A 144,179-nucleotide genomic window follows, 5' to 3' on the forward strand; every position below is an offset into this window, starting at 1 on the left:
TATTTCTTGAATGAGTTTATTCATTCATTCATTCGTTCGTTCATTCATCTGTTTATTCATTCACCCATGATGGAAAACTGAGTTGTGGCTAGTTTTTGGTCATTATGAATAAAGTTGCTGTGAATGTCAACAGACACATCTTTATGTGGACATAGATTTTTATTTCTCTTGGAACATATTTAGGAATAGAATTGCTGGATTGTATGTGAAGTTGATATGCTTAACTTTAGAATTAACTGCCAAACCATTTTCCTCAATGACTGTTCCATTTTATATTCATACTGGCAACATATGAGAGTTCCAGGTGCAGACATCGTCACAGAGGTGTGTTGCATCTTTTTGAATATTAGGCATTATAATGGGTGCATACTGATAATATACTGTGGTCTTAATTAGCATTACATTAATGGCTAATGACGTTGAGCATCTTTTCATGTAATTATTTAGCTTTTGCATATATTTTTAGTGAATTATATATTCAAAACTTTTGCTCAAGTTTTAAACTTGTCATTTTTAAACTTTTAACCCAATTTAATTTTCCTATTACTGGGTTTTAAGAATTCTTGATGTATTCTAGAAATAGATCCCTCATAAGATAAATGTTTTCCATGTACTTTTTCCTAGTCGGGCCTACTGCTGCGTATTCTTAATGTCCTTTAAAGTAATACACTTTTAATTTTGCTTTTAAATTGTGTTCTTTGTGTTCGATGTTAAAATTTTATACCTAAGTCAAGGTCCTAAGGATTTTTTCCCTATGTTTTCTTGTGAAAGTATTCTAGTTTAGCTGTTACATGTAGGCAAATGATCCACTCAGAATTAACTTTTGTATATGGTATGAGGTATGGGTTGAGATTTATTTATTTGTTTATTTCGCATATGGCTATTCAATTATTACAGCACCATTTGTTGAAGAGAATATCCTTTCCCCATGGAATTACCTTGGTACATTTGTCAAAAATCAATGGGCCATCTAAATACAGTTCTGTTTTTTTTGTCTTTCTATTCTGCCTTATAGACCTGTATATCTAACCTTCCACCGGTAACAGGTTATCTTGACTAGTGTAGCTTTATAATAAGTATGAAAATCAGGTAGTATAAGCTCTCTCTTTTTTTTATTCTTTTCAAAAATTGTTTTAGCTCTTCTAGATCCTTTGAATTTAAATATTCGTTTTAGAATTAGTTTGTTAATTTTACAAAATAGCCTGCTGGGATTTTGACTGGGGGTTTATCGAATGTAAAAATCAAAGTGGGGACAGCCGACATCTTAACAATGTTGAATCATCCTAACCATGGACACAATATGTCGCTCCATGGATTTAGAGCTTTAATTTCTCTAGGCAATGTTTGATAGTTTCCAGAATACAGGTCTTGCACATATTTTGTAAAATTTATTCCTAAATATTATATGTATATGGGTGTTACTGTAAATAGATTTTTAAAATAATTTTATAATTGTATGCTGCTAGTATGTAGAAATGCAATTGATTTTGGGGTACTACCTTTATACAACTAATTTTGCTAAACTCATTAATTAGTTCTAGTAGTTTTTCTTTAAAGATCCCTTAGGCATTATAGATGTATAGATGATTATATCTGTATAGATGATCATGTCATCCGCAAATAAAAACAATTTACTTATCCATTCCCTTGATTTGTTGTGCTGTCTAGAACCTCTGTATAATGTTGAAAAGAAGTGGTGAGAACTTATATCCTTGTACCCTTTCTTAGGGGAAACGTTTTTGGTCTTTTACCTCTAAGTATGATGTAGAAATTTTGAAGATACACTTTTTTGGAGTCAGGAAGATCTCTTCTACTTTCAGTTTGCTGAGGATTTTTTTGTTTTTTGAATTTCAAGATCAGGAATTGGCATTGAATTCATCAAATTATTTTTATGAATCAATTGAGATTATTATGTATTTGATATATTTTAATCTGTTAGAATTGTGAGTTACATTGATTAATTTTTGAATATTAAATTAACCTTGCAATTCCTGGTATAAACTCTCTTGGTCATGATGTATTATGATATGTGTGTGAATGTGTGTGTTTGTGTGTGTGTGTGTGTGTGTGCATTCATCTGCTAAAACTTTGATAAAGATGTTTCTGTTCATGTTGAAGAGGAATATTAGCTGGCAGTTTTTTAAAAATAATATGACTTTTCTTGCTTTGGTGTTAGAGTAATGCTGGTATCAGTATAATATGTTGATTTGTACTGGATTTTTTTTTTCTTCTCTAATATAAGATGTTAGTGTAATTAATTTTATTCTAGCACAGCTTTGGCTGGGCCCCACAAATTTTGATATTTGGTGTTTCCACATTCATTTTGTTCAAAACATTTTCTGACTTCCCAGTTGATTTCTTCTGTGATTCATGAATTATTTATATGTTATTTAATTTCCCAATATTTGGTTATTTCCCAATTATCATTTTGTTGACTATACATACTTTAATTCTTTTAAAGTCAGAGAACATTCTTTAAGATGTAAATTATTTTAACTTTATTTAAACTTATTGCCCAACATGATCTAGTTTGATAAATGTGTACACCTGAAAAAAATGTACTCTGCTTTTGTTCAGTGGAATGTTCTGTAAATATCACATCAATTTGATTGATAGTTTTGTTTATGTGTTCCATAGTTTTACTTCTTCTTAAAATCTATTTGTTCTATCAATTACTGAAAGAAGACTTGAAATATTCAATCATAATCATATATTTGTCTATTTATAATTTCATTTCTATCATTTTCTTTATGTGTTTTAAGACTGTGTTATAGGTGCATACATTTAGAAGTGTTATGTCTTTTTCAGTTGACCTCTTTATCTTCAGGAAAGGTTTCTTTTGGTTCCTGTTAATTTCCTTGCTCTGACATCTATCTTGTCCAATATTAATATGGCTACTCTGACTTGCTTTAACTAGTGTTTGTTTAGTGTATATTTCTGACTTTTGTAGTTTTAATCTATTTGTATCTTTTTGTTTAGTAAGAATTTCTTGTGGACATAATGTAGGTTGTTCTCACTTTATCCAATTAGAAAATCTATGATTTTTAATTAGAATGTTTAGACCACTCATATTTAGTAAATTCATAGATATAATGGAATTTTCTTCTTTTAATCCAATCTGTTCTTTTTTCTTTTCCTGATTTTTTATTAGAGTAATTGAATATTTCTTATGATTCCATTTTATATACACTATTGGCTTATTAGCTACATCTCTTTGTTTTAGTTTTAAGTGGCTGCCCTAAACTTTACAACATATACATTTACCTTATTATCACTGCCTATCTCAAAATGATATTATGATATTTTACATATAGTTTCAGAAACTTACAATCTATTCCCACCCTTCCTTGGTATTAATGTTATTATGTATTTTGCCTGAAAAATGTGCTTTAACCTTTCTGGCATTACAGACTGGCTGGTGATAAATTCTCCTGGATCCTTTATGATTATTTTACCCTTATTATTGAAAAATATTTTCACTTGGAATAGAATTGTAAGTTGACATTTCTTTTCCTTCCATTTTAAATATTTCATTCCAATGACTTCTGGCTTGCATAGTTTTGAAAGTAAAGTTGGCTAGTCATTCTTGTCTTTGTTTCGCTGTACTTAATGTGTCTATTTTCCCCACTGGCTGCTGGGTTTTTTTTTTTTTTTTTTTTCCTTTTCTTTTTTTCTTTGAGATGGAGTCTCACTCTGTCACCCAGGTTGGAGTGCAGTGGCATGATCTTGGCTCACTGCAGCCTCTGCCTCCCAGGTTCAAGTGATTCTCCTGCCTCAGCCTCCCGAATAGCTGGGATTAGAGGTGCCCACCATCACATCTGGCTAATTTTTGTACTTTTAGGAGAGACAGGGTTTCACCATGTTGGTCACGCTAATCTCAAACTCCTGACCTCAGGTAATCTTCCCACCTTGGCCTCCCAAAAGGCTGGGATTACAGGCATGAGCCATTGTGCCCAGCCCCTACTGACTGCTTTTAAGATTTTCTCTTTATCATAGTTTTGTAGTAATTTGATTTTGATGTATCATGATATTGTTTTCTTTGTTTTTTACTCCTTAGGGTCTTTTGAGTTTCTTGGATTTGAGAGTTTATAATATGAATTTTTTCAGCTATCATTTGTTCATTTTTTTTTCAGTCCCACCATCCTCTTCTCTACTTCTGGGAGTCCAATTATATGCATACATGTTAGACTGCTTGGTCTTATCCCAGAAATCACTGATGATGTGTTCATTTTTATCTCTTTTACCTGTTTTTTCTCCCTTTTCTTCATTTGGATTGTTTCTATCATTATGTCATCAAGTTGGTCAATTTTTCAGAGTCTAATCTGATGTAAATGCTACACAGTGTATTATTATTTCAGATATTGTATTTTCTATCTCTAGAGATTACATTTGGGTCTCATTTATAACTTTTACTTCTGTCTTCACTCACTATGTTTGTATCTTTCCCCACCTTCTTGAACATATGGAGCATATACATATAATGGCTGTATTAATTTTTGTTGTTTGCTAATGCTAGCATTTGTCATGTTTTTGTCTGTTTCTATTGATTGATTGATTTTTCTTCTATTTATGGATTATATTTTCCTGCTTCTTTTGCTGCGTAGTAATTTTTGACTAGATGCCAGTCACTGTAATTTTTATCTTATTGGGCACAAGATTTTAGTATTTTTTTTACAGTGTGTTGGATTTTTTTCCAGCATAAAATCAAGTTACTGGACTCAATTCGATCAATTTCAGGCTGCCTTTTATGCTGTGTTAGAGGTGTCACTTAGCATCCTGGTCTAGCACAAATTTAGACTCACAATTCACACAATGTCCTAATGTCCTGTGTGTAAACACAATGTCTAAGATCCTGTGTATTACTTGTATATTACATGGTCTTTTCAATGTGGCTGGAGGGTATACAAACTATTCTCAACCTTATTTATGCTCCCCCCAAATTATGACCTACTGCTTTTCTGCACTTCTTGCTTCATCCATGGGTAGCATCCTCTTACCATATGATCCATACTAACCCAAAGACCAGAAGGAACTCCTTTGTGCATCTATGGAGTTTTCTTTCTGTTAAGTTTCCTTTTTTCAGACATTCTATCCCACAGATTCTTATAAACTTGACATCCCCCAATTCTGATTTTTGTCTCTTCAGCTCAATGAGATGACCAAGTTCTGTGGTGTTTTTGTTTGTTTGTTTGTTTGACAGAGTCTCACTCTGTCACCCAGGCTGGAGTGTAGTGGCATGATTTGGGCTAACTGCAACCTCAGCCTCCTGGGCTCAAGCGATTCTCCTGGCTCAGCCTCAGCAGTAGCTGGGATTAAAGGCATGCACCACCATGCCCAGCTAATTTTTGTGTTTTTAGTAGAGATGGGGTTTTGTCATGTTGCCCAGGCTAGTGTCAAACTCTTGGACTCAAGTGATTCACCTGCCTTGTCTTCCCAAAGTGCTGGGATTACAGCCACCATGCCCAGCTTTTTCTTTTTTCTTTTCTTTTCTTTCTTTCTTCTTTCTTGCTTGCTTTCTTCTTTCTTTTTCTTTCTTTCTTTCTTTCTTTTCTTTCTTTCTCTTTCTTTCTTTTTCTTTCTTTCTTTCCTTTCCTTTTCTTTTTTTCTCTTTCTTTCTTTCTCTTTCTTTCTCTTTTCTTTCTTTCTCTCTTTCTTTCTTTCTTTCCTTTCCTTTTCTTTCTTTCTTTTTTTGTCTCCTTTTTCTTTCTTTCTTTTTTTGTCTCCTTTTTCTTTCTTTCCTTCCTTTTTCTCTCTTTTTCTTTTTTCTCTTTCATTTTTTTTTCTCTCTCTTTCTTTCCTTTTTATTTTTAACTGTACTGCTTCTTGGAACCTGTCACTTGGCAGTAAGCTGAAGCATTCGTAGGGTTTACATCATTTCTTTCCCTCCTTTTGGGGATCAATGCACTGTATTGCTTGTTATTCAATATCTGAAAACCATTGTTCTGTACATTTTATCTGACTTTTTTTCTAGTTGTTTAATATGTGAGAGTAAATCTGGTCCCTGTTATTCTATAATGGCCAAGTGAATATTACGCTTCTCATGCAGAAAATAGAACACTGTCTCTACTTTTTACAAAGGGAATCTTGTTTCCTCAGCATTCATAACAATGAAGCTCAGCTTCTAAACAACTAGTAATATTAACTTATTTATAATCTTATATTTAGCGAGAAGGCTGGGGCATGAGAGAAATAATCAATTTATATTTGTACAATCTCATGCTCTTCTGTAATTAGTGGTTGAAACTTACGCCAATGGTTGTTTGCTTTTTAATGTCCGGATTTGTATTCACACATCTAGGGTAGTTTCTGATGTTGGTGACTGTGTGTTTAACTTAGTTTTTTGACTCAAGAATGACATCCAAGTATTTCACTATGCTTCCTTATGAGCTTATTTTTAATAGGAATTGGCTGAACTATATTTCCAAGTATAGATATAAGAGAATCAAAGTGACTAATTCTAGAAAATAATGAAATTTCAAAAACAATTTTTATCTGCTTCCATTTCCCCTACATTGTCTAAAAGGACTTTACTGAAAATGCATCATAGCTAAGTTTCCCAATTTGATTCTTTAGTAGGTAGTTGCTTGCAGAAATAGGAATTTTTGACTTTCTTTCTTCCCTCCTGCCCCTTCATTTAAAAAAGAAAATTCCATTTTGTTCTCTTTCCCTTTTTCCTCTAAAAATGATATATGTGGTCCTCTAAACTCCTTCTCATTACCACATTTACCATCATTGTTCATGTCTCTATATTTTGATTCCATGCTATTTCCTTTGCCTAGAATATCTTTACCATATTTCTTTCTTGGATGACTCTCATGGATACTTTAAGGCTCAGATTAGACACCATCAAATAGACTAATTTGTATCAAGTTATGTGTCCAACATGTATAAATATTTGTAATCAGTAAACGAAAACATAAAGTGAATTATCTGCTTTGGTATCTTCCCCGCTACAGCTCAAGGATAAGAAGTATATAACTGATAATAATGCGGAGTCTAGAATCCAACCTTTTTACTCTTTGGGTTCAAATCCTGGTTCTACCCACTAAATAGCTATGCAAAATTGACTTTACTACATTTTTCCGCTTGTGACTCAATATCTTTATCTCTATAATTGTGCTTACAGTACTAGTCTTGCACAGAGTGATTGTGAAGATTTGATAATATATAAAGCACCTAAAATAGCACCTAAAGACTCCAAAAGCAGCTATTCTAATCAACAGGAGCTAATTTTTTTTTAATATCAGGTTCACTGATTTGTCAATTTTGCAATTCAGTTGTCTCCTCGCGTCTCCCTTCAAATTATAAATGTTTCATGTTATCACAAGAAAGATTACCCAAATATGACAGAATGAGAAAATTATGCTTTTTATTATAGTCACATAAAATAAAGTCAGTTACACCAAGTTGTCCAAATGCATTGGTGAATTAATGCCTCCAACTCTTACAAATTTTTATACATATATCTATGCATTTATAAATACATACATATGTAAAAGATATATATTTTCTACTAAAATAAAGTACCCAAATCTTGGTATATAGGGGCATAATGGGGGAGAAAAGAATCACAAAGTTTTACCAGTTGTAGACTGTACTTTCAGAATACAAGAATCTGTTTTAGACACATTTATTCAGCTGTAATGAACTTTAATCACCCATTGTTTTCTGAATTTTCCTAAGTGAGTTAATGTATCCAAAATATCAAAACAAATTATGTGGCAGACTTAATGAATCAGAGGCTAATTTTTCTTACTGTACCTGACTCAAAGCCTAGACTTCCCAATGGAGGCATGGTTAAGCTCCATTCTTAATTTTCTTGTTTTTTGGACTATGGTTTTGCTGCTAAGGTGATAAACAAATAAGATGTCTCTAATTCTACATCTTCTACTAGCATTCGATAAAGTCAGGGTTTGGTGAAAAGATTTCCAATGTTTTTACATCACCCTGACTTGATGAAAAAAGGCCCAGCAGGGTCTGAATTTCCTGCTGCCTTTGTTACAGCAAAAATACTGTTTGAGCCACGGAAGGAGAATTAGGGTGTAATGATCAATAGATCGTTGAGAGAACCAACTCAAATTGAAACGAATTCTCTGTTATAGTGAAAAACATTAGTGAGAAGATGCTTGAACTTAAGAACAAAATAAAATGTTAAAGAAAACCTAGATGATATTGGATAATTCAGAAAATCTTCACTTCAGACAGAAACTAGAGTTCTTTCTATTTCCTGTTCCAATAGCTCAGCTTCTTCTCCTGTGTTTTTACTGTATTTTCTGCTATCTTAGACTTTTAAGACAATTATTTGTAGTATCTGACAAGAAATTGAATTTTTAAATGCCTTTGAAAAAACTTCAGCCTACTTAAGCAAGGTGAAGATGCCTAAAATAGCTTAATATAAACCAGTCATTTCGGAATCTCTGCTGATTACATGTTCAAATGCCATTAGAGTGTATCTTTATTCAAGCAGGAAAGGAAGAAGTTGTTAGCACTGTAATTGCATAAAACACGCTAAAACTTCCCAACCTACGGGAGGCTGGGAACTATGGGAAGCCCAGACATTTCCCAGAATCAAAACAAAGAATGCAATATTTCGTTTTATTTTTGAAAGGGGAACAGAAGGGGAAGAGTGTTTCCAATTATGTGGTCCACCTCAGCTGGGCTGCCTAACTACTGATTTTGGTGAGCATCTTGTTAATGGCTTGCTTGACGTGCGTGGTGGAGCTGCGTCGCCTCGTCTTGCCCTGCACCATCCTCCGGCGACGCACCTCTCGACACAGCTCATAGAATATCTCTGTGATATTCCCTTCTCCAGTGCAGGCAGAACACTCGTAAAAAGCACAAGCCAACTCTGTGGCCAGCTTCTCTCCTTCTTCTGTGCTAACCTGCCTGGAGTGGTCCAAGTCAGCTTTGTTTCCAACCAAGATGAGAGTCACATTCTTGGGCTTTTTGATCTCATCTAGGATGTTCTTAAGTGGCAGCACTTCCTCAAAACTTCCTCGGTCAGTAATGTCATAGACCAGCACAAAGCCTTCCCCCCATCGCATGTGTCCTTCCCTCTGAATGGTATCTTCCTGTTGGCAAAGAAAAATGGCCGTCAAGAGACCTGGAAATAATCAAAATAGATGGATGCTGGTAATACTGACAGTAATCCCTTAATTACTATTCTTTATATCCAAAGTCATTAAAATGTCGTGGTACTCTAATGGTACAAACTTTCTAAATAAGTTTTAAATACAGTCATTACTTATTCATCTCAACATATTTCAGGGAACTGAATATTTTCTAATTCAATAGATTTTACCTTTCTGCTTTTATTTTTTTCTTGCCATATCATTAAATCTATAATCATAAGAACCAAAAAGAAATTATAACCTTAGTTAAGCACATCACTTTTGAGACTTTTCATCACGATTAAGGAATTAGCAATTTTTTAACAGACAAGTAGCCCCTATCCCACCTTTTAAGTATCATAATTAGAGTCAAAGTTTAACAAGATGCCATTTTGGTTTGTTTATTACTTTTTTGGTTTGTTGTTTGTTTTAATTTTCTCTTTCTTCAGATTATAGACAATTAACTTCCAGTAAAACTGTGACAAACTATTTAGAGAATCCAACTCTATGCTAAAGGATTTGACTTTTTTCCTTTTCCTATCTCAGAGCCCCCAAAATGTCATGTAGTACCAATGACAGAAACTCTATTATAGAACTGATTCTCAAAGTGGGTTATCATTCCTTCATAGGAAAGTGGCATGTATGATTTGAAAAAGCATTGCCTTCCCAGGTTCAAATGACTTCTGGAGGCATGCACTTCCCTGCTGCCTCTCTTCAGAATCAGTGCTCTGTGAAGGTCAGAGAATAAGTAGGTGGTAATGAGATGGAAAAGTGGGTAATTCATTTCGAGAACATTTATTGGTTTAAACACTTTGATTCAAGTCTTTTTGGGCATCACAGGTCATTGATAAAGTACCATGGAAAACTTCAGCTTTCTGTCATTCCAGTGGCCATTTCTTTTTTCTTTTTTTTTTTTTTTTGAGACGGAGTCCCGCTCAGTTGCCCAGGCTGGAGTGCAGTGGTGCGATCTGGGTTCACTGCAAGCTTTGCCTCCCGGGTTCACGCCATTCTCCTGCCTCAGCCTCCCGAGTAGCTGGGACTACAGGTGCCCACCACCACGCCTGGCTAATTTTTTGTATTTTTAGTAGAGATGGGATTTCACTGTGTTAGCCAGGATGGTCTCGATCTCCTGACCTCATGATCCTCCTGCCTCAGCCTCCCAAAGTGCTGGGATTACAGGTGGGAGCCACTGCGTCCCGCCGGTGACCATTTCTATACCTGAAAACTAAACCTACCTATGAACCCTTTTGTAATCTCAGAAGTGACTGACCTAATACCAAATACTATAAGAAAGACACCTAAAATAAAGTATTCTGAAACAAACAAACTTATATGACATCATGTAAGTTTAGAATACAATATATACTAAATCCCTTTCTTAAAGACTCACACATACGCATGTTAGAGGTTTTGAGAATTCTTTCAGTAAACACACCTGTTTAACTTCAGTTGAGCATTTCAAAACACATTTGACCATGAAAACTTATTAATATCTTGGTATGCCACAAAATATAGGTGAGTGAGTCTAACCTAGATGATATGTGAATATTATAGTATGTTCAAAACCCTCTTGAAACACTGGGCAGTTTACATAAGGATGCGTATACAGATATTTACAAATACATTAATATATAAAACGACTAGTTAATTAGAGAAAAAGGTTTTAGGCATGCAAAATTTAGTTGAAGAAAAGTGCCTTATTTTTATTCATAGCATAGATTTCTCAGTTTTATTTGATCCAGAAAAAATATTTTAGCTGAACTCTTTATTCACCTGACCAGCAGTGTCTAGTATCTCCATGGAAACAACTTCATCATCGATGGTTGCTTGGTGTCGGTAGGTTGATTCTAAGGGAATGAGCAAATAAAAAAGGCAAAAAGGTAAATACATGCAAGATTTAATTTGATCGTTAAAACTGAAAATGGGCATGGGAAAAGTATTCCTGATTTTACAGCATAAGGAACTGTGTAGTCTAGGAAGGAAAGGATGGATGTGCAAAAATGTAGAATCTTCATACTTAGCTCCCGGGCATACCAAGTTCTAACATGGGTGCCGCCAACTTTCAGAATATAGAATAGGGGGAATCTCTTTGCATCTTTGCTACCCTATCCTTTCCTCTTTTTTTTTTTTTTTTTTGACAGGGTTCTGTTGCAAAAAAAAAAAAGCTCTGTTGCAAAAAAAAAAAAAAGCTCTGTTGCACAGGCTGGAGTGCAGTAGTGCGATATCAGCTCACTGAAACCTGGGTTTCAAGCAACTCTCTTGTCTCAGCCTCCCAAGTACCTGGGATTACAGGTGCCTGCCGCAACACCCAGTTAATTTTTGTATCTTTAGTAGAGACGAGGTTTCACCATGTTGGCCAGGCTGGTCTTGAACTCCTGTCCTCAAGTGATCCTCCCGCCTTGGCCTCCCAAAGTGCTGGGATTAAGGCCTCAGCCACCGTGCCTGGCCCTATCCTTTCCTCTGAAGATTCCATTTTATTTTTCTGAAAAGACAGGTCCCTGGTGCTCTTTTCCTTCTATAATGAGACCTCCACAATGTAAATTGAGAAGGTGATCTTCACAAAATGCCTTGGTACTTCTAAAAATCTAGTTTCTGGAAACTGCTGTTTCTAACAAGATAACATACCAAGAGAAGCTACCAATTTCCTTTCAAACCTCAACTCTGGAAATGTAACAGATATTACCAGGAGGTGAATGGTTCTTGCCAAATGATGTAAAACTATAAGAAACTCAAGGGGTAGTAAAAGGTGGTCAGACCCCAGATTGGTGAGGAACGGTAATCCAAAGTAGAGGAGGGTTGGGCAGCATGGAGGGGAGGTGGAACTATATGGAGTCCTCTTGCTCATGCTGCCTCTTCAAAGCAGAAAAATGGCAGATGCTCAGTACCAGCTGGAGGCTGGTGGATCAACAGCAGAGTGGTCACCAAGCTATGTGAGGGGAAGGAGAAGTTAGCAGGTGCAAGAAGACTGGGTGGCCCTGTGTATGCCCCTCATCACATAAAATGGAAACCACAGGTCAAAAATAAGTGCCAACTGGTGCTTCTCTGTATGAAAACTAGAATAATAGAAAGAAAGAACCAAATGAATGACCTGATGAGATTCAGGTTGAGGAACTCTCTCAGAAGTGTCAGTAAGTATAAGTAAGTAAAACAAAGGAACATGTAAAAGTAAAATTTAATAAGAGGTATGGATAATAGAACAAGAAATCTTAGTATCCTTTATAAAATGAGCCTCAAAGGAGAGAATAAAATACATACAGGAGTGGAAATTATTGAGGTTGTAATGGCTGAGAATTTCCCTACGTGAGAGAACAATGAAAGTTTTAAGATTAAAGGAACTAGCAGGACACATGAGGAAAAAGTTCCATATTTAAACCTATTACAACAAAATTTAAGGATATCAATGACAAAAAATGTCTAAAGGGATTTAGGGAATAAAACACATCACCTACAAAAAGATACGACTCAGATCGATGTAGAACTTTTTGCCAGTGAAACTGAATTCAAGATGTCCATGAAAACAATAAAACTACATCAAAATCAATCTGGCATTAGAATTCTAGATGATTCTATCAGTATATCAGGGTGAAGATGGGGGAAAAGGCCAGAAACAAGTATGTGTGAACTAATGTACTTGTCTGATTCCAGAAGATGATATAACTCTTAAAAATCTAGAAAAAGTCAACTCAATAAATTAGAAGAGAAGAAACAGAATACATTCAAGACAACATAAGAAAAGAAAATAAAAAACATCCTGAAAAAGAAATCAAAACCAAAGCATGGTATTTGAAAAGATATAAAAAGAGGACAGAGCTGTAAAGATCTGACGATATTGCCATTAAATTAGGAAAGACAATGCAATTAAAATTTAGCATAAAAAGAGGAAAGTGTACGTTCTGCTGAAATAAAAACAAAATAATACGAAGTTTATAAGCAATAATTTCAAGCTCATGAATTCTGGGAGAAAAATACAGTATCACTAGCATTATTCTGTATCAGCAAAAGCCATGTAGGAGAGGTGAGAGAAAACAGGAAGCTACTCCCAATAGTAGTAAAATAAATAATATTTAGGAAGTAATAAAAATATACAAAACCCTTCAAAACCCTCCAAAAACAAAAACAAAAATTTTCTAGAATAGAAAATTTTAGAACTTTATAACAGTAAATAAAGACTTGAATAAATAAGAAAATCCTCGGAAAATGGAGAAACAACATTTTTAAAACATGTCAGTTTTCCCAAAAATTAATCTAGAATTTAACGCAATTCAAATGAAATGTCCAGGTAGACTTTTTGAGAAGCTCAAGAAATTTATTTAAGATTATATAATACTATATAACATTACTTGAAACAGTGTGGTACTAATATCAGAATGCACAAATTTACCAAGGCCTTAACAATAGACTCATATTTATATAGGAACTTAGTATATGACTGAGGTGGCACCACAAGTCCCTTAGGGAAATAATAAATGGTTCAAACAGTAGCATTCGGATTAGAACCAATAAGAAAGAACTGGCCACTAAATGCACAAAATAAAGCTGGGCTTCTAGGGCGTATATTAAAAGTAAATCTGGATGAATTAGAGATCTAAACTCACCTAGATTTGAAGAGCGAAACCTAAAGTTAAAAAAATTAAAAGTAAGAAAATATAAAAGCTCATGCACAGACCAAAAAAAAAAAAAAAAAAAGAGAGACAAAAAATAAATGGGTTGACTACATTAAAATTAAGAATTTTGTGCAATATTAAATAGGCTAAAGACTGGAGAATATATTTGTAATATCATAAGCAAAAAGTTGATTAATATCTAAGGTATGAAAGAAATTTTAGAAATTAAAAAGATAAGTGAACAGGAAGGAAATACGGCCAAAGTATACAAAGAGGAAATTCACAGAGGAGGATGCCCAATTAGTGAAAACATATATCAAATGATGTTTTACCTGCTTACTTCTCAGAGAGAAGCTTATAAAATGATTTTATGACAAAAAGATTGGCAAAAATTATAAAACTAGGTAATATAATACCTGACTAGGTTACAGGCAGCTTCTCTACACCGGCAATGGTACATCGTTTTGAAGAGCAATTCACTAGAGCTTGATGTGGGCATACCTTATGATTCAGCAATCTCCCTCTCAGGTACATGCACTAGAAAAAACCTGGTCCAGGTTCTTACAGCACTGGGCCTCCAAGTGTAGTGCCTGAACCAGTAACATCCAGCTCACCTAGGAACTTGTTAGAAATGCAAATTCTCAGGCTCCACCCCAGACCTATGGGCAATCTGTGTTCTAACAAGTCCCCGAGGTGATTACGGTGCATGCTAAAGTTTGAGAACCACCGATTTAAAGGTATGTTTTCCCTAGTGACATTAGCAGTAGCTCATATTGGAGGCAACTTAGGTGTTTATCACTGGGGAGATTAGTTAAATGTGGCATAGCAAAGAATACCATGTAGAAAACTAGAAGTAAATAGAGAAAAATGCATGGATCTTAAAAATATCAGATTTGGTTCTAATGATTAGAAGTGTATGTATATATAAATATATAAAATTTATATAAATTTAAAATATATATATACAGAACACTATTTTCCCTAAGTAAACATACAGTAATAGCTAGCACATACTGCTTCTATTTGAACAACTGTTCTAAACACTTTACTTATGTTAACTCATTAATCCTCACAAATATCCAATGAAGTATATACTGCTATCAGCTCCATTTTACAAGAAGAAGCTAAGCCATAACAAGATTAAATAACTTGCCCAAAGTCACACTGACAATAAATGGTAGAGGTGAGATCTGAGTCAGGGAAGATCAGCTTTGGAGCTCCGGCTTTTAAATATCATGCTTAGTTTCAAACACACTAGACTCTGCACTTAAGGCAAAGAGGAGGGCAGTGGGTGTCAAAATAAGGGATGAAGGGGAAGAGAAAGTGGAATAATATAAGGCCTCCCATACACTAATAATAGTATAACACCATGAAAAAGAGTAGTATGATTAACATAATTATTAACTCAATTCTTTGTACCCAAACTACCCAAATCATTAACCAACCAACCAACCCAATAAACTCGGAAGTTTCTGCTCCCATGGGGGTAGCCTGTAAGCCAATGGTTTTATAATTATTTTTTCTATCTACCTCATGTTTCTGACTTTCATTTCATCAACTATTTTGTAGTCCTTTTTTGATCACTGTTTTCTCTTACTTTACTGTAAATATAATCTGTCCAAAACACAAACTGTAGAATGCAGCTTCGCCAGCCATATCCTTGCCTTCTACTTCCATCAGCACTGTGTAGTGATCATTGGCCACAGGCATGGCACATTGCTCAAGTATTTTCCAGAAAGTAAAATTTTAAAATTAGATTATGTTCAATATTTTAATAAGTGTATTTTACATTATTGTCATTCTCCTAGAATATGTAATCCATACATGGCATATCATAGTGATTCGCAATTTCAGAATATTCCGTCCCCCCTACTCTTTTACGTTAAATGGGAGATTATAGTTTTGTATGATTTAATGCTCTAAAATACTATTTACAGCAGCCACTTGTCTCCAAGTGTTCTCTCAATAATTTTCTTTTTGTATCTTCAGTGCCCCAGCGTGAGGAAGAGCAGCCCAGACGGCATCACACATGCTGGGGGGCCATGCCCTTTGGCTTCTCCCTCTGCTGTTCTTTAGTGTCCTTTGTACTGACTTCCCTTTTAGAAAGACTGGCATCAGCCCCAGAGACTGGAAAACAGAGTTCTGGGCTCTATTCCATCTCTTTGCACTAAAAGTTGTCTGAGAGACAGGGACATTTTTCTCTGCTGCTTCCATGATAAATAGGATACGTATTTCAATCACAGAATGCCACAGTAGGGGGGAAATGGAATACAATAAAAATTGTATGAAGTTGTGTGATTCTTTGGTTATTCGTTAACTGAAACAAAAAGGATAAAATGCAGGATATGAGAGAATGTCTGCCCCAGACGTAGCAGCGGGTGGTAGCAGTGATTTTGTCTACGCTGAATACTGGTTTCATACCATTTTAAGAAATTTTTCTTTCAGCTTCTCTCTCTCATTAGAAGCCCACTTTCTCTATGTGTAAAACAATGGAAGTATTGCCCCAAAAGGCAAAGTGTCTATGTGCTAACTCTTCCAGAGTTAACTCTAAAAAAATGTACTAAGTAGTTTTTGAAATTAGACTCCGCTACGCATCTTAACACATAAAAGAAAATGTGTATGTATTTGTTTGGTGGATATTCTTTTGATTTTGTTCATACTAAACAAAAATAATAAATTGAGCCTTTTTTGTGAAGGGTGGGGGGATGATTATTTAGGAGACAGATCCAAATGAACCAAAATATTGTATACTGTAAGACAAATATGAGTTTCAAAATGGAATGAGGCATTAAAAGTTACACTTGAATTTCACTGTATATGAGAGATGTATAATTTAAAATCTGCACTCACTAGTAGTCTAATAACTAGAAGTATATTTTATGTACTCTAAGAGGAGTTGATGCTCAAAGGGATGTTGCATGTGGTTAATCTTTTTACTGATTTAGCTTTTGTTTTTGCAAATTTCAACACATTAGTATGGACACTTAGCCAGCACAGTAACAACAGCATTTAGTCACGCTGATTTATGCCAGAATGGAAATTGTACTGAGTTGAGTTCTATTCCTAGTCTAACCACAACTGGACACGTAATTTTGATTAAATTTACTTCTTTGTACCTGTTTCCTTATTTGTCAAATGACAATCTCCAAGTTCCTTGCAGTGCCAATATTAAATAACTAAACAATTCTATGAGTTGGCTAAGCACTTCTGCTTTAGAATCTGGTTAAGATCATTTGTTCTGGGTGTATCTATTTTCGTATGAACCATCCAAGCAGCAGGAGTTGTAAGGCAGGCAAGAAGAACCAATCACAGAACCAAGGAACGAGTGGGTCTGATGTCTCCTGATGCCCATCCTCACTTCTATCTGAGCCTTTTCTAAGCTGATTCAAACAGTGCCTCCAATGTACCAGTCACAGTAGTGATAAGGCTGAAATACAGTCTCTCTCTCCCTCTCCAAATGCCTCCATCACACACACACACACACACACACACACACACACACACACACACAGTCACAGGCACACACATTCTAAGCCTCTATCTGTATTCTCTGCGGTGACCAGCATTCTTAGAGGGTAATATGTCTCTTGGAGGTAGGGATTCAGTTCTTGGTTGGGATCCATTCAGAACATGGATCCTGTTGTTCTACAATCAGATCATTGCTGCCACCACCATCAGGGGTTTTTCATGGTTAGATGGTCCAACTCCCACATCTTATGAGCTTCAGTGGTGGTTTTCAAATGTGGTTCATAGACATCCGTGTGCTGGTGTGCTGGCCACCTCCAAAGATTTCACTGATCCACAGTATAATAAGGAAAATTAAATAAAGCTAAAATTGTTCCATGTAAAGAACTGATTTTTTTTACATTGTATCCTTCAAAACACTCGGATGTTAAAGCAATTTCTTTCTTTTCTGAAGTGCAAGTACAAGTAGAGCGTAGGTTTAGTTCCCCCTGTCTTTCTTTCCCTTGCCTGCACTCCTAATTGAATTATATAGGCTTTCTCCATAAAAATCAAATAAAAAAACACTGGGTCTGAAACCGAAAAGTTTAGGAGTCACTTGCTACTATAGTAGCAGGCATTTTCTTCATTGAATTATTTCAAAGCAGTAAATATTCTAATTGTGTTAATATGTAGAACGATGTTCACAGTCTTCAGCTTCTCGAGGAGTAACAATTCTGTTCCAGGTTGAAAAAAACTGCCCCATGTTTCGCAGCAAAGCACTGACTTCAGAATTCAAGACTGCTTCTTGTATATAAGCCACTTGGCTTTTTAATGTAGTTATCTCTTCTGGTGGTGGTTTTGAAACTTTTAAAGTAGCTGATATGGTTTGGATCTGTGTCTCCATCCAAATCTCATGTTCATTTGTTATCCCCAATGTTGGAGGTGGGGCCTGGTGGGAGGAGATTGGATCATGAGGTGGTTTCTCATGGTTTAACACCATCCCTCGTGGTGCTGTCATCACAATAGTGAGTTCTAGTGAGATCTGGTGCTTTTAAAGTGTGTGGCATGCCCCCCCCACCCTCAGTCATGGTCCTGCCATGTAAGATGCCTGCTCCCACTTTCCCTTCTGCCACGAGTAAAAGCTCCCTGAGGCCTCCCCAGAAGTAAATGCTGCCACGCTTCCTGCACAGCCTGCAGAGCCATGAGCCAATTAAACCTCTTTTCTTTGTAAACTACTCAGTCTCAGGTATTTCTTTATAGCATTATGAGAACGGACTAATGCAGTAGCCATGTATTCAACAAAGAATCCTATCTTCCCCAAGGTAGTATGAAGTTAAACTCAGGAAATGCTAATTTCCCTTGAATCAAATGCATTGAGAACCCCTTTCTGCTGGAACAAAAGTGACCTCTTGCACACATGCATATAGACACACAAATCCAGCCTCCGGTGTGAGAGAATTAATGAAGCCCTCACCAGGGAGTGAGTCATATATCCATGACTCCTGAAGACTGATGAGGCAGTGCTTGTTGCTTAGCAGCTGCCATCCTCTTTGAGAAGTACCATACAAGGTCACTCAATAAAGTTTCTTTATTCTTACTGAAGGAAGCCTGCACTATACATAACTGATGCAGGCAGATTACTATTAATAGCAGTTGTTTTTCAGAATGAATAAAACAGAAGGGAAAATGGTTCGACTAAGACTAATTAAGAATAATAAGATTAGGTACTGGAACACATTCAGGGAGAGTTCATTTTATGAGATCGTTTTTTCTAAGCTTCATCTTTCATTGAGATATATGGATACAGCAATAAAAAAAATCTGTATTTTTAAAACTAAACTCCCATAAATCATTAAGATTCTCAGATAATCTCCATAAATCCTATGTAAGTAATAAAAATATAAGAGCAGAATAAGTATTCACTTGGTGGGTGAAATAATAAAGAATAATTTTTTTTTGAATCGGGTGCATTTTTAGATCCAAATATATCATCTTAAAATTAGTGTGGCTACATTTAAAAATATGTTGAAAAATTTGGATGTGAAAACTCTGACCTATTTAAAAGCAAAAACAGAATAATAAATAATAAATGTAGAGACATGCTAGTCTCCTAGATTAAAAGGTGGAATAACATAAATATATGAATCTTCTCAAAGTAATTTATAGTTCTAGTACAATTCCAATCAAAATCATGTCATACTATTACAGAGTTTCTAAACTTGATCTGGAAAAATCAACTGAACAGAGTAGCCAAAATAATTTTGTAAAAAGTAATAAGGAAAGACGTTCTCTACAAAGTATCAAAATGTTCTGTACAGCATACAAATAATGAAAAAGTGTGCCTCTTCTGTTTGGTGTGAAAAGCAAATCTAGAATGGTGTCCTGGTATAAACAATTCAACATATGAAAAGATTGCATTGGAAGTAGTGGAGAAAGGTAGAGAGTATTTAATAAATAATAGGAGGAAAACTGGTTAAAGATTTGGACAAAAACGTTGGGTTTTCACCTTGTACTTCTTACTAAAATAAATTTCAGAAGTATTAGTCAAATACTAACTAAACTATAAGATCATTCTATATTCCCTTCCTTATTGTTTTCCTTCACAGCCCTTATCGCTATCTCACATATATTTGTTTGTTTATTGACTCTTCTGTCTTTCCTAGACTGTGCACTCAAAAAAGCCAAGGCCTTCTCTTGCTGTATACTGATTTATCCTTAGCACCCAGAACACTTTGACACACGGGAGGCGCTTGATAAATATTTGTAGAATGAATGAATAAAAACAATGAAAGAAGCCTTGCTCCCTTTTCAACTGAAAATCTTGGAGTGACAAAAATAAAACAAAACAAAGAAATAAAAAAAAAAACAAAACAGGAAGAGTGTTTGCCTACATTTTATACATCAACATTATTGCTACTTTTAAGATCCACAGACATCATATTTTGCTGCTGCTTCTCTCCGTAACAGACTTTAGTCAGATGTACTGGAGAGAAAAAAAGAGAGAAACGTTATTTTATTTTTCCCTAAAATCCATATTCAATAGTTTTATTTTTCTGTTACTCTTCTCAGGATGCCATTCTATTACGCACCAAATTTCCCATGTCCATTTTATCCTCTTTCTCCCATTAGAATGATACTGCATTTTTCTGATGTGACGGCAGCGTGTTGTACCCACTTCCTTTCTTTGTGGCTGAGGCTTGACCTAACTTCTTCATCTATGCGTTAAAATCCTGCAGGGTTCCAAGCACAGACAGCATGAAACACACATCTAGCCTCATAGAGGGTTTCTTTGCATGATTTGAAAAGCACTTCCAAATCAGCTAAAAGGAGTTTAAAAATGTTGCAACAGAAAATATTATTCTTTCTCTGGGGCCATAAATTTTTATTGAAGAGGAGAAGGAAACAAAATTTGACCTACCGAGGGTGGGATCATATTCCCAGATGAACCGTTTGGTCAGAAATCTCACTACAAGAGCTGTGGAAGAAAAGAGCAACATTTCAAAAATGTTTGTTAATTTGCTTAGCGCACCTATCTTTTTAAAGAAAGTGAAATGCTCCACACAACCCTATAAATGCTTTATATTTCCTTGGTATGTCAACCGAATAAATTTTTTATGTTTATTCAAGTAATTTTCCAATTTCATATTATGGCCTAAAAACCACTGTAATGTTTGAATGGGTTTATTGTGCATTAGTCAACAATTAGATTTGTTGCTTTAGTCACAAGGTTAAAAACAAAACAAACAAACATATAACGTGAAAATGCTCATATATAAAATTTTTAGCAAAATGATGAATTCAGATATAAAAGGTCACAATACAGGTATCCGAAGTTTGCATATTGATAAGGATTGGCAAAGGCAAGTTTTAAATGTGATAATTTTTAGTGTAATGAAAGATCACTAGCAGGTCATTTGCATTTTTAAAAAGTAGATATTCAAAATTAAGACTCTTTATTAGAGATCTGTGAAAGCTCATCCAAAGCAGCACTGACAGAATACAGTCAGAATCAGGTTCTGGAACTACACTATGCAGTTTGCTTTCATGATCTCCTCAATCCTCACTTCATCTTTATGAGGCAGGTACTATGATAATTCCCATTTTTCAGATCAGGAAACTGAGGCACTGAGGGGTTAACTCATTTAATTAAGCTTATCTAGTTAGTTAGTGGCCTGGTAAGGATTTGAATCCAGGAAGTCTGTAACTTATCCATTGTACCAAACCGAATTTAAGTCCTACGCCATCTGGATAATATTTAACTGGAAGATGGGCTGGAGAAAAGCACTGAAATATATGGACTCTATTGTCCTTATAAATTGATGAGACATATGCCAAACATTTTCTTACACTTGTAGTATACTTGAAAACAGTGGTTTTAAATTATAACAAAAAAAATTGGAGCGGGATGTCACAGGCACTTAAAAAATGGAATGAAAGCATTGGATCCTTTTCCTGAAAAAATATGCATACACACATTTGGCATATAATTTAGCAGGCTCATGAGCCCTCCATAGACCCCTGATGGTCTCCCTGGGATCCCACTGACCTTAATGAAAGATTCATTGTCTATCATATTTTACAGTTTTAAAATACCCATTATAATGTGTATTTTTATTTTTATTGAAATGCCCTTAATGTAGCAGCCAAAAGATACTCCTTGAAGAAATAAAACTAGTTAGCGGAAGGTCACTGTCATTCTTTGCCTATTCTCACTTTTAGCAACAACAGAGGTATAACCTTCCTCCTGTAAAGTTTTATATGACAGATGGCAGTGTAAACTGCACGAGGACTTCACAAAACAGAGGACAACGTGGCTTCATGACGGGAGGCTGGAGACGGAAAGTACCAATGATCTTTGTAATTACAGAGTGTGAGGCTGAATTTGAGCCAAAATATTTGCAGTGCCTAAAGTAGCAAGGCCACTGACCCCGTAATCCTTCCCACAGTGACTGTACTTGTGGTTTTATCTGCAGTCTTCAGAGTCTGTCACTGTTCACTCTCTTGAGACTGAAACTTTTATTTTTACATACAGGATGCAGTAAGCAGTAAACATATTTTTTCTTTTTTACAATTAGCAACGTTAATAAACACTCAACAGCTCGCACGATTTAAAGAGTTCCATCTTTTGTTACACTAGGTAGTTGTTTTTTTTGTTTTGTTTTGTTTTGTTTTTGGAGACGGTATCTCCCTCTGTTGGCCAGGCTGGAGTGCAGTGGCGCCATCTCAGCTCACTGCAATCTCCACCTTCCGGGTTCAAGCGATTCTCCTGCCTCAGCCTCCCAAGTAGCTGGGATTACAGGCACGTGCCACCACACCCAGCTAATTTTCATATTTTTAGTAGAGACAGGGTTTCACCATGTTGGCCAGGGTGGTCTCACCATGTTGGCCAGGGTGGTCTCAATCTCCTGACCTTGTGATCTGCCCGCCTCGGCCTTCCAAAGTGCTGGGATTACAGGCGTGAGCCACTGCGCCCGGCCAGACTATGTAGTTTTAACACTAAAGGCTGCAACCTAGAAAACTTAATTATCTGCCATCATGAAAAAATGAGCTTTATTTTTTAGGTAAGTGCGGTTTACAGTTCTTCAATTCCAAAACCATTTAAATTTGAATCGTTTCTCAAAATCTTTAAAAAATGTATTAGATACTCCATCGGCTTTCAAAACCAAGTATACTGAACATAATTGAATCATTTGTAAATGCCTGGATCTCAGTTAAGAACCTTGGTTAGTGCCTGTGCAGTTATGCAGCAATACTTTCTGAAGCTGTAGGGTGGATGGGGCAAAACAGCTCTAGAGTGCTAGAGGTTTTGAGCATATATATGTATACGAATGTTCAAAAACTCAAAAAAGTTATATATATTGAGTATTCTATATCAATATATTCACAACAGTTGTATAACTTATTACATTTAAATAATAAATATATTCAAAATAGTTATATAATTTATTAAATTTAAATAATAAAATTTAATCCCAGTTAATTTATTGTTTATACAATAGATATTAAAATGTATTAAATTTTAATAAATTTCTAAATTATTAATAAATTAATAATCTAATTTAACTATAATTAATGAAAACAGGTACTATAAAGATTGATCTAATTTCCTTTTGACTCCCTACCCTCTCCATCCCGACTATCTTGAGCAAAGTTTGTCTTTGGAAGTAAAATGGTGGTACTGATTTTTACTGCTACCGGAATTCTGATTTAAGGCCTTGTTGCTCCAGAAGTTTTAAGGTTTGACATATTTGATTACTAGTTACTCTTGAGTCTCTGCCTTCTGAAATATTTTATTTTCTTCCCATTGCCTTGACAACCCATACCTTTCCATTAAACAAGCCAAACATGTCCAATGGCTAATGTAGGGAAGACTGTTTTCCTCATTTTGCCTAATTTACAACCTACTTGGCTAATTCTTCATCATCTGTGGTTCCATTTTAGTATTACTGGTACTATGAATTTTATGATTATTAATGAAAGTTGGTTTCTAACAAAATGGAAAATTTGGTAACAAAAGTTTAATCCAATCAAATATTTTTAAAAGCCACTTAATGTAATAATTCAGTGGCATGCTATTCCATATATAAGTAAGAGCTAAAGGTAAATCCATTACATTAAAATAGTCATGTTATTTCTAAAAATTAACCAATCTATGCTGTTTACTTGAAATAATTCCTGACAACATTATCGAGAAGAAGCAGGCATCAGAAGTGCCAGATTTAGTGTCAGAATATTTTAAAATGAAAATTAATTAGGTATGATCTGTACAGTAAATCGGCTTCAGCAAGAAATCAACTCTTCAAGGTAAATGTAAACTAACACACATGCTATTCCTTATTTAAGAGTCATATTCAAGAGGGATTCAGGTAAGACTTTCAAATGTTACCTTTCAGTATCATACTTGAAAAATATGTCATTACTTTTCTTTATAGAATTCAGGAAGTAACTTGATTGACAATGTATATAATGCAATTTTTTAAAAGATACTTAAGCATATGTAACCTCCTATGCAATTGTGATTGTTCTTTTCTATAGGTCTCCAGGCATAGAGCTATTGCCATATAACAAATCCACCCCCAAAACTCTGTAGCATACCACAATAAGTATTTATTATGGAAAAATATTGGAAAACTTTTCCAGCTGGAAAAAGCATTATGTATTTATGGGACTGTGGTGAGTTGATTGCATTGGAAAAATATAACTAAAAGAGTTTAAAATGGCCAGGACAGATTTTTTTTAGGTTAGGAAAAGAATTTCTGCTCCAATTAAAAGTGCTTCAAGGAATACTACTCATCACCTTCACATCATGAATACCTTTTGAATTTTGTCTATGATCCTGGTAACACACCCCATGAAGACTCTTTTTTTTTTTTTTTTTGAGACGGAGTCTCGCTCTGTCGCCCAGGCTGGAGTGCAGTGGCCGGATCTCAGCTCACTGCAAGCTCCGCCTCCCGGGTTCACGCCATTCTCCTGCCTCAGCCTCCCGAGTAGCTGGGACTACAGGCGCCCGCCACCTTGCCCGGCTAGTTTTTTGTATTTTTTAGTAGAGACGGAGTTTCACCGGGTTAGCCAGGATGGTCTCGATCTCCTGACCTCATGATCCGCCCGTCTCGGCCTCCCAAAGTGCTGGGATTACAGGCTTGAGCCACCGCGCCCGGCCAAGACTCTTGATTTAATATACACTCTACAACAGTACAACATTCATATAATAATGAAAACTTACTAGGGATGTATATTAAGTGATTTATATCATTTTCATTTGTAACCTGTAGTGCCTTCACAAAAAATACATACTTTTAAGTTGTAGAATCAAGTAACTTTAAAATACTTTTTAAGGGATTTCTACAGGAGTTTGCCAACTTTGGGACAATTCCGTCACAAAGAGTTTCAAATATTTTTGAAAAACAAAAATTTGTGTTATATAAAGAGAAGGCAAATGCGGATAATACTAGCACAACGTTAGTCCATTATAGGTTGTGATATGTATATTTATCACTTGTTATCTGAACTATTTTTCCCACGTTGATTTATAATCAAAAAGTTAGAAATGTTAAAGCTTAAAAACTACATGAATAAATTATAATAAACTTACATAGTATCCTAAGTATGAAACTTTTCAAAGTTGGGATGCCTCCAGGAGATAGAGTAGCTCTCTTCATTTCTCCTCCATTTTCATTTCATTATAGTACTTACAGCATAACTACTTGACCTTATCTTGACCAGCAAAAACCAGGAGGCAATGATATACATTACCAAGTCCACAAGGGTTGTAAAATCAACACTAAATTGTTTTCAGTTTGATTTTTATGATCTACAGTTAAAATGTCATAATAAATAAAGCAAGTGTTTAAAAAATAATGGAAGAGAGAAGAATGAGAGGATTCGATGCAATGTGGGAACTGTTTTCTCATTTCATTAAGCATGACCTCAATTTAAATAATATTATAAAAATTATAATGGAAAAAGTTTGAAGTATATGCAGTAGTGTTGTTATTATTCATCTTCAGTTAGCGTGTGCTCTATTAGGTTAGGCATTATGGTAAATATTTACACATGTATCTTTACTCTTCACTTCCTTATAGTATAGAATATATGGACATGGACATGAATATGATGTATGTATATTGATGAAGAAACTGAAGCTCAAATTGTTTACATTTCTTCCTACAATGTGGGCTTACTCTTTCCTGGCCTCAGGATCTACACTCTTTTTACAGATGAGGACTTTGCTACCAGGGAGCTTAAGAGTCTTACTGAGGTATTCCTCTATTGTCTAAACCCTTAATCTGAAAAATTCCATGGAGAATGTTGTATATGCCTTATACATATATATAGATTTTTACACATACAAACATTCTTCCATTTGAAAAAAATGCATAATCTAGTCTCAATCTTCTTTTGTTACAAAAGAAAAGACTAAAAACCCTGGTGAAAATGAAACCTGAAATGTCTATTAAAATCTGATATTTTAGACATAAACTTCTGAACATTTATTATCCTCTTTTATTGCCTCGGTTTGGAGCACCAACACTAGTCCCTTAATTCTAACAAACATGGTGTGCTAACACACACACAACATAATTATCCTCATGATACCATTTTGCTTCACCATCTTAATTTACTTGACTGTACATTTCTTACAGGGTTTATTGCTATTATTTTAAATATAGTGCAGGGATCATTACATATTTGGAATGTTCCATAAATACTTACAAGTCGATGTTAGTTTAGCTTAGCGCCCTTAAAAGCCCAAATGAACTAACAGCTTGTCAGTATTTTAAGCAGGTAACCCAGACTGGAATTAAGTCAAAGAAAGGGGAACAGAAACACATATTTAAAATGTACTAACTCATATCCAGATAGCATTTCTACCTGTGGTATCTAATGAAGCATCCCATCCCCTCCTCTTTAAAGTCTTCCCTGGCCTTCCCAAGCCATTAATCACTCATATGTGGCATGAAATACCTTGTAAACATTTATTTATATTCTTGTATGTCTTAGAAATGGTGAATGATCTGAAGTCACAGATTAAGCCCTGTTCATCTTTATGTCCCATGGCTGGCACGGCACTTGATACATATGTGCCCAATAGGTATTTGAGAACTGAATGAGAGAAAACAAGGAACATTTCTTTAAGCTATGTGGCTCACTATTGCTATTGTGCTTGGCTCTGTACTCTATTATGTTTTTGTTACTTGAAAGACATGTTCTTTAAAGTGGGACTTTCATTTTTTTTTTTTTTTTTTTTTTTTTTTTTTTTTTTTTTTTTTTTTTTTATGAGACGGAGTCTCGCGCTGTCACCCAGGCTGGAGTGCAGTGGCCGGATCTCAGCTCACTGCAAGCTCCGCCTCCCGGGTTCACGCCATTCTCCTGCCTCCGCCTCCGGAGTAGCTGGGACTACAGGCGTCCGCCACCTCGGCCGGCTAGTTTTTTGTATTTTTTAGTAGAGACGGGGTTTCACCGTGTTAACCAGGATGGTCTCGATCTCCTGACCTCGTGATCCGCCCGTCTCGGCCTCCCAAAGTGCTGGGATTACAGGCTTGAGCCACGGCGCCCGGCCGGGACTTTCATTTTTTGAAAATATATTGACCACGTCTCTGGTCAGATGTCCATCTGGTCAACCTACTTTGCACACCTGATTGAGAAAGGCAAGACCCAGCACTCTTACTCTCCTAGGCCAGAGTGGAACTGCTACCCCTGACCTCACACCACTATCAGCCCTAAATTTAACACAAACCCTTAAGTGGTCGAAAGGCTTCAGAGAAGTAAAAATGAGTGTGACTCACAAAAACAGGAAGACTCTACCCTAGATTTGCGGAGATAGTTTCTTATTGAATGAATTAATTTTGTAGAACTAAGTATCCATTTATTAATCATGTAGTTGTTGGATTAAAGTGTATATGCTTTTAGAAAATGCCATTAGGTAAGTTTTAGCTAATAATAAAAAAAAATACACTAAAAAAAATAAAAACACTACTGGGATCTCTCGAAGGTTAAATATCAAAAGGGGGCTTAAGTATATATTAAATACTGACTATATGCTGATTTTAATTCATAAAAACTCTTAAAAGTAGAAATTAATGTTCCCACTTTATGTATAAGAAATCTAACCAGAAAAGTGAATAAATTGTCTAATTTACAAAGCGTTTAAGTGATAAAACTGATATGAACCCAACTTTGTTTACCTTAAAACCCATACTTTTTCCAATATACAGTACTTCCCACTATATTTTAATATTTCTATGTATATGATATAATTCTACATGCTTTTTTTTAATGTAAGCATACATCTTATGGAGAAGCATGCTTTGAAAAGGGAATATTTTGTTCGTGATTAGATTTATTCTTCCTTAGTAGAGAAAATATCCATGACCAGAAACCATGGCAACACAGAAAGAGAATGTGAATTTCGAGAAGCAAGAAGAAAACTTTTAGATAAATAAGATTTTTGTTTTTCTCTTGAAAACATCTTTAAGAATGCTGCAGATGAGGAAAACAAGTATCTGAAGATGTAGGCGATGAAGCAGTATGCGAAAAGCAAATTTTTTTTATGAGTTTCCTCAGTCATTAACAATAAAAATTAGCATACCAGGAACCATTTTAGGCAGTGAGGAAGTCAGCAAAGAAAATAAGATACAGTTTCTATTCATAAAGCGTTGAAAGTTTGCACCTTTGCATGTCCCAGGAAAAATATAAAGATATGTGGCTAATTTTGAATATTATCCAATTGAAGTCCTGTTATGACACCTATTCTTATTGCAAGGACTGAGTAAAAGGGAGGCCAGACTGAGGTGAGCTGGATTCACTTGAGTGCCTCACAGGGAGCAAACTTGTGTTTTCCAGAAAAACTTTAGTAGATGAAATAGGAGTAATGTGTATGGTGTGTCAGCCTTATAATGGCTTGTCTTCCAGCTTAATGACAACAACGCAGTGGGTCTCCCTAAATAAGAGGCAATTCAGCTCCTTCTTCTTCCCTCCCTCACCTGCACCTCAAGCAACCTCCTGTCAAATCAAGCCTCCAAATCGAATTTTCCAATTCCTTGTCCCCTGGGTCCAACACTTTTGGTTCTTCATACCTTGTTCCTGGGTCTTTCTTCTATCACCAACCCTCAAGTGTATGTTCTTTTTTACAGCAGCCCTTCCTCTCTTTTCTGTGACTGTTCTGGTCTCCTCCAAGAAACATGGGTCATTGTGCCTCAGATGGAGGTGTGAAGCATGAGATCCCAGCACTGAGTGAGTCCCGGCCTAGAAGGCCACCTGGGGACCATGGCAGCTAATTGAAGCTTCACTTTCACAGCTGTTGGTGATGGCTGAGACCAAGATTATGCCAGTTTGGAATATTGGACCCCTTAGTCAAAGGAGATGAAAAACTATTTCTGAAGTGAGGAGCTGTTCTGGAAGGCAATGGAAATGAGTTGGATTGGAAATAAGATGCCAAAAAAAAAAAAAACCTCAGAAAATTGTGTGATTTGAAATGTTAGATCTTTTAAAAAAAGGGGCTCAGAGCAAAGATGTGTACACAAAAACTAGATTTCAGATACATTTGCTGATAATTGAATGCAATAATTTTTCAAATGCTTATCCATTTTGATCTCCTATGAAATCTATCTTTCTCCACATATGTGACTTTCACACACATTCATTTAGTCAATAAATATTTATTGACCACTTTGCAAAGCACCAAAGAAAGCAAGACTGAGAGGATGCCTAGGCACAATATTAGAAATGACTTTATATTAAAGCTAAGCCATAAGCTGAGTCTTAGAAGACTGAAGCTCACTATTTTAGGAAGAGCATTTCAAGCAGAGAGAAAGTCCCAAGACACAAGAGAACTATTTCAGTTAGGAATCACACATGGTTCAGGGTGGAAAGAGTGGCATGTAGGGGGAGCTATGTTGGTGGGGGGTTCAGGTTGTGACATTCTTTAGAGCCCAGACTATGAAGGAGCTCCTAGGTCACATGTAGGAGCTTGGATTTTACTCTGAAGTTTTTGAGCATACAGGGGTTCTGAGTAGGAGAATGGCTCGATTTGATCTGGTCATCTTGGGGACTGTTCATTGATTAGAGGTGGACAGTGAGGGAGAGGGATAAGTGCAAAGACTCCATATGAAATGAAAGTCTGGGGGTAGCATTATTCTTTGAGAATATAATGGGGAATATAATGGGGAAACAAATTAAAAATGATGTTGGACTTGAACATGTTGAATATAAGACATTAATGAAAACATCATGTAGAGAATTACCATCCATCCATTCGTCCATCCTTTATCCTGCCATTCATCTGCCTATTTATCATACATACACAATTACTGAATGTTTATCAGGCCCCAGGTACTGTGCTAGGCACTGTCCCATAAGCAGTGGACATCAAAGCCTGAAGCTGGAGGGAGTGATCCTTGCCAGAGTGCCACCTTCTGGTGGGTGGTGGCATGCAGTGGGCGTGGTTAACATGGTCCAGGTAGACAGTTTAAGTAGAAGACGACTTAACTTAGAATTCTATTTTCAGATTCATCTCATGGTGGCATCTCTTGCTTTTTATGTTCTCCTCCACCTAAACTCCTCAGATGTTTTAGCCAAACTAAAAAAGTTAACAGATCAAGCCAGGGGACAAATATCTCTTCATATAGTGATTGTTTCTGAAGGAACCTTCTCCCTTACCCCTTATTTCACCTGTCCCCTTTTTCTATTCCCTGTGAAGGTCAAAATAAATTGACATTGAAAAAAACAACCATTTGGCTTTATAAAAAATAAAATTGAGCAATTTAATGGAAATTTAAAATGAATGCTATATAAAATGCATGCTTTATAATGCCAGAAGTTAAAATGAGAAGTAAATTAGTTCCAGATGGGGGTCTAGGGATTGCTTTTAAAGTACTGTGTTTGCTTAAGCCTGAAAATTTTGACTACTCTTGCATTCTCACAAAAATATCACTGAGAACACATCAGTTCTCTGTATAAATCATTTCTTAAGGCTAAGTGGTGTAATCTCCAAGAATTATTAGGGAAACACTTTTGTTTTTGAAAATCTAGCCTGGGAGTCTAGCTTCAGTGCACCTCAAGTTCTGAAAATTGGCTTTTATTTTTTAAACTCGGAAATGGTAAGGTAAAGGTTAATCTGGTCCTGGTAATTTGGTTTTGGGCTGACACACGATGAGAGGAAAAATGGCAGAATCATTGCTTTTAATTCCTAACAAGTTTGAAAAGCAGTGGCGATATTGGAATGCTTAAAAATAATGCAAAATCAAGAAGAATGTTAGTTTTCTATAGAAAATTAACCTGTATGATTAAATGATAATATTTTCTTGAATAATTTAAATTGAAAGTAAAAACAAGAGAAAATAAATTTGGAATACGGTAATCAACTGATTTGGTTTTATCTTTTTGTTTGTGTCTTGACGGTTAATAAATCAAAAGGGTTTTGTGTCCAAGATTTCAAAGCAATTTTATATAAGTTGAAAATTTTTATTTATGTTAATTTAAAAAGCGATGGTTAATAAATAAATTACTAAATTTACCAAGGCAGTGTTTTCAATTTAATAACTTATATTTCATTCCAAACCATCATGTTTAAACAGAATTATTTGTAAGGTATTAAGCATTTTGTTAAGTTGTCAAGGGATCTGGATATAAAATTGAGATTTTTAATTTTTACTTTTTCTTGGAAAAAGAAATACATATGATGTTAGTGCCTAAATTTTTTTCCTACACTTATGTTACTAGGGCACATAAGAAATTGACAACTGAAAACATTTGGACTTTAATGTGGACATAAAAGTGACTCAGAGTGACTAAGTATCCCAGAGAAGCAGAGGAGTATCTGGCATAATCCTCACTGGATGACCTCCTTATACGGATCCAAGGATTTTACAAGTTACTCTCTTCCTCATGTCCTTTTCTTTAGACTAATCTGGGTTCCTGTTCAGATGGACACATACAGTTCATTTGCAGTTCCTAAATAGGCTGTGCCTATGGATTCTAGTCCAGGGGGAAAACCTCTAACAGTAGGGTGTCTCCATTTGCAGCCCAAACACCACTCCCATGACTACCTTTATACCCCATAAGAAGACAGGAAGCCTTAAACATATGGAGAACCAGGGCCTGGTGAAATAAGGGTGTGAGTGGAAGGAATTATGGGTGTTTGAGCTGGAAAAGCACCCCAATTCTGAAAAGCTTATAAGCCAGCCTAAGAAATTTCCAATTATGTTTAGGATGCTGGGAAGCCATTAACGTATTATAAACCAAAATATGACATGAACATATTTTTGTTTTATAAAGGTCACAGCTGTTTCAATGCCAAGATGAACTAGGAGGATGAAGGTAATCATGGACACAAAAGGCCTAGTTAGGAGTCATTTCCAGTACTACAAAGGGAAAGAAAGTAGCACTGAAAGGTTTCCCTTTCACTCCCACCATTAGTAAATGTGTCTAATAATAATTGGAAATATACAGTATGTGACCTATTCAGACTGGCTTCTTTTACTTTGCAATGCACATTTAAGGTTCATCCACGCCATTGCCTGGATTGATCACTTATTTCCTTTCATTGCTGAATATTCTATTGTATGGATATACCACAGTTTGCTTACCCAGTAACTAAATGAAGAACATCTTGGTTGCTCCCAGTTTTTGGCAATTATGTTTTGGCAATAAAGATGTGCATGCAGGTAACTGTGTAGACATAAGTCATCAAGTCAGTTGGGCAAATATTTAGATGCATGATGGCTGGATTATGGTAAGACTTTGTTTAGCTTTGTAAGAAACTGCGAAACTCTTTTAAAACTGCCTGTACCACTTTGCATTCCCACCAGTAACGAATGAGAGCCCCTGTTGTTCTACATCCGTCTCAGCATTAGAATATCGCTTTGTCAGGTTTTTGGCTTTGGATTTTAGCCATTCTAATAGGTGTATTGGTATCTTGTTGTTTTAACTTGTAAGTCTCTAATTACACATGATACTGGGAGTATTTTCATGTGATATTTTTGCTATCCATATATCTTGTTTGATGGGGTGTCTGTTAGATCTTTAGCCCATATTTTATAAATGAGACTTGATTTTTTAGAGCAATTTTATGTTCACAGCAAAATTGAGCAGAAAGCACACAGAGTTTCCATATACTCCCTGCCCTACCCACCCCTCTCCCCGCCACACACAGCCTCCCCCATTATTCATATCCCATACTAGTGTGGTAACTTTTTTTTTTTTAAACAGTTGATGAATCTACATTGATACATTATTACTACTAAAAGTCTATAGCTTTTGCTATGGTTCACTCTTGGGGTTGTATATTCTGTGGGTTTTGATATGTGTGTGTGTGTGTGTATGTGTGTGTGTGTATATATATATAATATATATATATAATGACATGCAACTACTATTATAGTATCATACAGAATAGTTTCACTGTCTAAAAGTCCTCTGTGTTCTGCCTATTCATCCCTCTCTTTCCCCTAAATCTTAACAACCTCTGATCTTTTTACTGTCTCCATAGTGCTGCCTTTTCCAGAATGTCATATAGTTGGATCATGTAGTGTGAAGCCTTTTCAGATTGCCTTCTTTCACTTAGAAATATGCATTTAAGTTTCCTCCATGTTTTTTCATGGCTTGATAGCTCCTTTCTGTTTAGTGCTGAATAACATTCCATTGTTTGATGTACCACAGTTTATTTATCTATTCATTTACTGAAGAATATCTTAGTTGCTTCCAAGATTGGCAATTATGAATAAAAGTTCTACAAATATCCATGGGCAGGTTTTTGCAGGGATATACATTTTCAGACTATTTGGGTAAACATCAAGGAATTTGATTCCTGAATCATATAGCAAGAGTACCTTTAGCTTTTAGTAAGAAACTGTCAAATGTCTTCCAAAGTAGCTACACTCGTTTTGATCTCCACCATCAATGACTGAGAGGTTTTTTTGCTCCACATCCTCACCAGCATTTGGTGTTAGTGTTTTCGATTTTGCACAATCTAATAGGTGCGTAGTTGTATCTCACTGTTGTTTTCATTTGCAGTTCCTAAATGATACACGATGTTGATAATCTTTCCATATGTTTATTTGATATCTGTATATCTTTTACGATGAGATGTCTTTTCAGATGTTTTACCCATTATTTTAGTTGAGTTGTTTTCATCGTTGAGTTTTAGAAGTTCTTTGCATATTTTAGATCACAGTCCTTTATCAATTATGTCTTCGGCCAATATTTTCTCCCAGTCTGTGGCTTGTCTTATGATTCTCTAGACAGTGTTTTCTCACAGAGAAGTTCTTAATTTTAATGATCTGTTTAGAAATTATTTCTTTCATGCATCATGCCTTTGTGTTGTATAAATAAGTCATCACCATACCCAAGGTCACACAGATTTTCTCCTATGTTGTCTTCCAGGAGTTTCATAGTTTTACAATTTACATGAAAGTCTGTGTCTCATTTTGAGTTAATTTCTGTGATTGGTGTAATATCTATATCCAGGTTCATTTCTTTCTTCCTTTTTTTTTTTTTGCATGTGGATGTCCAGTTTTTCCAACATCATTTGGTTAAAAGACTGTATTTTCTCCATTCTGTTGTCTTTGCTTCTTTAGCAAAGTTGACATTATTTGTGTGGGTCTATTTCTGATGTCTCTATTCTGTTCCATTGATCTATTTATCTATTTTTTCACCAGTAGGATACAGTCTTCTGATTACTGTAGCTTTATAAAACTTGAAGTCAGTCCTCGAATGTCCTTCTCATTTAATATGGTGTTACCTATTCTGAATCTTTGGCTTTTCCATATAAACTTCAAAAAAATTTTTTATTTTAATATATATTTTTTGAGATGGAGTCTCGCTCTGCTGCCCAGGCTGGAGTGCAGTGGTGTGATCTCGGCTCAATGCATCCTCCACTTCCCAGGTTCAAGTGATCCTCCTGCCTCAGCCTCCCAAGTAGCTGGGATTACAAGCATGTGCCACCATGCCCTAATTTTTGTATTTTTGGTAGAGATGGAGGTTCACTATGTTGATCAGGCTGGTCTCAAACTCCTGACCTCAAGTGATCTGACCGCCTCAGTTTCCCAAAGTGCTGGGATTATAGGCATGAGTCACGGTGCCCAGCCTCCATATAAACTCTAGAATCAATTTGTTGATATCCACAATACAATTTGCTGAAATTTTGATTTCAATTGCATTGAATCTGTAGACCAAATTGGGAGGAACTGACATCTTGACAATACTGATTTGTTCTATACATGAACATGAAATATTTCACGACTTACTTAGTTTTTCTCTAATTTCTCTTATCAGAATTTTGCAGTTTTCCCCATAGAGGTCTTGCACATATTTTTGTTAGATTTGTGGCTAAATACTTCATCTTGTGATAACATAAATGGTAGAATGTTTTAAATTTCAACATTTTTTCCACTTGTTCATTGCTGGTATATGGGAAAGTGATTGACCTGTATCCTGTAATCTTTCCGTAATTGCTTATCTGATCTGGGAGTTTTTTGTCTATTCTTTTTAAATTTTCTACATAGATGATCACATAATTTGTGAACAAAGACAATTATATTTTTTCTTCCCAATTTGTATTTTCCTTTTTTTGTCTTATTCCACCAGCTAGGACAGCATTATGATGTCAAAAAGGACTGGTCAAAGGAGTTATTCTTGCTTTGTTACTGATCTTAGAGAGAAAGCACTTGGTTTCTCACCATTAAATGTAATGTTAGCTATGAGTTTTTTGAAAAACGTACCTTATCAAGTTGAGAAAGTTCTCCTCTATTCCTAGTTTGCTGAAAGTTTTTATCATTAATGGGTGTTAGATTTTGTCAAATGCTTTTTCTGTATCAGTTGGTATGATCATGTGAGTTTTCATTCTTTAGCCTTGATTTGATACATTTCATTAATTAATTTTTGAATGTCAACCAGTCATTCCCATTTATTTGGAATAAATTCCACTTGGTCATGGCATATACACCTTTTTATTCATTGCTGGATTCAACTTGTGAATATTTTGTTCAAGATTTTTGCATTTATGTTCATGTGCGATATTGGTCTATAGTTTCCTTTTCCCTTAATACCTTTGCCTGCTTTGGGGATTAGGATAATACTGGCCTCAAAGAATGAGTTAGGACATATTCCCTTTGCTTCTATTTTCTGGAAGAAATTATAGAGAATTGCTATGTTTTTTGCTTAAATGTCTGATAGAACTCACCAGTGAACCCATCTGGGCATGGAACTTTCTGTTTTGGGAGGTTATTGATTATTGATTTAACTTCTTTAATAGGTATGTGCCTGTTCCGGTTGTCTATTTCTTCTTGTGTGAGTTTTGTAGATTGTGTCTTTCAAGGAATTTGTTTATTTCATCTAGGTTATAAAATTTGTGGGCTGAAATATTTGCCCATATAGTATTCCTTTATTATCCTTTTAATGTCCATGAACTCTGTCATGGTATCTATCATCTCTCTCATTTCTGCCATTAGTAATTTGTATCTTCTTTTTCTTGGCCTGGCTAGAGGCTTGTCAATTTTATTGCTCTTTTCAAAGAATTAATTTTTAGTTTTGTTAATTTTTCTATAGACTTTCTATTTTTAATTACATTGATTTCTGCTCTAGTTGTTATTATTTCTTATCTTCTGTTTATTTTGTGTTTAATTCACTCTTGTATTTCTAGTTTCCTAAGGTGGAAGCTTATGTTATGATTTTAGATCTTTATTCCTTTTTAATACATGAATTCAATGCTACAAATTTTTCTTTAGTCACTGCTTTTGCTGTATGACACAAATTTTGATAAGTTGTATTTTTACTTTCATTTAGTTCAAATTATTTTAAATTTCTCAAGATTTCTTCTTTCACCCATATGTTATTTAGAAGTGTGTTGTTGAGTCTTCAAGTATGTCGGGATCTTTCCAACAATCTTTCTGTTGTTGATTTCTAGCTTAATTCCATTGTGGTCTGAGAACATTCTTTGTATGATTTATATTCTATTAAATTTTTTTGAGGTGTTTTTTATGACCTAGAATGTGGTCTATCTTATGAATGTTCTCTGTTAGCTGAAGAAGAAAAAAATGTGTATTTTGCTGTCATTGGATGAAGTAGTCTATAGATGTCAATTATATGCAGTTTATTTATGGTGCTATTGAGTTGAACTGTGTCCTTACTGATTTTCTACCTGCTGGATCTGTCCATTTCTGATAACAAGGTGTTGAAATCCCCAGCCATAATGGTGGATTCATCTATTTCTCCCTAAAGTCCCATCAAGTTTTACCTCACACATTTTGATGCTCTGTTCTTAGGCCCATATATATATTAAATATTATTATGACTTCTTGGAAAATTAACTCTTTTATCATCATGTAATGTTCCTTTTAATCCATTATAATTTTCCTTTCTCTGAAGTTTGTTCTGTCTGATATTAATATAGCTATTCCAGTTTTCTTTTTATTGGCATTATCATATTTCTTTCTCTATCCCTTTACTTTTAATCTATATATGTCTTTATATTAAAATATATTTTATATTGGATGCACTCTGACAATCTCTTTTAATTGATGTATTTAGATCAATGATGTTTAAAATGATTACTGATATATGAAATTAATATCTATCATATTTGTTATGTTTTCTATTCATTGCCTTTCTTTGTTTCTATTTTTTGTCTTTTACTTTTTTTCTATCTTTTCTGGTTTTAACTAAGTGCTTTATTTGAGTCTATATTCTCTCCTTTTCTATTATATCAATTTTACTTCTTTTTTACTTCATTTAGTACTTGCCTTGGAGTTTGCAAAAGATATAAATTTACAATTAATCCAAGTCCACTTTCAAATAACACTACACTACTTTATGGGTAGAGTAATACCTTATAACAATAAAATAATCCTAATTCCTCCCTCCTGTTCATCATATCTTCGTTGTCATTCATTCAATTTATACATGAGCTATTACAAATACATTGTTTCCTTTACTACATTGACAAACTGTTATTTGTTAGCTAAATTAAGAGTAAGAAAAACTAAAATTTTAATTTTACCTTTAAAATTACCTTTTTCTGTAATGCTCTTCCTTTCTTTAGGTACAATCCAGTTTCTGAGCTATATCATTTCCCTTCTCTGAAGAATGTATCATATCATTTTTTTTTCAAGGCAGGTTTATTGGCAGCAAATTCAATTTTTGTTGTCTAAGAAAGTCTTAATTTATCCTTCACTTCTGAAGAATAATTTTTCAGGGTATAGAATTCTAGGTCGGTAGATTTTATTTTTTGTCAAAATGCTTCAGATATTTCATTTCACTCTCTTCTTCCTTGCATAATTTCTGAGAAGTTTTAATATTATAAACCTGGCTGTCATTCTTTGGCATTTATCCTGTTTGTGTTCTCTGTGCTTCCTGGATGTGTGGTCTGGTGTCTGACATTAATTTGGGGGAAATTCTCAGTCATCATTTTTTCAAATACTTCTCTTATTTTCTATTTCCCCTCCTTCTGGTATTGCCTCTCCATGCATGTTGCATGGAAAATAATGTACATTTGTACCACAGTTGTACCACAGTCCTTGGATATTCTGTTCTATATTTTTCAGTGTCTTTTCTCTTTGCTTTTCAGTTTTACCAGTTTCTATGACATATCTTTGAGCTCAGAGATTTTCTTCCTTTGGCCATGCCCAGACTCATTAGCAAAGAGACTGAGGAAAAAGGCATTTACAGGTATTCTTTATTTCTGTTACAGACATTTTAATATCTAGCATTTCTTTAGAGGTCTTTCTTAGACTTTCTATTCACATTAATCATGAGTTTTTGCATATTGTCTACTTTTTCCAATAGAGACTTTGGCATACTCTACCCATGTTTAAATTAGGTTACTTTTTTCTTATTGTTGTTTTAATACTTCTTTGTATATTTAGGACGTAAGTCCTTTTGCACATACATGTTATTTGCTTTGCGAATAACTTTCTAACTCTGTGGCTCATCTTTTCGTTCTATTAACAGTGTCTTTAACATATCAGAAGTTTTAAATTTTAATGAAGTCCAATTATCAATCTTTTTTTATTTTCATGGATCTTTTTTTTTTGATGTCACTTCTAAAAGGTCTTCATGAAACTGAAGTTTACCTAGATTTTCTCCTATATTATCATCTAGAAACTTTACAGTTTTGCATTTCACATTTAGATATATGATCTATTTTGATTAATTTTTGTGAAAAGTGTTCATCTGTGTCTAGACTTTTTTTTTTGTTTTTTTTTTGCACTTGCTTTTTACAGCACCAATTTGTTTTTAAAAAGCTATTCTGTCTACATTTACTTGCCTTTGCTCCTTGGTAAAATATCAGTTGACTTTATTTGTGTAGGTCTATCTCTGAGCTCTTTATTCTGTTTCATTGAACTAATGTCTATTCTTTCATGAATACCATGCTGTCCTACAGCCTTATAAATAAGCCTTGAAGTCTGGTAGTGTTAATGATGGAACTCATTCTTCCTCTTTAATATTGTGTTGGCTAGTCTAGGTTTTTTTACCTTTCCATATAAATTTTAGAAACAGATTGTTGATATCTACAAAATCAGTTGTTGGGATTTTACTTGAGTTGGATTGAATCTATAGGTTAAGTGTGGAAGAACTGGCATCTTAACAATATTGAGTCTTCCAATCTGTGAACGTGGAATACCTCTCTATTTATTTAGATCTTCTGTATTAGATCAGAGTTTTATAATGTTTCTCACATAGATCTGGTATGTATTTTGTTAGATTTATACATAAGCATTTAATTTTCCGTGTGCTGTTTTAAATGATAATGTGTTTTTAATTTCAAATTCCATCTGTTCATTGCTAGTATATAGAAAAGCAATTAACTTTTATATATTAACCTTGTATACTGTTATTTGATATAATTACTTATTAATTCCAGGGGTTTTGTGCTAATTTGGGGGAATTTTCTACATAGAAAATCATATCATTTGTGAACAAAGACACTTGCATTTCTTCCTTCCCAATCCGCATATCTTTATTTCCTTTTCCTGTCTTATTACACTAGTTAGGTCTTCTGGTGAAATGTTGTATAGAGGTGTTAAGAGGGGCTATCGTTGCCTTGTTTATGACCTTAATAGGGGAAAAACCCAATTTCTTACCCCTCAAGTATACTATCTTCATCTGGTTCTGCTGCTAGGCTAATGCTGGCCTTATAGAAAATGTTCACTGCTTCTATTTCTGTAGAAAATTGTCTCACATCTTTCTTAAATGTTTGGTAGAATTCGCTAATGGAATTTCTGTCTGCTTGCTTTTTTAAAAAGTGTTGTGAACTGAATGTTTGTGTCCCTCCAAAACTAATATATGAAAATCCTAACCACCAGGAGGTGAAGTCTTTGGTAGACAATAGATCATGGGAATGAAACTCTCATGATTGGGATTAATGCCTTTATAAAAGACATTCCTGGGAGTTCTCTTACTCTTTTTCTCCCATTTGGGGGTTAGTGAAAAGACAGCTACCTGGAAACCAGGAAGAGAGCCCTCACCAGATACCAAATCAGCCAGCACCTTGATCTTGACTCCCCAGCCTCAAGAAGTATGAGAAATCAATGTTTATTTTTTAAGCTACACAGTTTATTACACTCTTTTATAGCAATTCAAACTAACTGAAACCGAATGTTATTAATTATTGATTCAGTTTCTATTTCTTCAATAGATGGTTATCTATTTCTCACTATGTGGGTTTTGAAAATTTGTGTCTTTCAAAGAATTGGTCCAATTCACTTCATTTTTAAATTCGTGACCATAAAGTTATTCATAGTATTCCTCTATTAAACTTCAAATGTCAATTACCAGCGGTAATTACTCCGTTTTCATTTCTGGTATTAAGTTGTATCTTCTCTCTTCTTGGTCAGCCTAACTAGAGATTTATCAACTCTATTGATCTCTGCAAAGAACCAGCTTCTGTTTTTGTTGACTTTACTGATTTCCTCTTTTCAATTTCACATGATTTCTGCCCTATGTTTTAATTTTTGTTTTCCTTTTGCTTGCTTTAGATTTAACTGTTCTTTCTCTAGTTTCCTAAATTGAAAGCCTAAATCATTAATTTTACATTGTTATTCTTTTTTAAACAAATGCTTTCAATGCTATAAATGTCTCTCTAAACACTGCTGTCACGGTCTATCATAATTTTGATAAATTCTATTTTTACTTTCATTGGCTTCAAAATATTTTATAAATTTCTCTTGAATCTTATTTACCTTGTGTGTTATTTAGAAGTGTTTTGTTTAATCTCTAAGTATTGGGGGATTTTCCAACTATCTAGTTTGATTTCTAGTTTCATTCCATTATTGTCTGATAACATAGTTTGTATAATTTATATTCTTTTAAATGTGTTGAGGTGTGTTTTATGGCCTAGAATGTGATCTATCTTGTTGAATATTTCATGTGAATTTGAAAATAGTATGTATTTTGATGTGGTTGGATGAAATATCCTATAAATGTCAATCAAGTCGAGTTGACTGATAGTGATTTTCAGGTCAACTATATCCTTCCTGATTTTTTCCTGCCTCCTTGGTCTTTCAGTTACTGAAAGCAAGGTGATGTATTCTCCAATCATAATAGTGGGTTTGTGTATTTCTCCTTGCAGTTTGCCTCAGATATTTTGATGCTCTGCTGTTAAGTGCATGTTAAGAATGTTATGCCTTCTTGGAGAATGAACTCTTTTATCATTATGTAATGACCCTCTGTTTTAATCTATTCAAGCTGCCACAGCAAAATACTATAAACTGGGTGGTTTGTGAACAACAAACATTTATTTCCAACAGCTCTGAAGGCTGAGAAGTCTAAGATCAAGGCAACAGCAGTTCAGTTCTCTGGTGAAGGCCTATTTTTGGTTTCGCAGCCTTCTCGCTGTGCCCTCACATGGTGGGAGGGATTAGCTAGCTTCTGAGGTCTCTTTTATAAGGGCGCTAATCCCAATCATGAGGGAAAAGCCTGATCACCTCCAAAAGGCCTTATCTTCTAATACTATCATCTTGGGAGTTAGAATTTAAACATATAAATTTAGTCAGGGGGACACAAACTATGAGACTATAATATCCTCTTTATCCCTGATAATTTTCCTGTTCCAAATTCTGCTTGTCTGAAATCAATTCAACTAGTACACCTTTCTTTTGATTCATGTTAGCATGGTATATCTTTCTCAATCCCTTTAGTTTTAACCTGTGTCTTTAGATTTAAAGTGTGGTGTGTGTTTGTTGTAGACAACATTTTTTTAATTCACCCTGACAATCTCTTTTAATTAGTGTGTGGAGACCATTTACCTTGGAAGTAATTATTGTCATAGCTGAATTAATATCTACCATGTTTCTGTTTTCTATTTGTTCCATTACTCATTGTTTCTTCTTTTTCTTCTTCTCCTTATTCTGACTTCTATAGTTTTAATTAAGCATTGCATATAAATCCATTTTTGGACATCTCTTAGCATATCGATTATACTTTTAAAAAATTTAGTTTGTCCTAGAGTTTGTAATATACATTTACAACTATCTAAGTCTACTTTCAGGTATTCTTAGTATATACCACTAAGTATATACTTAGTATATACTTAAGTAGTACAAGTTACTTTATAACAGAATGTTCCCAACTCTTCTCTCTCATCTCTTACATTACTGCCTTTCATCTTCCTTACCATATGCTATAATCACCCAATACATCATTCCTATTATCATGTGAATAACAGTTATTATTAAATCATTTTAAAAATAAGAAACACAAAAGATTTTCTTTTACCTTATTTATTCTTTCTCTATTGTTTTTTTCCTTTTTAATGTAAATCTGAGTTTCTGACCTATGTAATGTTTTTTCTCCCTGAAGAATTTTTTTTTAACATTTCTTGTAGGGCAGCTCTGCTACCGATGAATTGTCAGTTTTTGTTTGCCTGAGAAAAATCTTTATTTCTCCTTTACTTTTAAAGGATAATTTCACTGAATACATAATTCTAGGTATTTTTTTTTTCTTTCAGAACTTAACATATTTCACTCCACTGTCTTCTTGCTTGGGTTCTGATGAGTCCACTATATAATTCTTATACTTGCTTCTCTATAGGAAAGATCTTCCCCCAACACCAACTTCTTTCAACACGTTTTTAGTCTTTGATTTTTTTTTTTTTTGGAGTTTTATATGATTTTCCTATGTGTATGTGTAGCTGTTTTGGTATTTACTCTACTTGTTGTTATCTGAGTTTTGGATGTGTGATTTGGTAGTTGTCATTAGTTTTGGAATATTCTAAGTTATTATTTCAAATATTTATTTTGCTCCTTTCTCTTTCTTCTTTTTATGGTATTCTAACTATGTGTACATCTTTTGACACTATCCTACAGTTCTTAGATACTCATTGTGGGGAGTGTTCATTTTTATATTTTTCATTCTTTTTTCCCTTCGCATTTTATTTTGGGAAGTTCCTATTACGTATTTTATTTTATTTTTTTCTATTTTGAGATGGATTATCGCTCTGTTGCCCAGGCTGCAATGCAGTGGAGCAATCTCGGCTCACTGCAACCTCCACCTCCCAAGTTCAAGCTATTCTCCTGCCTCAGCCTCCTGAGTAGCTGGGACTACAGGTGCCCACCACCATGCCCGGCTAACTTTTGTATTTTTAGTAGAGATGTGGTTTTACCTATTGGCATACCTTAAAGCTCACTGATTCCTTCCTCAGCTGTGTCCAAGCTACTGATGAATCCATGAAACACATTATTCCTTTCTGTTAGTTTTGTTGATTTCTTATTTCTAGCATAATATCCTTTTGATTTTTTTTAAAGTTTCTATCTTTTGCTTATATTACCCATCTGTTCTTGAATGTTGCCTATTTTTAATATTAGAGAACATTTCACAGTCCCATCAGCTTCTGTTCAGGTGAACCGATCTTGGCTGTGATTTTCCGTATTTGTCTGTCTTTTTCCAGATTTCCAGGTACGATGGATTCCCTGGGAATTTTAGTATTCTGACTGGTCCAAGAAAAGCGATTGTTATTCAGCTTGTTTAGCTTTTTCTTTTTGTAAGAATGGAAGTGATGACTTACAAGCTCGTTGCATTTCGAGGCTGAAATTAGAAGTCTATTCCAGCTTACTGTTCTAGTAAGGTTCTAGAACTCCCTTATTCAGCTATTATTCTTGTCTCTTCAATATTTTTTCACATTTATTTGGGCTCAGCCATGTGTTATATATATTTCAGCATTTTTAAAGTGTGCAATACAAAGAGGAATTTATTTTACCCTCATTGACACTGTAGGTCTAGAAATAGAACTCAACTGACAAGCATTTAACATTTTTCTATTAGTTTTATTTGGTTTGTTTCTAACTTTTTCAAGTTATTCATATTCGCTTAACTTTAAAGAATGTGCAAGAACACATATCTGATTAATACATTTATATTTAATCACAAAATATAGATTATTCTCCATTAATAAATGTGTTAAAAATTATTTCACAGACTCAAATATTTACGTATATCATCTTTTAGCCTTAATAATCCAAGAGTCATTACCTTATTCAAATTAGAAGATTCCACTTCAGATTCACTTTGCCAATCCTATATTCTTTTCAACACAAATGCCACAGGAATATTCTCTTGCTAGCAACTCTAAGAGTAAATTTCTTAGGAAATTGTCAGACAAAACCAAAATCTAACAGCTATACAAACATGGACACAGACCAATGTTTCCATGTAGCACACTGGAGTATTCTATAAGAAAATTTCACTTTGTACCTCATCTATTTTGTTCTCTTTGTTTGGAAGTAAACTAATTTAAAAAGCTCATCAAAGCATTGTTATGCTTATTTATTATACACATGATCCTAATATAGCTATATGGTTGATATGGCTCATGCACTGTAATTTAAGCATCGATTTTGGACCGTTTGATGGCGATTTATCAGTTGGCCTCTTCTTTATTTTGCTTTTGTTTTTTCTAGCATTTCTCTGGATAATAATAATACTTTGGGTCTCAAGAAAGAGAAGAGAGAGATGGGGTAGGAAAGAAGAAATAAAAATGTAACACTAGTTTCCCTCGTAAGATATTTTAGGTAGTTAAACCACCTAAAAAAAACCCTGAAGTTTCTTTATACTCACTTTCTGACACTATCATCATCTGTTATATTCTCATTTTGAAATAACTGGCACAAGTCTTGATACATATACTGGCAAAAGCACACAACTTAGTTAGCTTTCTTCTAGCTGTTCCAAACCCATTTCTTCACAGTGTGAGGTAGAAAAGCAAATTGCACCACAGGGAGGAGTACATTTGGAGACAAAAAGAATAAAAGTGACTTCCCAGAACCCTTCTTTCAAGTCCAAAGGATTTGGTTTAGTGATCTTTCGTACATGCTGTCTGAAGCTCTGCTGGAGGATGGGGGCTGGTGTGTATGTTAATGTAATAGGTTAGTGTTAGTAAGTATTACCAAACACATCTATCCTGTACAGGTGCCAGGCTTTTGCTTAAGAACACTAAAAGAAAATTCTACAGTAATTAATGAGATTTTCCCTAGAAAACCTCAGAACAAAGACAAAAACTGTGGATAATATAAAGTAAAAACATAAATGTATATACACCCATATATGTATATATTATATATACACACATGTATATATAATATATATACACGTATGTAATAATACATATATGTTATTTATTATATATTATATTTTATTATATATTTATTATATATATTATTTTCTGTGAGTTTTAGAGTTCAAGACAACTGCTCATAGATTTAAGCCATTGTATTCATTCATGAAACAAATATTTACTAATACCCTACTCTGTGCATGGCAATGAGCTGGTTGCTGAGTAACTGTACTGGCCCCAAGTTCGTTCATTTTATTCAATATTGATTGAGCGGCTACAATGTGGCAGGCTCCTGTAGGTCCTAGACATGTAAACAGATGAAATCCCTTCCCTCAAGCTTCATGGTCCTTAGATTTTAGTACAGGAAAACAGATACTAAAACAAAAACCAAATAAATAAATAAATAGTATGTTATATGGTGGTAAGTGCTATGAAGAAAAGTAAAGCAGGGAGAAGAAAGAGGAGTTGGAGGGGTTCGACTGGTATATTATTTTAAGGAGGGTGATCAAGGAAGGCTTCACTAACAAGATGTCATCTAGACCCAAAGCAAATGATGAAGTGAGCCATCCAGTATCTGGTGATAGAATGTTCCAGGCAGAAGGAAGGACAAGTGTAGAGGTTCTGAGGCAGACATGCACTTGGCCTGTTTAAGGAACAGGAGGCTGCCAGTGTGGCTGGAATAGAGAGCACAAAGCAGGGCAAGTGGAAGAAGAAGAGGTAAGTGGGGAGGTTAAGAAGGGTGTGGAGTATGACAGGAAAAGAGGAGTGAAGGATGACTCCAAGGTTTGTGGGCCAAGAAATTGGAAGGATGAAGTTCCATTTCCTGAAATAAAGAAAGACTACAGGAAAAGCAGGTTGGAGAGTAGGGATCAAAAGCCAGTTTTGTGCAAGATAACTCGGTAATATCTTTTAAACATGCAATGGAGATGCTAAGTGACCATGGAGTGCAAGAGTCTGGAGTTGAGGGCAGAAATTCAGGAAAGAGGTACAAATTTGCAAATTTGTCAGTAAGAAGGTGGTATTTAAAGCCACAAGATTGAATGAGGTCACTTGAAGACAGCATAGATGTAGGAGTACCCTGAACTCTGAGGCACTTTAAACAGTTGGGCTGATGAGGTAAAAACGAGGGAAGGAGATTGGAAAGGGGAAGTGGGAGGAAAACCAGGAAAGTTTCGAATCCCGGAAATTGTGCAAAGAAGGTTTTTCGTCGAAAAAGGGATTGATCACTTGTTTCAAATTTTGCAAATAAATACGATGAGAACTGGGAACTGGATGTGGCAGTGTGAAATTGTTGGCCGAGTGGTGTGGATGGCCGCGTGGATGGAGTGGGCTTAACAGAATAGGGAGGGGTGGCAATGCAGAGAGTCAAGCTAGGCTTTCAAGCTATTATCAAATGATTCTGAATCACATACAATTCATGGAGACAGGCCCATTATAAACATTTATCCGTCATCATTTGGTCTGAAGATAACATTGTGAATCACACAAATCTAATGATATATCCAGCTACTATTTAGTAGTGGACCAAATATGGCTTAAATGCACAATGCTGTGAGAAACAGAACTAGAACAAAATGACAGAAAGTTGTAAAGTGAGTGGGAGCAATAATGTGGTGAAGCATTTACTTAAGTGTTTTTTAACAGAAAAATTTCCTTTTCTTTTTTCCATTCCTTCTCTTTCTGTTAGATCTTGATCTCCACTCCCCACAGGGAAGGTAAACCAGAGCACAGATGCAAATAGAAACCACACATAGCCATTCCTACATTTTAACAGACAAATGTCTTGGCATTAACAATTAGAGTCTAACAAGAACCCTCTGCTCCCCTAGTTCCCAAACAACCCCTTTCTCAGAGGCCTGAGATAAACACCCTTTCTGGACTAAGAAGAGAGGAGAGTTAGAAAAGCAAGGGAGAGAAATTTTGATGTGGATTTATACCCCCTTCCTCTTAGGCTGAGCCAGTGACCCGAGACTAAAGAAGAAAGAGCTAGAGCAATTCCCGGTTAACTCTGAAGGAGTTCGAACAAGGGGAACCTCTCCTTCACAGCCTGTCAGGGCCATGAGAGATCTCACCAAATCCCCTTTGATAAGGAGGAACAAGGACCACTCACGGGATGGCCAGGCAGATGGATCTCAAACAGGGTCGCAGAGCCACTCTGCAAATGGGGCCCGAGGTGTGTCCGATGCTAGCTCCCTGGCTCTGAGAGTGCCGCAGGTGTGCCATCAGAGTCACCGGACCTGTTCACGTGCTGCAATCTGACAAGGGGATCTCAAAAGCAGGTGTGCTCAGGTGCTTCAGTGGATGGTGGCACAGAGGAGCAGCTGCGCCTGACCAAATGATGAAGGCCTTCCAGCGCTTGGCGTAAGCCCTTGTATCTTATAGATTTCACACCAGGGAGTAAAGAAGCAACAGCAGAACCCCATGGTGGCTGAATTGGCCATAAACCCACTAAGAGAAATCTGAAGTTTTAGGCTGAATTCACATAAAATGGACTATTTCAAGTTTCATGTCAGAACACAGAATAAAAGTTAAGATAGAAATTAGCTCGTTTTAAGAAAAAATAAAGTTACAGTTGCTTTCCATGCCTACAGTGGTTGATTGAGAAATTTGCACCAGACACATGAACCCAAAGTTGCATAGATAATGTGTTTACAAGCCCTTTGGGAGAAATCTGTAGTACAAGGAAAAACAAAACACTATGCTTGGAAAGATAAAACTAGATTTCTCCTAGCTCTGTTACTCTCTTTAATATCAAGAAAAGTAGTACTGCTTTTTGAGTCTTAACACTTATTGATAAAATGAAATGCCTCTCAAGACTGTTGTGATTATCAAATGCCATAATGCGATAATACACAAAAGTGTTAAATAAACTTTAAGTGTTTCAAAATAAAAAATGAAGGAACTGAAACCAACTGCTACAATATGCCAGGCTCCTTATCTTATGGTAAACATGATATATATTTTACATTTAATGTAATAATTTATAGTAATACTGTATTATGTTATTTTATATTATATTCCTGGCTGGCCTGGGATAGCCATATTTTACAGAGATCATTCCAGCATAATTTTTAATAATGCCCTTTTCACTCTCACAACTTCTGATTTGCATGATAAATTACATAGTCACTCCATACATTCTTTCCATACACTATCCTTGCAAAGTAAGGTCCGTATTTTATTCCCTTTTCACAGATGAGGTAACTGAAGTTTACATGGCTTGAGTAGCTAACCTGTGCTCTCACAGCTAGTCATGCTGCCCTGTTGGAAATCAAATCTGGGACTATCAACTTGAAAGGTCAGGCTATTCAATTTAGTGTACCATTATGTAAGGTGCAACATGACTCTCCATTTGCGTTAGAACCATAGGCATGTAAAGTGAATCACTCTCTCCCAGGCACAGAGCATGGGACCCATCTAAACTGACAGCTGCGAGTTAAGAGCAGAATGAAGGCTAGGCTTTGAATTCCTGAGCAAGCAGCTTCCCAAGTCCTGTTTACTTTCAGCGATTTGGCCTTTGCGTTGCATTGGAGAGCAGTACAAACATATGCAGATTAGCCTTAAGTAAATCAACTTGGAAATATTACATTAACAACCCCTCTCTTTGGTTTCACTTTTATTTAGGTTTTATTCAAATATTCTTAAAAGAAAAGCCTACATCTCCTTCAAACACGCCTTCTTTTTGACATTCTAAAGCTTTTAATTGTGTCCAGCTTCTAAATCTAATTTAGTGAAGTCAAAAAAAAAAAAAATTAAGGCTATGTTTATTTCAGTTAAGCCTGGAGTAAAAGTTCATGCCAGATCTCATTTTAACAAAATGAATTCACCATCCCCTAGTAAACATTGGATGAAACTTATAATTACACTGGTGACAAGAAAGAATCCCTGGCCTTGGTTTGCAGAATTATATGACCTTCCATTAATATTAGAAATCTAAATGATTAAAATCTAGGTTTGCAAACGGACATCATTTCTATTGTAAAATTTGCTTTCAGCAAAAAAAAGCATTTTGTAACCGTGTTTCACTAAAACTGTCTTTACAAGCCAAACGAGAGGGGTATTTATTTGGGGGAACAATTTTTAGTTAATTCAGTACAAAACAATCTGAATAAAGATGGAGAAAAAGCGGAATCACTTCCTAACTGTAGTTCTACATGTGTATATTTATTTTCAAGAATAGTGAGGGCAGGGACATTGAAACTTTGTTTTAAAATACATATACATGTAGAACATGTATCTGAAGTTATGCCCACTAATCTAGAACACCTGTTTCAAAACGTGACGACTTGTTTAGGAACATCCAAAAGCAAACACACTATTACCCCAGAATGTTCAACTAAGGATCAGAGCAGAACAAACTAAGAGGTAAATTGTAAGAAATTCATGTATTTAGATATTGAACCAAAAAGAGAGAGACCACGGAATTGTTTTCTACTTGGGAAAATGTATGTTCATTTAAAATGGAAAGGAATCCTTCTACGATTTCTATACCATCAAAAATAAGTCTCAGGAATTGGACAGCACATCTATGAGTCTCAGTGGATAATATTATTAACCTGTGTACATGAAACACGTAAAACATACATCAGATTCTCCCAGAATAACGTGGAAGAGTGTCCAAATCTGGGATCTCCACTTACAGAGTGGGTAGACACAAGAAAACACTGCAGAAGTTGAAATGATGTTCCTGTGCAGACCTAGATTTTAATCATTTTGATTTATACTATTTGTGTAAAGTCATATTCTGCAAACCAAAGCCAGGGAGCCCTTCTGATCAGTATGATTACATCCTTCTAGCCCAGGGAGTGAGTGGAATATATTCTTAGATAATGTGAACTGAGAGAAAAAAGCCAGAGAGAGATGTTTTCCAAAAGACAAGGCTATCTATAGGTGGATTCAAAACAAAACAAATTACAAGTGAACTATAGGTAATAAAGTCAGAAGACGCCCAGACAGCTAGGCAGACTGGCCATTATGGGGACTTCCGGGATTTTCAAAAGGAAGACTGGAAATGTTAATTGGAATAAAACAAGAAGGTGTGAATAAAGAAGGTAGAAATGGGGCGGGGATGAGGGTGGGAAATGATCTAGAAAACAAACAGCAAATGAAGGACCATGCCAGTGCTGGTCACCTACAGTGAGCCTCCTGTTTCTGGAAGAACATGGAGCTGAGTGTTGCAAGAATCAAACCTAAGACACTGGGAATATATTTCTGTCCATGTAAGCATAGGAAACTTTGTAAGGAATAATCTAAGTGTATTCATTATTAAGGAATACAAGTTGTGTGCAGTGACTTGTTAAATAAGCCACTGATGCCAAGCAAGTGCAGAGACATTGAGGAGTCATGAAGTGGATAAGTAAAAGTCACTTTTATTACAACTACTAATTGCCCAGGAATTTAGAGATTTTTAAATACTCGTATATTGCAGCATCATTATTAACATGTCTATTTAGCACTGAAATTTTGGTCTGTACATGAACATCAATCATTTGGGCAACAGTTTCATTAAATTCATTTGTAGTCCTTTAACTCTTAATGTTCAATATCCAATAGTGACTGAGAAAAACAGGGCTGTGTTTATTTGCTTATTTGTTCTTTCTGAAAAATCAAGAACATTTTCATTTTTTTTATCACTTCATCTCAGGCTTTCCTTATATAGACTGGATTCTGATACTGAATTCTTAACATATTTTAAAATATTAATAGTAAAATGTATCTTTATATTTAAAGCCAAAAAAATGTATCCACACCTACTATGAACAAAGAAAACACCAGTGCTAGGCACTGGTGGGAGGGGAGGTGGATGACACATGAAAGCACAAGACAGAATTAGCACTCAAGGGCTTTGCAGTTCTGATGGGGAGAAAGATGTTCACTAATAACACTAGCTCATGGCAGAATGTGACCTGTGTTGCATACTGGAGGGGCAGAGTGCTACTTCTATAGAAGAGGGTGGAGACTTTAATGAAAGGAATTCTACTTCCAGTAATTTCTCCCAAAAGATCTACTGGACAAATGCAGAAAGTTACATGCACCTAGGTGACTCCTAGGTTAATATTTAGCCTATTTGTACTAAATAGCCAACAGCTTGATTATGCCAACATGCCAATTCACATGGACACTGGATTTAGAAATGATAGAAAATAAAATACTTTCAAGAAAAGTTGTTTCTGTTCATAAATGGTGTCTAGGACCAGCCTACAGACCTCCACCATCCTCATTTCATGTCTATGACAGACATTACTAATTGATCATGGCATACTTTCCTTTGTGCTCTATGGCCTTAGAATCCTTCCTTCCTGAGAGTTACAACTTACTGAGATGAATGCATTTGCATATCCAGGGTATAGACAGTGGTTCTCCTACTATGCAGCTTTGCTCTGTGAAACCCCCTGAAGGCTACTGGGGGAAAGAAGGGGGAGGGAGAGTAGATAGAAGGCCAAGATTGCTCACTTTTGGAACACACCTATGATATTAGAAGGGAGCTTAGTAGTCACTTTTGGATGCAGGCACAAGGAGATTTTTTGGGATCTGGTAAAGATGCGGTGATGGTATCTCAGGCGTTTTTCATTTGGGAATATTCACACAGGTTTAAACTTAGGATCTATGCATTTTTATATATTAAGTATATTTTATCCTTCAATACAAATTAAACAAACAAGCAAAATAATAGCTAACCTATCAGAGCCAAAACAAGATGGAGAGCTCAAACTTTACAGACCATCAAATGTAGGCTCATATCTAGGCTCAACATTGTAACTTGCCATGTGATTTGGGCAAGTCATTGGAGCTCTCTGTTTCATTTTCATTACCTGAAACAGGGATAAAGAATATCTAACTCATAGGATTGTTATGAGGAGTAAATGGCATAATAATAAACTTAGTATCATGACTAATATATCATAATATATTAATAATGATAACTAACATTTATAGAGTCCTTCCCATGTTCCCAGCTCTGTTCTAGGGACTTAATTTTCTCCAAAAAACCTTGTGGGGCAGGGCGTTTATTTTACAATAAAGGAAACTGAAGCAGAGACTTTAATTACTCATCCAAGATCTCTCACCTACTAGGTGGAAAAGCCAGAATTGAAATTCAAACAGGCTGCATATTAATCACTGCATTCTCATGTGTAATAAGGACCTGTTAAACAGCAGTTATTACTATTACAAGAATAAATCTTGGCAGAGATGTGGGAGATTATAGGGAAGAATTGAGTGTGGGCTGAACTTTTGTTCTCCAGGAGGCAAAGGGCAACTCTAGGTTTAGGCTTTGAAATTCTGTGCCGAATAAATGGCTGCTATTATTATTATGCAATCTCCATACCGAATTTGAGACAGAAAATGAAAGTACATAATACATGCAATATTGTTGTCGTACTTTATAAATACAGAAAACAGCTTGTGGAAGGTTAATGCCATGCTCCCCTTTGGTCCACTAGAGCCTGCTTCTAAAAGCTACCCCAGGGAAGCATCCTACCTCCGTAGGCTATGTCCACAATCAATCTTGATTTTGTTGTGACTATGGGTGATTTTTTCCTCTGTATTTTCTACATTTTCTATAATGAACACATTAATTTTATAGTGGAAAACTGACTTTGAAAATAAAACAAAGTAAAACAAAAACCAATCTCGGTGAGGCAATAAGAACCACATGTCTTCTAAATGGAAAACATGCTTATTTCTCCTTTGTTTCGTGGAAGCCGCTTGCCAGATACACAGTCCGCAGCTTTGAACCATTTACATAAACACACCCAAGCCAAGCGTTTCCACGCAACAGCCAAATTGCACCCATATTAGCAATTTAATGACTTTGAAAGTAATAAATGGTAGAAACTGATACTCACTTTGCTAGAATTCACCTTAGATATTCCTTACAAACCACAATCCAGTGGCATTTGTTGTAGATGGTAGATGTAGATATTCAAGAAACTTTGAAAGAAAACACTATTCATCCTGAGATGGGGGGGAAAATGCTAAGTGGTGACAAAAGGCAGAAATCTTTCAGGTGAAATGTAATGTCCAGGAACTGAGTGGTAGTGGATCATTGTAAATCATCCACCAGAGGGCACTGCCAGAATATACAAAGTTTTCTTGGGAAACCTTGGACACCCCCTAACTCTTAGCAAAGAGAGCTAATATGGTTAGCTTAACAGAATTCCACTTTTATTATGCTTCCTTTGCCTTTATAAATCAGGTCAGTCTTTTCCTCCTGATGAAGGAATTCATGAACTGCATGCTACCTTTAGTGTTATGACTCTTTTAAAATTGCTGCAACCACCTGATTGTAAAAATATTTTACAAGAAATGCTGTGTTCCATGTGCTAAGTACTGAAGTTATTACCATGATGACAAGACCACCTTCTTGCCTACAGTTCGGAGATTAATAAAGGGCTTCTGAGATAACCACAAGGCACATGAAATAACTCGGGAACTATAAACTGCAGAAGGTAGATGCTGTTTCGTTTTGCACTGTTAAGTACCATTGCTGTTCACTGAAGGGAATATTGCCCACAGATGTTTTGGAAAGCCATCTGAGGAAGGCGCAGAAGGTTGTACAAATAGAATAGGCAGAAAGGAAAGCAGAACACAGCATTAGCAAAGTCATAGGAGTCAAAATTTCATTGCTAAGGGAAATTAGTGCCTTTCGTTTCATATTTCTGGCTGTCCTACTGACTTGGAATGCTTCAAATGCACCAATTCACCTGCCTTAGATATCGACCGATACTTCAGTCCCATCTGCTGTAATAGGTGGGCTTTTCATATTTTCTGAAGCTGTTATCCATAGTGTTTCCCCTCTAATTTCAAAAGCCTAGAGAGAAACAAAGTGGAAAAACTCTTGTTTTGGACAGAGAAGGCTCTGAAGCAAGCCACCTCCTAGAGATGGAGAGCCTCATTTTGTCCTGCCTGAGCCAAGATACAACAGAGTAGAAGTTTGCTGCAAGAACACAAACACATCAGGTTTTCATGTAGCAGTGCCCTAAGAAGGAAACTGGACAAGGATGACTCGAATTGAGGAAACCAGTCCAGCTGGAGCACCTCCCTGTGGTTTCCCATGGACTAGGAATAGAAATTTGCTCTGAAGAAATATATTTTTAAAAGTTAGCCTTCACATAGTATTTGAAGTTTCATAGAACTTTTTTGGATTGGAACCAGATCTAGCTTGCATGTTCTTAGGTATTAAAGCCTAATATTATATTACTCTTTGAAAAAAAAAGAATTATTTCCTCATAATAATTTTCTTCAAAAATAATACTACTTTTTACTTATATTAAATTCTCTACTGTTTCTGATGTTATGCTACTTAGGAAAATGCCATTTTCTTGTTAAATTAATATGTGCAGACAAGTATTTACTTACCACACAGGAACATGACCCCCTTATAAGTCATCACTCCTAATATTTATGGTCTAAGAATGAGGTAGTTTGGGTGAGTCACATATTTAGACTTAGCAGAGAGATTAAGAAAAAAATTAGGACCACAATTTCCCTTAAGTAATGGAAAAAATGTGACTTGTAACACATTTGTTTTCTGTGTCAGTGTTTTTCCAGCCTTTCCATAGAGTCTTTAAGGTCATCCAAGGTTTCTGTAGGTTTTCCTAAAAGAAAGAATGGGGGAGTTGTGATGGGTGCTTGATTTTAAATGTGATAACAATTATCTGCGACTTTTAGAGAACGCAACTAACCATTGTGAAGGTTACTGTTCTGGATGTTGAAAAATATGAACCACCAGTATAGGCTTTGAATGTTTGAAATGGATGATCTTAAATTTCTCAAATAACACGGCCCCAGACATGCACTTTGCTCACAAAAGAGATCTTTTACCCTGATCTTTAGACATTTGCTTCAAGTGGGAGAGTCTAGTATTTATAAATAGAAGGAAAACAGTAAGATTCAGAAAAATACCATTGAGGTTCATAAGGAAATAGAAAACCACAGTTCCTGGAAAATCCAGGAATAATTGAATAACTTTTATAATATACAGAAAAAGAATATTCATGGTGCATTGCTTTTGGCAGCCTATCATCTAAATATGGCCCCTAGAATAAATGCATTGACTGAAGGGAAATTATATGATTTGCATCAACCTTACCAATGGCTAAATCATCCTCTCTGGTGATTTTTCAAGATAGATAGTGTTATGGGTTGAATTGTGTCTCCTCAAAGGACATTGAAACCCTAATCTTAGTACCTGTGAACGTGACCTTATTTAAAAAGAAGATCTTTGTTGATGATCAAGCTAAGATGATTTCACTGGGGTAAGTCCTAAGTAATTAAATATGACTATGTTCTTACGAAATGGGGAAATTTGGACACAGAGACAGACACACACAGAGAGATGATATGGAAACATAAGGAGAACACCATCTGCAAGCCAAGGATGGCCTGAGGTTACCAGAACCTAGGGGAGGGGCAGGGAACAGATTCTCCCTTATAGACTTTGGAAGGAACCAATCCTTCTGACACCTTGATTTTGGAGTTCCAGCTTCCAGAACCATCAGGCAGTAAATTTCTGTTGTTTAAGCCCCCGAGCTTGTGGTACTTTGTTAAGGCAGTGCTAGCAAACTAGTAGAGTTATATATTCTGAATTCTTGTCTTTCGGCTTGCCATTTAGCCCCCGAGTCTCCCTGGCAATCAATAGAGCACAGAAGTTTTGTTCAGATTGCCCAACCACCCGGTTCGGTTCTGGACAACCTCATACTACTGTCCACATAAGGCAAGTTCCTTTTAAAGTTTGCCAGACCAAAGCAATTAAGAGGGCAAATCTGGTGGAAAAACTCACATATGGCATTATGAAGCCAAATATAAATTCTACTTTGATTATTGTTCCTTATGAAGGAGAGCAGTGTCTCCAATCATCAGAAAAGAATCAGGGATTGATTGTATTTCATTTTCTTTGAGGAATATTTGGCCAAATAGCTAAAGTAACCCGATTAATGAGAAATTTGCGGAATGGGAAAAACACTGCAATTATAAGCAGCAACCATGGACATCCACTGATAGCCAAAGAACATAGCCAGTCTTCTGGTGCGTACATTATGTGGCAGCTCATTGGTCTCCTGCCAAATAGGCCAATCAATGTAGGATGAAATTTGTCTCAATCTCACTCAGCAATCATATTCATAAATAGTGCCTCTGTGTCTTATTTAGGTGAGACAGCAACTTAAAGACTATTATGCAAACAGAATTTTCATAACTAGAATTTTTAAAATATATTAAACTTCAAAAGGGTCTTTCCCAATATTTGATGGAGGAGCTTTAGAATAGTTAATTTGAATGAAATTGTAGTATTATATATTTTCATTTTTTAAAATGTTAAGTTGCTAAGTGTGAAGGCTTTAGACACTGACACCTCACCTTGATTCTTGCTTTATAAAGAGACTTGGAAAAGAAACCAGTGTATGTATAAAATGATTAATTGGGATAAGAAACTCAGCTAAGAGATAATTCAGACTGGAAAAAAAACTAAATAATGAATATAAAACAGACAATTAAAAATCAAGGGAAAAAGCAGGCATAGTGTTGAAGTATATAAAGTAATCTAACACCACCGTGTTTTTTCATCTTCATTTTCCAGTGTCTATACTGCATTGTAACTTTCGGAAAACCATGCACACACCTGGTGCCACCTGGGTAGGTGTGACCAGAACCAGTCTGTTGGAAAATAAAGGATTAAAAAAATGAAATGAGAGAAAATGACACTTAAAAGGGCAACTTAAGGTTTCCGCAAAGCAAATATATAACTAAGCTGATCAACCCTCCAGCATAGTCCTTCTGAGCTGTGTTTCCACAGGAAAATGAGGGTGGAGGCAATCACAAAAGTCTTGGCTCTCATCCACCCCTGTGGCCTGCTGACACAGGCCCAGCTCCCCAGAGCACTGGGGTCGCAATGAAGTTGTTGCCAGAAGAGCCGCTTTCATTAAAATTGAGTAAGAAGAACAAATAATGTGGTTGGGTAGAAACTAGGGCCTGAAAGTGGGTGGGATTGGGGGACTCCTCTCTTCTAATTGGGAAGGGTGGGTAGCACTGCTTGGTAGTACCTGACAATTCTCTTGTTCTAGCATTTACAGCCTTTCTCTACTCCTGGGGCCACTGCAGGGTCCCCAGGGGACTCTGAAAGCAGCTAGTTGTTAAGCGAGGGTATTCTCCACTAGGGCTACAATGAAGTTTATATTCTAGAACCGGATCCTACACTCTTTTTGTGCTGTGAACCATTTGTGCATAGCCTGTGAACTATTTCTCATAATAATACTTTTAAATATATATAAAATATGTCATTACAAATAAAATCAACTAGGTTGAAATAGCTCTATAAAAATATTTAGAAATATTGATATACTGTTACAAAAAACATTTTAAAAAATAAATAGGTGATAGTAATTATATTCTTTATTAATATGTTCAGTATAATCTGATGTTGAGCTTATTAATTATGATTTCACATTAATGATGACTAAAAATAACATTTTGAGATATCAGCAACAACCGATACGAATGGAAATATCCATCATTTCTATTAGGGACAAAGTCACAGGTAGTGCTAACACTGTGATTTGTTTCTACATTTATCATGGAAGGCAGTGCCAAATGCCATTTAAGGGTGTGTGGAAATGAAGATGAAATGTTTTCCCATACAAGTCCACAGACCCCCTGAAATCCACCTGTGGACCCTTTGCTGGATCTGGAGTTCAGGTTAAGAACCTTGCCATAGAGGCTTACCCATCCTGATACGGAAGTTTACCATAAATACCACATCAGCTTTCATGCAATTGTATGATAATTACCAACTTTTAAAATAGTGTCAATTTAATCTCTATCTCTCTGATGATTCAGAAATCACTTCAACATTTTCACAAGAAGTAACACTGTGAGTATCAAAACATTTGACCTGTAGACTTGAGGAATGCTTGTTAATGAAATTGCTAGGTTCAGAAAATCTCTAAGAGTTTAGTATTTTCTTTCTAAACAAGAATGTGCAACAAATTATGCAAGAGCCGAATGGTATTATCATTGCTTTGCGAGTTCTCAGGAGGAAGAAGTAGAGTGATCAATATAATCAATAAAGCAAGGCAGTTTAAGCTTAGTCAGACCCTGAATTCAGGCACATTTTCGTGCAAATCTCAACCCTACTACTCATGCAAATCTCAACCCTACTACTCACATTTGACAAGTTATTTACTTCTCTAAACCTCTAAACCTGTATCTGAGCTACAAAATAGGGATAAACATAGTGCCTATCTCACAGAGATATTGAGGGGATTAAATGAGGTAATACATGATAAAATGCTAACTCAGGCTTTGTTGTTAGAGGAGCCATTGCCCTTATTGCAAAATGGGAAAATGGAAACTATCTTCAAGTCTGTCAGACATCTCTCAGCTGTCTTTTCTTTCAGCCTCTTTTCTTGGAGTTGCTCTAGATTTTCCACTTTAGTGGATGGTCTCTGTTTTTCATTCTGCATTGTAGGAATGAAACTTGAGAATAGACAGTTTTTGAAAAGAGACAGACAGTTCCTGAAGACAGGAGAAAACAGAAGAGGCCACTTATTTTGCATATAAGACAGATGCTCAGGGCATACCAGAATAGCTTAGAATTATTTATAATCAGCAGATATGAGTGTAGGTCTGCTATCATCTTTAAAATGTTTTGTAATGTTGAGAAATATTTTACAATCCATCCACCCCCAGTTTTCCTATGACAAAATGTCAAGAGGGACGTGCAAGAAGCTTGAGAACTAGCAAGTAACTTTTCATATGAATTCCCACTAGTTGGGACTGACTTGAAGGATGTAATTTATGGCCACTCTTGGGAAACGACCATGAAAATGTAGTGTTAAAGCTTGTCAGTTGCTTCCTGTCCCCTAAAGTGGTAGCGATAACTTACCAGAGTGTCCCATTTTTGCTCCTTTTGGTTCCCACATTATACTTAACAGATACAAACAAATAAAAACAATACAAACATGAAAGATAACCCTAACTTCAAAGCACACAAAGATAACTGATGACTAGGAAATAAGAGCTTTGGCTGCTTATTTGAATAAGCCAGGCTTTTCTTTTCCATCACAGTGAAATGTAAATGACTGCCTTTACTGATGAGAAAATTTTGCTTTTCAACATTTTTTGTCACTCTTTTGTATATATTTTCAAATGTAGAAAAAAGCTATGAGGAAAGATTACATAACTCTCATATTCTGTTTATCCAGATCCACACACTGTTTATACATTTTTCCCATTTGTTTTATCATTCACTCTCTCTTCTCTCTATACATATATAAATATATATGTATAAATAAATACATATACACACACATATTCACATTTTTCTGCACCACCTGAGAATAAGTTAGAGGCATTTTGCCTCCTTACCTTTAAGTGTTTCAATATCTATACCTCATAATAAATATATTTTGCAAGATAACAAAAATACAGTTATCAATATCAGAAAATTTAACATAATGCAATAACATTATCTAATCCACAGTCTATATTTGAATTTCTTCAATTGTCCCAATAATGTCCTTTCTAGTTACTTTCCTCTCCTTGGTCCAGGATATAATCTAGGACTGAACATAGCATTTGGTTGTTACAACTCTTTACACTCTTTTAAATTGGAATAGTTCCTCAGTTTTTGTTTTGTTTTGTTTTTGTTTTTGTTTTTGTTTTTGTTTTTGTTTGAGTTGGAATCTCGCTCTGTCATCCAGGCTGGAACACAGTGTTGTAATCTTGGCTCACTGCAACCTCGACCTCCTGGGCTCATGTGATCTTCCCATCTCAGCTTCCCAAGAAGCTAGGATTACAGGCACACACCACCACACCTGGCTAATTTTTGCATTTTTTTAAGAGATGGGGTCTCACTGTGTTGCCCAGGCTGGGATCAAACTCCTGGGCTCAAGTGATCCACCTACCTCAGCCTCTCAAAGTGCTGGGATTACAAGTGTGAACCACTGTGCCTGGCCTCTCAGTATTTTTTTTTAAAGGATATTTCAACTTTGCCATTTTTGGAGAGTATAAGGAATTTTGAAGAGTACACAGTTTTTGAAGAGAGACAGACTAAAATGTCCCTCAATTGTCTAATACTTCCTCAAAATTAGATTCAGATTAGGTATTTGGGGGCAAAAATGCTAGAGGGATGTGTGTCCTTCTTAGTGCTTCATATCAGGAGGCATATGTTGTTGGTCTATGATCGGTGACATGAACTTTATTTTATTAAGGTGGCATTTTTTTAAGAATTTTCCACTGTAAAGTTATTATTTTTCTATCTGGTAATTAATAAGAAATCTGTGAAAGATATTTTGCAACTGTGTAAATATCCTGATCCTCACCACACATTCACTCATTAGTTTCAGTCTCCACTGGTGTCTCCTACCTGAATCAATTATTTTGATAATTTCCGAATGATAGTTTTCGAACTTGTCATTTCTTCTGCCTTTATTGGTTGATATTCTATTGTAAGAATGAACTTGTCTTTCTCCCCATTGATTTTTTTATACACTTACTGTTTATATCAACAGGGGGGTCCCATGTATTCTTATACCCATGTATTCTTTTTTTTGTTCAATGGATTGTGATCCATTACTGACATTATTTACTTTGTCTCAGTGAGACAAAGTAAAGCCAGTGAGAGCCCCTTCAAGCTGGCTCTTGTGCCCTCTTGACAGGTCCCCACCATTTGTGGTGTAAAACCACAATAGTACTTCATGCTTTTGCCTTATTTTTTTGCCTTACTAGTACAGAAATATATTTTAGTTCTTACATACAGATGATTCTTTTCTTTTACAGAAGGGAGAATTATTATTGATTTAACTATATATTTTAAACTTCATATTTGGCTTATCAGGATTTTTAGTTTTTAAATAAAAGTTATTGATTTGGACGCATTTACATTTATTGATACAATTTTAAAAATCTTAATGGAAACAAAACAAACAACAACAAAAAAATTCCAACCAAATTTATCTTCCAAACAATGGAAAAGGGCGAGATTTAATGCATCTTGGCCTAAGACAATTGAGAAAATTTTGATATTCCATTGTCAATATAAGAAGGAAGAGAACTGTAGAGATTATCATACATTTTGGAAAATAGAGGGAAAAAGGAACACAACCATTTAGTATCTATACCAAATTTCTACTTGTATAAAACAGCAAATCTGTTTCATTATAATGGCTAAGTACAGTTCTCCACAGTTGAGCAGTTTTTATTTGTACATGTCTATATGTGTGCATATACATATAGGCACACATTTTGGTCATTTTTTGTTTTGAATCCTTCTCTTGATATTGTACTGAAAAGAGTAGTGTTAGATTGTGTATTTCATGGATTCTAAGTACAAAGCACTGTGACCCTCGCTGGGCAGGACGGTAACCATGCGTGGGTACCGGCCACTTGACCAGCTGAAATGAGGCACGCAGGGATTGCAGCAGGGGCAAGGCATCTCAGGTGCAGCTGAAACAGGGCTTTTAAGAAAACTTTTGCTAAGCGTTTTTCAAAACTTTTGTTAAGGGCTCCATCTATAAAGGAAACAAGAAAAAAAATCACACAGCAGAAGGTATGCGGAATTTGGAGTGTAGCCTTAGATTTGTTAACTTTTCAGTCTCAATTTCTTCATGTCTAAAATAGAAATGACAGTAATATTTACATTATTTATCCCACAAGGTAATTTTAGTGATCAAAAGAGATACTGCCACAATAAAATACTTTGCATATGAAAAATAATTATATTAATTATGATCATGCTTTGTTCAAGGCATTACATAGAATGCTGGAAGTCAAGAATCAATGCATCCCCACAGCTTGGATGGCAGCATAGTGGAGGTGGAAATGTAAGAAATGAATTGGAAAAATACATCAGGGGTTGCTCAACAAGCATTAAAGCCATAGGGAATAATACTCAGAAACAGGGGCATCAGCTGGGCACGGTGGCTCATGTCTATAATCCCAGCACTTTGGGAGGCCGAGGCAGGCAGATCACCAGGTTAGGAGATCAAGACCATCCTGGCCAATATGGTGAAACCCCATCTCTACTAAAAATACAAAAATTACCCGGGTGTGGCAGCGTGTGCTTGTAGTCACAGCTACCCGGGAGACTGAGGCAGGGGAATTGCTTGAACCCAGGAGGTGGAGGCTGTAGTGAGCCGAGATAGTGCCATTGTACTGCTGCCTGGGAGACAGAGTGAGGCTCCATCTCAGGAAAAAAGAAAAAAAAAAAAAAGAAAGAAACAGGGCCATCACTTAGTGTTGAGCTCTATCTAGTACAAATAAAGTATGCCACTGTGTCACACAATATAATCTCTATGTATGGACCAACCCAAGGAAAACATCAGTCAACAAGTGTATTCTTTGGAGAATGTTCATCTTCTCCTTAGGTCCTCTCCTGTCTCAGAAATAATAAACTATTTCCTGAAAGCCCCTTGTACGGTGCACAGACCTGTTCACCAAACACTCTGGACCTCCCTTCCTCCTTCTTCCCATTAACATTTTGCCTGTTCAGGAACCAGCCAGATCCCCTTCACTCACCATGAATAGCTGATGTACTCAATTAATTCTCGCAGAAGCACATGCATTTTAGAAAGCGATTTTGGAGACTCATTCATTCACTTGATTGATTATTTATCAAGCACCTATTCTGAATCAGACCCTATCTTAGGAGCCTGGACTTGAACCATACACAAAACCTATGGTCTCTGCCCTCATGCAGGTTACTATCTGGTGGTAAGGATATATAATTAAAGAATCAATACTAACAATACTAATAATAATAACACCAACAAACCATATTATTGACCATGTATCATGTGCCAAGCACTGTTCTAAGTATTTTGCATTAAAAATCCTCTTCCCAAAACATAAGAAGTATATTCTGTTATTATTCCCATTTCACAGGTTTAAAAATTAAGTCTTGTGAAGCTTAAATACTTTTCATACAGTTACCAAGAGGCGGAGGCAAAATTTAAACCCAGTATCTTCAGTACCTGTACCCTTGGGTAAGGAGATTCGAGAGCATTGTAGAAATATACTCTAACTTAGACTAGTGGTAGGAATGGAAAGTTTCTCTGAGGAAGTGTTGTCTAAAGAAAGACTTGAAAAATGAGACTACTGCCTTAATCAAAATGAATCTCTTATGAATTTCAGGATACTTACACAGAACAAGAGCAAAGCAACGGGAAGAGGAATGTTTGAGGGCTGAAGGACCCAAATCTCATTGCTGAAATGGTAGGCTACTCTGGTTATACACTGAGTGAACCAAGGCCCAGGCACGGCCCTGGCCAAGGACTGCTGCCAGGACAAAGTATGGTTTGGGTCAATCAGAATAGAAAAAGAAATCAGGAGATCAAATCTTCTAATATATCAGATAAATCCTCCAGCTAAGAGGGTTGGGGAGAGCTTGGGCACATAAATATTAACTATACAGGCTTAAAGTCCATAATTAAGAACCCCATTAGAGTTTTCTCTCATTCTTAGAGATAGGTCCTATAGCATTGCTTTTATGACGAAGGAATGATTAAGATCCCTAATTATCATACATGTCCCATTATACATAAGCATCATACATCCATTGGTCAAAAACATAAATGGTAATACAATGGATGGGAGTACTGAAGTGAGAAAAGACAACAGAGAAGGTTTTCTTCTGTATACATGAAGAGATCTTTTGTTCTCAAGGAAGGAAAATAAGGCATGAAGAATTTTTTAAAAACACAACCAAATAAATTTACGGTGTGGTTTCAGCTTTATGTTTCTGTGTTCTTAAAGATGACCTGGTCCAATTCCCTTATTTCACAAATGTGAAAATTATCTCAGAAAGATAAACTTGCCTGTCATCACACAGCTAATTCCTGCTACTGTGAAAGATGGAACCTAGACCTCCTTATAATATTGCTCTAGACCTTAGAGTTCTATAACATACGTTTATATTGTGAAGAGTTTCCATTCTTCCTATTAGCAATAGCTTTTATGGGGATGTTCATGTTAAGCCTAGATTTTTGCTACGAATTTTTATGATCTTTGCTGAAGCAATAAGAGTATTACTTGCCCTTGAGCCCCCAGTTGTGTTAATGAGGATCCCTAGTTTCAACCTTTTGTTGAAACATCACAGAATGTAGGTGGAGATTATAGCACTTCCTTTTGCAGCGAGCCAACAATGCCAGAAGCACTACACAAAAGCCAAGCAGACGTTATCCCTGCCAGGTGGCTTGATATTGAAAAAAGAGAAAGAAATAATGTACTAGAAAAATTGGATGACTTAGGGAGCAGGGAAGAAGAAGAGATGAAAATTAAAATTGATAACATCATTTTGTGACTCATAGAGTCATTTTTCCTGGATCATATTTCAAACATTGCCCTTGTTAATTTTCCAATGAATATACAGATTTGAAAGCAAAGGAATCATGACCCAAAAGAACTAAGGTTCGACATGAATGTGAAGAATTGGGTTACACAGGGGAGGTGTTTCCAGTAGGGGATAAGACATACATGTAGAATAGAGGAAAGAAAGTAACTTAATAGTTAGATGGTCTCTGCTGCAATTCCAGATCTGCTCAGTGGGAGTGTATCATAGGGCCTAGCCAGGAAAACAGAAACCACTCTAGGTCTTTCAAACTCATGGCATTTAATAGAGGGAAATTATTACCCAAAATGACGAAAAGCCTGAGAAGCCAGTTAGGAGATGGAAGGCAATAGCAGAAAACTGTAACCACAACTACAGGTGATGAAACAACAGGAGGAAAGACATAACCAGAGCCCAGCATCTGGAGCTGTCCAGAAGCTGGAGTCAGTGAAGACAGCCTAGTGGGGGAGAGGATCATTGAAGGAGGAGCTTTCTTAAGGTAATTAGAACTCTAGATGGGACCCAACTACTCCACAGGAATGGAAACATCACAGGAGACACTGCAGGAAGGGGTGTGGAAGAGAAAGAGAGGGATGGGAAGAGAGAGAGGGGGAGAGAGAGAGAGAGAGACAGAGAGAGAGAGAGACAGAGAGAGAGAAAGAGAGAGAAACAGAGAGAGAGAGAGAGAAATTGTGGTTTTCCCTTCCCATATTGCAGTCTTCTGCTACTACCTCACATTGGCCAAACGTGCTAGGAATGAAGAGGAGAAGAGAGACAAGGAAATGCAGTTCTGTTGAAAAGAGAGCAAAAAAAAAGCAGGGAAAGAGCAAGAATGGATGAGGTTACTCAGTTAATTGACCAGCACAGGGCACAGTTAATAAAGTCTAACTCCAGAAGACTCACTGATCTCTAAGCCAGTCCTGACCGAAGCAAGTTTTACATAGGGTCTCCGTTACCATTTGTGGAACCTGGATTCATCCATCCTCCTTTCTAGAGCTTCTGAAGTAAGCTCAAAACTCATTGCCTATTCACCAAACTTTAGACTTCCCCTAAACAATCAAAGTATTTGGGACATTCATGAAGCTAATGTCCAGTTTACCACATGAGCCTTCTCTGAACCTACTATCTTCTTTTGAGACTTTGACAGCCTGTGAAGCTCATTAATTCCCTCTTCCAAGGGACATGAACAAGGCTTGCACCCCCAACTTTGGGCTAGAATATTGATCCAAAAAGGATTAATCATCTGGTGCCTCAGTGCAGCCACCTATTATATGTTCTATATCACCACTAGCAAGTTTCTCCAGGCTCTATGTTTCCACCCACCCACTGGACCTCCTTGATATAGTCAACAGCAGAATTTTCTATGAGTTGCCATACCCTGAGCTGTAGACTTTGTCTTAGGGGGCCAACAGAACCACTGTTTAGTTTCCTGGGCTTGGATTACCCATGGTCCACTAAGCAGTCACATTGAATTTTCCTTCTTTATCTCTCCCTCAGTAATTTGCCACTCACAAAAGGTGTTAACTAGCACAAAATAGTCAAAGGTATATGAGAATAAGAGTTGAAACAAAATTTCCTTTGGGAACTTGACCTTTTGCACCTGGAGAGAATCCAAAAGGGTGTTATTGAAGTTTTCCAGTGGAGCACTCTCTTCATTACGCCAGGGTGCCACTCTGGAAATTTTAATGTAAGAGCAAAATTGTCAATAATCCTCTTGGCACTAAAGGTTGTGCTCTCTCTTTGAGGCTTCAAACAGCTCCTCTAGAGCAGACTCAGAGCTAAATGAAGAATAGGAACAAAATGTACCAAAACCCAAATTGATTCTGAGGACACGATCAGATTCTCAGTCATTTTCCTTGTCCGTGCGGCACTTTAAAGCTGAAGGTTAAGGGAAGGACTCCTGCTAAGCCCTGGCTGCATTAGTCATAGCGGCATGTCTTTGAGTGGCGAGCACTCAAAGATAGCAAATTACGGATTTCTGCCTCTGCATGTAAACTGTCTCCGTACAACTAAGGAAACTAGATTGGAACTCATGTACCAAACACTTATTCTAGCCAACAATCTTTTAACTTCTGCCAAGACTTTTTTTTTTTTAACTAAAATAAAGTTGCTCGGGCTCCAAAAATAACATCTGTTGCTCAGAGTAACATTTTCAAACAACATAATAAATTGTACTTCCAGAAAATATACACTTTATGCTTCCCTAAGGGAACTCACAAATGGGTGATGTGGGATTCTCAACTCCTTCATTTCATGTACTGCCTGCCCTTGGGTAAGTTGTTTAGGTGGTACGGGTGGTGTTAAGACTCACCATGTGCAATTTACCTTCATTTACAGCATGTAGGGACTGGAGTAGCCTTAACTAACAACCCCCCACCAGATAAGCCTAGCAGATTAGCAGAATGAAGTTTTAAAAGGGAGTCATGGTGCCCTGGAGTAGGTACCAGGGAGAGCCAAAGAGGTTAAACAATCATATTAATAACTGTGACACTCCAAGTATGGCACATTTTTAAATTCCCTGAAAGTTAAATACTTTCTGAGATCAACTAATGGTCTCACTCTTAACTCTGAAACCTGCCAATCTTAGGATCTTATCCTCTCCAACTCTCCCTGTCAACCTTTTAGAGATGGAAGATGGGCTAAGCATGGATATGCTTGGATCACAATTGGCTTCATGACTGTGAGCTCCCCTGACCATTTCCTAGGTGTAGGTCACTAGTACAAGAGACTGGGAGAGGTTGTGCAGGTTATGTAAAATCATTACCACTACTGGAGATAATTCAAAACACTCATTTCTATATGCACAGGGTAAAGGACTTAACTCCATGAGAACCCTCATTTCTAATTTGAGAAGAAATTCCAAAGATATTTTTATTGTTATCAACTTCTTAAAAGCATGAGATATCCCTGCTGTCTGCCTTGGCCAGGATGTGGCTGCCAAGGGCAGAGTAGCAAGGAGGCCTAGATAGTAAGCCCAGGGTTTCTTCTAGAATGAAAGGTATTGAAAATAAATATCCCATCCTCATGGGCTTGCAAGATTTTTTAGAACTAGAACATAATATTCATACAATTAATCTAATTTAATCAAATTCCTTAATCCTATGAAGGTGTTATGCAAAAACAATGGGAAAATGTGAATTTCAGTGTCTCCTTTTTAACTTTGGGACTCTGGACAAGTCATCAAGGCTCTCTGAGCTTCAGTCTCATGAAGATTGATGATGATGATGATGAGGATGGCAGTGATGGTGGTGGTGGTGGTGGTGGTGGTGGTGGTGGTGGTAGGGTGATGCCACTAGGACTGCTTACCTTCCCTAATGCATACATTATTTGAAATTCACGTCAGCATATATGAAATGACTTTATGGTAAGATGTGGTGCTTTGAAAGTATTTATTATTGTTGTTGCATTCATTGTTGTTGTTATTCAGAATGTTGTAGTCAATCACTATACTGCCTGACAAAGGGCTGGACTAGATCACTTTTAAGAACCTTCTTGACCCTAAGATTCAGTTTTGCTATATGTTCACGTGCTTTCTCATGTTCTAAGGTCAAAACATCAATGAAAATATGTCTTACAAGCAAGGCAGGTCTTATTAAGGAGACGATGCATAGGCAAGCCTTGGTGTAGAGGGTACATTTTCTTACCAAGTAAAGGGCATGTATAAAAATTACTGAGGGCTAATCTGACTTGACCTTCCCAATTAAGCCTACCTGGAGGCCTGAGCAAACCAGAATGTCCCAGACACTAGACTTGGCCTGGGTTGAATGTGACTCTCTGCTGGGTTGCCCTGAGAGGAGTCCAGGCTCTAGACTGGCCCTTCCTCTTTGTTCTGTAGTGAATTTAAAGGGGATTTAGGTTCTGCATCGGAAAAACTCCACCCCGGCTCTAAGTCAATGCCTGCCTCTTCTGGACAAGTGGCTCTCAAAGTTCAGCATCAGCAGAATCACCTGGGGAGGGACTTGTTAACACCCAGATTGCTGGACCCTAGGCCAGGGTTTTTGATTCAGTGGGTCTAGGGTGGGGCATGAGAAACTGCATTTCCAAGATGATGCTGATGCTGCTGCTCTTAGGACCACGTGTTGAGAGGTAATGTTCGGGAGAAACCATCATATATTCTGGTATCTAAATTGACCCTCTATATATGCCAAAAAGACAGACAGTTTTGTGAGCTGTTTTTGACGGAAGCTGGAATGGAGATACTTTAAAAAAGATAGTAGTAGTGGGTGTTAACTTCAAAAATAGATAATCTAGTTATATAAATTACATCCAAATAAAGCATTCCTTTTTTTGCATAGACTTCCCTGTTTAACATTTCTAATAAAGACAAAAGAAATCATACTTTTTTGGATTAGTCATTTTTCCCATCTCTGGCTATTAAAAGTGAACAGTTTTAATTGGTTCTTTGCTCAAATTGAGGCAAAAGGCTTTCAGATTGGCGACACAGAGTTACAAATTGCCCTTTGAAAGTTGAATAATAATTGAGAACTATGGCCCTGAGAGAAGGTAACGTTAACTGTACACCTCAGTTTTTCCTTTCATTAGGCCTGCAAGTCTGGCTTATGATTGCCTCTCATCTAATTAACCAATTAAGCTTTTCACCTTTTGTTGTGACATTCAAATGTCCAAGGCTCTGTTTTAATAGGACATTCCGTCATCATAAAAATGTGTACAGTTCCCTACTTTCCAAAGAAGATTGCATTTCCTGAGATTAATGTGCTGTTTTCAAGTTCAGCATTAATGATTTGGATGTGGTCCCCTGTAGCTTTAATCACTCCCCACAAATAAGAGGTGAAGTATAAGCACCATTTAGCCTCTTCATCGCGGTCTGCCTTATTAGCAGGAGAGCAACACAACAGCGAGAGAGCTCTGCACTGAGTCTAAAGACAATTTCCATTCCAGCTCAAATGCTTACTGGTTCCAGGACCTTGAGGAAACCTTTTGACTCCCCAGAGGTTTTCAATTTTGAAATGGGGCCAATAACCTGTGCCTGGACTACTTCAGAGGGTTGTTTTGATGATCAAAATCAAAATGAGATAACACAAGTGACAGCACTTTGGAAATTCGTAAGTCTTAAAAGAGTCAAGATCTCCTTCTTCCTGGTGTCATGCTATGGGTACAGTGTATTCTCTGTGATGGATTGTTAGTTTGCCCTGGGCTGTGTCCACAGGTTTCATTCCTGCTCCCAGCAAGCAGTTTCTCAAATGTGTGCTGCTGGTTCCTACTTGAAGACTGATGAGAAATGATGACAACTCCACATCAACTCTCTGTGATAATGCTAACATTTCTCTGCCACTGTAAAGGCAATAAAGTAATTTTCCAGCACATGATGTCTCTCAACCTTCATAACCCTGTGCAGTTAATATTATTTCCCCCAATTTGCAGATGAAGAAACAAAGATGCAGATTCTTATTGTCTTCTCAAGTACACAGTGAAGAGCAGAACCATTTCTTCTGGAAAACCAGATTTAAACAAATAGGTAGATAGGCAACTCAAGGGTATGGTCTGCTGATACACTAAAGGTTTTTTTGTTTTTGTTGTTTTTGTTTTTGTTTTTCTATTTTAATGACTCTGGGGGTGAAAGGTTGCAAATTAAGGGAATCCCAAGGTCAGAAAATAAAACAAGTTCTCATTGGTTTGCCAGTAAAATGAATGATAAGCGCAAACTTAAACCTACAAGATTGAAGAGATGAAGTTTAAATAGTAAGTTCTATAAGAGCCAACCTATAAAAACAGATCGGTAGTGTTCCTTCTAACTATGCAGGGGAGTGATGGTTAATTTTATGCATTAACTTAACTGGATCACAGGATGCCCAGATATTTATCTAAACATTAGTTTGCGTGTGTCTGTGAGACTGTTTCCAGAGAGATTGGCATTTGAATTGACAGACTGAGTCAAGATTGCCCTGACCAATGCAGTTGGGTATCATCCAATCCTTTGAGGCCCGGACCAGAAGTCAAGAAGGAGGAAGGGAGAATTTGTCCCCTCTGCCTGACTGCTTGAGCTAAACATTGATCTCCTCTTCTTGGCACTTTGGGTTCTCAGGCCTCAGACACAGACTGGAATCTACAGCATCTGTGGACCTTTCCTGGGCCTCCAGTTTGCAGACAGCAGGTCTGCAAAATCCGATCAGTGGATCTGTGGAACTGTATAGCCTCTGTCATCCTGTGAGCCAGTTCCTCATAATAAATCTATTTACATGTATGTATGTATCTTATTGGTTCTGTTTCCCTAGAGAACCCTAATACAAGGGAATCCCTCTCAGATGTGTATAGAAATTTATTTTTATGAGTTTCTAGCCAGGCATTCATGTGACACCAATTCTTGGCCAGTACTAAACTTCGACACTTAATGATTAACCCACACTCTTTAGGGAGACCACAATGTGGGGACACATTAACAGAAGCCAAACACCACATAAGCAATGAAATAAGAAGGGCACACGTCATCTGCTAAAAATGTGTGTGTGTGTGTGTGTGTGTGTGTGTGTGTGTGTGTGTGTGTGTGTGTAAAATCAGGGATCAACAATGCATGAGTTCAGGAAGACCACATGATGAGACCTAGCTTACAAGGTATTTTGTATTTCTAATTGTTATAAAACCCGCCAGATTCAAAGTAAATGAGAAACACATATATAGAAATGGCACTCATAAATGAATTCAACTCTAAAGTGTATCAAACTTAAGACTATTTTAAAATAAAAGTGCAATTTTATTTAAATAAAACAAATGCTTTGAATTATTTTAAAATAAATATTAGAAGAGTGAACCCAAATGTAAACTATGGACTTGGGTGATAATGATGTGCAATGTAGGTTCATAATTAACTGTAAGAAATTTACCACTCTGGTACAGGAGGTGGATGGTGGGGTAGTCTGGGTGTGTGTAGGGGGCGGGGAGTGAGAGGACAGAGGGCATATGGGAACTCTCTACTTTCTGCTCAGTTTAGCCCTGAACCTAAAACTGTCCTAAAAAATAGAGTATTTTTTTTAAAGAAAGAAATTAATTTTTTAAAAGCACATTTTCTGGAGTTGTGATCTTCAGGGTTACTGCTAGCAACCCCATTTTACAAACATGCAGAGGCCAGTGGCTGCCAATCTCTGAGTATTAATATGTTGGTCTGGAGAATAGACTCTGTTTACCTTTTGGATCCAGACTTTGGTTCTGAACGAACATATTTTGCAGAACATGCAATGGGCAGCCGAGCTTGAGGAAGGGTGCAGAATTCTGCAGTGTGAAGGCACACTGAGCAGAGATGGCATTTCCAGTTTTCACAGCAGATGCCACAGCTCTTGCATATACTCTATCTCCTTCCAACTTAAGTTCGCAAAAGGTAAAATCACCCTAAACAACTGCTTTTAAAAATCTAAATCACTTTCCTAAAAACCAGAGGAAATGAAAATCACAGTTAATATAAAACCAACTGCTAATACTTCCTCTTCTACTACATGACTGTGTGCATAAATAAAGTTCTGCAGACAATTCAAGGAAGCTTTAGAAAATCCCAGGTATCTACATAGGTTATTGTTCTCTTTGATTTACCAATAGGGAGACTTTAATTGGTGCATTTATTGTGTTTATCACTGTAGTAACATGAATGACAATTTTCAGGTCTCTGGCTTACAAGGATCACTGCAACGCGATGCCACTGTCTTCCTTCAGGATGTGCCCACGTGCTGTGGGATGTGTGCATCCACCCGTTTAGGAGGTCGTAATCAAAACTGGTGGTCAGAGCTGGTGTTGGACCTTCCTACTGCACAAGCATGAGTTGATTAATAGCATTAATTTTTACTCCATCTTGTGGTCTTCTGATTTTTCCCCACATATCAGTACCTTGAATTTACAGTACGATTAGTAGACTTTGAACAAATATTTTAACTGAATGACTAATTGAATAAATGACGTAATTAACACAAGGTGAGTTCGGGGACCAAATAGTTTGGATGATTTACAAGGTTTATGAAAGAGCTGCAGATAAGGCTGGACTGTGGATTGGAGATAGAGTGTAGTATATCCTGAATGCCCAGCTGAGGAGGTGGGAGGAGAGGAGCCTCCAAAGGTTTCTGAGTGGGGCGGGAGCACAATAAAAGCATGCTTTAGTACAACTGTGATTAGAAGTCATGAGTCAAAGTAAATATCTGAGAGACATACTTAAAAAACAATTTTCTTATTTTTCATATTGTTAATGAATTATTTTTAAATGGGTTTTAAGTTAACCTGAAAAGGTCTTGAAATTTCAGTAAAATTAAAACATTCCATTTCCCAGAGCTCATGCAAAAGAATAGTTCATAAGTGATGTATTTCCAAGGAAAAGAACATTGACATACACTCTGACTACATGCTCCCTAAAATAATAGAGGTTACTGGTTAAACACATTAATAACAAGAATCATACTAATAATTAATAAGCTTACGTGTAGTTCTCTTTTTTGAAATAATTTAAACATGTGTAAGACCTAACATTTTTACTTGTTCTTTAAAGCTACATACAGCTTTTTAAAAAGAGCTTTATTAAAGAGATATAATTAACATATCATGAAATTCAGCCATTTAAGTGTACAATTCAATGTTTTTAGTATATTTGCAGAGTTGTACAACCATCAACACAGTCTGATTTTAGAATATTTTCATCACCAAAAAGAAACCCCATATGCATTAGCAGTCAATTCTCACTCCACGCCGATCCATCCCCAGGCAACTTAGTCTTTCTGTGTCTATAGATTCACTTATGCTGGACATTTAATTAAAATGGCATCATACAATATGTGGTCTTTTATGACTGGTTTATTTCACTTAGCATAATGTTTTAAAGATTCATCCATGTAATAGCATGTTTGAGTATGTATTTCTTTTCATACTGAATAATATTCCATTATATGAATACGCTATTTTTTTAACCATACATTCATTTATGGACATTTGGGTTGTTTTTATTTTGGGCTATTATGAATAATTCTCCTAGAAACTTAAATGCACAAGATTTTATGTAGGCAAATTTTTTCTTTCTATTGGATATATATCTAGAAGCAGAATTGCTTGGTCATCTGGTAACTCCATGTTTTACATTTTTAGGAGCTGCCAAACTGTTTTCCAAAATAGCTACACTATTTTACATTCCTATCAACATTATTTGAGAGTTGCAATTTACCACATCCTTGCCAATGTTTGTTACTATTTTTAACTAAAATCTATCCTAGTGGGTGCAGGTGGCATCACATTGTGGATCACATTGTGGTTTTGATTTGCATTTCCCTAATGGCTAATCAATGTGAACATCTTTTTATGTGCTTATTGTTCATTGTATATCTTCTGTGGATAAATATCTATTCAAATCCCTTGTCCATTTTTAATTGGGTTATTCATCTTTTTCTTATGAGTGTGAGCATTCTTCATAAATTCTGGCTACAAATCCCTTCTCATATATTTGATTTGAATGTGTTTTCTTCCATTCAGTGAGTTTTTCTTTTACTTCCTTTGGTAATGTCCTTTAATGCATAAAAAGTTTCCAATTTTCATAAAGTTCAATTTATCAATTTTTTCTTTTGTCACTTATGCTTTTTGTGTTATATCTATAAAAACCGCTGCCTAACCCAAAGTCACAAACACTCTTAGGTTTTATTCTAAGAATTTATCATTGTAGCTCTTATTTTTAGGTCTATGATCCATTTTGAGTTAAATTTTGCAGATAGTGTGAGGTACAGGTCCAAATTCATTCTTCTGCATGCAGTTATCCCAGAACCATTTGTTGGAAGTACTTTTCTTTCTCTACTAAATCGTGTTGGTACCTCTGTCAAGGATCAATTCTTCATAAATATATGGGTTTATTTCTGGGCTGTCAATTCTATTCTGTTGATCTATATACCTATCATTGTGCCACTACCATACTGTTTTGATTAATGTAGCTTTTATAATGAGTTTTAAAATCAGGGAATATGAGTGTTCAAGTTTGTTCCTCTTTTTCAAGATTGTTTAGTTATTCTGAGTCCATTACATTTCCATATAAATTTTAAGATCAGCTTGTGAATTTCAGCAAAAATTCCAGATAAAAATTTTTACAGGGATTGCAATGAATCTGTAGATCAGTTTGAGGAATACTCCCATCTTGTCATCTTAACAATATTAATTCCTCCAATTCATAAATAAATATGGATTTTTCCCTTATTTCAGTCCTTTAAAATTTATTTCAGTAATATTTTATACTTTTCGTTGTACAAGTATGACATTGTTAAATTTATAACTATTTTATTCTTTTTATGCTATTGTTAATAAAATTGTTTTCTTAATTTCATTTTTAATGTTTCATTGTTACTATATAGAAATATAATACAGTTTTGTAAATATCTTGCATCTTGAAACCCTGATAAACTCATTTACAATTTTTATTGAATTCCTGAATATTTTCTATATACATGATGATGTTGTCTGCAAATAGTTGTTTTACTTTTTCCTTTGTAATATGGATACCTTTTATTTAAAAATACTTTTATTCTGCCTTTTATATTTATCTATGCAGTTACCTTTACTAGTGCTCTTTATTTATTCACGTGGAGTCAAGCACTCCCTATTGTCCTTTCAATTCCATATGACAGATTCCTTTTAATACGTTTTGTAAGGTAGTCTTGATAGAGACAAATTCTCTCAGTTTCTGTTTGTCTGGCAGTGCTTAATTTTTCCTTCATTTTTGACATATAGTTTTGCTGGATGTGAAATTCTTCTATTATAGTCTTTTTCTTTCAGCACTTTAGATACATCAGCCCCAATAAAAAGGAATTTGAGGGAAAAAAATAGATATGTCATCCACCGCCTTCTGGCCTATGTAGTTTCTGATGAGAAGCTAATTATTAATCTTAATGAAGATTCTTTACACATGACAGATCATTTTCCCTTGTTGCTTTTAAGATTCTTTGTCTTTATCTTTTGAAAATTTGACTATAATAATGTATAGATATGGATCTCCTTGAATTTATTCTACTTGGAGTTTGTTGAGCTCATATATATATATTTAATCAAACTTAGGCAGCTTTGGGCCATAATTTTTTCTTTTCTTTTCTTTTCTTTTTTTTTTGAGATGGAGTCTTGCTCAGTCGCCCAGGCTGGAGTGCAGTGGCGCGATCTCGGCTCACTGCAAGCTCCGCCTCCCGGGTTCACGCCATTCTCCTGCCTCAGCCTCCTGAGTAGCTGGGACTACAGGCGCCCACTGCCACGCCTGGCTACTTTTTTGCATTTTTTAGTAGAGAAGGGGTTTCACCGTGTTAGCCAGGATGGTCTCGATCTCCTGACCTCGTGATCCGCCCACCTTGGCCTCCCAGAGTGCTGGGATTACAGGCGTGAGCCACCGCGCCCAGCCCATAATTTTTTCAAGTAGTCATTCTGCTTCTTTCTTTCCTCTATTCTCACATTCCAATTACACATACACATTTATATACTTGATGGTCTCACAGATCTCTGAAGCTCTGTTTATTTTTCCTTTCTGTTTCTCACAATGGATAATATCAATTGATCTACATTAAAGTTCATCAATTTTTTCCTCCTGTCAGCTAAAATCTGCTCTTGGGCCCCTCTGGTGCATTTTTCATTTTAGCTCTACTACTTTTCAATACCAGAATTTCTATTTTTTTAAGTAATTTTATCTCTTTATTGATATTCTCTGTTTGGTGATATATTGTTGTCATACTTTCCTTGAATTATTTTCTTGTTTTCTATTAGTTCTTTAAACACATTTATAAAAGCTGATTTAAAATCTTTGTCTATTAACTCTAAGATTTGGGATCCCTCAGGGACAGTTTCCATTGACTCCTATTTTCCTGTGAATGGATAATTCTTTCTTGCTTTTTTATGTGTCTCATAATTTTTTGTTGAAAATTGGACGTTTTAAATAATATAATGTGGCAACTCTGGAAATCAGATCAACCCCTCCCAACCAAGTTGTGTGTGTGTGTGTGTGTGTGTGTGTGTGGTTGCTATCATTTTGTTGTATTTGTTGTTGTTTGTTTGTTTTGTAACTTTCCTAAGCTAATCCTGTAAAGTCTGTATTCTTCATAGTGTGTAACCACAGCTCTGTTCAGTTACCTTGTTAATCAGCTAATGCTTGGTCAGAGATTTCTTAAATGCCTCCAAAAATTAAATCTTTCAACCTTTACTCTCAGGCTGTGTGTGTGTGTGTGTGTGTGTGTGTGTGTGTGTGTGTGTGTGTGTGTTGGGGCATGCTTTCCATGTTCAGGCAGCCAGTTTACAAACTCTACCCTAGACTTCATTTCCTGCTTGCACAGGGCTTCAAGATCAGCCAAAGGTTAGAGACTGGGTCTCTTAACATTTCCTGGGCTTTTTCCAGGTCTTTCCTGGGCATACACACAATCTTGCATGTAAGTGCAGCCATATAGAACCCCAGGAATATCTTCGAGCTTTTGAAAAGCCCCAGGGACATCTCATTTCCCTTATCTACTTTTTAAGTTTCTGGCCAAGCTCTTGTTTCTCTCTCATGTTAAGTAATTACCACTAATTGTTTTTGAAAAATTCCCTGGGGATAGGGCTTTTCCTTTAACATGTGTTGTGAATCAGATCAAATAACAACTGCTCCTTTTGAGTGGGCTTTTCCAGAGGCTGTGAGATAGGTCAAACAGTGACAGTGCTCTGCAGATAGAACATTCTGTGGAGTTACAAACCCTATCTGCCCCTCCAGTGGCTGCACGGCTGCGGTTTCTCATAGCTACTATGATTGTGAGGCTGCTGATTTTCCAGGCTACTGCAGCGCTGGGGAAAGAGTGATAATAGCAGATCAAGTTAAAGTACCACAAACTCTGCAATTCTTAATGAGGTTCAGCAGTTTTTCGTGAATAAGCACTTTTCAGATTGTTACGAGACTTTGTTAATTTCTAGAAGTCTAAAACGTTGTGTTTTCATGGCTTAGTGTGCCAGTGTTTTCATGGTTTTTATGGCAGGGCAAGTTATAGAGTCCTCATTCTGCCATTCCAGAAGTTTCTTACTAATATTATTGTTAAAGGAAAACAAAGTTTAATTGAAGATTTTCATACATTATAAATGATTCTTCATCTTTATTTTCTTTTTCTTTTCTTTTTTTTTTTTTTTGAGACGGAGTCTTGCTCTGTCGCCCAGGCTGGAATGCAGTGGCGTAATCTTGGCTCACTGCAAGCTCCACCTCCCGGGTTTACACCATTCTCCTGCCTCAGCCTCCCGAGTAGCGGGGACTACAGGTGCCCACCACCACGCCTGGCTAATTTTTTCTATTTTTTAGTAGAGACGGGGTTTCACCGTATTAGCCAGGATGGTCTCGATCTCCTGACCTCGTGATCCACCCACCTCAACCTCCCAAAGTGCTGGGATTATAGGCGTGAGCCACTGCACCCGGCTTATCTTTATTTTCAACTATTTTATTTAGGCAATTGCATATTGTAGTTCAAATTTCAATATTAATTTACAGAGTGTGACAGAAGCCTACAGTTTCCTAGTTTCTTTCAGCACCTTCTTCGTATCAGGTATTTCCTCATGTTATATAGAGGGCTGAATCTCCCAAGTAACTCTCCTTTTTATTCCCCTTAATTTGGTTTTGCTTTTCTTACCATGTGGTACCCAGAGCCAGACATATTATTTTTTATGTAATCAGATCTTTGCAGGCCATAGGAGGGCTTTCACATTTCCCCTGTTAAGGGTTTTATGTTTTTATTGCTGTTGTTTGTTAGCGAACACACTTGACTGAGTATTTAAACCTAACCAGATTCAAATCAACTTGAAGCAAGACACAAGATAATAGAAATTGTAAGATAAATGCTGAATAGGTTGTTTTTTATCTTTTGGAGTTTGGGGACTTGGGTTCAGTGAGATCTGAAAATACCCAGAGGACTAGCAAAATACCAAAGCACACAAATTTACTTGGTATTTTATTTTGTTATTCTTTAAAACTATTTTATGAAATTTATTTAAAGTAGATTAACAAAATATTTCTTCTTCCATTGTGAAATGCATTACTTTCAAGTATCTTTCTGATATTTGGTAAAAGAGCTCATTCTTTCCTGTTAACTAGCCACACATACACCCTTTTAAATATTTTAAATATCAATAATACAAAAAGGGAAAATACACTTATTTGGCCATTAAACCTTTCTGGCATCTTATTAAAATCTTATCATAAGGCATGAAAATCATTGATTTTATTGAAGATGTCCTCACTCAGTTCATCTATATCTAAGTGATATGCAGTATGCATAATCCTTTGTCAACATTCAAATAAATTTAAGACCATATTTTAGCATGATAAGTTCTACTTTCTTAAAAATTGTACAATTTATGGCCGGGCGCTGTGGCTCACACCTGTAATCTGAGCACTTTGGGAGGCCGAGGCGGTCAGATCACCAGAGGTCAAGAGTTTGAGACCAGCCTGACCAACATGGCAAAACCCTGTCTCTACTAAAATTACAAAAATTCACTGAATGTGGTGGTACATGCCTGTAGTCCCAGCTACATGGCAGGCTGAGGCAGGAATATCACTTGAACCCAGGAGGTAGAGGTTGCAGTGAGCTGAGATCACACCATTGCACTCCAGTCTGGGTGACAGAACGAGACTCTGCCTCAAAGAAAAAAATTTTTACAATTCATACAGAGCAATTTTCCCACTATAATTTAGCCACGTTATTTATGATGTTCATCTGAAATTCATGCCATTGCTTAATAGAATACCTCAAAGTCTCTCTGATAAATTCAGTAGCTCCACATTTGAGCATGAAAAGCAGCAGAAATCATCCAAGTACATTTTAAAACTGAAGACAACTAAACTGTCAGTTTAAAGGAACACTTGTTATCAAACTTCTATCTTACAAAACATTTAGGCTTCACCTAAAAATCTACAGCAAAGACCAAAACATTGTTTTGACAGAGTCTAAGATGAACATGAGGAATAAAGAAACAAGAGAAAACATGAAAAACTAAAATTGATATATCTCTGGTTCCCTCTCTTTTTTTTTTAACCTGTATGACTTATTAAATAATTGTTGCCATTTATAACAAGGATACTATACTTTTCTATTTCTAGTGTTAACCAGAGGCACAAAGCACACAGAAACGGGGAGCTGGATGCATACATTTACATATTTAAATTTTATAATCCCTAGATCTCTACTTTTTAGCTTCTTTCTCAAATGGATTGAAACCCTTCCCTGGATGACTGATGGAACAGAAAGGAGTTTTATTCCTAAAGGGGAGTAAGAAAGTAGAAAGCTATGTGCTATAATGGAGGCGTACTTTGCAATTCTTTCATTGTGAATATATGTTAACAACTTGATTCTATAATGGAATAACTTCAAGAGTAGCTCTAAGCTCTCTACAAAATGGCTAACTATATTCTTCTTATTCATTTCAACCGTTCTTCTAAGTAAAACACGTGACCTTTTCACCCCCACTTAAAATGGCAGCATTGAGTTTTCCTACATTATTCATTATTATATATGTCTCTGAGCCTCTGTTAAAAATATGAATATGGAACCTTGGCACTAATGAATGAGCTTGATCTATACGATGCAAAAGGTATCAGAAATAATCAGTACACTATCTAGGGAGAAGTCCAAGACAATATCCATTTGGTTTTCTTCCTTTATAATTTTATAGACTTATTTTTTTATTTGGTGAGAGAAGATTCTTTGCATTCAGAGTGGCCTAGATTTGAGTTTCAGGTTTATCTCTTACTAACTGTGAGAACTTATGCGAGTTACTTCCATGTACTAAAATATACTGAGTCTCAATTTCCTCATCTGTAAAATACGGATAATAAAACCTGTTGGCTGGACCAAATCATAAATATAAATTAAATGACTGCATTGAAAGGAGAGTTTGACTCCTACGAACCTCTAAGACATTCATTGCACAGCAACAACCTCCAAGTTTCTCAATGTATATAGAGATTCAGTAAAAGGACTGTCTCATTAGAGATGTGAAAAAACGTTTTCCTGAAGAGATTACCCCATCAATATAAAATTATTTTATTTTCTGTAGTTACAACTGTGTTAAAAATTACATCAACTCTTTGTTGTAGGAAGTGAGCATTTAAAGTAAAAGTTTCTTAATTGTCAATACCTTGTATTGAAATCCTAACCTAGTACTTTCTCCAGCTGTTCTGCTGCTTAGAACAGATCATTTCCCCATGCCCCAGTTAAAGATTTCAGGCATCAGATACACAGAAATTAAAGAAAGAAGGGAAGGGAAGGAGAAGCGCAAGAGAGAATGTATGTTTTGAGGGTAAGGGAGGGAAATGGGTAGTAGCAATGTGTGTATATGTGTGTAGCGGAGGTGCTGGTAAGAGTGGCTACTTCTCAACTATCTGAGGATGAAACTAAATCTCTCTATTGTCTTTTAATTCACATAATCCCTTCTGAAGACAGATGTGTTTTTCTTTCCTTATGTTATCAGGGTCACTTTTTGCAATCTCAAAAGCAGTTCAAAACCAAAGGATGTCAAAAGCCAGTGCAGTTTGGAGGAAGTCTGAAACCCAGGGCTCTGTACTGCTTGTCTCTTTCTAAATTGAAGTGCAGAACTGCATTAAGGTTGTTGCCATCAATCACTGTTCAAGTCCAGGATAAAAGATCTGTACCTACTAGAAAGCAATCTCCCATCCCACAGTGCTGCAATCAAGTGTATAAATTTTGTGAATTTCTACCAAAGCTTTCTAAAGTATCTGGCTTATGCCCCTGATTGTATTATCTTCCATGTGTAGGTTATATCTTTCCCCCAAAAATTGTTAGGAAACATTTGCTTACTGCCATGTGACATCTAAAAATATAAAGACATTAAGAGATGTGAGAAAATGCCTACGGGTTTTCGTATTCCAATTGCCATCCCCGAAAGCCACAACAGAGTGATTCACTGCTTTTCATGGAGAAAATTACCAATCAACAGAGAAAGAAAAAGGAGACACTGAGGGATATAGTGTGGGCAGCTCTAGTTATAGTCATTCATTATCACAGCTTGTATACTGCACAGTGGGCGCTTCAAAAGATCACAGCTGGACTTTGCATGAAGCACATGTTACAGGATATCGCAAGCTGGGTCCCAGATCATCTGGGTCAGGGGCCAGGCCAAAGTTGTAATGAAAAGCATTACAAGTTTAGTAGTTTTCAGAAGAAGGACGAAGAAGAGATATAAAATTCACACATATGAACCTATTTGGGAGAAACTTGATGGAGGAAAATGAAAGAAAATAAAACATGGAACAAGATCATTCCTAGTTAGAAATTTAACTTTTTTAAACCAGGAAAACCAAGGAATGCAATAGAATAGTGTCCATTTAAACAGAGAAGAATATGACTCCATAAGCAAGGCCTTGGAATTTTGCTGCAAAGGGCTGACATATGTAGTGAGCAAAGATCAGAATTACAAAATAAAAAATAAAAATGTAGCCCTATTTCCACGCTGAAGTGAACTGACAAGCCATACCCACTATGTGCCTGGGAGTCCCTGTCTTGGGTCATTCAGTCTCCCAGAACCGTCCACAATCCAGTGGACAGTTTCCTTCTCACCTTGGAGAGGTGGGGAGAGCTGGGGTCCTGAGTTGAAAGGCTTGAGCTACTGGCAATGGCTCTGACATGAAAACGAGCCCTATCTCTCCGTACAGGCCCCACAGCCAAGCTTCCGGCAAGCAGTAGCTCTGGGTACTGTAGCCAAGAACGATCAAAAGCAAAACCCCAAGTCCATGAGGCAGATCTAATACATCATCCACAGCACCCTTGGAGGCGCAGACTTGGAGATGGAAGTGCACTGGCTGAAGTCAATAGGGACGAGGTAGAGCCCTTTTACCTGCTAGAAACTTGTGATCCTGAATGCTGATTTGTCCCGTGCACTACCGATAAAGAGATCTCTGAAATGGATCTGTCTGCCCCACTCATACGCTAAAAGCCTCATTCCTGACTCCACGGGTCTGTATCTCCCAGCTTTGTGAGTAGGAAGCAGAATTTTTCGAATGCTCTTGCTCCAAACTGGGGAGTAAGACCACACAGCCAGGTGGCTTCTAGCTTGGCATCCCAATGAGTTGCGAAGATATTTCATATGCTTTCAGATTCAATTCGTCTCACATGTACAAATGATTAATAGCAGCAATTCTATTGCATCCAGATATCCATTTTTCCAGTTGTTTCCCACCCCCCTCCCCTCGCCATGGAAATGTCATTTTAGCCACTAAGAAACCAAACACAGACATCGATAGCTTTAAAACTCTGTTTTTGGTTCACCTTCTCTGGTATCATTTGGAGTAAGCACAGCACACAACATTGCAGCAGTCCAAAGAAAGTCCTCCACCAGCCCTGGATAATGGAGGCCCTTGGAGAGACTGATAATGACTGAGTCATGGGGATTTAACCCAGAAATCCAACAGCCAGCAAGCTAGTCTTCTTCATCTTGAAAAATCTTAATAATCCAAACAATATGTGAAATATTAAGCTAGAGCACTTTCATGAAATTCCATATCTAATTCAGAAACTGGCATGGGATTTCTTTCTTTGTTTGTGTTCACAAATACCCCATTCATCAAGATTGCTAATGGCTGGGCTTTGCAGACTTAAAATGTGAGAAACGAGATATTGTAAGATGACAGTGTTGGCAGTCTGGGCTGCTAAGTTTCAAACCCTGGCCCTGCCACTTACTAGTTACGTAACCTTGGATATCATGCTTAACCTCCCTCTCCTCCATTTCTCCGTCTGTAAGCGGAGATAATGTTAGTTATTTCATAGGATTGTTATGAGAATTAATCACTATATGTAAATTGTTTAGAATAATCTGTGGACATCATAGGAGTTCAATAAATGTAGATACTATTATGTCTGGGTGAATCTTCTCTCCATTTATAGAGGAAGAAGGCAAACGACTAAAGCCTGCTGGGGTGTTGACGTTTATATTGATGAGGAGAGAGTAAAGAGTGGAGAAAAGAAAGTAGAAGTGATGTCACACATAGAACCAAGTGGAAAATACCTGCAGGGCATTGCAAGAGGGTGGCTGCAGGGCTTTGCTATTCACAGAGCAAACTCTGGGAGTATGCCATTGCAACCACTGACCACTGGCCGGAGCCATTTGGAAATTCAGTCATTTTCTCTCTCTCGGACTTTGAAGAATTAAATCACTGTTCACAAGACAATTGTATCTCAGAAAAAGAAGAAGAAAGTAATACTAAATGAATTAACTTTTTTTTTTTTTTTTTTTTGAGACGGAGTTTCGCTGTTGTTGCCCAGGCTGGAGTGCAATGGCATGATCTCGGTTCCCTGTGCCTCCGCCTCCCGGGTTCAAGTGATTCTCCTGCCTCAGCCTCCCGAGTAGCTGGGATTACAGGCATGTGCCACCACGCCCAGCTAATTTTGTATTTTTGGTAGAGGCGGGGTTTCTCCACGTTGGTCAGGCTGGTCTCAAACTCCTGGCTGCAGGTTATCCGCCCGTCTCAGCCTCCCAAAGTGTTGGGATTATAGGTGTGAGCCACCGCGCCCGGCCCTCTAATTAACTTTTAAAAGATCTCCTGGATTCTTACTAAAATAACTCTCCATCCTCACCAAATATCTCCTCCCAGGTCTTAGCCATAATGGGACCAAGGGGCCACTGTTAGCTAGGAAGACTTTCAAAGGTTAAAAATAATCGAATATTGACTCAAAGACATACTATCACATTATAAAGTACAGGTCTTATTTTTTCTCATCTAAAACAATTAAAAATTTCTATAAGTCTAAAAAAGATGAGCCAATTGTTATGTAATAGCAATTGTTAAATTGCAAAACATATGCTTTCCACATATTCTTGTTGATTCTGGAATGACATCAACGTAAAGTGATATAAACTGTTCATCTTTACATTCTGACTTAACAATAATAATTTTTACTCCCTGACGATCTCAAAATACTTTACAGCCATTATCTAACTAAGAAGGTATTAAGCCACGTATGGTGGCTTAAGACTATTATCCCAGCACTTGGGGAGGCTGAGGCAACTGGATGGCTTAAGGCCAGGAGTTTGAAACCAGCATGGGCAAAATAGGGAGACCTTGTTTCTACAAAAAAAAAAAATTAAAACACTAGCTGGGCATGGTGATGTGTGCCTGTGATTGGTCCCAGCTCCTGAAAGGCTAAAAATGAGAAAATCCATTAAGCCCAGGAGCTTGAGGATGCAGTCAGCCATGATTGCACCACTGTGCTCCAGCCTGGGCAACAGAGAACTTGTCTGAAAAACAAAAACAAAAACAAAAACAAAAAACACAAAAGAAAGTATTAACGGGAGATTTTTATGCAAATATTATAAAAAGTTGGAGTAGAAAATATGGGGATGTAAGATCTAAATTGTGATAAATCTTTGAAACGTAATAATAATAACTCATTATTATATTGTCTTTAATGGTTTAGAATATATCTTCCCATGCATTATATCATTTAAATTTTAACATAAACCTCTAAGATAGGTGGATAAACATATAATAATCTGTAATCAAGAAAGCTCCAGAATATTGAAATTGAGTAATCAATTTAGTTTCAATTTTAAAAAGTAAATGCAAAATTAAAATAATTTTGTATATAAATTCAAAACTTTGTAATCTTCCTGAAATGTATATTAGTAAAGAAAAGCATTTCTTTTTTTCAGATAAAAAAAGGCATTTATCTCAATTTTTAGTGAAAGAAAATCAACGGAGACATGAAATGCAGTATTCAATCGAAGCTTCTAGTTCAGGTGTACAATTTTTAACCCAGGACGAATATTTTCCCTCACGTTATGTAAAGTTTTATGCCTACAACATCTTATTTTACAATCTGTCATTCTGAGATATTAGGAAGCTATTACGGCATTTTCTTTAAATAAATGATCTCCATATATCATTTTAGAAAAATAATTTTATTGTACTTTGTTCCAAATCCAGGAAAAGCACAGCTTTTACACAGGCCCATAAATAGCATGGAAAACAAAGGTCTTCCAAATTTACCCTAAACTTACTTGTTTCAGGGTTAACCTGTCATGAACCCAGCTGGGAGTAGTCCCCAGTCTCATCAGAACTATGTATCTTTTCATCTTCCATAAAGAGTAGAATAAGGAGCCTATAAACAAACACTTAATATCTCTGTTTGCCCATCGAAGTTTCGCAGGAAGCCAGATAATCTTTCTAAAAGTAAAACGTGTGATGCGAATTTATGGAAATTCATTCTACATCATTGTCACTCTCCAGGACACATCAAACCCAGTGACACTCAGGAGTCAGAATGTGATGGTGAACACAAATCAGAGAAGGGAAGAAATCAATTACTTAATGTCTTTATGTCCATTTCCTCGTTTACACCACTAGTCTCCAAAGATATAGAAGAAGAAAATATTCAAACTTCTATTTTTGTTATTTTAATCGCATTCTTCCAAAATGTCTACATTTTATATTTTTTATAATGTGAATAATATATTAATACAGTAGTGACAGGTAGTAAATCCAAATGAACCTAGTTGAAACAAGAGGGAGAATATTCAATATTCCTTTGTATATGAGAGCAGTCTTGCAAGGAAGAAGGACTTTTTTATACTCAAATGGATGTATTCTGCTTTTCGAAACTGGCTTGCTTCTTAAGGAAAAAAAAAAAAAAAAAAAAGAAATATGACCAGTGAAAAATTTTCTAGAGAATATGTGATAAACCACAATGTCTGAAATTTCTAAATCCAGTAAAGTTTCCCCTGACTTATGCTACGTGATCAGGATGAGTCTCATTTATCAGGAATTCACTGAGATCCGGATCATGATTACAGGCTGTAAACCTGGGAACACAATGTTTGAAGTGATGAATTCAATAGCGTCCGATGACAGCAAATCATAACGACAGAAGGTGTGTCATAAAATCAGTCAGAGACGAATTGTGAAAAATGAATATTGCCAAGTCAGCTTGTGGGAAATTATGTGATTTTCCCTGTATTTCTAACATTTTAAGAAGGTCAACCTTCAGGAGTCCTTTCAGAATCTGAACTGAGGTACTTAGGAGGTCTCTCATAGATTCCATAATTTGAAATACCACAAGAAAGAATGGGGGCAGGCATAGAGAAGGACATTCTATTTTCCTGTAATTTTATTTTCCCTTAACCTAATAAAACACTCCAATGGAAAGTGACAAAAAAACAGCTCCAGTAATTTGTCAAACGCAGACTAGGAACTGCATAAATAGCCTCAATATGGTTCCGCCAGAATTGACTTCATTCCTGCACAGGCAAGATCTCAGGGACAGGTGCAGACCCCCAATTTTTTTTTCTGATGGCTATGTTTATATTAAATAATATTCATTCTCCCTGAAGTACTTAATCTTAGATTAATTGCCACAATTGCCAGAATACACATAAGTTGGACCCAAATTCTGCCATGTTTCAACAACTAGAATATAGAACACGAAATATTTAGTTCCTTTGCTGCTGTGATATCAATCTCATATCAATCCTCTTTCACATATTCTTAACTGTGGCCTAGACGTCAAGATTTTTAAAGCTCTCACATAATTGTAATGTGCACCCTAAAACTGAGAATCAATGGACAGGGGACTCAGAAACTTACAGAGAAGATCTTTAGGGAGCTTGCAATGTGATTCAGAGCAGAGTGGCTATCTGCTTTTAGAATCCCTCACTCCCCTGGATCTCCTGGAATGCCCCTACCTCCCGCTAGGTGAAGACACCTCAGTTAGTGTCAAGAAATGCTCCAACCTGTATGAAAGTAATTGTGTCATTTTTTAGCAACAGTAGGGTATTTTAAGGGAAAATTCTGAGGTTGGGCTCTCTGGGGGAAAATAATTATTTTAAACTCTTTCCCATATTATCAGGTTATGGCCCTAGACACCAGGGTCTACTAGAGAGGGAAAGGTAGGAGGAGGGTGAGGATCAAAAACTATGCTCACTACCTGGGTGATGAGACCATTTGTACACCAAACTTCAGCGACATGCAATTTACCCATATAACAAACCTGCATGTGTACCCCCTAAACAAAAACAAAAGTTGAAAAGAAAAAAAATTAATACAAAACATAAATTTGATAAAACACTAGTAAGGCTGATGAGAAAAAAGAACAGAAGAAAAAACTTAAGAATTTGAGGAATGACTACAGATAGAGTAGATATTTATACAATGATTTGAGAATACTATGAAGCAAATTATGCCAACATATATTAAGATATAAAAATGGGCAATATTTTAGAAAAATATAACATCAAAAATTGAACTGAGAAAACCTGGAAAACTGTTTTTTCAATGACCAATGACCATTAAAAAGTTGAACATACGAGACTTAGAAAAATGTTTTAGTAAATCTTAGAGGAATAGATAAGCTTTCTCTTATATACATTATTTCAGAGGATACCCAAATAGCTATACAAATTATATTTAAAAATACATTATATTTTAGATTATATAAAAATCAGTAGCATGATGATATCAGGAAGTGAAATTACTTATTTTTTTCCTGTTCAGCATTTATAGCATTTCATTTTGTCTGGATGTTTGCTGGGCCATGTGCTCCAGTCAAAGATTAACCTTTGTAGGAAAAACATTAAAAAATTAAAAATGCACATTTAATTCTAATGTTTTAAATCTTCTCTACTCAAAAGAGGTTAAAATGAAGATAAAAATTAGTTTATATCAATCTAATATATTATTTAGATAGTCTGGCTTTGAGTCAAAGAGATGAGGAGGAAGAGAAGAAGAGCAAGGAGGAGAGGAAGAGAAGAGGAGGAGGAAGAAGAGAAGGTGGCAGAAGAGAAGGAGGAAGAGAAAAAGGAGGAGAAGAAAACGTTAATTTAGAAGAAGGAATCAAACCAAGAAAGACATGGAGGCTACTTCTTCACAGCCATATGGGATAAATGACAAAGAACAGGCCTTGCTATTTAATGAAAATAAGCTGCCAAAGTACAGGACCATGCAGAAAATAACAAAGCATTTAATTATACAGTGACAGTTGCAGCACTGGGGATTTCCCAGAGATTAATGGAGCAGCTGGGAAGAGTCGATGGCCCTGGGGACAGCCAATATGATCCCAGTCAATGAATAATACTCGGGAAAACCTTCTTGTTAACTTCACTATTAAGCAGAAAATGGAGGAGAACTTGGGTGCTTGGCTTGTTTTCCTCTTTTTCTTCTTATTAGAAAAAAATTAACATGGGGTAATTTGATTTCAATTAAGATTCCCACAGAGATAATTAGACCATCTAGTTCATCTCACTCACTATGCAACTATCTTAACGATGGATAAAACTTTTCCACTACTTCAGGCTAAACTGGAAGTTATGATCAACATAATCTTTGAGGAGATGGTGGGAGGAAATAGACTTTGAAAACTGACCTTTCAAGAGCAGAGGGGTAGAACCAGCTCTCAAGGCAACAAGTAGGAATAAAGCACAATGCTGAATACTAATAAAATACACTACTCTTGTTGGAAAGTAAAGCTTAAAATGTGCTGAAGAGTAAATGCAGTACTTAGCAAATCCAAAGTCTAACTATATTAATACAAACTAAATGTGCTTCGAATGGAAGCCAGCAAACTCCTTAAGTCTGGGGTCTGAGCACAATTGTTTACTTGTTCACACTTTATTCGGTGACCAGCCATAACACCGATGGGTCTTAAGTTTGACAATGTCAGCTACAAATGTGAATTAAGGCCATACATATTTACCACATTTTCTTAGTCATTTAGCTATTCTTAATAGCAAAAATAAATGCTGTGAGAACTTATTTTTTATTATTTTGACATGGAGTTTCGCTCTTGTTGCCCAGGCTGGAGTGCAATGGCACAATTTTGGCTCACTGCAAACTCTTCCTGCCTCGTTCAAGTGATTCTCCTGCCTCAGCCTCCCGAGTAGCTGGGATTACAGGCACCCACCACCACACCCAGCTATTTTAGTAGAGACAGGGTTTTGCCATGTTGGCCAGGTTGGTCTCGAACTCCTGACCTCAAATGATCCGCCCGCCTTGGCCTCCCAAAGTGCTGGGATTACAGGTGTGAACCACCGCACCTGGCTGAGAACTTTCTCTTGGGTTATACTAGATGAATTACAGACTTTATTATAATTTTATGAGACTACATATTGTTCTCCCTTTTATTATCAGGAAATAACTAAATACTGAACATATGAGGACATGGAGAATGTTTTCCCACCAGAGTAAATGATAGAGAACACCAAACTGGGTTATAGAGTTCCAGAGCTAGAATGGGTCCTAGACAGGCAATACTCGTATCTTAAGGATGAGGAATAGATATCCAGAGAGATGAATTACTACGTTTGCAAGGCCATATGGTTAATTAGCGAGAAAGCCAAGACTATAACTCCTGTTCCTTGCTCACCAGTCCAATGTTCACGTATTTCCAGCAGTGTTTTGTTTTGTTTTGTTTTTTTCTCACACAGTTGCCTTTAATGCCTCCTTGGTGAAGAGATATTTATCTTACATGCTCTAATAGAATAGGTTTTTGACAAAGGACAAGACAGAACACTGTGTCCAGGGACCCCAGCTTGGGTAACCACTGTTACTTAGAGAAGGACACAGTGTCTCTACAGGGATATTCAGAAAGTTACACAAACACACAAAGCTTTCTAATCTATTAACATTCTCTTTGGATTGTCATGCATGAAGAAATCCCCCAAGAGGAGGCAGCATCAAGTACGTCAACAAAAAGTGATGATCTTGTGGATTATTTCATGCTCCCACTCTGACTCCTGCCCTGGCCATGGCATTCATCTTTCGTGAACTCCAGAAATAAAGATATAATATATTTTTCATATTTAATGTAAAGATGAAATTTTATTTAAAAATTAGGTGTATCTAGCACATAACAGGTGGACATGATGTGTGCTTATACCAAAGCATATTAAAACTGTATCTAGACTGTAATGGGTGCTCAACAGTATGAGATTATTTGCTCTTCCTTAAAAGGGTTTTTCAGCTGAAATTATAGTCCTTAGAGATAAGTAAATATGCTGCTTGGAGAAAGGATGAAATCAGCTATCCTTTCCATAGCTTTCTGTTCTCTATGGGCAGTAGTTAAGAGAATGCCTCAGACGCCCATGCACTCTCAGAGTAAGGCGAGAGATCACTTGTTCTTTCTATCAGATTTCTTGATTTCTTCATCAGTCACCAGAAAATGCAAGGAGTCCCATATTGTCTCTCCTCCCCATGAGTCCACTAGGCTGCATTCAAAGCTGTCCTGGGCTATATGCTGTGCACAGCATATAGCTATGTAATGATGGTAATGTTCTATGTTTGCCCTGCCTTACTTGGATTATTGCAGTAGCCTCCTAACTGGTTTCTATGTTCCTACCCTTGTTTTCAACCTCTCTCCTGTAAACACACACCATATTGTTTTCTTAGCATAGAAATGATAGACTGTTAAATGTGACACATGTCATTTCTTTGCTTAAAATATTCCAATGGTTCTTCATCTTATTCCAGTAATAGTCAAAGTCTTCATAGTGACCTGCAAGAAGCTACATAGTTTCACCTGCCCAGTAATCTCCCGGACCTCTTTCTTCTTTTCCATTCCACTCTACTCCACCTAAACTGGCCTTCCTTTGGCAGAAATCGACCCTTTCACTTGCTGTTTCCTTTGCCTAAAATACTATTTGTCCATATATCCACACGATTCACTCTCTCACTCTTTTCAGATCTTTGCTTAAATGCAATCTTCTCACTGAAATATTCTAGTTATTCTGTTAAAAATTGCAACTCTTATTATTTTTAGTCTCATCATTTTTCCCCATCATAGCTATCAGTGACACACTGTGCATTGAAGTATTAATTTTCTTATTATATCTCTTTCCCTTTAGAAGGCAAATTTCGTGTTTAAAGCTCTTTTGTTCATTGCCATATTCCCATAGCCTTAAACAGTGACTTACATATAGTAGGTGGTAAATAAACATTTGTTGAATAGATGGTTCTACAGCTAGAGGATTAGAAAGAAGGGTCTTCTGGGAGAGGACTTTGCATTACCTTAAACCAAACATGAGGATTAAGAAATGAAAGGCTTACTGAATCTGTTCTCAAAAATTCATGGAAAAGGCAGAAGGCCACGGCCTCCTGGTTATCACCTATGTCAGCAAGGTTACAAACCAAGGAGCTTGACATTCAGAAACCTGCATGATTTCTTAAACTCTACACATTCCCAAATATGCCATTTTTACAATTCTCTATCCATTTCTAGGTAGTAGTTTACAATGTTACACTTCTCAGTAACAGTAAGATAAGAGAGAAGGGTACAGTATATGAAGTCCAGTTTAAGAATAAGATTACAGGTGTGAGAGTTCAATTCCATAAGAGTTAAAGTAGATGAGGATAGCTTAAAGGCTTAAAGAAGCTTAGGCCTGCTGCTTCTGTGGTAAGGGACATAAGAAAGCACGGGAAGTCAGTTTGGGTCTACAACAGGTCCTCATGGTTCCAGGGGTGTCCAATCTTTTGGCTTCCCTGGGCCACATTGGAAGAAGAATTGTCTTGGGCCACACATAAAATACACTAGCATTAATCATAGCTGATAAGCTTTAAAAAAATCACAAGAGAATCTCATAACATTTTAAGAAAGTTTACAAATTTGTACTGGGCTGCATTCAAAGCTGTCCTGGACTATATGCTGTGCACAGACCGCAGGTTGGACAAGTTTGGCAAATAGTGGGAATGTCTTGGGGTGCTCTAATACCCGAAAGCAAATGTCACTGGTAATGGCTTACGCATACAACATAGTTCTAGGTTGACCAAAGAGGGCAAAGATGTTCCTTAATTTGTAGGTCAACCCAGTTCTGATAGAGCCAAAGAGAGTTTTCAACATTCAGAATATACAGGTTAAGTAGCTGAAAACATAAATGATAGGTAAAAACAAGAAGAAAGCCCAGTTTAAGACCTTGATAATGGACAGAGCCAAAGATGGGAAATACAAAAGAAGGAAGAACACGGTATCTGGAGTGAGTATACTCAGTATCTGGAGTGAGTATATTCATTTTCTGTTGCTGCATAACAAATTGCCACAAGCTTAGTGGCTCCGAACAGAACCCTTTACCATCCCATAGTTTCTGTGGTCAGAAGTCCTTTGCTCAGCATCTTGCCAGGCTGCAATCAAGGTCTCAGTTGGGATTGCAGCCTCATCAGAGGCTTGACTTAGAAAAGATTTACTTCCAAGCCTCCTCAGGTTGTCAGTAGACTTCAGTTCCTCAAAGTTGTGAGACTGAGGTTTCACCGTTTCACTGGCTGTCACCTGGCACCACTCTCAGCTCCTAGCAGTTACCCACAATTTCTTGCCACATAGCCCTCCCACAACATGGCAGCTACTTCTACAAAGATAGCAAAGAGGTTTCTCTCACTTGTCTGCTAAGACAGTCTTATGAAATGTAACTTTTAATCATGTAAGTGGCATCCTATCACCCTTGCTATTTCCTATAGGTTAGAAGACAGTTACGGATTCTATGCACATTCAAGGAGCCAGGACATGACTCATTAGAGGTCCCATCAGGGGTGCCTGTCACACCCACACAAGGATCATAGATCTTCAGACAATCATATTGCAGTCACAGGCTGCTGCCATACATGGTAGCGTGGACTTATGTGTAGACTACAATGATTTGCTAATTCTAGATGTAGAACTGAACATTCTAAACAGTAAATCCTTTCTCTCCCTTATTGTCTGTATGCAATCAAGCATTAGCTTTTGTTAATTATGCCTTTCTGAGACCTCTGAAATCTGTCCACTTTCTCTCCAAGCCACTCACTATAGTGTCAAGGCCTCATCTTCCCATTATAATCTATTCCTCATAGGGAAGCCAGATATTTTTTTTCCAAATTATAAATTTAATAACATCACTCTTGATTCAAGCTCTTTACTAGCCGCTATCATATTTAGGTTAAATTACAAACTTCTTAACGTGATGTGAACTCTACTTACCTTTCCAGCTTCATCTCTCTCCAGCCTCCCCTTGAACTCCATGATCCAGTCAAGTTAACTTTTTCTTCATTTTACAAAGGTTCCTTGTTTTCTCTTACCTCCACTTCTGCTATGCTATTTCTTCCACTCTAAAGACATCCATATCATTTATCCCTTCTCTCCTCAGTCAATTCCAACTTGGCCCATTCCTACTCATCTTCAGCTCTGTGACCTCTGATCCCCACAAGCCTAAATTCAGTGTTGCTTCTATACATTCTCATAGATCCATGCACTTCTCTTATCCTGGCACTTACTGCTTTATCAGGATCTGCCTGACTTGTCAGCCACAAAATCCCCAAGGCTAACAGTGACTTGACCTAGTGACTGCTGAGCTGCTGTTGAATGAACAAATGCCAAGTGTTATGGTGAGCATTGTATTGTCATTGTCCTGGACGCCTAATATAGTTTAGATCTGTGTCCTCGTCCAAATCTCACGTTGAGTTGTAATCCCCAGTATCAGAGGTGGAGCCTGGTGGGAGGTGTTCAGATCATGGGGCAGATTTCTCATGAATGGTTTAGCACCATCCCCTTGGTGCTGGCCTCGTGACAGTAGGTGACTTCTCATGAGAGCTGGCTGTTTAAAAGTGTGTGGCATTTCGCTCTCTCTCTCTTGCTCCTGCTCCTGCTATGCGAGGTGCCTGCTTGCCCTCTGCCTTCTGCGATGATTGGAGGCTTCCTGAGGTCTCCCCAGAAGCAGGTGCTGCTATGATTCTTGTATAACCTATAGAATCATGAGCCAATTAAACCTCTTTATAAATTACCCAGTCTCAGGTATTTATATCAATACAACAATAGCCTAACACAACGGCTTACAGTTATTTTTCCTCAGGGTTAGAATGTATTTTTTAAAAACCCTAAATATTGCCTATGCAATACCTTTTATTTTGAGATAATTTTAGACATATAAAAGTTATGAAAATAGCACAGAACAGAGAATTATGTATTACTTCACTTAACCAAAATGCAGTGATTAAAACTAAGAAATTAATATTGGTACAATACTATTAACTAAACAACTGATTCAACTAGATTTCATCAGTTTTTTTTCCAATAATGCTGTTTTTTTCTCTTTCTAGTATATGATTCAACACCCTACACTGTATTTACTTGTCATGTTTCCTTGGTCTTCTGTAATCTGTGACAGTTCCTCAGTCTTTCCTTGTCTTTCATGACCTTAACACTTTTAAAGAGTACTGGCCAGTCATTTTGCAGAATGTCATTGATTTGTGGTTTGTCTGATATTAACCCATAATGAGTATATACATTATTGGAAATAATGCCAGAGAAGCGATGTGCCCTTCTCAGTGCATCATATAATCATGTCAGTATATCTCATTCCTAATGATGCTAACCTTCAGTATTGCTTAACATGGTGTCTGCCAGATTTTTTTCACCATAAATTCCACTTTTCTCTTGGTAATGAATAAATATTTATTTAAGGGGAGACACTATGGGACTATGCAAATATCCTGTTTCTGCTTAAATTTCTACCCACTAAATCTACGATGGCTGCTATTAGTGATTATTCCTCTGGTATTCTAACATTCTATTCCACTCATGCATTCTATAATTCATTAATTGGAATTGTGTTCTAAGGATGACTTGCTGTTTCTACTGCCTTTATTCGGTTATTTGTTTCAGTATGGCCTCAGGGATATCCATTTTATCCCTTGAGTTATATTCAGTAATATTTTTGGCTTTATGCTGTTATTTATTTTGCTTAAACTGTGTAACTCCTGGCATGGGGAACTGTTTTTATTTGAGGTTGGTAGACATGCCTCCACCCTTTCATTTTTCAGCACTTCCTTACTTTCAGACACCACAAGATGTTCCTCACTAATCTTCATTCCATGCCCCAACCCTTGAATCTAATCACTTCTCCAAAAACTCCACGTGCCTTCCATTGGAGAATTTATATCTGCGTCTCAGAACACTGTGATGGCTTTAACTCTACACTCATCCCATGTTGCCCTCACTGGGGCTCTCTGTCTCACTTCTGGTTCCCTCAAAGAAAGATAAACTCAAAATGACAGCTTTAGGAACTCATATGGGTCCACAATATAATAATATAATAATGAACACATGACCATATAATATAGGAGCAAGAGTTCTGTGCTTAGAGCTGGGAGATATTCCTGATCATCTGGTATTTTCACTCTGGGTCCGGTTTGGATGGAAAAATATTGTGAGTAAGAGGAAGTACAAGTATAATTGCAAATGAGAGAAATCAGTCTTAGAACGTTTTGGCTATCATTTCCCCTGGATGTGTTATGTTCGTCAGTTTTCAGTGGTAGGCAAATGATTCAGGTTATTATTAATCCTATAGAAAGGAGCAAATCAGTGAAAAGAGGCTTGCTTCTTTTTATTCTCTACTTTCCCATCCCTCCCTCCAAAAGGATGGGAAATCTCTTGAATGTGAGATTTCATATTGACAGCAGGAAAAAAAAGTAAGTACCTTTACAAGAACAATCAAAACAATGACTCATAAACTCTGTGCAAGAATTTAAGATTATTTCCCTGTTTTGAAAACCTTTAGGGGATTATGCTAAATCATATGCCGACAGGTGAAAAGGAGAGAGTGTGCGTGCAGCTGGGGGACATCTATGTTTGCATGAAACACATTTGCAGGGTTCAGGCTAGGCTCTAAATAACAAACAGTGGTTTCCTTCAACAGCACATTCCAGGCCTTGCTGTTAGGGAGCAAAGGCAAGACGCATTTAAGTAAAATCATGAATGATCATTCAGAAGTCACTGAATGGTCCCTTGAAACACTCTTCCTACTCTCTCACATATTGTCTCCCACTCCTCGGTTCTCAAAATATATACACTCTCCCCTCAGAACATGTGCTTTTGAAAATCAGTTTTATTAGACCGAATGTTTTTAATTTAAAAAACGAAGAAGAGGAAGAAGGAGCCCGATCTCCCTAAAAAGTTTGGTGTTCGGTGAACTCTCCATTATGAATGCCACACTCTTACTTCCATTCCATCATCTCAGATTCATACACTGTACATACAGCCTTGGTGTTGCTTAAAATTTTGGAGCCCATCTCTTCCAAGAATGCTTAACATGATATTCACCTCTCAGATGCCAAGAAAGGAGTTCTATTTTGCTTTATTGGTTAACAACAGCAGGATCTCTTGCTGTGTCCATTTTTCACCCTCTGGTTGCTGCAGGATGTTGGGCTGAATGTGTCTGACCACTGAGAACTTAATGAAATTCACAGAGGAAATCTTACAGGGGGCATTGGGTTCTCTAGGTGCAATTTCCACAACCACATCATATCCACTATCTCTGTAAGACCAATTTCCAGGCTGCCAGATGGCACATGGTAACTGATGCCAAGGATTCAGTCCTTTATATCCATCAAAAATTGAGAGTGTTTTTCCATTTGTTTTGTTTTCTAAATATCTATATATATTACCTTCCAGCGAACGCTTTGTGGAAAGGTTTAATCTACTACCCAGAAAGCCAGAGAGCTTGTCAAATTAATGCTTGCAAAGTGGCTTGAATAAAGCCCTTCTGAACATCATTATAGTCATGAATAAATAACTGCTGACATGGGAACATTCTAGATAGCCCCCGAGATATGATGGCAGAGTGGAGGAGATTTCCACAATGCCTCCAGGAATACTGCCTTGGGTAAGGTCCAATATGACTGGGATGAGCCCAAGCTGTTACAAATGGAATGACATACAAACCCTATAAGACCATCCTGCCTCCCCTTTCCACCTCTCACACAAGTGGCACTGCTCAGAATGCCAAGGGTGCCTGATTAGGGAACGAAGAGTTGGAGCAACAGAGAGGCCATTGTTAATCTTTGTCTTTCTTGCCCACTCATTTTCCTCTTGCTAAGTAGGTGGCCATCACCCTATTCCATGAAAGATTATATATTCCGGTTCCATAACTTCCCATGGAAAATTTCCACTTACCTTCTTAAGGCACAGCAAGCTTGGCTGTGTGTGTGTGTGTGTGTGTGTGCATGTGCGTGCATGCATGTGTGTTGTATTCTGTTGGTTTAGTTAATTACCCAAATCCATCAGCATCTATTTGTCTCAAATTGAACTGCGGTCAAAGGATGGGAGGAAATCAGTAACTGCTGCCATATGGCACCAAACCGAGACATGCAGATACCTAGAAGTTGCATCACTAATAATAATTACATTGCTAATATGCCACCCACCTTCCTGGAAGGCTCACAGCTTCGGTTCTCATCCTGCTGCCTATTAATATCTCCAATTCATGACTTAAATCAAATGCATGAATAACTTAAAGTGAAAAGCCAATCCATCAGCTGCTTTTGTGTTTTGTGTGTCTTGGGAAAGTTTTTCAAGCCATATGGACAAGCATATGTGGAAGGGACATAGGTGTCCAGCATAATGCTCAATGCTTTGCACATGTGCCCCATCCAAAACGATACCCCAGAGCTAGGTGTGAGAACTTTGACTGCCTAAAGAGTATGATTCGATGACTTCTCTCCCTCTTTCAGGCCATTTAAAATCTGAGAAAGGGATTTCTATTCCTCCTCAAGTTTCCATGAGTAAGCTCCATCTGGTCAACAATTTGTTGAACTGGAGTCATGTTAAGTCAAATGAGAAAGCAGTCAGATAATATCTATAGATACGTAGGAGTGAGGACATTGCCCATCCCTGTTTAATAGTATGGATGCAGCTCTTATATTTATCTATGGAAAAAGAAAGAAAAATCATTTCATTTTACCCAGGCACAGGTTCTCTGACTGAAGAGATGACTGTGGCTTCAGCTTCCTGAACTGAGATAATTAACACTGTCAGTTTATTACAAGACTGGCATAAACATGCTAGAAATTGACACCTTGTCTTAATCATTCTTTTCCCCTGAGGACATATTTCTCAAACAGATGCAACTCCAAGCTAGGGCTTCATATTAACAACTGTGTTCAAGGTCAAAGCCCTGGTGTAAAGGTCAATCAGGTCCTCAGCTCCCAAGACTGTAGGCCTTGCACCAAAAATATGCTTAGGGTCAACTCAAACACATGAATGAGAAAAGCTTTTAGTGATTGGTGAGCATTTAGTTTACACTAAAAATGAAACACATACTGCCTCTCTGGGATGAGAAATCATTTCTAAAGAACTTTAGAGGTGGTGATTCCACAATTACTGTCAGTAATTCATTGAGGTAGGTATTTTGTACATAATTATGCTGTACTAGAAAGGGAAGGCTATTCCTGAGCATTCACAGCAGTTTATATTTTTACAAACGCTGTGCAATCTTTCTTAACTGCTGACACTGAAACAAAACAGTCCTAGGTGAGAATGAGAAGAGAAGTGAGAAAGGCCAGGAACATGAGGGGAGGATTCTAATCATAAAATAACCAAACCTCTTAATTGTTAGCATCTCATGAGACCACAGGTCTATTCAATCACAGGTCCTGAGGCTTTAATTTCATGTATAATGACAGCTAACTTTGAGTATTTATTAGGTGCCAGGCAATGTTCTAAAGCATTCTCATGAATTATTCTGCTTAATGCTTACAATGACAATCTGAAGCAGTATTTTATTCTCCAAATATTTACTGAGCAACTAGAATATGTCAGACGAACACACAAAAATGCCTGAGTTCTGTAACTGAGATTGTAGTGCAACCAGGAAGCAGAGGAGCCAAGATTTGAATCCAAGAAGTCGGACTATTGGATTATAAAACTATTATAGTTAGCAGGCATCATAAAATGCAGTCTCTCTTGGAGATCAATGAGAATCTCATAAATCATAAACAATTCAATGTGAAACAATTGGGAGATGTTTGTGTCCTGGGCCTGATAGTACTGGATTCCTAAGACTGAGCTATTCTTGATTGGAATAGTCTGAGCAAGGCCAGAAACTGAAAAGATCTGGCATTTGGAGTGAGCACGGATGAGTTCAGGTACTGGCTCTGCCACTTAGTAGATATATGCTTTGGGCAAGTTGTTAAACCTGTGTGAGCCTCAATTTCCTCATCAATAAAATAGGGGACTTAAAATAACAGAATTTAATTCATTGCATGTTGGTGAGCTATTAAAGGAGGTAGGTCAAATAAAATAGTCGATAGAGTGCCTGATATTGTATAAAGTAAGCCATTTTTATTATTTGCCTTTATGGACCTTTAAACCTAGACAATAAAATATGAGAACCTAATTTAAGTCATTTTAGAAATGTGAGCCTTGCACTTTATAAATTCCTGACTATAGGGAAGGAAGCAGAACTATAGTCTATAGCCACGTGTCTTCAGTATGTGTGTGCACAGGGGTGGGCGGTGCAGAGAGAAAGGATGGGCTGGGCCTGTATTACCCAGGAGCACCATTCAGCTCAGCCTGTCTTGGTTGCTGAGTCCTTTTTGCCCAAGGAGACTGGCTCTTTCATCTTGTGTCACCAGCTTTGCTTCCTGTAGGTCTTGCCCTCAGAATAACTGTGTCATCCAGGACTCATAGAAAGCAAAGATGCCTGAGAATCACAAACTGATTTGTCTGTAAGGACATCGCCTGGACTGGCCACTCTACACTTGTTGCATTGGTTCTTTTTAGTTCTCAACCTCTGGCTCTATTTCCTTTCCTCTCCATTTTTCCTATCTTGTCTCTTGATGAGGAGGCATTCACTTATAAATCTAAATGGTTCAACTTACTGTTAGTGACTTCCTCTGTTTTGTGTACAGCTCTCAATGCACCCCCTTCTTGGTCAAAAGGGGTGCAGAACTCAACTCCATTCAGGCTATGCCTAACCCAAGTGATCTCTCAATGTGATCCCTTAAATTTAGAAATTAACCAGCTATGACTCTTCAGGATGTTGGTCATCTCCATCCATTTGGTGTTCCCATCTGATTGAGGCTCCATTCCTGAGTTTCCAAAGGCTATTTTGAACCTCAGAGTGAGGGGGAATATGTGTGCAGAGGCTCAGAAACTTCACTCAGTATAGAATATGTTGATACTCAGCAGTCTCTTCTTGTTGTAATTTCAGTATACATATGAAATCAAGGCTTCTGGGAGCCACATTCAATTTTTATGTATAAGAATCCAAGTTATCACAAACTTAGTGGCCTATAACAATCAAATTTACTATCATAGAGTTCTGTAGATTAGAAGTATGACACAGGTCATGAGGGTCTCTCTGGAGGCTCTGGAGGCATTTTCCTGCCTCCTTCACCTTCTAGAAGCCACCTACATTTCATGGCTAATGATCCCCTTCCCCTCTCCTCAAAGCCAGTAACATTATATTTCTGTGACCATTCTTCCTTTGTCACATCTTCCCCTGGCTTCAGCCTCTGACCTCAGCCTGACAAGGTTCTTCACCTTTAGGGAATCATGTGATTAGGTTGGGCTCACCCGATAATCTAGGGTAATCTCCCTGTCTAAAGGCCCATTACCTCAATCATATCTGCAAAGGCCCTCTTGCCATGTAAAGAAACCTATTTATAGGTGCTACAGATTAGAGCATGAACATCTCTGGAGGTCATTATTCTGCCTATCACAGTCTTCTCTCTGTTCCCTAAGGATTCACATCTGTTTCACATGCAAAATACATTCATCTCAAGGTCCTCAATGTTCTCAACCCATAATAGTGTCTACTCAAAGTCCAAAATCTCATCAGCTCAAAAATCCCATATCTCATCATCTGCCTTGTATAAATCAGGCATGGGTGAAGCTCCAAGTGGCGACATGAGGTACTCTTCTTCAATGTAAATGTTCTGAAGTAATTGGGTTGCTATTGTTTCTACGGGTTTACACATTTTATCAAATGCTTCCATTTGATTATGGCATTCTGAGGCATTTTTATCAAAAGGGCCATGAGTGGCTTTTATTTTTTGTTTGTTTTTTGTTTTCTACAGGTTACCATATGTCTACTGTATGTCATTTCAATCTTCCTATTCTCGGTCCAGCTCTGAGTCTACAGTGGAGATGGACACATGTTTTCCTTACATTCCTATATTCTAGACTGGTATTTACCACAAATGGAGGAAAAAGCTAAACATAAGACTAAATATTGAACCCCTTGGTATTTCAAAATTTTCAAGTTTTAAGTCTAAAAATCATCAAAATCCATAGATGGTTTAGGTTCTGATTTTCTAGGATAGTAGTTTTAGCCAACATACATATAGACACAGACACACAGACACACACACACACGCCCTCACTCATATATACGCATTCATCAAATGGCAGTGGGGATTTGAAAATTATATAATATAATATAGCAGTTAGTGTAGTGTCTTTAGTGCCTTAGAAGTTTATTATTATTTCTACCTGTACCAATGCACCTTTATAGAAAAAGCATTCTAAGATTAAAATAAATTTCAGATTTCTTGGCAGTTCCTTTCTTTTAGTACGTTTGCATTTGCTTCTCTACAAAATGAAATTCTTTCATTGTAAAAAAAATTATTTTACAGTAATTTTTGGGCCATTCATACCAATACATGTTAGAAATAAAACACATTAATACCGGGAACAATATTGTAACACCACACAAAGTGCACAAACAGAATAAACTTGGCTGAATAGACAAAGGTATTTGGGAGACTATAATGAATACTCTGCAGATGACCAAGAGAGAAATGTTTACTTACTGAAAACTATGGCAATACTACATTGCATAATTCAAGAAAATTTTTAAAATCTTGTTTCATCATACTTTAAATAAGACACATTTACGAGAGCTCATGTTTTCTTAGTGATGCTTGGCTTGAGGAATTTTTTAATTTGTAGTGAAAAAAACTTCCTTTCTACTGAACCTGAAAAAATGACCTGAGAAAACTGTATAGTAAAGTTTCCAGTTTTTCATCAAAGCTATGTGTGCCAATCATTCATCCAAAAAGCACCATCATCATGTAATTCTGAATAATCAATTACAGAATTAAAACATAGCAACCATAAATGACAGTGATCCCTTGCATTTATAAAAAGCATCACCGTTTTTAACGATATTTATTGACCTAGAAGTCATGAATTATTCATAGCAGATAAAAGATCTCCAGTTATCTGATGGGATCCAATTCTACTCAATCTGCCCTCACAAAATGTTTGAAGCCTCCTGGCATTTTGCCCTTTGTAGGGGCTTGATTCTTCCAGTTATTTGGTTCACAAGAACATCTTGTATTTTAGTGAAGAATAAAACATCCTCCTATTGCGATGAATAATGAAGAAAATGTCTGCAATCCAATATTTTGAACACATATCATCATTTAAAAATTCCGACTTGACTATATATTTTCCTTAATGTTGACATGTTAGTACTCTTGTGTTTTTAAAAGGCTTCTGAGTTTTGCTTCTGGGGTTATGCCAGGTCAAATTATTAATGTACCCTCCCTTTCCACTGAGGATATTTGACACGCTTCGCATTTTTTACATATTAAACATTACGCTCTTCTATCTTCCTTTACAATTTCCATCCTCCTCCCTTAACACTTCCTTCACATACTGCTGGGCCCTGAAAGCCAAATAAGAGGTTTTAACATGAAATCATAGGCAGAATTTGGAAGAAAAATATTATTTTTAAAACTGAGTTGACTAACAATATAATGTAAGGCCATAAGATATTTTAGTAGTTTAATCACAGTTTCCTCCATTCTGGTTCCTCATTTTTTTCTAGCAATGGTTCAGGTTAAGTACTTTTCATGGATACTGATTAAATGAGTATTCCTAAGTAACATGGAAGAGAGGACAAGGGAGGGAGAAGGGAAGAAAATATTTGTTGAGTGCCTACAATGTACTTGGCATTTTGTTAGAAATTTTTAGAGTACTAGAATCAAATCAGACACTGGAGCCAAATTGCCTGAGTTGAATACTAGCTCTACTGAAATCCCATCACTGCCTGTAAGATCGTGGGCAACTTACTTACTTACTTTGGACCTCAATCTTCTCATCTATAAGAACAAGGTGAATACATAACGTAGTTCTGATCAATTTATGAGTTCATATGTGTGAAGTACCATGGCAATGGTTGGCTTATGGTAAATGAGATGCTAATATCATGAGATCTCATGTCAAGTGCTCTTAATATACACACAGACATATAAAACAGACACAAAAGGGAAAGGAACACAAGGAAACTTGAGAACTATAATACATTGATAAAAGGCATTAAGGAAGATACAAATAAATAGAAAGACATTTTGTGTTAATGAATTGGAAGACTTATAATGTTAAAATGTTCATCCTACACAAAGAAACCTACATATTCACTGCTATTCCCACCAAAATACAAGTTTTTATTTCTTACAGAAATAGAAAATATAATTCTAAAGTTTATATGGAACAATAAAAGACCCAGAATAGCCAACGCAATTTCAAGTAAGAACAAACTTGGAGGCATCACATTTCCTGATTTCAAACTATATTACAATGCTATAGTAATCAAAACAGTATCATATTGGCATAAAATGGGCACATAGACCAATGGAACAAAATAGAGAGCCCAGAAATAAACCCACACATATGGTCAACTGATCTTCAGTAAAGGCACCAAGAATACACAATAGAAAAAGGATAGTGTCTGCAAAAAATGGTGTTGAGAAAACTGAACATTCATGTGCAAAAGGATGAAACTGGACCTCTATCTTACACCAAAAAAATCAACTAAAATGGATTAAAGACTTAAATGTAAAACCTGGAACTATAAAGCCCCTAGAAACAAAATAGAGGAAAAGCTTCATGACATTGGTCTTTTTCTCCTTCTGATTCCAACATTAATAACATGTGAATTGCTATGAAGATAATATAATTTTGAAACACAATAAATAAGAGGAAAAGCTTTTCCACTCCTTCCCATAAAAATCCCACTGAACTTACAGTATTTCAAACTTACTGCCTCCCTAAAGGCCTCCCCAAGTATTTCTCACTGATTTTTCTTCTTCCTATTGACTCCTATAGCATTTATGGCCAGAACAAAATAGCTAAAACTTGGTTACATATAATTTAAATAGCTAAGTTGCACATAACAAAAGATGTACATTTCTGATAATAAATAGCTTACCAAATTTCACTTCTTAAAAACTCATGATGAGCTCTACCATTTCTTAAAGTTTCTCCTTCTCTATCCTTTCCTAGTTGTATTTTCAAATAGGCCTTGGGCCTGAATTGAGTCAAAAAGCAGTAATTCTAGGATCTGTAGCTTAATTGTGTATCTACATCAATCTTCTTGTTTTGCTAATGCATTGTGATCATGTAAGATATCATCACTGAGGGGAATTAGGTGTAGGGTACACAGGAACTCTCTATTATTTTTGCAACTCTGTATAATTATCTAAAATTATTTCAATATAAAAAGTTGTAAAAATCATTTATTCTGCTGAACACATACTATCACTGGCTGATTTTGAATTGTAAGTTATACATACTCAGGAAAACACTATGGTCCCTGAGGACAAGAAAAATTTTACATAGTTCTTTGAACTTCTCTCACAAATATTAGCATTTTATTGGGCTTATAGGGGGAGGACTGAAGAAAGGGTGGAAGAATTGGGAACACAGTAGGATTTTAATAAATATTTATAAACTGAAAAGTGAGAGACATAAGAAATTGTGGGACCTGAAGACTCAAATGTACTGTGTTCTTGATTTTACCCCTTTCGGAGCACCGCTAAAAAGTAGATTTAAGATACGAAATATTTGAATGGAAAAAAAGTCCCAGGCTTTGGAACAGATCACTATTATTCATACTACCATGTGTGGTTGAGTCTTCCATTAAACCATCAAACTCAACATGTGCTTCCAAATGACTAGGAAGCTGGCTCAGTTGTTAGATTCAGTTGTAATTTATGGGGTTCTTACTGCAAAAATAACTCAATTACTTTTCAGACAAATAGTCACCATTTTTTATTCGTACTTTTTCTTTTGGACTTCACCTCTTAAATTAGTCCAATGGCACAAAACAAGAAAGAAATTTTTTAAAGATTCAAAAAACAGGAAATGCATCATTGAGGAAAAGATGTTATCTTTGTACCTAAAACAGTGGAAACTTAGGAACTTTAATCAACACTGCTGTTCATTCTATTTACCATTGCATAAGTTTTATAAATGCCACCATCAAAGAGCAATTTAAAATCATTTTTCCAAATACTGGGGAAAGAAAAACAATCTGACTTTAATTTGGTTTTATCTAAAACTTAACTATATGGAGCAAGGTGTCAATAAGCTCAAGGTTATGGGTTCAACTTCTATACGGCTACTTAGTTTCTATCAGCAGAAAATTTGTAACAGGGACATAGACTATATGTTTAATCCCCAAACACTTACCATGCAATCTAGCTCAATCCATTCCCACTATTATCAAATAGCACAAAGTATCATCTTAAAATCAAAGTTCACCCTGTCACAATTGTTGAGGCTTACATTTTATTTTTAAACAAAATTCACCCTTCTATGATGTAAACAAAAAGTTCTAGTTTTAAGGAACCGCAGGAAAGCTTCCCATGTGCTCTGGCCCACAGAATATTTTTTTACTCACGTAGTCTATTCTCACTAGAATGTGAACTCCATGAAGGTAGACAGCTCCTTGTTTTATTACTACAGTGTCAGTATACACCCAACAGGGCCTGGCACTCAATGCACTGAATGTGCAGCTCACAAAAAGTGATACGATTTTCTGAAGCTGAAAACACATGCCTCAAATGGAAATTGAGTACTCAGCAAACTTAACACAATGATTCCCAAAGTGTGGGCCCTAGATTAGCAGCATCAGCATCACTGAAGAACTTGTTAGAAATACAAATTCTCTGGCCTCAGTGCAGACCTACTGAATCAGAATCTCTGAAGGTGGGGTCCTGAAACATACATTTTAACAAGCCCTGCTGGTGATCCCGAGGCATGGTAAAGTTTGATATCAACTGTTATAATCCAATAAAAAAATACATTTCCAAACTCAGCTCTGGTTTGGTTTGCAGCAGCAGTGCTAAATCACATAAATTCAGCCATTTTAGTACAAAAGTATTCATACATATCTTGGAACAAATGCCTGGGAAATGAGTTTCTGCATAGGATAGATACTTGGGCCAATAATGGTTGATCACTGTTACGCACTTTCTGTAGCAATGTGTCTTAATTCCTAAGAAAAGCATGGCAGAGAGAAACAAGAGACATAAAATATAATATTAAGCAGGAGATTATAACTGTGAGGCTTCTCCCCAGCTCACCTTGGTTATGGCAAATCTCCTAAACAGAAGTTATTTACTGACCACAGAAGCAATGTGATACAGTGTTAACGTGCCTACACCAAGAACCAAAGACCTATGTTTTTGTTAACCAGTTGTAAGTTATCCAAAAAGTGACATAATTTCACTAGAATATCTCATCGTCTCAATGAGCTAAATAATACCAAAGTGGAAAATTCTGTGATTCAATGAGAGTGTCACAAGGGTCTATAATGTTCCAAAACAAACATTTCCAGATGATAGAAAGTGGGGAGGGATAACAGACATGCTGGATCCAAAAGGCTCCTGATGCGCCAGGATAATTGATTAAATCTAACAAAATAATACTTAAGAGAATGAAAATAAACATCTATACCTGGGTGAAACATACACACATTGCTCAGGTACAGATTGGGGAAGGTTTGGCTCAGCAATGACATACATTAAAAAAAAAAAACAAAAAAAAAAAACAGTCTCCATTTGCAATAAACTCCCCATGAGCCAACATCATGTTGTCTCTCATCCTGAAACCAACAGTGACCTTAGGATGCCTCAGCAGAAATAAAGGATCTAGAAGCAAAATCACAGTTATGCTCTGATCTGTTCTGGGTACACCGCATCTGAAATGTCTGTCTTCAATTTCAGGTCCACATTTCATGGAATGCATTGTAGAGCAAAAGAGAAAGGATGATGCTATGACCTCATGGGGGTAAACTAAGAGACTCTTTGTAGCTAGACTATAGAAGAAGAGACTCAGGCATGAGTCAAGGCATGCTGGCTATATTCAATTTTGTGAAGGGCTGTCATAAGAAGAGGGATTTATCATGCTCTATGTGACACTGAGGGGATAAAGTTAAAGTCAATGCCTACAAGCTACAGAAAATCCTTTGGTTCCAAAGAAGGAAAAGCAACAAACAGGAAGAACTGTTGGAATAATTTTATTCCAACACTCTTCATGTGACATATTTGAAACCAAAAATTCCTAAGGCATTGAAACTACAACCTCCGGATATGCTGTCACATTCCTCCCTGTTAGGCAGTCCATGGAGGAACACAAACACTAATGTAAGGGTTTTGTCTATGTAGTTAATATCAGTAGACTGATAGTAGTAAAGGAGACTACCCCTGATAATATGGGTGGGCCTCACCCAGTTCTTGGAAGGCCTTAAATGAAAAAACTGAGGTTTCCTAGAGCAGAAGAAATTCTGCCTTAAGACTGCAACATTATCTCCTGCCTGAGTTTCCATCCTGCCAACCTTAGAGATTTCAGTCTTGCCAGCTGCCACAATCAAAAGAGACAATTCCTTTGAATGAATGAATGTAAGTGTGTGTATTCTATTGGTTGTGTTTCCCTGGGGAACCCTGACTGATACAGTTGTGCAAAGGCGGATGTGCAAGAATGATTTACTTCCGGTCATGTTGCATTCCTGTCACTGGAGACAGTCAAGTTCAGGCAAGGAAACCACTTTGGTCATAATAAGAAGGCTATTTAAAACATATGACCCTTGATACAGTTTTAAAGCACGTGTGCCAAACTAGACAACATAGTCTAATTCAAATGTTTCATTTATTTATTAAGTCCTAGTATGTGTCAAATATTGCATGAGGCTCTAGAGGTGTAATGAACAGAAACAGCTACTGCTTTGCCTTTTTGGTAGGTACATGGATCCTGCATGATATGCAGGGGTACCAGACCAGCTCTTCTTGAACACAAAATTGGTGCTCAACAGATACTTGTTGAATGAACAACTGAATGAATAAAACTATATTTTAAGACTGTAGAGAAATGGATAAATACACACACATACACATACATGTACATATATGTTAACTGAAAACTCTATCAAAAATATTAAAATGTTTTAAAGCTTTAATTTATATAAAGATAAGATTTGATTATTAAAACATTATATGAACACACCATGTTCCCTTCTCCGATAAGGCATAAGCCTAAGTTATTGTCCTAAACCCTCCTCTCCTTTTCGACTGCCCACTTTACATACTGATACTTAAAAAAAAAAAAATCAACTCAATGTCTCTTCATGTGACATATTTGAAACCAAAACTTCCTAAGGTATTGAAACTACAACCTCTGGATATGCTGTCACATTCCTCCCTGTTGGGCAGTCCATGGAGGAACACAAACAGCCAACTGCTGGACTGAGTGTATTCATCTGGCCTTCAGTAGTAGACAGCCAAAGAGTTCACCATGCTGCTTCTCCAAACACAAATGTTAAGAAACATAAGGGAAAAAAAATGGATGCAGATCAATAATAACAGAACCTTAGTATTAAGCCCACATTTGTATCAGACTTGTAATTTTTCAAAGTACCTTCAGTGCCATAATTTCATTTGGTAAAATGCATTCTGTAAAAATTTTACCTGCATTCTGTAAAAATTGAAAAAGAACAAATGAATCCATCATTGGGCAGATGAATACAAGGAGATAAGGATGAAATTAAAATGAGGTTTTAATCCCAATCTTTACAGTCAATTGTGTGCTTCTTTACTATCAGATCATAAGGACAGGACACAGTGTAATGTAGGCTATTTACATAACAATGAGGAACACATTCTTTAGCAAAAGATGATTCACCAGTTTTGTTTTTTTTTTTTAACACTTGATCCGAGGCTATAAGAAATAGAATACTGCATCACAGGAGAACACTCTTTTATATAAAAGTTGCTGAGAATTTTGGCTATTTTGGTTAGTAATGCACCTGGTACTCCCAGAGGGCTTTGCCATGCATCGGTTATTTATTGGTTACTGTGAATTTCTTATAAATCTTATAAAAACAAGATCCATCAGGTTTTACAAAGTTTGTATGATAAAATTCTAATGGTCATTTCATTTCCTAATATAAAATATCTGAGAAGATATGGAAAATAACTGAATGATACAAAATGAAAACCTTTGATAGCAAAGTTGCAAGAGCCTTGCGTTGAGTCATAGACTGGAATTCTAGACTTGGCTCTAGCACCAACAAGCTGGGTGATCTCGCCAAAGATCTCTCTCACATGTATCTCTCATATGTATGGATGAGCTTTACATATTTGTTTATTCATGCTGAAATTATCTATTTCAGACTGCCTGGCCTTTACAATATAGCAACTCATTTTCTATGGGATGGAAGAAATTATGGCTGTTTTTCTGAAACCACATCAATTTTCAAAGGCAGCTGTAGCAACAGACATGCATTTGCACTGGAATTTTGGCTTCAAGGCCAGTACCACCTTGAAAATCTGGCTGATTTCCGCAAACCCATAAGTTGGAGAAATACCAGGAATAAAAAGAGGAATTACAAGGATGATTTAAAATTTTCTTCCCTCCACTTAAAGTTAGTCTTTTCAAGTTGCCAAGAAAACAAGTCGAGACCAAAATGGAATTAATAGATAGCTAGTATTTAACTACAGAAACATTTCAATGAATAAATTAGCCATTAGTTTAAAATAAAGGACAATTGAATTTTAATAATATATTCCAATAAAAAAAGCAAGAACAGAGATACGCCCTTTTGGCTTTGAAAAATAATTCTTGATTTTGTTTTGTTTTGTTTTCCAGTATTGTTTTCCCCCCAATTATATTTTTCTTAAGAGAAAAGCCTTAACTAAGAAATGGTCATTGTCAACCTGCAAAGTACTTAGCCACCTACCAGTAACAATTAATTTTCATTTTTTTCTAGTTTTTTGTTTACTTCTATTTTCCTATGCCATCTTAAGCACCATTTCTCTTTTTACTTCCTGGGCATACAAGAAAGGTCAACAATGACTTATAAATTGCACAGAGGTCTGCCTTTTATACATATACATGGGCATACACCTGCAATTTGAAAACATGGTTTCATTGGTCTTGGGGTAGAAAAAACAAATTACAATTGACACATCTAGGCTGTTTGCCTCTTTTCGCTTTTCTGTCTTTGCAGGTGAAGGAAGAGACAAATGCTGTAAAGCCACAGGTAACCAGAGCACTATATTTTAGGACAACAGAAAGGCTCTTCTAAACACATCCAAACTTGTCTCAAAACCACCTCCCTCCCTTTGGTCCAGTTCTTTAAAAAACAATTATTCCTCTAACCACCAACTACGCAAGGAATCAATAGGCCGCATTTCTGGTAATCCTTCAATTTCATAAACCAACTAGGAAAAGCTTCTTTATATACACACATGTGTTAAGGGGCCATGCAAGCTCCGCATCCACATGGGCAGAGGGAAGCATAATCTGCCCTTTTTGCTTATCTTGATTAGTGTTTTTAGCAAATTTATCATAAAGATTATGTAATCTTATGTCTACACTCCCACGTTCACTGCAGAATTTTTCACAATAGCCAAGATATGAAAACAACTTAATGCCCATTAATGGATGAATGGATTTTAAAACGTCATTTTATATTTTTATATATATATGTGTGTATGTATATGTGTATATATATATACACACACACTCACACACACACACACACACACACACACACACACACTATGGAATGCTATTCAGCCTTAACAAAGCAGAAAGTTCTATAATTTCCAACCACATGGATAAACATAGAGGAAATTACGCTAAGTGAAATAAGGCTGGCCCAGAGAAACAAATACCCTATGATCTCACTGATATGTGGAATCTAAAAAAGTCAAACTCATAGACACAGAGAGTGGAATGGTGGTTAACGTCACTGGGAGAGGTATCAATGGGCCAAATGGGGGCATTGGTCATAGGGTACAAAGTTTCAGTTACACAGGAGGAAGAAGTTCTGGTGATCTGTCGCACAGCATGGTGACCATACTTCATAATAATGTATTGTACACTTCAAAATTGCTGACGGACAGGATTTGAAATATTCTAACCATAAAGAAATGACAATTGAGGGGATGGATATGCTAATTCACCTGGTTTGATCATTCCATAATGCATATATGTATCAAAACATCAAATTATATCCCATAAATATTTACGGTTACTATTTGTCAACGAAAAATAAAACAAAAATCTGTGATTGATGGTGAAAAATACATAGAATCTTAGAAAATAATGCTCCAAAAGTTTAATGGGTCCTCAAGGAGGTAAAAACTGAGATACAGCGTTGTTGTCTGTCTTCACGTTCACATGGTATGCACAGCCGAGGCTACTTCTTATACCTGTGGTCCTCAAGTGGACCTGAAACCTATGTGATATTAGAGCCACGAATAAACTTGTTATGTCTTCCTGAAAAGTCCATTTTAGTCACTGAGTTTTAGGGCAGATTGTTTTTATGTTTAAACAAACAGATATATTAGGAATTCATAGTAAGTTTTGCATACATTTTATATAACTATAAAACATGCAAAATGCTTACATGATTCTGAGATGTTTACATATCCCAAACCCCCTAGATCTTTCTTTCTCTTATTAGATGTACTTTGAAAACAATGTTCGAAAAGCATCATACTATGCCATTCAGCCTGAAGAAGGGGAAAAATTGGTATATAGCTACTTAAGTAGAGAAAAAGTTCTAAAACACAAAAGGTAGTTCTATAGCGTAAGAAAATTGATCTACCCGAGATGCGACTGATGTTTCTGTTTTTTATTTTATATATATGAGATCTCATACATATATCTCAGTCTGAAGTATACATATATTTTAAAGCAGGTTTTGGTGGTTATCTTAAAAGTCACATTTAAAATTAGAATAGTCCCTGTCCCACTTGAAAATAAGATGAAAAAAGCTTTAAAAATTTTTTTTTATAATTGACAGAGAATAAAGCAGGCAAAAACAAAAAATAGGATGAAAAATCGCTTCTCTTTGTGCCACAGAAAAAAATATCACAAGCTTGTTTGTTTTTGGCACCCAGTTTATAGCCTAGCAATCTGAGTCTATGAACTTAAGCCTTCATGGATGAGTGCACCAATTGGCTTTTGAATTACAGGATAGCATTACTCAATTAACTTTGAGACTAGCTAGCCCTTTCAAGCAATATAGTTAGCAGTGGCACACAATATTTCAGTTCTAAAATGAGAATGTCAACTGTGAAACTAAATTTACAATTTCAGTTGTTTCTCTATCAGCCCCCTCCCACACTTACTACGAATTTGAATAATACAACTACAAGAAGCACTGAAATAAAAACGTGTGCATTCTAGGCTTATCGGCAAGTCCTATCACTTTAATTACTTGGAGCTTGTCAAAATATAGGCTGATGCACACAAGGAAATCTGTGCCCTGCATGCCACATTATTAATGCTTCACCCTTAGCCAATGAAAGTAAATGTTTACCCGGCTGGGGCAACAAAAGATAGGAAGGGCTGGGAAATCATGACCCTACACTTTGCAGCGTCCCCATAGAGTTCACCGTACTATCCCTATGCCAGCAAGCTCACTTGAAGACCGAACTGCAAGATACAATTAGAAGGAACAAGAATTCCCCAGTACAGCAGACCATGTAAATACTTACATATTACACACGTGTGTGCACATACACGCATCCCTCACATGTTTTATCAGTACTCCTTAGTAATTAGCACACTATTAAATTTTGCCTCTGCTGACAAGTCTATGGTCAAACTGTCAATGAAAAAGTTCTGGTAAATGTTAAATTCTGTTTTAAATATAGAGGGCCTATCTATCACCTGGGCTTAGGAAGCCATCTGCCACATACCAGAAGCACTTTCACATTTAAAGGTGTTAATTTATTGGTGACACTAACATATTTCTGGCTTTTTACAAGATTAAATATAAGCCATATGAAGTATTGTTACAATCATCTGTAGTCAAGCTATAATTGACATTAACCAGATTTTAGGTTTAAGAAAGAGAAAAAGAGAGAAAGTATGTGTGTGTGTTTGCGTGTGTGTGTGTGTTCAGGGTATGCTGAGCAGGGATATGGAGTTTTTACCTTATAAGCTGTCTGACTTAGTGAAAACCAAAATACTCACTTGAACGCAAGTATATCTTTAATTGTATGTTTTCACTGTGGAACTTACAAATTAAAAAAGCATACCTTAACAAATTATAATAATATAAGCTAATTTTGAGCATTTGCAATGTGCCAGGAACACTTGCATGTAACAACTCATTCAATCCTAGTAACAACTGACGTGCTATTATATGTTTTTCATAGTTGAAGAAATTGACAGGTTAAGTAACTTGCCAAAGTTGCCAAGTTCACAGGGCTAACAAAAGCTCGCACTCCTGATTTCAAGCCATACGACTCCTTGTTAGCAAATGGGCAATAAAGTCTTGTTTATCCTCAATTCCTACTGGTATTAAGTGTGAGGAAAGTAGAGGGGACAAGGAAGACGTGAAGCCTCTGAAACAATTCAGTGAAGAGTTACTGAATTACATTCCAACAGGTATAATTTCTTGCAGACTTAAACAAGGAAAAATTACCTAGAAGATTGTTAAAGCCTCTGCAGTAGAAAAAGAAATGCGTGATACAATGATGAGGCAGAGACATCAAATAGCCATATTCACAAAGAATTAGAATCAACATAAATTCAATATTGTTGTAGTCTATTTTCAAAATGGTTGCATATGAGCCAGGCGTGGTAGCACACACTTGTCGTCCTACTTACTGGGGAGACTGAGGTGGGAGGATCCCTTGAGTCCAGGAGTTGGAGGCTGCAGAGAGCTATGATCATGCCACTGCACTCCAGCCTGAGTGACAGAAGGAGACCTAGTGTCTTAAAATCAAATTGGTAGATATGAAGTAGTCTGTAGTCGTTTTCACTGAACTATGGAAAAAGGCTTCACAATTGTCACCCATGCATCAAACAAGTGCTGCTTTTAAAATGTGAGGTGCAGTTACAGGTCTCAGAAAAATAATTTAATGTTGAAAAAGGAAAACACTGTCTGTTTACAGATGACAGACAAAAAGGCAATTGTTAAAGGTATGTAGTCCGTCATTGTCATTTTCACCTAAATGAAAATAAACACAAATGGTGGAATGTATTTAAGGCAAATAGAGAAAACAGTCCAAAGAAGATTTGAATGTTGTTAGAGTTGGAAAGAAACTTAGTGAGCAATTTCAACCTGTGCATGTTACATAAAATAAAATTAAGTTCAGCAGAATTTGATCTCCCTGTGCAGGTGTTATCTTCAGCTCTGGGTATGAGTTGCACTTCTAGCGGCAGTGTATGGAGTTAAGGACACAGGAAGATGATACCTAGAACCCTGGAAGCTTCAACTTTGAGAAGTGGGCAGATGAAGAGCAAACCATGAAAACAGCTAGTTAGGAGCAATGGAGAGAGAGCAGCAAAGCCAAAGAGTGTGATGTCATGGGAGCCTGGGAAGGAAGGAATTTCAGGAGAGAATAAGCATTGGTGTGATGAGAGAAAGAAGTCTAAGAAGATCAGAACTGGAAAATGATCATTAGATGTGTTGGTTATTGTTTGGTAGTGACGTTAGCAAAAGCAGTTTCAGGAGCGTGGTTATAACAGAAGATGGCTATGTTTTAAGTAATGAATGGGAGAATAAAAAAACAGATAAGACAGTAAGGGAAGAACTCATATTCAATAAGCTTGAAGAAAAGAAAAAGATGAAGTAGTGGACAAAGAAATGCGTAAGGAAAAATGGTCAGGTGAGAATGAGAGGAATAATTGAAACCATGTGGGGAAAGGCAATGAAAACAGGTGTCCCAGCTCAGGCTGATGCATGAGCCTTGACAGGCGTGCTCTGAGATCATGAAGATGGGAAATGAATGGACACACGTACAGCTATGTGGTTCTCTCACCTGAGTTGTTTTTTTTTTATGTTTGACTTCTTAAATCGCATGTAGGTTATTTTAACAAACGATACAAGGTTTTTAAAAATCTCCTTCCCTTATTGCCCATGGGAAGTCTGGAATGAAGGAATAAACGGTCAGCCTCAAGCCTGGACCCTGCACTCACAAGGAGTTAGACAAGCTCTTGCTGGCAGTGTGCATCTTCTCCCACACTCCCTTCCCTCCATCCTCCATTCACGGGAATCATTTCCTCATTCTCCAGATCCTTCCACCAGCTACGGAAATTAGGTTCTCACGCCATTAGAAAACACTGAGGAGATTAACAGGGAGGAGTTTAACTATCTTCAGTCGTGTGAAGGCTGGCAGGTTCTTAGCCTTGCCAACTATCTATTTTCCTTGCGTGGTTTCTGCCAGAGGCAAGAGCAAACAGCAAACAGAAGAAAAGGGTGGTAGCAGGAAAGAGTACTCTTGAAAAAATTAAAAGAAAAAGAAGAGACAAAGACTTAGAAGAGGGAAGATTACTGCTGAAATTAAACCAGAAGCAGGTTACAAAAGAAAGGTTGGTCACAGAATTAAAAAGCTATTATGTGTATTTGTCTAAGATTTTGTGGATTACCTAATGTATTGGATTATACAGCTTATTTCCAAACAGGTTTCCCTCTACAAACATGCACCTACCAGATATCTGTTTGAGTCCTTTCCTGAGAACCAAAAGCTCTGTGTACAGTTAATTATGGTTCCTTCCTCCAGTAAGAGACTAAGGCAAGAGGTTACCCTGAAAGGTCATGCTGCCCTAATATTTTAGCAACCTCGACTTTGGAATTCTTTAATTGTAAGATCGAAGATATATTTTTCAAACTAGATATTAGATACATTTTTCACTTCCACCATTTCACCCTTAATCTTAAAGGTCTGCTAGTGATTTCTCAGATGGGGAACAAAGTCTCTGAATTACTGATGTTAGCCAGAACTTGCTAATTTAAATTCACTGCAGAGGGATTCGCAATAGCTATCTTGCTTAAGGGCATGCACTCCTAAAGTTTCAGGAATCCTCAGGATTTTCGAGTGTTGGGCAATAATGCAATTCTGCTTCTGATAAAGCTAGATTCACTTAAGCATTTTTAAAGCACCTAACACATGCTTGACACTGGGCTGTTTGCTGAGAATATAAAAATGAATGATATGTAAACTCAGTCCCTCAAGATCGCATACATAGAGAAAAGCACAAGTATGTATTTTATAATTTCCACGATCTGATTTCTTTGGAGGTTGTTAAAAATCAGAATGCCAAGACCTCTGATATATCCATTATCTGTGTGTTATCAGCAAAGCTACTTCAACATAAATAAGCAAAAGGATATATAACAGTCAATTAGGCAAACTAAAAGTTCTAGATGAAGAGACTTTATCTAAAAGAGTAACAAATGAGCATAGGAGAAATATCAGCTACCCACCTGACCAATCCCAAGAAATGATAATAAAGAAACACAGTCACCCACACACACACACTACAACAACCACAGTGAAAATCTTACCTGACTTGCCCACGCCTGCTCTCCCAAATATTGCCAGTTTGACCTCTGCACTTTTAGCCATGATGGGTGCTGGTAGACAATTTACTGTTGTTAAAACTAAAACACTGAGCAAATCTTTTTGGTTCCAGTCTTTGGATTCACCATATCATTGTAAATCTTGGAAGAGTCCACAATCCTTAAACAAAAGAAATTTGGGAATTCATAAGAGACTGGAAAATGAATTAATATTTATTAAGCATCTAGTATATGCCAGCCACCATTCACTTTATCAACATATTCTAGTTTGATCTTTACCACTATCCTGTGAGAAGTCTATGGTAACTTACTGTAAATGATTTAGCTAATAAATGGTAGATTCAGGACTTGGATTTTGATCTGGTTGGTACTAAAACATGCATTAGCATTTCAGGACTTGGATTTTGATCTGGTTGGTACTAAAACATGCATTAGCATATCACACACAATAGCATTTCTAAAGTACTTCCTCAAGAAATTTTTTTTATGAAGGTATTGATTCTTGGTAGTAATAGAAAGTAAATACTTAAAAGTATGTGAATACACACATTTACCATCTATCTGTAAACATTCAGGGTACAAACACATGCAGTGGGGCAATGGAGAAAGTCACTTGTGGGCCTCTTCATGTCTCTTTGGGTTGAATAATATACATTCATATTAGTAAATTCCAATGCAACACAATTCAATTTTGCATCTCAAAGTTAAATTTTATCTCAATTCACACTTGATCACATGATGAAGTCATGTAACAGATACAGACACACATGTTCTAGGAATCAATATATAATATGTAGATTATATTTTTATATTTTGCTGGGCACCATGCCCTGGTACACAAACAATACATGCCATGCTCCAAGTTATTATTCCTTTTCTATGATGACTTCAAGTAAATTAGTTTATAATGCTGTCTTAAAACTTGGGAAATAACATTACGTACAAAGTAAGCACATCTTATTTAGTTTGGTGCTTTAGGAATGACATCTAGGTTCTTAGGACCACGGAAATGTAAATTTGGAAAGAGCTTTGGTGGTGGTGGGGGCTGGAGTGGGGGTCATCTGAAGGAATCTTCTAGCCATTCTTCTAGCAAGAATCTTCCCTTAGGACATAACAATCATTCCATATTCCATTCCTGACTTACCACTTCCAGGTATGAAAGGTAGGCTCATTACTTCTGAAAGCTGCTTCATTTCTCCAATTAGGAGAAACTGCCTTTCTAATATTGAGCTCTAATCTGTCTCCTTGTGGCTTCTACTCATTTGTCCTGGTTTTTCTCTATGAAATAACTCAAAATAAGTCAACTTTTTATTTCACTCAGAACCGTTCAAGGATCCTAGTGTCTAGTAGGACCCTTGCTCCATCCTAGGCTTCCTTTTTCTAGGAACTTGAGGCCCAGCCTGTCCACTTGTTCTTCCTGGAATGCACACTCTCGTTTATGTTTTTTTGACCTTTACTCCCTTTTTCATCATGTGCATTGCCTCCTCAACATCTTAATCACTTTAAAAACGTGGTGTCCACTGCATTCCACTTTGAGATATGACCTGACAAACTGACCCAGTATAAATTCCCTGAGATTTTCACTATCGTTAATCTGCATACCATGGCTGTACTGTAGCACAGTACAGCAATCAATGGCTTAAACCTAAATACAACACTGCACTTTTACCCGTGTTAAACTTAATCACATCAGTCTTCATAATTCATTCAGTTTTCAAGTCTGTAAAGACGTTTTAAACACAAATATGTTATCTAAATGTGTTAACTGTTCCTGCTAGACTTTTTCCATCTATAAATTTTTACAAAGAGTTTCTTAAGAGAGAGAAATAAAAAAGTGGAAACCCTTCTGAAAAAGTATTTCTACAAAGACATTAACATGCAATTGTTTTCTTCCTTATGTATTTAAGCTATCATCCTATACCTAACAAGGTTTTGTATTTGCTGATTTTCAAAGTGCCAGAGCTTCCTCTGAAGGAAGGAAAAATCAACATTAACATTAGCTATTGTTTACTTCATCCTCAATAATGAAAAAGTGTCTAAGTAATCATTAATAACAAAAACCAGAAGCTTAAACATCTGCAATTTGTCCAGTCCCATATTTTTGGCTAAAGATAAAAAGATTTCCTTATTTGTCACTTTAGATGCATTCATTAAGAAAAGGCCCCTATGTCTTCAAGGTTTAGTGCTTCATCACAGAAACATAATATATGGAGATACATTAACTATTTAAATTATAAATGAGAAGAGGTGCTGGCAAGTATTTCTTTGAAACATTGAAGTGTCTGGAGCTAGTATAAACAATAATTTTCTATTTCATGCAAAACTGTTAATATCCATGGATATAAAATGCAAGTAATTATCTCTCTGATTAATATTTCATGAAAGTAGCCATCAAATGTGATTTAAAAAAAAATGACAAGTCCCATTTTTTAGTAACTCCTAAATGGCCTCAGAGGCATAGGAATTTCACTTAAGAAAGAGAAATTGTGTGAGCTATTTCTTCCATTTATAACCTAATAAAGATACAGCTGGTTATTGTCAACCTAGTGTTATGTTTAGAAAAATCACTTAAAGGAAGACACAAAACTGACATGAGTTCTTCAACATTTTATTTCTCACATGAAAATGTGAAAAGTTACATTTGACAAGATAGAAAACAAAAATAAATTTGTAAATTGTTGTAATAAGTAAACTGTTGCCAAGTTTCTGATGTTCACAATAATTCATAATCTGAGAGCTTCCATATGTGGATCTAAGAAAATCCATTTGTCCTAATGTTCTGCTGAAATATTCTGAGTAGGGCTGAAATTTACCATTCACTTTTTAGGTGGACGGTGCTTTATTAGGACAAAAACATCTCAGCTCCTATCACTCCTAGAGGTAAAGTCATACCTATTTAGTTTGAAGGTGTAGGTTTTTTTTTTTCCTAAACATAAATTAAAGGAAAAAGGAAAAACGCTAGCCTCCAAATCCTGTATTATTAGTGATGCATTCAATGATTTATTCCACACTTACGCTACGCACATACAAATAAAAGTAGCTCCCTTCGAAGAGCTTACACTCTGTTAGACCTATGATATTTAGATCACTGTAACCTTATTTACTTACTTATTTAAAGAAAGTTTTCATTCCTAATAAATCATTCTCAAGGCTATATTTATCAAAGTTCATGCTTTCTGCTTCCTCTTGGGGGTGGGGCAAGCAAGCATCTTTATAAGGTAATCATGCTTGGAACTTCTGTTTTCAGGCGCTCATCAAAATCAACTGTAGCTATTTAGGGAAGCAAAGACCCTAGTCTAGTCCTGGAAATGAGATTCTCTTCTTTTTTGGCCTCCCCTTCTCTGGTTCTGAAATTAAGTTTTCCTGGTCTCATTACGAGGAATTCTCCCTCTTCTTATCACTACGCAGTACCCACAGCAAACCAGGATTAATTGTATAAGCCTCTTGGCTATTTAATGTTGCTCTGAAATCAACAGGTATCTCGCAATAATAAACAAACCCATTGTGGACTGCAAGTCACTTGCTTTCAGGCTAGGGAGAAAATGCAGCCTTAAGTCACAAGGGCGTTTTTCTTCTCAGCTAGGAGAGCCCTGTCAAGCCAGGCTGCCGGTGTTCACATCTCCCTCTCAGCGAACCCCAAAGCCACCCTGGGAGGAGGACCCGGTGACCAAGAGGACTGACTCAGAGGCCGAGTGCGCTCAGGGGCTCGGAATGGGTCTGCAGGAAGTCGTCCCGAAAGAGCCACCTGGACACGTGCGTGACACTCACCTGTTCACACTCTCCAGGCCAGGAGAGCCACGGTCCTCTCTGCAAGTTCGGAATGGGTCCCCCAAGATCGCGAAGCCCTCCCACGCTGAGTAGCCCGGGCTTCGGGTTGCGTTTCCAGTTGCTGGGCTGCGGTCGTGGGTGGGACTAGCCGCAGAAGCAAGTGCCACTGGCCCGGCGGGGGTCTCCTCACTCTAGCTCGCTCCGACTAGCGGCGGAGGGACTGCGGCAGGACGCGAGCTGAGCCCGGCCAAGGCCGCTGCGCTCCGCGGCCAGGATGCTGCAGTGCGGCGCTTCGGCGCCCCCTACTGGGTTCAGGGGTAGGCTCCTCCCGCCGCGCTGCCTCCCAGGCCTGCGAGCTTGAGTCTTTAACTTGCTGCACCCAAGACGGGCTTCCCTTTTTCACTGGTCATTTCCAGGCCTCTAGGCTGTCACCGAAGGGCAGCTTTCTTCGGTTAAAAGCTTGCCTAAGAAAGCATCACTACGTGGTGTTTTCTAATCCTTACTTCAAATGATCCTTACAATATCTCTTTGAAGTATTTTTAATTCTCTCTCCATGATACCCAAGAGGAAACTGAAGGAGAAGGTAATGCAAGGCTAGCAAATGACTGGAATGAAATCCAGACTGGATTGGAAACTGAGAGATGCTAGGAAAAACAAACACGGAATTCAATTGAAATTCTACTCATACATTTGAGAAAGTTCCAAAAACTTCTTGTCCTTCTCACAAGATCAGCATTTATAGGATTTGCATTGGAGTCATACTCCATTATTCTCAGACCGTAATAAAGACAATTAATATGCGAGCTGTGCTGGACCTGCTTTCATATCCCTCATCGGATTTGATTTTTACACCCTCTCTTCATGTAAGAACTAGTATTATAATTACCAGCCTTTCACAGATGAGGAGGTGAGCTTCAGAGAGGTTAAATGATCTCCCGGAAACTGAAACTTCTGAGCAAAGGAGCAGGAAACACTTATGTTATTGTTTTTCCCTTACAAATCTGGGTATTCTTACCAAGATACCAAGCGGCTTCCAGAAAACCAGTGTTATATAGAACAGACAGGAGCCTAGGGCAAACTGAGCGATCTGCAGAATGTCATCAATGGGAAGGGAGGTAACCATGGGGGCAATTTCCAGAGGCCAGGCTGACCTGGAAAGTCACTGCAGCCACGAGTGAATGGCTGAATGGAACAGCTAGATCTATGGCAAAAGGAGGAGTTCCCTTAGCTGAGCAGAAGTTGCCCTGCTAGTTCTTTGAGAAAGCTCAAACACTGTATGGTTTATGAGTTTCCTGATCCCTCATGTATCCCTCCCTCCACACCCACACATCTGGATTAGATGCCTCCCTCTATATCTCACAGGACCCTGTGATCTTATCATTGTGTTTGTGTCGTACTCATTTCTGCTCCTCAGTCCTCTCCATTAAACTGTGAGCTCCCAGAAGCCAGGAATGTACCATGTGTGACTCTGGATTCCCAGCATCATCCATACAGTGTATATACCTACAGCCTGGCATATGGTAGGTAGTTAAAAATACCTACTGAATTGAAGGAATTAAGATAAAGAAGAAGTTGTGACAGGATATGTTTGAGCTTTTTTACATACTGGATTTAGGATACACCAGCCAGTAAGAAACTGAATGTATGGGGCTGACATTTAAGAAAGAGGCCTGGAAAAGAGAGAGACTTTGGTGCCTTAGCACGCAGAAGACCTTTGACGTCTGGGATGAGATAATAATTGCCCAGATTGATTATATAGAATCTTACAGAATTCCAATTACATGGAATTGTGTGGCATTAAGGTGTTCAGGTTTCACATGTTACCTTGTTTCCCCCATTAAATCTTATACTCAGGGCAAGATTTAATTTTAAAAAAATTCTGTGACCCTATATCGATAAATATACTCTTTACAGAGACCTGAGTTGGAATTCCCACTTTGCCACTCTTATTTAATAGGAGCTATTGACCAGCCTGGCCAACATGGTAGAGACATTGTCTCTACTAAAAATACAAAAAATTAGCCAGGCGTGGTGGCACGAGCCTGTAATCCCAACACTTTGGGAGGCTGAGGTGGGCAGATCACCTGAGGTCAGAAGTTCGAAACCAGCCTGGCCAATGTGGTGAAACCCTGTCTCTACTAAAAATATAAAAATTAGCTAGGCGTGGTAGAAGGAACCTGTAATCCCAGCTACTCCGGAGGCTGAGGCAGGAGAATCAGTCGAACCCCAGAGGCGGTGGTTGTAGTAAGCCAAGATGGCACCATTGCACTCCAGCCTGGGTGACAAAGAGAGACTCTGTCTCAAGAAAAGAAAAAAAAAAAAAAGAGTTTTCGAAGCGGGCCCAAGACAGGTCCCATTTGTAGTAGTTCTTTTGGAACTTGCCTATGGAACCTGATTCTCTCCATTTTCCTGCTTAGCCCATATACGACAGCACTCCTCCCTCAACTAGGGAGGCGTTTGCACACACACCTGCAGTTCTTGATGTGCTGCTGTAAGAGAGATGAAGTAGCTATCTTGGAGCCTGACACCCACTGTGTGATATTTTCTGTATGTATCCTATATTCTGTAGGCTGCTTCCTTTGTCTTGAAAGCAGCAAGAAGAAGCATCCTCTCTTGTAGTGCCTGCCTCATGGATCAGGAGGAAGGGCAGAGGACACTTTGTACTTATGGTTCCATGATCTACGTCTGCTGGGCAAGAATTCTCCTGGGGAAAGGGGAAGTCCTTGTCACATTCCAGTCTCTTAGCCTGGCCTTAGGCTTCAGCTAAAACCTCTAACACAAAACAAGTAGATGAAGAGTTCGTATAACCACAAAGCATGTTAGAAACTGGAATTGTGTGTGTGTGTGTGTGTGTGTGTGTGTGTAGCTGTTAATCATGTTTGTTGTAAATAATTCAAACAGAAGAAAAAATACAAAGATGTAGACAATCACTCCCAGAATCACACTATCCAGAAATAATAACCATTGTTAACATACGGGGACCCTTATCATTCCAGATATTGTAGAAAACAGACATCTTGATGGACAGGTATGTGAAATGGCACAGATATGCTAAGTATCATCATACTGTAGATGCTATTTTTAATTTAAAAGTACACTTAATGAAGCAGAAGATAACAAAATTAAAGTGAACATTAAAGAGTGGCTGAACTTTAGATATTTAGTCACTTCATGAGATATTCACCCTAAAGATTCCTTTACAGTTTGAATTATTACATAAAACCAGATCTGAATTCATTATGCTTAAACATATATTTGTTTTAGTCAATATCAACTGACTGTTTGCTATTTAAAAAGAAGAAAATAGCTCTTTCATTATGTCTCTTTTTTTTTCTTCTCTCCTTCTATATTTTTACACAGGTTGTATTTGTTCATTGTCAAGATTTATAACATTCACATTTCACTTACAACTCTCATTCCCAAAGTTATTTAAACTTAGTTCTATATTGAAATAGAATAAATTTCTTTAATTAATTCTTTTGTCATGGTTTTTCTATTATTGATTATTTTGATTCATCCCTTGATATCTTCATTAAGCAGTGTTTTCAAGAAGGTCTTGCAGGTGCTGTATTGTATAATTGAGAATACCTGTTTCTTCCTTTTCTTGTTGTTTTTAAATTTGTTATTAGCCTACTTTTGCTTACAATGGCCTTCTTCTCCTTTTTTTTTTTCCTGCGTAGTGTTTTTATATTTATTATTTGTTTCATTTTAAGATCAGGACTCATATTTGCTATGATACAAATTCAGTTAATTGTGCTTGACTTCATTCCTATCTTATCTGAAGCTTGTTTGTTTTTTCTATAAAGCAATGGTTTGAAGATGAGCATTGTATTCTGTCTACCATTCCGAGATGAGAAGATGGTAAAGGAAAGAGAAGAGGGCTTCTGAGTCACTGTGCTGCCTCTGATAGAGGTTACATGCTCTACTTTTGTTCTCAGGTTTTGCTAAAGACTCTGTCCCAGGATTTAGTGCAGACAGGCAGGATCACATACTGTTTCAGAAAGATTCCCTTAAGCCTGAGATTGCGTTCTTCATTCATTCTTGGAGCCCTCTACTCTCTCTCCCAAGCCATTTCCACTATGACTACTCACTCTGCCCTCTCCTCCCGTCAGAAAAGTGTAGTTGTTCAGTTCATTTCACTCCAAATTTGGAGACATTCTTAATTAGTGAGAAAGAATACTTAGGATTTGATCACTCATCAGTACTGCTTCTGGAAAGCCGGGACTTTCTACATCGTGATCTTTTATTTTCTTTATTTCATTTCGAAGTTACATGGCAACAAATGATACTCCTTTCCTTATTTCGTTGCTACTAATGATTATCTTTTGACTTTGGGATGGGCATTTTATTGCTGTTACCATTTATTTAGTTAAATATTAGGCAAAGGCAAGACTAATTTTAGTTGAGATTGAACTTTCCTGTTTACTGGGAACAACTATAAAGGCTAACCAAAATATACAAAATAGCTGTTTGAAGCATTGGCAAACAACCAAGGCAGGACTGCACATCTGACAGAAGGAATGTGCTAGAGTTTAGCCCCACAGGCACACAGATTTTCTTGTTGGGGTCACCTTAAGGGCCCATATCCATGAAAGTGAAGCCCAAACATCATTGAGAGGTTAGAGTTCAGGGCTACTAAGGCAGCTGGGTTCAGAAGGCTATCAGAAAGGGCAGCAGCCACAGAGAGAGAAGCTCAGATATTTGCATGGAAATGTCCCTAGGATCTTGGCTAATTTCAGGGCTGCACATTGCGTGGTGAGTCTCTGAGACATCTGGTAAAAAACAACTTCCTAAAGTCTGAAAGCTCCTGAATCCCAAGATCTGAATTCCAGAGTTCTCTGAGTACTGAGAAGACATCAGAGGTTCAGCCCAGTCAGAATTCAGCAATCTTTGTGAAGTAGGAGTGAGGACAATGCCTTAGGCAGAAGAGCTGTAACCTAGGACTAAGGGTGGATCTGAAAGACATCCCCCCACAACAAAGACTGAAATGAGACCTTTACAGGAGCAATCTCATCCACCAGCAAATTAACAGCCTGCTGAAACAAAATACAACACTCTTGAAAAAGTTAACAGGATCCAGAGCCTGTATAACCATCATCTACAATGTCAAACCTACTGAATTAGTCTGCTCAGGCTGCCATAACAAAGTACCCCAGAATGGGTAACTTAAACAACAGAAGTATATTTATTACGTGTATGGAGGTTAAGAAGTCCAAGAAAGTTTCATTATGAAGCCTCTTCTTTTGGCCAGCAGGCGGCCCTCTTCTTGTGCTCACAGGACTTCCTCTGTATGAGTGTGTGGAGAGACAAAGAGAGCCTTCCAGTGTCTCTCTTTGTAAGGACATTGGTCTTATTGGATTTGATACCACCCTTATGACCTCATTTAACCTTAATTCTTTTCGGAAAAGTTCTATCTCCAAATAAAATCACGCTAAGAGTGTGGCTTCAGTATAAGCATTTTGAGAGTACACAAACATTTAGTTCATAACATAGACAATAAACATTTCCAGATAGGCAAGAAGCACATAAAATTTACCAATACTCAAGAGATAAAAATAGATGATAGATGATCTGAAGTAATTAGATGAAGACTTCAAAATTGCTAGATTATTATGCTAAAACCAAGAGAGGAAATAATGGACAAAAACAGATAAAAATATAAAGTATTTATCATATTTTTATCCATTTGGGGATATTTCACAGAGAAATAGAAACTATGAAAAGAATCAAATAAAAACTTTAGAACTATAAATAAATACTTAAAATTAACAATGCATTTGAGGGGTTTAACAGTAGATTAAAAGACTGGAAGACGGAATTAGTAAATTCAAAGATCTGTCATTAGAAAATGTCCAAAATGGGCCACAGAAAAAATAGACAATGGAAAGATGAAAATAGAGAATGAAAAATGCAGAACATGATCAAAAGTCATAACATACATGTAATTGGAGTTCTAGAAAGAGAAGAATGAAAGGATGAGATAAAAGCAATAGTTGAAGAAATAATAGCTGAAAATTTTGCAAATCTAATGAAAGATAGTAATCTCTCAATTCAAGATGTTTCACGAACCCCAGGCAAGGTAAATAAAAAGAAATCTAAACCTACATACATTTCAGTCAACTTTCTGATCAAGATACAGAGGAAATACTAAAAACACCTAGAGAAAAAAACAAAAAAGACACACTGTTTTTAAGGAAAAAATACAGTAAAAATGGATTATAGCCTCTCAATAGAAGCTATGGAAAACCTAGGACAATGAAAAAGCATCTTCAAAGTGCTGAGCTAGAATTCTATACTTGTTGAAATAAGTCATTTGCAGACAAAATTTGAGATAGTTTATTGGTTGCTAGCAGAACAATGAAAAAAATGATTTCAGATGGACGCAAAAACAAAAAATTCTAGTAGTATCAGCAACTCCTGATAGGGTAAATAAATGGGTAAAAATAAATGAAGATTAACCAATGAAAACCACAGTATAAAAATGTCTTGTGGATTTATAATTTCTGGAGGTTAAATATATGACAGTGGGAAACAAAGTAAGAGGTATAAATTAAGTTGCGCTGTTATAAATTTCTTACACATTGAGGGATTTGGCAAAATTACTAACTTAGACTAATAATGTAAGAATTCACTTGCAATTTCTAGGAAAACACTAAAGGTATCCCAAAGTATAACCAAAAAACCTAATAGAGAAGATAAAATAAAATATAAATATTCCATTAATACAAAAGAAGGAAAGAAAGGTGAAATAAAGGAACAAATAGATGGAAACATTTGTCAACAAATAAGAAGATACTAGACTTACATCCAACTATCTCAAAAATTACATTCAATGTACATGTACTGAACACTCCAATTAAAACACAGAATATGTCAGCTTGGATTAAAACTGATGCAACTGTATGCTTTTTACAAAAATCACTTATTAAATATAAAGGCACAAATAGACTGAAAGTAAAAAAAAAAAAAAAAAAAAAAAAAAAAGGAAAAAGATGTTCCATGCAAACACTAGTCAAAGGGAAAGGCCAGGCCGGGCGCGGTGGCTCAAGCCTGTAATCCCAGCACTTTGGGAGGCCGAGACGGGCGGATCACGAGGCCAGGAGATCGAGAGATGATCCCGGCTAACACGGTGAAACCCCGTCTCTACTAAAATATACAAAAAAACTAGCTGGGCGAGGTGGCGGGCGCCTGTAGTCCCAGCTACTCGGGAGGCTGAGGCAGGAGAACGGCGTAAACCCGGGAGGCGGAGCTTGCAGTGAGCTGAGATCCGGCCACTGCACTCCAGCCTGGGTGACAGAGCAAGACTCCGTCTCAAAAAAAAAAAAAAAAAAAAAAGGGAAAGGCCAATTCTGCAACCGACTTTCATTCCATGTCTTTGCATACATGAAAGTTAGCCCAAAGCCTGTGTTCTGAATCATAATGCTTCACTACTTTTATAATGCAGCGAAGTTCATCTCCCTTTGTAATATTTCCTTGCCTTGGCCAAGGTTGATTGCCTCCATTCTTCTTTCCCATTCTCAGTTCATTTGGTGGTGTTCCGAGCACGACAACAGGAATACTAGAAACGAGCATGTGTACAGAAAAGTAAGCTGTAGTCAGTATTTTATGTCTCTTTTGCAGATTCTCACTCTGAATCCTCCTGCTCATCTGGTCATACCCTCTGGTGGGCAGGATTGCTGGAATGACAGCCCACTTTGTTGAGGAAAGGGAGAAGACAGTGAGTGCCTGAATCTTAGCAGATCTTTGAACCATACTCTTTGAACCAAATTTAGTTCTCATTAGTCCATCTCTGTTTAAACTATTTTTCCAGACTATTGGAGATTAGATTATCCTAAAAGAATTGGATTTCTTGCTGAATTTTTATTGCTATCACTTTTACTGACTTTTAAGTGGACAGTAGAACAGTTCTAAGATTAGTTGCATATGTCTCCATGTTAGTACTGTGCAATAAGGAAAGAGAGAGACTATCTGCTAACAGTAAATGCAGTTTAGTTATCACTAGTTATATAAGTATTATAGTTATATAAGTTAGAATCTTGATGAAATTAATAAATTCAAATAGAATAATATATTCCATTGGAGGTTAATGCTGCTCAGATGCTATCGGAGGATCTTTACCTAATAAACTGGCAGGGAATTAGAAACACATTTGCAAAGTTCTGACAATTTGTGGGACCTGGAATAACATAATAAAAGCAAAATTTAGCTTACCACAGGGTCAATGTGAAAAACTACATTTACTTATATAGGATAGTCCACATGGTTTTGTACTTCCTACCTTTACCTTAATGATACGTAAAAACAATTCCAAACTGGAACATTTTTTGAACCTTACAAAATCCAACTTATCATCTATGGTTAAAAAAGGCCAAGAAGCCACATGAGCTGGGATAGTTTTCCCTCCATTCTGTCTCTTATATAGGGTTGAAAGTAGAAACTCTTCTGAAATGAAATCATCATTTAATGAATCCAGTTGATACAGAGATCCTAATGTTTAATAACAGCCACCAACTGATGCCAATAAGCAGCTAACTCAGGGAAAACTCTAGAAGGTGGAAAATATTACAGTTTTACTTATTTACATAGTGGCTGGCATGGAGATAGAGCCTGATTCATTTTCAGTATTGTTGAATAAAATAAATACAATAAAATATGTATGATCTGTGGATGATTGAGCATGAAACAGACACATAGTAATTTCTGGTTTAATATTTCATCTGGCTAGCTATCCCCAGCTAAGTCTTTCCAAAATGCTGCCAGTATACATCAAATAAGACATTGATAAAGATGAAAACTCATGCCAAAATCTAAAGCCAACACTCAAATAAAGCAAACTACTTTAACAGTTTAGGATATATTCTTCCTCCTTTGTGTGTGTACTCACACACACACACACATACACCCCCATAAATATGCATTTTAAAAAATTCTTACATATTGAATCATAATGTACAAATTGTTCTTCTTCTCATTCACTGTGCTTTAGAGATCTTTTCATTTCACTATATACAGATGTACCTCACTGATTTCAACTGTGTTGTCATGGTACTAAGGAACTATATACCAAATACCATTTATGTAATTTTTAACCATCTAAAAGTACATTTTTATATCAGGCATATTATTCATCATTTTAATGAGGTAAATTCATATATACTGACATAAAATATCTCCAACACAAAACAAGGGGCAATACATAAAATCTGATGCCATTCATGTGAAAAAAGAAGTCTACATAATTTCTATGTGAAGACACACATGATTTCATAGTAAATGTATGAAAGATAGAAAGCTAACAGATGAAAGTCCCTTTGGAGAAGTGTCTGGGGTTGGTGTGGGTAGATAAGTGGGTGTTAGGCTTATCTGTAATGTTTTAGTCTGTTTTATTTAGCTTATCTTATAATGAAGATATATGTATTGCATTAGCTGGCAAAATAAAAATTATATCATATTTTTAAAACTAAAAAGTATATAAACTGGAAAATGAATACATGTATTCTAGAGATGGTTGGAAAAGCTTGTCAAGGGAAACTGGTCCATCAGAAGCAAGATCATCAGTGCAAACATGTAAAATGGTTGGATTTTGCAGTTACATCTTTCAAATGAACACTGTCAAGATGATACCTCATATACTTTTTTCTGGTGGCTGTGAATATTATTTTAGCCAGCTTGTTCATGAAGGATGATGACAGAAAGGCATGGAAGTCAATTAAAAGATGCTGTCATTTATGTCAAACTCTGGGACTGAGCATGAGTGTCACGCTACTGTCAATCATGCTGGTCCTTTGCATATTAGTGTCCCTGCAGGGCTGACTGCGCAGGGGCTCACTTTTATAAAAGCTGGATTCCAGTGCAGTCACCGTTTCAGTTGCCTTGCTATCAGTGCCTTTTTCTCCATTACACAGATGGTTTGCCCTTATGTTTTTCCCTTTACCTTTAGCTGAATTATAATATTGAAGGATAGAGTTGCTGGAGCTTATTGAAACACAAAAACCAAAATTTGCAATTTACTTTTTAAATATATCCATGGCTCAGAATTTCAGAGGTGAACAAAATAAACAAACAAATATAAAGCTGTATCTAGGTGTTTCCCAAAATGGAAGAAAGCAATTTCCTTTCTATGTTAATAGGTTAAAGATCTGTAATTAAAGTGAACTTTTAACTAAAACAAGAACTGAGGACTTTTCAATACTGCTACAAAAGAAGTGAATGTTACAGCTGAGAATGAAACAATAACCTAGGATTAATAGAAGAACATCAGTAGAATCTGGATTGTGTATGAAAACACATCTGGAAACCAATAGGCAGAGAGATAGTTATCTTAGCTGCTGCCTCTAGGGCTCTTACTAATCCTTCAACACGATTGAATAGCAAAGGACAATGATGTCAAAAGACTACTCTGCAACACGTGCAAATGCACATAATTATTCCTGAGTCCACAACATAATGTAGCCATTCTCAGATTCTATAGTTTTGTTTTTATCATAATGTCATTTTATCATAATGTCATAAAGTTAATGAACCTCCTCAGATGTAGCCTTGATAGATCCCATCTAGTCATTTTGTTAAGATTTTGCAAATCAATTAAGCAGATCTCTCATCAAAACTATATTTAAAAATTTTAAAAACATTTAAAATGTACGTGTTGCACATCACATAGAGTGGTGAATGCACAGCGGAAGAGGAAAAATTCAAGGTTTTCAAGTGTGTTGATCCTGGCTGGTGGAAGAAAAGAAGAATGCATGCCTGAAAAGAAGCTCTCACATGTATCTACCCTTGTAGCACACTACAAAGAACTATAGAAATATTTGCCTAATATTAGCTGACCTGCCACCCCAACCAGAGAACATTGGGAGGGACTGGGTTACAGGCTCAACAGGACAAGCCAAGTTTAAAACATGCAGATATGAAAGCCTAGGGAGCTGTCAAATGGCAGAAGGGCAGAAAGGAAGAGAGGCAGGTTTATCAAAGTCAAAATCTGAGACCAGGAGACAAGTAGAAGCAAAAACTGGTAGGAGCTAAATAAATAACCTATTTTACAATTATCTATTCTAGGGATTCCATTATTTTATCTATTGACTTCCAGATGCCCAAATCCACCGTGCTCTAAGCTGAGTCTGTACTTTCTCTGTAGCATACTCATATCATACATCTCCATTTTCCCTCCTTCCCTTTATACCTCCATCAGATAAACCTGTCTGATGTCTTATTCTCTTAGATTCTGGCTGGGTGACAGAAGCAGTCTGATAAATTAATTCCTGCCAGATGTTATCTGGGGCAATAACATCATGGATAAGATCAGGAACAGCATAGGTTGGAATCCAGACTCTTCTCTATTAAATTGTGTGTCTGTGAGATAGGTTCTTTTCTTTTTTAAGGTGAAGTGAGTTTATTGGTGTGTACCCTAATCTAATATGGCCACAGGTCTTATAAGGAAAGGTGTTTAGGACACAAAAAAGCTCTGAATACGCCTCTGAATACAGAGACAGAAGACAGCCATCTCCAAGCTAAGAAGAGAGGGCTCAGAGAAACCACCCCAGACTGACAGCTTGATGTTGGACTTCTATCCTCCAAAATTGTGAGAAACTAAACTTCTGTGGTCAAGCTCTTCAGTCTGTGTGTCGTATTATGGCAGCTCTGGAAAACTATTCCAGCCTATTAGGACACACATAGGATGCTCCCCGCAGAACAGCTGCATGGAAATGGAATCTTATCATGACAGCATCCACCAGCATTGAGAGGCTGACCTGCTATGGGAAATGGCTGCCCTTAAGGAATAGTATGATGCCATGTGAGGGCACCTCCCGATGGAGCTCCTCCCTGATGAGGCTAGAGGGATGAGTTCTGTGTGATGACCCTTTACAGACAAATGCATGGAGTAGCTTCACCTCCTTTTTTTTGTGTAATCCCCTTACTTTTGTGTAAAAACCTCCCCAGTAAATGTTGGACTGTGAGTCTTGGAGGATGTCTAGCAGGGCCATGGAACTGCGTGCTATATGAGATATCTAGGGTTGGAAGTTAAAACAAAACTGTGGCAACATGCAGAGATATTCATGGTGTTTTCTCTGATCCTCCTACAAGGAGGTGAAATGGATTTTGCATGTAATCAAGTTGCTACTGGGGAATAATGTCAGCCAGATTCCTCTGGGAGGGGACAGTGACTCAATTGGGAAAGCCCTAGGACAGAGCCCAGGAAGTTTCCATATTCATTTATATGTCCTGGGTTCACCATCTTCTGACAGGTGGCTGTCTCTGGGGACCACTCGGTGCCTACTCTCACCCTAGAGCACTGCTGGTCATGGTTGGTGGCATGATACACCTGCCCTTCTTTGAAGGAGATGGAGAAGGTGAATCCATCCAACAGCTCCCACTTGATATGTTGCATGGAACTCTGAAAAGAGAGTGTCCAAAAGCCAGGCCATGTGGCGTCAATGACCAGCCTTGCTGTTTCCCCAGGCGGTCACCCAGATTAGAACTTTCCTCCCAAGATCAGGCACATAGGAGCATCTGCAGAGAATCTCCAGTCAGAGAGGAAGCTAGATGACAGATTGAAGTCTCAGGATGAACATGTGAAAAGAAAAGCTTTGTCCCCAACACTCCCTTTCCCATCCTGCCAGCCATGACCAGAGTATGAATCTGACAGACCCACCTGGCTCCCAACCCCTGACAACATACTCCTGTCCAGTGAGAGCCCCTCATCTCTTGCTTCCCTAAAACACATGGTGATGGGGAGGGGTAAGGAACAGCCCTGATTGGATCACAGCTGAGGCCTGGCCTGGAAGGGCCTACCCCTGGGCTGCCTGTGTTACCTGTGGGTGCCTTCTACCAAATGACCAGAGGCGTCGAGGGTGAGGGTTCAGCGAATGTCCACAGTCTTTGGAAAGATTCTCACTTTGGCCTTTGTTGAGACAAGGACATAGACAAATGGAGATACAGCAGGAGAACATCTTGCTCTCTTGAGCATCCCCACCAATGGCTGGATATGGAGCTATCCCTAGAATGTGGGTGTCTAGTTACCAGAGTTCTAAAATCTGTTGAGGTCTGTCCCAAGGAAGTCAAGTCACTTCTTCAAGGTTCCATCACCTAGGCTCTTTCCTTTCATAAGACCTACTCAAAGGCCCCACTGGGCTTCTGACCACTCACCCTCCCCTTATCAACTTCTTATTTTTTCCATAAGCCTTTGAAGTACTGGTGGTCTTTGGTTACATGAGTAAGTTCTTTAGTGGTGATTTGTAAGATTTTGGTGCACCTATCACCTGAGCAGTATACACTGCACCCTATTTGTAGTCTTTTATCCCTCATCCCCCTCCCACCCTTCCCTCCAAGTCCCCAAAGTCCATTGTATCATTCTATGCCTTTGCGTCCTCATAGCTTAGCTTCCACATATCAGTGAGGACATACTATGTTTGGTTTTCCATTCCTGAGTTACTTCACTTAGAATAATAGTCTCTAATCTCACCCAGGTCACTGCAAATGCTGTTAATTCATTCCTATTTAAGGCTGAGTAATATTCCATTGTATATATATACCACAGTTGCTTTATCCACTCAGTTGATCAGCATTTGGGTTGGTTCCATGATTTTTCAGCTGTGAATTGTGTTGTTATAAATATGAGAGTGCAAGTATCTGTTTTGTATAATGACTTATTTTCCTATGGGTAGATACCCAGTACTGGGATTGCTGGATCAAACAGTAGTTCTACTTTTAGTTCTTTAGGGACTCTCCACACTGTTTTCCATAGTGGCTGTACTAGTTTACATTCCCACCAGCAGTGAAGTGTTCCCTGTTCACCACATCCACATCAACATCTACTGGTTTTTGTTTTTAATTTTTTAATTATGGGACAAATTGCAGGAATAAGGTGGCATTACATCGTGGTTTTGATTTGCTTTTTCCTGATCATTAGTGATGTTGAGCATTTTTCATGTTTGTTGGCCATTTGTATATCTTCTTTTGAGAATTGTCTATTCAGGTCATTAGCCCACTTTTTGGTGGGATCGTTTGTTTTTTTCTTACTGATTTGTTTCAGCTCCCCTGTATTGGAGTCAAGGACTCTGGTGCTTCTGACTCCTGTCCAGAGCTCTGCCTACATTGCTGTCTCCAGCTGTCACATAACTGTGCTCCTGGATCTCCAGCTTTCAAGTAACACACGTGATGTTTTAGCTTTCATCAACCTCCATTACCTTAAAGCATTCCACTAGGAATTACCTTTAGTCTTAAGAGACCAGGGTGTTCCTTTCCACAAAGTGTTTACTGTGAATTTTTTTTTTTTTTTTTTTTGAAATAGAGTCTTGCTCTGTCACCTAAGCTGGAGTACAATGGCGCGATCTCAGCTCACTGGAAGCTCCGACTCCCGGGTTCATGTCATTCTCCTGCCTCAGCCTCTCGAGTAGCTGTGACTACAGGCATGCACCACCACACCTGGCTAATTTTTGTATTTTTAGTAGAGACGGGGTTTCACCAGTCTGTTGGCCAGACTGGTCTAAAACTCCTGGCCCCAAGTGATCTGCCTGCCTTGGGCTCTCAAAGTGCTGGGATTACAGGCATGAGTCACTGCACCCGGCCCCACTGTGGTTTTGAGGGATGTTTTCCATTGCCCCTTCCTTTGCTACAGTGAGGGAGGCTTTCTACTGATGTAAAACTCTCTAGCAACCTTGGTAGGATAAAAAGAGTCTGAGATTTGGGTACTCCCTATAAGACTTTGTGTTGGGAACAGGCCCCAAAATCTGGCCATAAACTGGCCCCAAAACAGGCCATAAACAAAATCTCTGGGCACCGTGACATGCTCGTGATGGCCATGATGCCCACGCCCATGCTGGAAGGTTGTGGGTTTACCGGAATGAGGGCAAGGAACACCTGGCCCACCCAGGGCAGAAAACCACTTAAGGCGTTCCTAAACCACAAACAATAGCATGAGCGATCTGTGCCTTAAGGATATGTTCATGCTGCAGAAAACTAGCCAGAGCCCATCCCTTTATTCCGGCCCATCCCTTTATTTCCCGTAAGGAATACTTTTAGTAAATCTTATGAGTGGCTTGCTGTCAATAAATATGTGGGTAAATCTCTGTTCAAGGCTCTCAGCTCTGAAGGCTGTGAGACCCCTGACTTCCCACTCCACACTCTATATTTCTGTATGTGTGTCTTTAATTCCACTAGTGCTGCTGGGTTAGGGTCTCCATGACTGAGCTGGTCTCAGCAACATTGCCTGTTATGTATCTAAACCTCCACTTTATAGTGAAGTGACTCTCACTTTATAGGTAATTAATAAATGATGGAAGTTTCCTCAGGTCTACACTATGTGGACGGAAACTGATCACTGGCTGCTTTACAGGATTTTGGTTTTAATATTTTGTGACAACATACTTATGTTACTTTTGGTTCAAGGAATAGTTCATTTAGGAGCTTAATAGTAAGAATTTGTTAACAACAAGAACAGAATATTTACCCCTGCATTAGATTAATTCCATAAATTTTTTTAACAGTTATTTGCTTCTACATTTTAATATAAAACAACAGGTTTAAACTCTGAAACACAGATTAAAATCAGACTAAAATAATTGCCAGTTTCTTTTAATCACAGAGGAAACTGGGCAAGGAAAATCTTAGGATGGAGAAACTGATAAACACTAAATTAGGAGCACTTGATTTGATATATGTAACCTAACTGGGAAGCAGACATGCATTTTTCTCATTTTAAAGATAAAGAATGGAAATATGTGATTTTCCTCTGTGTCCAGCAAGTCAGGGGCAATGAGTTAGGCAATGAGCTCCCACAAAGTTGTCTCTGAGACACATTACTTCTCACATAATGCAATAGACATGAATGGAAGTGATTAATGTCCTAGAGTGTAATAATTACTCTATCAGCTTCCTATTGTCAATAAGAATGAAAACAACAATCTCTAACACTGAGAGAGCATTTTTGTAATGTTCTTATTTCTTTCACTCTACTTTTCACCTCATCATTTTAGAGAAAAGGACGCTGAGAGCTGAAGCGCATTTTTTCTAAATTTACAAGGGTAATAATTATTAAGTACAAGTTAGAGTTTTTTAAATGTAGTGTGGATTTTGTTTTGAGAAACATATATTTGACCATTTAATCTTTCACTTATAGGTTATCTATATTGCTTATTCCTTTAATACACATTACTGAGGCCCTAATATACCCAAGGTACTGTGCTAGATTCTGAGGATACTTCAAGGAATGATTCACACACAGTTCATCCCCTGCATAATTTACAGTATATTGATGAGGACAGTTATTAAACAAGGGATGAATATTATAAAACAATGTCAGTGTTTTCCACACTTGCCTCATGGTTAGTCTCAGGTATAGTGTGGTATCTTTCTTCTGCAATAGACTGGTAGACTCAGCCACACTGGATGTTAGTTGGATGATAACTCCTTTGAAAGAACCAAGACTCATTAAGTATACATAAAGAGGGTTGGTGCTGTTCAGGGGACAGGAATAGAAATCATGTCTTCCAGAGGTTTACTTAAATGGGTAGACTGTGAGGCTGAATTTCAATGAAGAGACTTAGGTGAACATCATCAAGAATACAAAGACAGGAATTTCCCAGGGCAGGAAAGGAAGGAGTACATTGTTCAGACCAAATTCAACATATGCAGGGGCAATGTCCATAAGCTATATTTTTGTGAAGAGGATAAAGAATGGACAAAACAGAAGCAAAGGCCAGAGTTACTCTAAAAAAATAGCTGTGGCCAATAAGTGGCTTGGTGGGCAGATGCTATCTTCAATGAGGCAATTCAAGGCTTTGCTGATAGGCTTCTCTAGGGCTACTTTAGTCAGAAAGAGGAGAGAATTTCCTAATACAGTCCATTTCCTTAATGCAACCAGAAATCAAATGAGAAACTCATTTAAAATTCCAAGAAAATTGGGTGGAGAGGGAGAATATTTTTCTCAGAAAAAAATCCCCTTCTAGGTATAGGCCCTAACATTGTTGGGTAAATATTTGGATATTATGATTAGCTAAGAATGGAGACCATCAAAAATCAGGTTGAATAACAATGGCTTATTGACAAATTGCCTTTTAAGGAAGGCAAGTCCAGTTGACCTCAGATGTTCTTCAAGTGAGATTACTTAAGTTTTAAGTGGAATCTGAATTTGTTGGGACAATAGAGTATAACTTAGAGATTTATGGGGAAAACGTCAAGAAAGAAAAACATCTTTAGGCTGGCAGCTGAAGAATTACTCTCTGCGAGAAAAAAAGATCTAATGGAGATTGTTACTAAGTTCTTTGCTACGAAGTGTGCAATGTGAATTTGCTGTTTTATTTCTGCAATTAAAATCTGCATTGTGACTTGCATTTGACCTTGAAGCACGTCACCAAGTATTGTGTTCTTATTAAAGTTGATACAGGAAAAACTGAAGGTTATTCATATGGAGTGCCAACTGTGGATTATAATACTCATAATAATAGATACCACTTACTTAGCATTACTATGCCCTAAATGTTTTCTTTATGTTGTCTTATTTGCCCTTTACCCCAGTTATATGATTTAGTGTGTAATTGCGGTTTTAATTTAATTCAAGCCTTGGCTTGAATTGACCTATATCATTGCTTCTCATCTTCCACTGGCAAAACTTAGTCACATGATAACACCATAATGGGCACCAGCAAATACAGCCTCCAGCTGTACTATTTCTTCTCAGATATAACTCTCTACTGTAAAAGAGAGAGCACACATTTGATAGACAGCAGGCATATTGGCCACGTCAGTCAGGCAGATAGTATCCCCATTATATACATGAGAAAACAGAGGCTTAGAAAAACTGAGTAACTTCCTCAATATCACACAAATAGAAGGGGAAGAGCCTGATCCATACCAGATACTTTTTAGATGCTTACTACTTATGATCTAATTTAAATGTTAGGTAAGGTTCTTTAAGTGAAATGAGTTAGATGAAATAGAATTAAACTGACAGCCCCAACCACCCGATAAAAAGGTAACAGAAGCCTTTCAAATGAATAAATAATCTTTTTATGTGGGGATAAGAAATGAACTCAAAGACACACTGTTAAATGGAAAAGAAAGAGCAAACCAGTAAGATACAATTTGTATATTAAAAAATTGTAATTTTTCACACCCACGGTGCTCAGGCACAGAGAATATCTCTGGAAGGGGGATTCAGAGCTGCTGGGACAGTGGTTTCTTCTGGGGAAGAGAACTGAGGGCTTGGAGAGGGACTTTCCTTTCATTATACACCTGTTTGAATCTTTTGGATATTTTATTGTGTGCATGCAATTACTTATGCAAGTTTAAAATTTTAAGTCAAATGGCAAAAGTTGATCAGAAGATAGCACAATCCTTTAGGAACTGCTGCTCATTCTCCAGGCTGGAGAGAACTCTTTAACGCTGAACTTCCCACCTTTGCGCTTTTGGCACCACGTAGCCTCCAAGGATACCATTCCTAACTCCTATTGATGTGAAACTATACTGGCTCCTGGAAATCTCAGGGGTCGTTGATCCTGGTACCGTTGTCAATAGACAACTCTGTGACTCAGTTTTACCTCCCTATTTCCTGGCAATTAAACTATCCAGGTTGACTTAGCATTAACCAAGTCCCCTTCAAATTTACCACTTATGCTTGGATCTGTTCTTCCGAGACTGAAAGTCTAGCCAGTCTTTCTGCGTGACTGGTCCCAACGCAGCACACATGTAGGAAATCTGCAGAAATAAACCAAGATATATGATTGGCGAATGAGTGATTTGAGAACAAAGGATAATAACATTTCAAATGTGAATTCCTACAATTAAGGATTTGAAAGAAAATGGAAATCACATTTTTCTCTTCATGTTTATCAGAACAAATTATTAGTGATGTTTATGCCAGCTATCTAGTTAGGTCAAGCTTTACCATGGCCAGAACTGATTTTCATAAACATGCAAGCAGGTGGAAACAACTTAAAAATAGCCTTGAATGGAAATAATTACCATTTTATATTATCATGAAAGCATATCTTTGTGGCAGAAAGCCCCGTTCCTACTTGGCAAAGCCCTAATTACCACTGCTTGCAAGAAGAGCGTTGATGCCTTAGTCGAAATTCCTAGGTTCCAAAGTTCAACTTGTTTTTCCCTAGAGTTTAGAAAATGCCAAAAATTGTCTTTTGGTCCAAAATGGCTTCACAGACAATAATTGTTGTTCTAGTGATGCACGAAGTATTGCTCAAGTACTTTTGTCTTATGTCGAAGCCTTTATTTTTTTAAAGGAACATAATGCAACTAAACAAATGTAGAAATTCATCATTAATCATAATAGTTAAATCTCTATTCAAAACTATATACACAATAGTTGTCTCGACTAGAAGTTAAAATAATTTGTACAATTACAAAGTTAAAACAAAATTTATAATGAAAACATTTTAGGGCATAAAATATATTAGACTAAGTTATACCATATTTCTTAACTAGAATATGATGCTCTACTTGAAATTCAGGAGGAAAAACATAAATTTGACCTTTCATACATTCTCAAATATTTCATGTTGTTTGAGGTATGGACATATTACACACATTCCTTAATTCATTTATATATTCACTGATGCCAAACAAACATTTCTAAGATTATTCATTTTAAGCTTATTTGGACAGTGAAAAATGTCAGTATACAATACGCTTAATTCTACTTCAGCTTAGAAATGGTTGTCTCAGCTCAAATGTCAACTTTTAAAACCAAATAGAAGAGCCAGCAATTATGTTCTAACATTTAGATCTCAGAGTGAAAATGAATACTGGCTGCCCTCTTAATCGTTTTCTCCTTTTGTTTTTGTTTTCCTTTTTGCTTTTTTAATTTCACTTCTCCTCCTTGCCCCACAAAACTCGAAGACTGAAATGTGGTAATTTTCTTTTGTAAGACTTCGTTAACGATTTAATGAATTAAAGGCAATTTACTTGTATTTTAAAAGCTTATATTTTGGTTCATCAATGCTTTCAATCTTCTCATAATGTTACAGCCCATTCCAACATTAACATATGGACTTATATCTATCAAGTGTCAACAGCAACAGAAACAAACTTCTTCTCTGGTAGAAAAAAAATCTATCATGATATTGCTTTGCCTTTTACCTTTCAAAATGCTGTGATACCAACCATGTATTTTTCCCCACATCTCTCCTAAACTCCCTTTCAAAGTTCCTTCTGTACCTTAACTCTAAATATCAGAGTTCCTTGAATCCCTTAGATGAGATGCCTTTTCTTCTCTCTCTCTCTTCCTCAATGTTCTTGGGCAGACCTATAGTTCGAATGCTATCTCTGTACAGATGAATTCTGTGTTTATGTAACACTATGATATCTGTGAGTTTTCCTGTGTCTGGAGCAGAGGCCCCAAACGTTGAAAGCAACACAATATGAGGCAAGTATCTTATATCCTAGAGAAGATGCTAAACCAGATGGGGTGGTCACGCTAAGGGACCGTAAAACCGGTACCGCCAGCATTGGTCTGTTGCCTGCCTTCTGAATCTGTGAAGGAAGGCAGCAGATCCAAAGGAGGTTGAAGCAGCCACTTTCAAAAGAATTTCTTTACAGGGAATTATCAGTGTGCTATCCATTTCCCCCATGTGTTCCACACAGCTATGAAGGAGGGGAGGGGTACTCCCCTCTCACCTTCAACCGTGTGAGTTGGAGTTTGTGAGAAGTATTTAGAGTTTAGCACACACTTTTTTTTTGAGATGAGGTCTTACGCTGTTGCTCAGGCTGGAGGGCAGTGGTGCAATCTTGGCTCACTGAAGTGTCAACGTCCTGGGCTCAAGCAATCTTTCTACCTCAACCTTCTGAGTAGCTGGGACCACAGACATATGCCATCCCACCCAGCTAGTTTCTTTCAAAAATATTTTTTTGTGTGTGTAGACAGGACCACTCTGTGTTGCCCAAGCTGGTGATAAACTGGATTCAAGCAATCCTTCCACTTTGGCCTCCCAAAATGCTGGGATTGCAGACATGAACCACCACATGGGGCCAACGCGCACACGTTTCGAAGAACACTGGAACTCGTACCAGACTTACTTGAAGAGAAGGTTATGTTGAGGTGTGTTGCAAGTTCACCAACTCAGGACAGCAGTACATGTTTTCCAGGTGCCAGATACGGACTTATGAACTACCTTGAAAATAGTCCTGCTGAGGAAGGTTTCCTGCCAGGGAATTGACTAGAGGTATACTAGCTGATCATTTTTGCCCTTATCCCATATTTTAATCATACCAGTTATTTATCTTCTATCCTCCAAGCCCCTTGGAATCTGCAGAGGCTCCGAACAATCATAAGCTACTGGAAGTGTTGAGGGCATGTCCCACTATGGGGCTCAAGAGTCCAAATACAAAACAGCTTTGGGAAGAGGAAAAGTTTCAAATTGGATGAGAATCTGGAATTTTTATAGTTTGGAACCTACAATGGATTTTTAAGTTGCCTGATACTATCTTAAAAGCCATGCAATTTTGCCATTCAAGGGGAGGGAAAGAGCAACTCAACAGAAAGGAATTAAAAGGACCAGTTGGAGAAAATATAAACCCGTTTCTGTTTGCAACCTACTGTGTACAGGTCCTTCCAAATAATGGTTGCCATTTTATATCACACACAGACTTAACCTCTAAGCTCTAAATTAAATATGTAACCGGACACTTGATATCGATATTTAGATGCTTTGTAGGCATCTCTACCTTAGCAAGTCCAAAACTTGATTCCAGCCCCTTTCAATGATGATCCAATTCTTCTTCCTCCTTCCAGCCTTTCTCATCTCTTTACAAGGCATTATCACCCACTCACTCTCCCAGCCTAGTAAACAGAGAGAGATTACTCCCTCTACCCACCATATGTGTCTAGTATTTTAACAAGTCCTGTTTATTCTCTCTGCAAAATCCATAGCAAATCCATCTACATCTATCCATAGCCATGAGTCTAGCTCTCATCCAGAGCACAATCATCTTTCACCCAAACCACACAGCAAAAAGTCCTCTAACTGGTCTCTCCACATCTATGGTTGCCTTTTTTTCAGTCTTTTAACATAGCAGACACAGCATTAATTAAGCAACCATTTTATTAAGGTGTTCCAACTTGTATGAACATAAGGGGTTTTCTTTTTCTAATCATTGCCGAGCCATTGTTTCCCACTGGGAATGTCTTCCTGAGCAATATCTCAGCCTGATTTCCTAAGTTTTCAGTCAGTTCTCACAAGTTGGTCTCATTCAGATTCTAAGACAGACCAGTTTACTTGAACACTTTAACTCTGTATCCATTTCAGATCTTTTCCACATCTGCTCTGCCCAGGTGACTCTTGTAGTTCACGTGGCCCTGAACAGAAGGGCTCTGTTTCTTCTCGGCTCTAACCTGTCTAGATCTGGGGAAGCAGAAGAAGCCAGAGTGACAGAGTGATATCCATTGTGATTTCTTTGTAAGACCATAGCTTTCCCCCTGTTTGCTTGGGAACTGTTGCTCTAGCTTTATTGTCCATGACCTGCAGTGGACAGGTGGCAGCACCCTCCTGGACATTAGCTGTCCCTTGTAAAATTCAGAAATGTCTCTGGCTGAGTCCTTGCCATGGCAACCTCATGCTGTAGTTTTATGGCATCTGCACTTTTTGTTCAACATCATGTCCCCAACAGGCCTACAAGTCATTCTCCAAAACCGACAACACCTTTACACTATTGCACAGGGGCTGGTAGGATTCAGATTAGGCCCCCATCTAATCTTTAATTGTAAAACTCTCCTTTCTTGCACCTGCTTCCCCTCCCTGAATAAACGCCAAGCCTTGTTTAGAAAGGATGTGGAAAAGAAAACGAAGATTATGTAATAACCACATTTCCAGGTTCCCGAGGATCTCTGAAATTTGTTCTAACTCTATCCTTCCTGGAATGTATGTAAACGAATACATTTCAACTTCTGTCAGTTTAGTTAGATTTATATCACTTAGAAACCAAAAACCAGGACTACCACAACAGATAAAGCACAGGGGTTTATGTCAATGAAACAGAGCCAAGGACCAAGCACTGGAGAAAATTCAGCAGGACTATTTTCTATTCTAAGTCATGGCTTTCCAGGATCTGTGGCTGGTTTTTTGTTTGGTTGCTTTGCTTTCTTTTATTTGAATCCATGTTTAAATAAGACAGTACTACTAAAAGCACAGTCCATGAAAGAATAAACAGAGAAAGCACATAGAATTGAGAGCAATTTGGCACTGTCATGACATCCAAGTATGTGATCAGTGTACTCATCTTGCTGAAAAAAAAAAGGACTGGTTTGAGTGTTTTCTTTTCAATTCATTTTCTAGTAATCCATTCTTACTGTTTTGTCAAAAGTCGAATTCTGTGATGAAGTGGGAAAGTAAGGAGAAAAAGGGGAAGAGGGGCAGAAGGAAGAGAAGGAAAGAAGGAGAGAAGGAGGGAAAAGAAAGAAAAGGAGAGAAGAGGAGAATAGGAAGGGAAGGCGAGGGGAGGGGAAAGAGAGGGGAGGGGAGGGGAAGGGAGGGAAGGGAAGGGAAAAAGAAGAGGAAAAAGGGAAGGGAAGCGGCAGGGAGGAAAAACGGGTAGAGGGGGAGAGATGAGGGGAGGAAAGAATGAGAGGGGAGGGGAGAGGAGGGGAG

The 144,179-nt window shown here is 37.1% G+C and overlaps 1 protein-coding gene and 1 long non-coding RNA gene across 3 annotated transcripts; one reads left to right on the forward strand and one right to left on the reverse strand.

Annotated features, from left to right (window-relative positions):
- Positions 1–7,344: 7,344 nt before the first annotated feature.
- Positions 7,345–120,830, reverse strand: RERG (RAS like estrogen regulated growth inhibitor). 2 transcript variants are annotated; one of them, NM_001261674.1, is given in 5 exon segments: positions 7,348–9,071; positions 10,884–10,957; positions 20,577–20,633; positions 116,806–116,980; positions 120,589–120,830. In NM_001261674.1, coding segments are annotated over 4 exon segments (600 nt in total). In that variant the 5' UTR covers positions 116,867–116,980; positions 120,589–120,830; the 3' UTR covers positions 7,348–8,663.
- Positions 53,503–56,866, forward strand: LOC144332801 (uncharacterized). The gene is made up of 3 exons (XR_013400922.1): positions 53,503–53,650; positions 55,816–55,917; positions 56,779–56,866. It is a non-coding gene; the product is annotated as an uncharacterized LOC144332801 (long non-coding RNA).
- Positions 120,831–144,179: the final 23,349 nt, after the last annotated feature.

Source organism: Macaca mulatta, chromosome 11 (assembly GCF_049350105.2).
Source record: "Macaca mulatta isolate MMU2019108-1 chromosome 11, T2T-MMU8v2.0, whole genome shotgun sequence".
NCBI lineage: Eukaryota > Metazoa > Chordata > Mammalia > Primates > Cercopithecidae > Macaca > Macaca mulatta.

Coding starts and splice junctions, on each gene's coding strand:
- RERG (XM_015151102.3), bottom strand. CDS start 116,866: ATGGCTAAAAGTGCAGAGGTCAAACTGGCAATATTTGGGAGAGCAGGC. Junction 10,958..116,805: donor AGCAGGCGTGGGCAAGTCAG/GTAAGATTTTCA, acceptor TCATTCCCTTAG/AATCAACCTACCGACACCAA. Junction 9,072..10,883: donor TACTAGACACTGCTGGTCAG/GTGAATAAAGAG, acceptor CTTTGCCAACAG/GAAGATACCATTCAGAGGGA.